Source organism: Salvia hispanica, chromosome 3 (genome assembly GCF_029641045.1).
Source record: "Salvia hispanica isolate PSC_SH4W2 chromosome 3, Shi_PSC_v1, whole genome shotgun sequence".
NCBI classification, from domain to species: Eukaryota; Viridiplantae; Streptophyta; class Magnoliopsida; order Lamiales; family Lamiaceae; genus Salvia; species Salvia hispanica.
Window position 1 is genome coordinate 54568533 of NC_142694.1, and position 117605 is coordinate 54686137.

The 117605-nt window shown below is 36.5% G+C and overlaps 14 protein-coding genes and 2 pseudogenes across 20 annotated transcripts; 10 read left to right on the forward strand and 6 right to left on the reverse strand.

Annotated features, from left to right (window-relative positions):
* Positions 1–6394: 6394 nt before the first annotated feature.
* On the reverse strand, positions 6395–8028 carry LOC125216517 (Nucleotide-sugar transporter family protein). The gene has a single exon (XM_048118254.2). The coding sequence runs from the start codon at positions 7760–7762 to the stop codon at positions 6710–6712; it is 1053 nt and encodes a 350-aa protein (XP_047974211.1). The 5' UTR covers positions 7763–8028; the 3' UTR covers positions 6395–6709.
* A 1031-nt stretch (positions 8029–9059) lies between these two features.
* Positions 9060–11971, forward strand: OTP43 (Pentatricopeptide repeat (PPR) superfamily protein). 2 transcript variants are annotated; one of them, XM_048110221.2, is made up of 2 exons: positions 9060–9154; positions 10131–11971. In XM_048110221.2, the coding sequence occupies exon 2, from the start codon at positions 10181–10183 to the stop codon at positions 11624–11626; it is 1446 nt and encodes a 481-aa protein (XP_047966178.1). In that variant the 5' UTR covers positions 9060–9154; positions 10131–10180; the 3' UTR covers positions 11627–11971. The 2 variants fall into 2 exon arrangements, with proteins under 2 accessions (XP_047966178.1, XP_047966177.1); XM_048110220.2 differs by having other exon boundaries at positions 9062–9264.
* Positions 11972–14507: 2536 nt separating this feature from the next.
* LOC125211655 (syntaxin-81-like) lies at positions 14508–18265 on the forward strand. 3 transcript variants are annotated; one of them, XM_048111543.2, is made up of 8 exons: positions 14508–14664; positions 14932–15062; positions 15189–15272; positions 15387–15491; positions 16710–16853; positions 17295–17558; positions 17633–17794; positions 17999–18265. In XM_048111543.2, exons 2-8 carry the CDS (start codon positions 14985–14987, stop codon positions 18140–18142), a joined length of 981 nt encoding a protein of 326 aa, XP_047967500.1. In that variant the 5' UTR covers positions 14508–14664; positions 14932–14984; the 3' UTR covers positions 18143–18265. The 3 variants fall into 3 exon arrangements, with proteins under 3 accessions (XP_047967500.1, XP_047967502.1, XP_047967501.1); XM_048111545.2 differs by having other exon boundaries at positions 17663–17794; XM_048111544.2 differs by lacking the exon at positions 14508–14664 and adding an exon at positions 14686–14815.
* A 3181-nt stretch (positions 18266–21446) lies between these two features.
* LOC125210058 (subtilisin-like protease 3) lies at positions 21447–23812 on the forward strand. Its single transcript, XM_048109629.2, has 2 exons — positions 21447–22453; positions 22582–23812. The coding sequence occupies exons 1-2, from the start codon at positions 21590–21592 to the stop codon at positions 23644–23646; spliced, it is 1929 nt and encodes a 642-aa protein (XP_047965586.1). The 5' UTR covers positions 21447–21589; the 3' UTR covers positions 23647–23812.
* Positions 23813–24241: 429 nt separating this feature from the next.
* On the reverse strand, positions 24242–26637 carry LOC125210384 (subtilisin-like protease 3 pseudogene; annotated as a pseudogene).
* A 13909-nt stretch (positions 26638–40546) lies between these two features.
* LOC125210385 (subtilisin-like protease 4) lies at positions 40547–42645 on the forward strand. Its single transcript, XM_048109942.2, has 2 exons — positions 40547–41425; positions 41522–42645. Exons 1-2 carry the CDS (start codon positions 40562–40564, stop codon positions 42602–42604), a joined length of 1947 nt encoding a protein of 648 aa, XP_047965899.2. The 5' UTR covers positions 40547–40561; the 3' UTR covers positions 42605–42645.
* Positions 42646–54853: 12208 nt separating this feature from the next.
* Positions 54854–56941, forward strand: LOC125210737 (subtilisin-like protease 3; annotated as a pseudogene).
* A 3875-nt stretch (positions 56942–60816) lies between these two features.
* LOC125211511 (uncharacterized) lies at positions 60817–64654 on the reverse strand. Its single transcript, XM_048111336.2, has 3 exons — positions 64433–64654; positions 62021–62136; positions 60817–61876 (listed from the first exon to the last, which is right to left on the reverse strand). Exons 1-3 carry the CDS (start codon positions 64556–64558, stop codon positions 61384–61386), a joined length of 735 nt encoding a protein of 244 aa, XP_047967293.1. The 5' UTR covers positions 64559–64654; the 3' UTR covers positions 60817–61383.
* Positions 64655–65581: 927 nt separating this feature from the next.
* Positions 65582–66180, reverse strand: LOC148931094 (leucoanthocyanidin dioxygenase-like). The gene has a single exon (XM_089069046.1). It carries the CDS (start codon positions 66178–66180, stop codon positions 65710–65712), a length of 471 nt encoding a protein of 156 aa, XP_088925172.1. The 3' UTR covers positions 65582–65709.
* On the reverse strand, positions 66181–67130 carry LOC125216387 (leucoanthocyanidin dioxygenase). Its single transcript, XM_048118079.2, has 2 exons — positions 66559–67130; positions 66181–66316 (listed from the first exon to the last, which is right to left on the reverse strand). Exons 1-2 carry the CDS (start codon positions 67068–67070, stop codon positions 66250–66252), a joined length of 579 nt encoding a protein of 192 aa, XP_047974036.2. The 5' UTR covers positions 67071–67130; the 3' UTR covers positions 66181–66249.
* A 2271-nt stretch (positions 67131–69401) lies between these two features.
* On the forward strand, positions 69402–72078 carry LOC125211752 (PGR5-like protein 1B, chloroplastic). The gene is made up of 11 exons (XM_048111665.2): positions 69402–69614; positions 69782–69864; positions 70094–70190; positions 70309–70409; positions 70554–70610; positions 70755–70831; positions 70933–70975; positions 71064–71174; positions 71263–71360; positions 71449–71527; positions 71865–72078. The coding sequence occupies exons 1-10, from the start codon at positions 69455–69457 to the stop codon at positions 71504–71506; spliced, it is 885 nt and encodes a 294-aa protein (XP_047967622.1). The 5' UTR covers positions 69402–69454; the 3' UTR covers positions 71507–71527; positions 71865–72078.
* Positions 72079–72182: 104 nt separating this feature from the next.
* LOC125216122 (expansin-A18-like) lies at positions 72183–75076 on the forward strand. Its single transcript, XM_048117746.2, has 3 exons — positions 72183–73386; positions 73731–74046; positions 74630–75076. Exons 1-3 carry the CDS (start codon positions 73227–73229, stop codon positions 74940–74942), a joined length of 789 nt encoding a protein of 262 aa, XP_047973703.1. The 5' UTR covers positions 72183–73226; the 3' UTR covers positions 74943–75076.
* A 6095-nt stretch (positions 75077–81171) lies between these two features.
* LOC125216082 (B-type cell cycle switch protein ccs52A-like) lies at positions 81172–85842 on the forward strand. Its single transcript, XM_048117701.2, has 10 exons — positions 81172–81784; positions 82065–82187; positions 82270–82374; positions 83238–83417; positions 83531–83593; positions 83716–83910; positions 84712–84813; positions 84923–84985; positions 85105–85173; positions 85389–85842. The coding sequence occupies exons 1-10, from the start codon at positions 81296–81298 to the stop codon at positions 85440–85442; spliced, it is 1443 nt and encodes a 480-aa protein (XP_047973658.1). The 5' UTR covers positions 81172–81295; the 3' UTR covers positions 85443–85842.
* Positions 85843–90332: 4490 nt separating this feature from the next.
* LOC125217062 (protein STAY-GREEN homolog, chloroplastic-like) lies at positions 90333–92312 on the reverse strand. Its single transcript, XM_048118887.2, has 4 exons — positions 91885–92312; positions 91632–91802; positions 91061–91228; positions 90333–90958 (listed from the first exon to the last, which is right to left on the reverse strand). Exons 1-4 carry the CDS (start codon positions 92002–92004, stop codon positions 90602–90604), a joined length of 816 nt encoding a protein of 271 aa, XP_047974844.1. The 5' UTR covers positions 92005–92312; the 3' UTR covers positions 90333–90601.
* A 1455-nt stretch (positions 92313–93767) lies between these two features.
* On the forward strand, positions 93768–103823 carry LOC125212465 (uncharacterized). 4 transcript variants are annotated; one of them, XR_007174679.2, is made up of 12 exons: positions 93768–93997; positions 94520–94638; positions 94796–94902; positions 95027–95114; positions 96187–97114; positions 97276–97330; positions 97414–97495; positions 98649–98729; positions 99714–99818; positions 99890–99939; positions 102492–102601; positions 103425–103823. XR_007174679.2 is itself a non-coding variant. In XM_048112648.2 (12 exons), exons 1-12 carry the CDS (start codon positions 93850–93852, stop codon positions 103503–103505), a joined length of 1959 nt encoding a protein of 652 aa, XP_047968605.1. In that variant the 5' UTR covers positions 93768–93849; the 3' UTR covers positions 103506–103823. The 4 variants fall into 4 exon arrangements, 3 of the variants coding, with proteins under 3 accessions (XP_047968605.1, XP_088922923.1, XP_088922924.1); XM_048112648.2 differs by having other exon boundaries at positions 102487–102601; XM_089066797.1 differs by lacking the exon at positions 103425–103823 and having other exon boundaries at positions 99714–99810; positions 102487–102601.
* Positions 103824–112550: 8727 nt separating this feature from the next.
* LOC125211665 (homeobox protein HD1-like) lies at positions 112551–116528 on the forward strand. Its single transcript, XM_048111556.2, has 5 exons — positions 112551–113195; positions 113382–113502; positions 115661–115851; positions 115930–116061; positions 116142–116528. The coding sequence occupies exons 1-5, from the start codon at positions 112887–112889 to the stop codon at positions 116280–116282; spliced, it is 894 nt and encodes a 297-aa protein (XP_047967513.1). The 5' UTR covers positions 112551–112886; the 3' UTR covers positions 116283–116528.
* Positions 116529–117605: the final 1077 nt, after the last annotated feature.

Below are 117605 nucleotides of genomic sequence, written 5' to 3' on the forward strand. Positions count from 1 at the left end.
ATTTATTTCTCTTTCCATATATAATCGCAGAATGGAAAATTATCTTCCAATGTCGCGTCCCAGAAGTAGTTGACTATTTGATTTTGTGGACAAAGCCTTCGGAACATTCTACATGAATATTATCAAGAAATGTCTCATTTCTATTTAGCCTAATAACAAACTTAGTACAAAAAATCACAATTATATTTTAAAAAAAAGTGTAACGGTATTGTTAGATCATCTCCAATAGCTTTAGGCCAGCCATAGGCTAGCCACTCTCTCTCCCTACCACGTCATCAGCACTAAAATTCCATCTGCCACATCATCATTTTAAGCAAATAGACTAGCCACAGGCTAGCCGCAATAAAAATAATTCAAAAATAACTAAATTTACGGAATTAAATTTATGATAAATTACGGAATTAAAATTACGTGACATATTAGTTTCATTTTAAAAAAAAGTACATTCATTAAAAAAAAATTACATAATAAGGAAAAAAACTATCGCCGTGCAGTCTTCCGTGCCCACAACTCTTCAATTATATCCTTTTGGAGTTGAATATGAGCATTCACTTGACGCATGTCGACATGTGCCTGGAGGCAGCCGGCTTCATCGTGAGGTACCCCACGTCATACGTTAGGGGTGACCATTCCGTGGCTTGGACCGGCTTCATCATCATTGGCCCAATTAGTCAGTTGTACACCTTCGTCTTCGACGATCATGTTGTGCAAGATAATGCAGGCGTACATTATATCAGCAATGCAGCCGACATCCCACAAACGCGTTGGACCCTTGATTGTTGCCCATCGAGACTAGAGCACACCAAATGCGCGCTCCACGTCCTTGCGCGCCGACTCCTGCCGTTCCGCAAAGTAGGCCTTCCTGTCATCATTTGTCTGCCTGATCATCTTCACAAAGACGGACCACCTAGGGTATATCCCATCCGCCAAGTAGTATCCCATATCATGCCGGTTGCCGTTGGCCACAAATGAGACGGCCGGACCGATGCCCTGACACTGCTCATTGAAGATGGGCGACGAGTTGAGGACGTTGAGGTCGTTGTTCAACCCGGCTATCCCAAAATATGCATGCCAGATCCACAGTCGATAATCAGCTATGGCCTCGAAGATCATCGTCGGATTCTTTCCCTTGTATCCGGTCGTGTAGGCCCCCTTCCAGGCAGTCGAACAGTTCTTCCACTCCCAATGCATACAATTTATGCTGCCTCACATCCCGAGGAACCCATGCTGCTCCCCGTGCATCTGCATCAGATCCTGAAAATCTTGGGGGGTAGGGCTTCGAAGGTACTGATCACGGAATATTTCAATCACGTCTTGACAGAAATACATCAGACATTCCAGGGCTATCGACTCACCGATGTGGAGGTACTCATCCCACATGTCTGCCGCGCCTCCGTAGGCCAACTGTCTGATTGGCGCCGTGCACTTTTGAATAAAGGTGTGGCTGGGTCTGCCAGTCGCATCGTGCCTGAAGCGGAAATACAGATATCGACGCTCCAAAGCGTCAACGATACGCATAAACAACTCTCTGCGCATTCTAAAACGCCGCCTGAACATGTTTGCGGGAAACCGCGGGTCCGGAGCGAAGTAGTCGTCATATAGCCGCTGATGTGCAGTTACGTGATCCCGATCAATCACTGCTCGGCGGTGGACAGCGGGTAGAGGGTGAGGTACCGCCTGCTGTTCGACCCTTCGCATGTACCGCTCTATCTCGCGGTTCATGTAGGCCTCCATAGCCTCGTTCATCCGCCGTTCATACTCCTCAGCATCCCCACCACTACCACCACTGCTACCGCTCGCGTTACTCATCGCTCGATGTTGCTCTTGTACAGAAATTTAGAGTGAGAGAAAACTCGTTAAAACAAGTGATGCAAATGAAAATGAAACTAAAATCGCGTATATATAGCTTTTCAAAAAAAATTAAAAAATAAAAATAAAAATAGCGCTGGCCGATCGCTCGCCGATCGGCACGCCACAATGGCGGCCAGCGCATCGGCCAGCGCTCGTAAATCGGCGTGCGATCGCCTATTCTCTCGCCGAAATTGCGCTGGCCGATTCCAATGGTTCGGCTAGCCGACCGGCTAGCGATGCAATCAGCTAGCCGGTGGGCTAGCCGCTATCGGAGATGCTCTTAGGAAATGCAAGATTACAAGTCCAATGTCCACCGCAAATTTGTATCACGTATAACTATGTATTTTTATTTAATCTTCGTTACAACTTATTTAGCAATGCATAAAATATGTCGCCGCCTGCTATTAGGCGGCACATGTATGGATTTTAAATTCGCTCATATAGTAATCACAAACATAACCAAATAGAATAAGAGGGCAATTATTATTTGGGCGTTGGATATGGCGTTGAGGTTTTTTTTGATGTCGATGATGTTTACATCAGCTTTGGGCGTCGATCATATTGTTGGAGACAACAAGGGCTGGAATACTGGCATTGCGTACACATCTTGGGTGGACGCTCGAAACTTTCACGTCGGTGACTCTATCAGTATGTGCTGTTTTCATTTCTGCATTCCTTTTCACAGAGTTTACCGAATACACTAATTATATGCAAAATAAACAAACTGGGCTTGAGTTTGTAAATACTCCAACTTGTAAAATTAACTACAGTGAGATAAGACTCAAACTAAACGAAAACAGTTCTCAAAATGATGGTCGTATAAAACTATCTGATTTTAAGGCTAAATATGCGGTTGTTTTGCCCTTAATTCACATCACAAGAGTCTTTGTGGATTGTCGTTCACAATTAAAAAATGCTTTCCAGATGCAAATTGTAGGCAAAATGTGATAAATTTACCATTAAGCATTTTAGTCGTTAATTATTAGTAGCTTTGTAGATGCAAATTGTAGGCAAAATGTGATAAATTTACCATTTAGCATTTTAGTCGTTAATTATTAGTAGCTTTGTAGATGCAAATTGTAGGCAAAATGTAATAAATTTACCATTAAAGCATTTTGGCCATTAAGAGCATCCACAATGGCTTTAGGCCAGCCACATGCTAGTCACTCTCTCTCTCACGTCATCAGCACTAAAATTCCACCTGTCACATCATCATTTTAAGCAAATAGGCTAGCCTAAGGCTAGCCGCGATAAAAATAATTCAAAAACAACTACACTTACAAAATTAAATTTACGATAAATTACGAAATTAAATTTACGAGACATATACGGGAAAATTCATTCATTTTATTTAAATAAAAAAAAGGTACATAGATAAAAAAAAGTTACATAGATAAAAAAAAGTACATAATAAAAAAAATAAGCTTCCACACACGAGCCCCGCTGCACTCTACTCCTCACTAATTTATTAAAAAAATACATTAAAAAATGCAATAAAAATGCAATAATTTTATATAAATTAAAAAAAGTACATAATAAAAAAATAAAATAATTAAAAAAAATTCTAAAAAAAAATACATTAAAAATGCAATAAAAATGCATAAAAAATACATTAAAAAATGCAATAAATAAAAAAAATGCATAAAAAATACATTAAAAAAAATACAACCGGCTAGCCGAAATTGAGCCTACTATGGCGGCTAGCGGGATCGTCTAGCGGTCGGCTAGCGCCCGCAAATCGGCTAGAGCTCGCCGATCGGCTAGCCTAAATTGCCGCAATGGAGGCTAGCGGATCGGCTAGCGCCCGCGATCGGCTAGCCTATCCGCTAGCCTCCATTGTGGATGCTCTAATTAAATAAAACCATGATCAATTCCACTAATAGGTTTTTTGATTGTCAATTACTACTATTAATTAAAAAGGTAAAAAGGTAAAACTGCTATTTTTCTTTTTATTAACTAAGTAGCTCCTTTTGTTTTTGACCTCTACAAATAATATAGAATATATTTATTACTCCTAGTTTATTACTCCATCCGTCCTATAGAAATAGGTCATTCAGGGGTCGGCACGAGTTTAAATGTGTAATTGGTAAAATAAGAGAGAAAGACAAAAAATAGTCGAAATTGTGTAGTGGATTGTGGGGCCATAAATAATAAAGTAAAAAAAAGGAGAAAAAAGTTTCCATAAAATGGATATGGACTATTTCTATGGAAATGAAAAAGAAAATATGACTTTTTTTTATGAGACATAGGGAATACTATAGCTCTTTTAATCATCCCAGTAGTGTAACATCGGTGTATAAATTTGACATTGATTGCAGCGTTTATGTATACACCGCAAGAGCACAGCGTTATAAAGGTGAATGGAAGTGAGTTCCTACGTTGTATATATTCGAGTGCAGCAGAAAACATATTATCGAGCGGATTCGACGTCGTTCCGCTAACATCCCTAGGTAAGCAGTGGTATATTAGCGGCATGTACAGAGATTGCTCGGAGGGGATGAAGCTCGCCCTCACTGTGACGTCCCCGGCCGATGGACCATCCCCGGCCCCTTTGTCCGGATCTTCTGCCTCACGTCCGAGTGCTTCGGCTGCCGCTGAAGTCTCTCCGCCCATGAAATGTTATCTTTGGCTAATATCCATCGTGGTTGTGCATAGCGTGCGGAAACATTGTTTTATTAGCTTGTAGTTTGATCTTAGATCCATGGTAGGGCTAAATGTCAAATAATGCACAACTTTTTACAGCAAATTCGTTATTCCATTTTTTTGTATGGTTTACCAGTTGTTTTGCAACTGGTTTCGTACTGTTTAGCTATAGAAATTTAGTGCTTCTGATGAATCGCCATGGGCACGGAACTAAATCAAGTGTTAGAAATTCTTTCTCGGTATATTTTAGGGTTTAGAGTTGTAAATTGTAATGATTGAAATGTATTTTGAGTTAATTCATGAAAATTATGGTACACAAAAATTTTTATATTTCAATACTTTTTGGGTGTGATAACTGATAAGTAAAGTAGGGAGTACTAGTTTTTCAAAAAAAAAATTCACCCTTATTTATGAGTTTAGCTATTTATAGAAAAATAACTAAATACAAGTGAATATATAGTTAACATAAAGCAAATTATAAAAACTCTCGTGAAGAATTCTGACGAATTCAATCTTCCTTGATTCCTTGTCTTACTTTGCTTCGGATGATGTATGGATGTGATGTAAGAAGTATAGTGTGATATATGGCTTGTAATTTGCATGTTTTATGCATCTCTTGTATTCCTTGTAATTTGTCTATAGTTCGAGTGGGACTAACCATCTCACAAGCTAGTTCGCAAAAGAGGTTTGCGGACGGTTCTAATCCATAGAATTTTGTATCTATTTGGTCAATACTAGTTTAATCTAGGTTCCAACCTGACAGAGCTACTAAACGACATCTTAGGGAAACCATGACAGCGTGCTTAGGCAAGCATATGGGTGAGCCGATATGTTCTATGTAGTGACGAAATATAAAATGTTTTATTATGTATTTTCCATATTTTTTTAATGAAGTTTTGATTTTTCCGTTACCCTTAAAATCTCACAATTCAAAACTAATTAACAATGAAAAGAAAAAATTTGAATATGGAGCAACAGTGTTAAGTGTTAAAAATTACTAAATGTAAACAATGCTAATGTTTAAGATTCACATTTTTATCAAATCCCATTGCCCTTAGTATGCCAACATTTCAAAAAGTGAGTACCAAAAATTTCCCCCCTTCTTCATTTAGCTAGTTTTGTTAATTATATGTTGTACTCTCCATCACAAAGCAAATCCGAAGTGGATTTAACCATTTTGACATTGTACTTTGGACTTAACCTAATAAAGAAGAGTTGGCCCCTATCTTTCTCTTATGAATCTTGTAACTCGTTGAATATCAACCGTAACCAGAAATATGCAAACTAAAGAAAATAACAATATAATTGAGCAATGTCCCAACAGATGAATAAAGCCCCAACCACCTCATAATTGATTAGGAAGTTGCCTTTAATATCATTTCCCATATGGATGTGGTCACATAGTCCCACTTCCACATTAGATAAACATGAATCAAACAGTAGGCCCCCAATAAGTAACTCAAAAGTAACAAAAGTACTAAACCTAATCTTGGAAGGCTTTCTTAGAGTGGAATCCAACCATTTAAACTAATTTAGAGTTTAGGTCCACTTGCTAGTAACTAACATTTTATATGATTAATCCAAATCTTTACCAACTACATCAAATACTCGACCACTATGTGATAATTTAATCAACCAAAACTAATAAGAAGTGTGTTGTCTATTTAAGCTGTATGTTGTTTTGATGCTCAAGAGAACAATAAAATGAGCTTTAAACACTCATTTTTTATGAACATTATGATCAACCAACATTTTTGCCTATTTTGTACCCCTACTACATTTCAAGCAATGCCATCCATCCATTTTCGTATCTCAGTTTCTTCATCTGTAGCAAACTATGCATTCTACAAAATCTTAGTAACAAAAGAAGAAACTCGAAAACTAAATTGACTATAAATACTAAAGGAATGACTGACTTTATGCGGTGGAATTATAATTTTGCGCAAAGAAGATACAAATTGATAGCAAAGGGAAAAGTAAAAGAGACATCTTTATTCTCTTAGCCCCTCGCCATTTACATTATACTAAAAATCAGTATACAAAAAGCAGAGCAAAAAAACGGAATTCTTTTCCTATACAACAGCAATAAATAACCAAACCCAATGACGATTAATTCAATCTAATGTATGAATTCCAAAACAAAAATCATCAATCCAAAAGAATTGAAAAAAGTAAGCATGCCATTATAATGAATCTCATCTCTAATTTACAGCTGTCAATGAGCTGTAATTTTGGATCTCTTCCTTGCCTCGCTGTAAAGAATCACTCCCATTATCGTGATTGCGAACCCCATCATCCCCATCACCGTCACCGGATTCCTAAAAATCAGCACCGACACGACGGCGGCCACCGCCGCCTTCGCGTTCCCCAGCACCTGCAGCGTCAGCGCGCTCGTGTATTTGGTGACCAAGAAATTGGTCAAATTGACTAAATAGGCGACGGTGGCATTGGCGATGAGGAGGAACACCATGAATCCGTCTTCTCTCCCTTTCTGTACAGTGATTGCGAGCACATTCCCTTCTATGTACAATGTGAAGGGCAGCAAAATCGCGGCGGCCATGGGGGCCATGTAGAGGAGTAGATTCATGGAGTGGAGCTTCTCGCCTTCGGATGTGAGGAGGAGGCCTTGGACGACTGATTTGAGGGCTCGGCCGGCGGTGGAGCCGACGCACATGAGGAAGCCGAAGAGGTGGAAGAGGGGCTCGCTGTTGCTGGCGAGGACGATGCCGAGGACGACGGGGACGAGGGCGAGGTAGACCTCGGCGGACTCTTTGTGGCAGGTGATGAGGAAGGCGAAGATGGCGGTGAAGAAGGGGGTGGTGGCGCCGATGGCCTGGTTGAAGGAGACGGGGAGGTAGCGGAGGGAGGTGTTGCCGCAGACGACGGAGAAGGAGAAGATGGCGGAGAGGGCGAGGATCTTGAGGAACTGGCGGCGGCTGTGGATGTGCTGGAAGGGGACCAGGTGGAGCCACTTGATGGCGAGGAGGGAGTAGGCGGCGCAGGAGAGCATGTGGAGCATGGTCAGGAAGATGGGGTAGCGGAAGCCGTGGAAGCTGAGAAGGTATTTGTTGAGGAGGAGGACGCCGATGTTGGAGAGGTACCAGGCGGCCACGGCGGAGGCGGTGATGACGGAGGGGGAGATCAGGTATTGCTGCTGCCGGATCTCGGCGGTGGGGGTTGTGGGGATGTCGACGACTTGGTCGGGGGTGGGAGGCTCGAAGCGGGGGTTGCTGCCCCTGCGAGTCGTCCATGACTGGGCTTCCACCATTTCAATTTCAAAATTAAAAATGTAGTCTTTGTTTGTGAATCTGGGGGGATAACTGATAAGGTAGTGGTAGTGTGTGTGTAGTGTGTGTAGAGAGGAGGTTGCTTGGATCTGAGTGGAAGGTGGGGATTTAGATTTGAGGGGGAGGAGGAGGGAGAGCTGTTGGATGGAGGGTAGGTGGGGCCCAGAGAGTGTCGGTACGATAATCCATACGAGTTGAGTTGGGATTCTATATTCAAGAATCACACTCTATGACAGTGTGCTGCTGCCTGCTGTAAGAATGGAATGGGCAATGGGGGTCTCAACTCTCAGCACAGTGAAAATGGCGTTCCAGGATGTACAGCAACGCGGACGCTGGTTTTGAATTTAGTTATTCAACAATTTCCCACAAAATTGGAAATTGACTTAATAAAAGTTATTACACATATTATAAAATTATTATTTAATACACCGTGCATTAATTGGATGTTAAATAATTCATTCATCCATAAAAAATAGTCTCATTGATCAGCACTTGTATTTAAATTTCAAATATGTAAAGTAAGAGATATGGGCAGAAAAAAATATTAGAGTATAAGAGAGAAAATGTTTAATTTTAAAAATGAAAATTATATTTTGTAAACATCACAAAATATTAAAATAAGACTATTTTTCATAGACAATACTTCTACATTCCATTTTAAATGTTTATATTTTCGTTGTAGTGTGTACTACCATACAAAATGTCATTTTTCATAACGGGAAATAATCTTCCCTTCTTTTATTATTAAAATGTTAAATAATACAAAATGTCATTTTTCATAACGGAAAGTAATTTCCGTTCTTTTATTATTAAAATGTTTAATTATTTTCTCCCTCAACTATTCCATATAATACTCTCTCCTCTACTGATTATTTCCAATTTTATCCTCTCTCATAAAACTAGTCGCATCCACTTATAAAAAATACTCCTTTTCATTAAAAGAATGAAGTTCATTTCCTGTTAAAAAATAGTTCGAGTACTTTTTAATTTATACTCCCTCTGTCCCATTAGAAATGAAACGTTTGCTTTTTTACACATGTTTTGAAAAAATAATAATAAATAGTTAAAATGAAGAAAAACTAAAATAAAATAAAAAAATAATATAAAGGAGACTCTCCTCTACATTATTCTCTCTCTTACTTTATTTTTTTACCACTTAAGTTATTTATTATAATTTTTTCAAAATAAGTGCGCAAAAGTAAACGTTGCATTTTTAATGGGACGGAGGGAGTATTTGTTAGAATTATTTTTGTTATTTTCTTTTACATTTTTAAAACTTTCTGACTTCGTCTCTCTCCACTCTTTCAGTCGCTCTCTCTCGCTGCCGCCCCGCCTCCTCCGCCATTCCGGCCCGTATCCTCCGACAGTAGAAGGTAAGCATATACCGCGCCTCTTCTCTCTCTGTAGCAGCTGTCCGAACTTGATTCCAAGTTTGTTGTCGCCGGATTCCGGCAACTCTATGCATGTCGTGCCCCCAAATTATGTAAGCAACTATCCTATATCCATATTGCCTTCAATTTCATCTTCAATTGTAGAACTGGGTTTATCCCCAATTTTAGTTTCAATAATTTTGAGTAAGAATTGATCTTGTTCGTGGTTAAATCATCTCTTAGGCTTGTGTTAGGAATAAATAGAAAGGAAGTTCAGATTTTGTGATTGTTTTGGTTTTAAAAAATGAAAATTTCCTTTCATGTAGGCTAAGAGATGTTATGCTATTGCTTTCTTTGGTTTGAGATTAATCTTTAAAGCATGAAAAATGAAAATCCTTGAATTGTGAAATGGAGAAGAGAAAAAGAAATGAGGCAGCCTATAATTTCATTTACAGTTTAGCTTAAAGTTGATATTTGAGCCCTATCTTTTCCAACTAGATTGGGAATGATTTTCTTTATATGAAGTACTCCATACATGAAGCTCATTTTTGCATAAATTTGCTGGTCCACGATTCCACGGGCAAGCCCCAAGACTGAATGTTTATGTTAGGGAAGATTGCAGAAGAAAATCCAGACATGTTAATTTTCTTTGCATTTGTTTTGTTTGGCTGATAGTTATGTTTGAATACATTTTCATCCATTGAAGTTCACCACTATTTTTATGTTGTGCTTAATTATTCATTTTGGGGCGGTTTACTACTTTTATAGTTGTACTTCACTTCACTTGTATCTTTTCCAGTTTTCCTTGTGCACCTCTCTCTCACTTAAATATTGGCACTCTATCCTTTTCTCTTGTTTCCTTTCATGATTTCTATTCTCTCTTTCATTGTCATTTCATTTACTACTATTTCGAATAAAAATTTCCTCTTTCCCCACCATTGTTTACTCATCCTTGACCATGAAGTGTTATTGTTGACAGGTAATCCCTTTTTAACCAATGTATATGGACTTTTAACTTCAAACCAAATAATGGCCCTACCCAACATAGCTACCAAAGTCCATAACATTAGAACTCTGAATACCCCGTCCAGCAACTTTCCATTCCTGTTGCCAGACCCTGTCACCATCACTGATCTATTACTCCAATCAAACAATCCAGAGTCACTAGCCCAATGCATCAACACTGTTTCTGCGTGGACTCCAGGTTTAGTCCAAGCAATTCTTAAACGCCTCTGGAACCATGGCCCTAAAGCCCTTCAATTCTTTAAACTTGTTGAAGACCACCCATCTTATACACACTCAGCTATTGCTTTTGACCATGCTATTGACATCTCTGCACGAATACGAGACTACAAAACCATGTGGACCCTTGTATGCAAGATGAGATCCATGAGATTGGGCCCATCCCCTAAAACCTTTGCTATCATGATGGAGCGCTATGTCTCTGCTGGAAAGGCTGATAAGGCTGTGAAGATATTTCTGTCTATGCATGAACATGGCTGCCAACAAGATTTGAAGTCATTTAATGCATTGCTTGATGTATTGTGTAAGTCGAAACGGGCAGAGATGGCATATGGGCTTTTAAAAGTATTCCGGGGAAGGTTTAGAGCTGATGTTGTCAGTTACAATATTATCGCAAATGGGTTTTGTTTAAAGAAGCAAACTCCACGAGCCTTAGAAGTTATGAAGGAGATGGTTGAAAGGGGCGTGGAACCAACATTGACCACATATAATATACTCCTTAAAGGTTATTTTAGAGCTGGGCAGATTAAGGAAGGATGGGAGTTTTTCTTACAAATGAAGAAAAGGAAAATTGAGATTGATGTTGTGACCTACACAACAGTCATTCATGGGTTTGGTGTGGCAGGTGAGGTTGAGAGGTCAAGGAAAGTATTTGATGAGATGATTGGAGCTGGTGTGCTACCTTCAGTCGCAACTTATACTGCCCTAATCCAAGTTTTGTGCAAGAAGGATTCTGTTGAAAAGGCCATTGTAGTATTTGAGGATATGTTAATGAAAGGTTATGTGCCAAGTGCAACTACCTACAATGTAATCATCAGAGGATTGTGCCACGCTGAAAAAATTGATATGGCTATTGAGTATATGTATAAAATGAAAGATGATTGTGAACCGACAATTCAAACATATAATGTTGTCATTAGGTATTGTTGTGAGGATGGTAAACTTGAGAAGGCTTTAGAGATTTTTGGCAAGATGAATGGTGGGTCTTGTTTGCCTAATTTGGATACATACAATATCTTGATTGGCTCAATGTTTGTACGGAAGAAGTCTGATGACTTATTGGTTGCTGGGAAGCTGTTGATAGAAATGGTTGATCGAGGATTCATGCCACGAAGGCTTACCTTCAATCGTGTTCTAAATGGGCTGATGCTGACTGGTAATCAAGGATTTGCACAAGAGATTTTGAGGCTGCAAAGTACATGTGGCCGTCTTCCTCGTCATTTTAGATTGTGAATGCTTCTGTTTTATTTGCATTTGCACCCTTCCCCTGAAGTGAAAAATGAAATTGCCAGATGCCAATATCCACATGTTTAGGCTTGTTTTTTTGAGACAGGCTGATACCCTTATTATTCACAGTTCACATGCAGTCACACATGTATATAATTATTCATACTAATTTACTACCCTGGTCTCTGATGCACAAGAATATAATTGAGGCGTAGAGATGTGACTAGGAATTTGTCATTCATTACATTGGTTTCGAGTCATGTGTAAAACCCAAACCCAGCCTGTCTCCGTGTGTGTGTGTGTGTGTGTGAGAATTAAAGGGTTCGATTGATTAGAATTTTGTTGTGGGAATTAGCTATCCGTACCTTTTCTATTCCTTGATTTGTGAATATGGTATTGGTCATTGGAGGAAGGATTTTATGGACCAAGATCATTTAGTATTAAAGTTTAAGATGAATAATTATATAAGCCATTGTATTTCTATGAATTTTGCTAAAACTACATTATGTTGCCGATCAATAAGTACATTTTTTGTAAGTCTGTTTCTTGTTGACTAGAGTCTTGGATCGAAGTTCTCGTGCGTATTTAAATTAGTTTCTGAAACTGTGTGCACTAAGTTAGTGGCTCCATAGTTCGATTTCCATCGCCCACTAGCGAGAAAGATGTGTTCCCTTAGTGCTTAACTTGATATGTTTCAAGTACTTGTCAGCCAGAAATTTATGTGTCCAACAATGGCAAGAGGTCCAAGATGATAACGAGTTACAATGGAGATGTAACAATGACACGCTAAGGATTACTAAAATATTCTTACATACATCTTTTTATTATATGTCCTGATATTGGATAAACTTTTTTGAGACGTGAAATGAGAAATATTTCAGAAACTGTGTTGCCCAATGAATACTTCATTAATCGGCCAAATCGTCCACAAATGTTTCCAGATTGATTAGTTGGTGTCTTGATGATGATGATGATGGAGAGTTGAGGATAGGTCTATGATGTAACTTGTTTCTATTAATGATCGTGTTTCACTACAAAAGAAAATCAGTGGAAGTGCTCTTTCAACTCCATCACAAATGGTGAGCACAATGTTGCTCGTATAACATTCACTAACAAAAACTTTGCAAGCACTTTTTCTTGCATTGTAGTGAGAACAGACACCGTTTTAGCGAAATTCTCCTGTTCAGACTGAACATATTTTTGTCATTATTGAATCCAGATACACTAGGTTGTAGTCGTAGACTGCTCATAGCACTATTGTCAAACGAGAGCCTTTGTGGCCGCTGGTATATGCCCCCTCCATGCCGTTGGATAATTTTTCCACTGCTAGTGCATACAATAATGCCGAGCATATCGGGGAACCCGTGACATGCTTTGTGAAGACAAATCAATTGTTGGAAGTCGTGGGTTGTGAGTGGCCTAAGGTATTTTGCATCGAATGCCTTGCAAATGTCCTTACAAAATCATTTTAAGGATTCGCGACTAATGAACTCGGCGATGTGCAAGTACTCGTCGAACATGTCAGAACTTTTGTCAGTCGCGAGCTGTCAGAGGGACGATGCACACTTATAGTGCCGAAAGACCTTGACGACTCCGTCCGACCGTTGTTGGGAGTATTCTTCTCGAGCAGCCAAGGTAGTTGCTATGCATAAGAACATATTTATATTGATTTTGTATATATTTTTTTTATTATTGACGCATGATATAGATTTAATAATTGGAGATTAAATTACTTTCCTAAACTAAATGCACAAATTAGTAAAAGCATCCACAATGGATACCCTAGTCTCCGCTCTAGTGGTTGTCACATCATCATTTCTTAGTCTGCCCCTTCTTTCTGCAATGGTTTCATCCTAGTGTCCGCCCTATCAATTATCTATTTTTCATTTCAACTTTAATATATATATCTTTTTAATGTTTACATAGGGGTGCTTAATCGGTTCTCCGTTTCTCAGTTAACCAGAATCGGAATCGGAATCGGCCGGTTAATTGAGAAACCGGGAACTGAAAATCAGTTCCGGTTCTTGTTTTTTGAAAAATATTGGTTCTGGTTCTAATCGGAACCGACAAGTTCTTAACCAGGAACCGGTTTGCATTCTGATTTCAATTTTATTTTATATTTTAATATATAGATAATCTTAATCAAATACTGTTATTATTTAAATTTCAGATATTATTTTAATATAATAATAAATAATTACCTAAATTAAAATTTAACCCTAATTATCATCCTCCCATAACTTTCATTCTTTCACCCCACGTCATCCATATATGCCGCGGTCTCCGACTCATGCTGATTTAATGAATAGTATTTCAGATATTAATTTGTTTTGTTTAAATACCGATTTAATGAATATTCTAGGTATTGGATTTTTTAGGTATGTGTTTATTGAATTTTGAGATAATAATTGTTATATTTCTAGATGCTAGATTACTGGAGTACGTTTCTTTTAGTGTTTAATTTATTGAAATTTTATGTATTGAATGATAAATATTGTCGTCATGTCGGTTTGTATTGTTGTGAGGTTTTTCGAATTTTCAGGTATTTAATTTATTGCAGTTTTAGTTATTAGATGATAAATATTGAATCATTTAAATCTTTATTCAAATAAATTTGGATTAAATATTACAAATCGATTCCGGTTATGAACCGAAATCGATCGATTCTTAACCGGCCGGTTCCAAACCGGAACAGGTCGGTTTCAATTCCGATTCTAAGATTTATGAAAATTTAAAACCGGTTAATTGGTCAACTGATCCGATTAGAATCGGAACCGGCTGAATAAACATGTCAGTTTAGACATTGTAAATAAAAAAATTAGATAATACTAAATTATAAAAAACAATACATCGTGGATGCTCTAAGTTAAAGGCCTTTTTTTTTTTCAAAAAAAACAATCGAACCTCAATTCTTCTAATGAACTTTAAATTTCATTTGTTCACGAAGAAATAAGGATGGAAATGTCATATTAGTGTTTTTAGCTTTGAACTTTAGGTCTCTGCCCAGATCGTTCTCTCTAGAAGTGCGATTCCGATTTGGAAAGGTTCTGGTTGCTCGTGTCTGTATAAGCTATTCTGCTGTGTAGATTGCTATCTGTTGAGAAATCACAAACTCGATTGCGGTTTTATCAATAATTTTCAAAGATTTGGATTTTTTGTTGGGTTGATTATCAATCTATCATAGATGCTTATCATGTCAGTGTGCTTTACATTTAAGTGACTTAGAATCGTTATGTTTTTTCCTAGTTTTTCCCCAATTATTCTTTTGATTAGTTTAATTTGTTGATATTGATTGTGAAATCTAATTGCAGATTTCCCCCAAATCAGACGGCCACTCCGCTCCCGCTAAATAGGAGTTGAAGGCATGGCAAAAGCCAGAGATAGAACTGAGGATTTTAAGGATGCTGCGCGCCGAGCAGCACTAAATTTGGAATATGATGAGGTTTTGTTAATTTTTATTTCATCATGGTTTATCAGATTGTTGTAGATTTTTTTATTCCTACAGTTGAGTCTCTTTCTTTTGGATGGTTGCTCTATGTTTCTCTTACTTTGTCAATTCTTTTGGCAGGCCAAAATTGCAGCGATAATGGCATCTTTTATTATGCATAAATCTTTGGAAAGGTCACTGTTCACCAAAGCTGCACTAAAAACGGTACATTTGTGTCACATAGCTGGGAAGATTGTTGAATTTAGTGTTGGTGATACTGGCATGTTTTACAAGGATGTATAAACTTTTTTGAGTTGATGTGCGATCGTTTTTTGCCAGCTTGAAAGTATTAGAGCATTAGAGCAGTTCCTCTCGAAGCATAAAAAGGATTATGTAGATGTACACCGAATTACTGAAAAAGAGAGAGATAGCATCGAGCATGAGGTGAGATACATTTATTCCCTAGCTTTATTAGACTGTTCTTTTTCCTTCAAGAATTATTGTTAAGGGTTTGTATTTAAGTTTAAGATTTCTTATAAGTTACTTATAACATTTGGCCTGTCTACATGATGTTAGTTTTCTGTCTAGAGCTCCCTTTGGCTTTGCATTTTGGGGACTAATTTTTCCTTATAGAATGATTGTTAAGGTTTTGTGTTTTAAAAGTTTAGGATTATTTATGACCTTTGGGATTTTGGCCCGGTTTTTAAAATGGCTCTACCTTCAAATACTGCAACAAAACCCAACCATTCACCGGATCTCCAAAAACGCATGGGATTGAATTTTCAGTACCGTACTGCTGCCTTGGCACGCCAGAGTCCCAAAAGCTATGGATTGGGTTTCTAGATTTGGCCATGTCTGATCATTTTTGGTGTTCCAAATCCAAAAATTTAGCATTCCGGCACTGGAAATTCACTCCCCTGCCAGCTTTGGAGATTGGGTTAAAGGTAGGAGTACTTTTTTGAAGGTCAAGCCAGAGGTCAGGCCATAAAGTGTAATCTACTTAAGTTCATGCTTTCTTTATGGTTGGGAGCTGGAAAATAAATTAATATTGGGTTATCTATTACCATCAATCCATCATAGATAACAATTGCATTCTTGAAAAGGCTAAACTGCCATATGTTGCTAATATTGATTTTCTCATATTTTCATGGATAATGTATTGGCTTGGTCGTTTAGCATAGCTACACAAATATGCTACCAATGTATATCTTCCATATTATTCTTCAGGGTAATTTTATGTTTGTTTCATTTCAACTGTACATACTGCATATGCTAAGTAGCAATCTAACATCTTGTGTCCTTTCTTCGTGATCCTTAATGGATCCGTGTCTGGTACATACTTTATTCGTATTTCTCATGTGTTTACTGTCGCATGAGCAGTTTCTTGTCAAATTTAAATTGGATTAGATTCTCTAATTGTGTAGCTGAATATCCGATGTACAACATGTCTAACTTTTCCTATCCTCTCGAAATACCCAACCCCTTATCGTTGCTCTGTGCTGCCATTTTAATCTTAATTATTTTGGGACCTTATGATCTTGGAACTAGCAGACTATATTTAAAATGCTCTGTTTAGTTTATCTGAATAAGAGGTTTTCTGCTCCATACAGGCAAATTTTATGTCATTACCTACATCATCTTGACAAAATCTACATTTTGCAGGTTACAGTTTTCATCAAAGCGTGCAAAGAGCAAATAGATGTTCTCAAGAATAGCATAAATAACGAGGAAGCCATTTCAAAGGGATGGCTTGGTATAAGGAGTGACAGTTCAAATGCAGATACCATAGCTCACAAACATGGAGTGGTATGGCTTGTATATCTGCATTTTTTGATATCAATCATAATGCTTTCTCCTTGTTTTATAGTTGCAGCTGTGGTTATTGTTTAGATTTCTCTGGTTATTCACTCGAGCTGTTCAATAATACGTAGCACTATGTTTTTGTCTCTTTTAATGTTTTTTACATGAAACAAAAGATGACCTTGCTTTTGTTATCAGTTGTGGTGGTCCTCAATCTGAGATTGTAGTGTCAAATTCATTTGTCTATGAGTACAGAATATTGTGCCATAACCATTGATATGTTAGTAATGCTGTGGCAACCTAAGGTAAAAAAACTTTTATAGTTTTAGCATCTCTACGAAGCACATAGACTCATATTTATGTACTACTACTAATATAAAAACTGAAGTATATTATCATTTCTCAATATGACTTTTTGCTTAGCAAAGTTATTTTTTGTAATTGCAGGTATTAATCTTAAGTGAAAAGCTTCACTCAGTAACATCCCAATTTGATCAGCTTCGAGCTGTACGCTTTCGAGACGCCATCAATCGGGTGACACCAAGAAGAAAACTCAAGCCGAAAGGCCCTACTGTTGCAGAGAGCTCAACTTCTGGTAACATTGACTCCAGGAAAGTAAGCAATACAGGAATCAGGCAGACAGATGATGCTCAAGCACAGCCAATTAGATTCCAGCAACAATACATAGATGACGAAACACACGCTCTTCAGGTAATCGACTGGTCACTAGTAGAAGCTTCTGTATTTGTGGCATAAGCTAGTCAAGCCATAGTTTCTCTAATTAGATTTCCCGAGTTTGTGTAATATTGATGCAGGTAGAGTTAGCTACCATGTTAGACGCTGTTCAAGATACAGAGACAAAGATGGTGGAAATGTCTGCACTGAACCACCTCATGTCTACTCATGTTTTGCAACAGGCCCAACAGATAGAATTTCTGTATGAGCAGGTAAATTGAACTTCATCCACTTCTCCCAGCTGATTTACAATCTCTATGTTTTCATGTGGAAATTGTAATTCATGATATAGCTCGTTTATAACTTTTTGCTTGGTTCACATCCATAAAAAAGTCTTAGAACACTTGTTTACTACTCCCTCCGTCCCATTAAATATGACTGAACTTTATTATTCCTTTTGTTTTTGGATTAAACAGGCAGTTGAGGCTACAAATAATGTGGTGCTTGGTAATAAAGAGCTGTCGCAAGCCATCCAAAGGAATAGCAGTAGCAGAACATTTCTTTTGCTCTTTTTATTTGTCCTTACCTTTTCAGTTCTCTTTCTTGATTGGTATAGCTGAGTTAGATTTTTTTTTTTTATATATATTTCAAATGGTATGGCTGAATTAGAAACTAATGATTGTCCATGTTATACGAAATTTTACTGGGTAGGGCATAAATTTAAGTACAATACTTTATATGAATTTGCACAGTATCCCGGTTTCTTACGTTGCGTGAGCATTGGTGTAACAAAGGAATAATATTCGGTGTAACAAAGGAATAATATTCGAATCGAATAAGTCGATGATATTTCTAATTTGGATGATAAAGTAGATCTTATCGGATTTGGTCTAGTTGGTTCGTTTCTTTTTGGATACGAAGGTGTCAATTCAGCTTGAGTGGGCAAACGAAGAGACAATCGATTCCTTAACTAGAAGTGACCTCCCTGCTCAAGGTGATCCTTCGGATTTGAGCGTATGCGTGCTGCTGAGCATCCTTACGTGGCACTCTCTGATTGGTCAATGGCTTAGCCGTTGGCATATTCAATTTTTTTTTTAAAATCGAAATTAATTTAAAAAAACATTTTTAAATAAAAAATATATATTTTCCCACTTCCCAAAAAATTATATCCGTTTTCTACCCACTTTTAATTTATTTTTCAATTTTTTTTCCTCAAAATTCACATTTTCATCTATAAATACCCCAACTTCAACAAAAAAAAAAAATCACATTCTCATCTATTCTATCATCTACATTCTCTCATCTTTTTTCTCATATTCTCTCATCTAAATTCCCACCACACTACACAATGTCCGGCTCCGGCGATCACCCCTCCGGCAATCGCGGTTGGAACCACGATTGGTTCAACTCTGACTCATTCCCTAGTCCAGAAACGCAATTTATGGCCCCTCCTCAAACCCAAGGTTCGCAAGTTGCCGGTGGCTACCGCCCTTACCCGGTGGACGACCAAAATGCCTGCGGGTTCGGGTGGGCACCCGAACCCGGATCGGGAGGGAGCAACAACTCTACTCCTACTCCTACTTCTATTCCTACTCCCACTCCTCCTACTCGTGGCACCCGACTCCGTACACTCCGGGTGAGATGATGGCGATGTTCAAAGCTTACTTGGCAGTCTCCGAAGATCCGGACGTTGGCACGAACCAAACCGGGGATACGTATTGGTGGCGCATCACTCGTCTTTACAATGAAACCCGACCGAAGGGAACCATTTATCGCAATGAGAGTATGGTGCGCAATTGCATCTTCAGACGCAACGAGGCAATCGGTAAGTTCCAGGGTACTTCCAACAGGAAGAGCGGGCGACGGGGAGCGGTAAGAGCGAGTTCGACATCATCAGTGCCGCCTTGGCGACCTACCAAAGCTTGGAGTTCAAAGTGTTCAAGTACTCGCTTGTTGGCAGGAGGGGCGCCTTCATCCGAAGTATAGTGGCGGCGTAGTAGCCTCCTCCAGCTCCTCCAGCAAACGGTCGAGGTCGGTAGCCCTATCCGACGGCGCCTTCGATGATGTGGCTACCCAGCTTGCCGGAACTAACTTGGGTAGCCCCGACGCTGGCCCGAGCAGTTCCTGCCGGCCGCAATGAAGGAAGAAGGCGACGACCACCCGCCGTCGCGCCCCGATTCCATCCGCCCCCGTCCCCGCTCCCTTTGTGCCTCCTCCACCCTCGAACAACTCGTTGTGGGTCCTCTTGGGTCAACTCTATATGCACGATACGTCTAAGATGACTCCGGAGCAACTTTCAACACATGAGGGAATGATCCGGGGTCTCAAGAGAACATTGGGGATAGATGACTAGTCTTCCACGTGTGTATTTTTTAATCTGTAGGATTTTAATTATGTATTTTTATTTTTTAGGATTTTAATTATGTACTCCCTCTGTCCCCCAAAATTCGTCACCATTTGACCGGACACGGGTTTTAAGAAATGTAATAGAAAGTGAGTTGAAAAAGTTAGTGACAAATAAGTCCTACTTTTATATATTAGTTTTAAAATAAAATGTGAAGGGGAATAAGTTAGTGGAATGTGAGGTCCACTACCAAATATGATAAAAGTGAAATGTGATAAATTTTTAGGGACGGACGAAAAAGGAAATAAGTGACAAATTTTCAGGGACGGAGGGAGTAATTTTTATTTTTTAGGATTTTAATTATGTAATTTTTATTTTTTAATGTATTTTTATAATGTAGAAATGTTTTTAGTAATTGAAGTATTTAAATTGAATAATAGAATGATGGGACCCTTGAGCTTGTCCTTGCGGAATAGCACGGATGTGTGTGTTGTGCTCTTAGCTAAGGACAAGGAGTAAAAGTGGGTCCGGGCCCACCTCCGTGCTTTTAAATAAAAGCACGGATGGGGATGCTCTTAGAAATTTGGGCACACTCGACCACATCGATAATGCGTAGAATTATGGAGTATTTTTATCTTAGTTTTTAATTTATTTTATCCATAAATATAAATCTTAATATACAACAGAAAAGATATAGCAATAATAATAATATATGAATTCATGCGTAGAATTATGGAGTATTTTTTATCTTAGTTTTTAATTTATTTTATCCATAAATATAAATCTTAATATACAAGAGAAAAGATATAGCAATAATAATAATATATGAATTCAATTTTTTTTTATAAATGAATTACTTTTGAATTCATATAGATATAAAGACAAACATAGCTGATTCCAGTAAGATCTAGTTGAAAAAGAATTATACTGTACTTGTTTAATGTTGGTATTATTAATTTTATTTTATGTGCTTTATGTACGAGGTAGGTGGATAATGGAGATAAACATTCATACTTATAAAGTGATTTTTTGACTATGGAGCCGTGTGGATGCCATATTGCCTCAAGTTATTGAAAATGTCCCTAATCCGTTTTTGTATTTTATATACTGGAGTATATGTGATAATGACATAATGGTGATGATAGTAATAAGGTCGTGTATTAGCAAATCTGGACTCTATATAATACTATGACATATCAAAATATTTTATATATTCACTTTATTCTTTTCTTTTTGTACTTTCCTCAATACAAATGATAGGAGTAATATTTATTGATGAATCTACAAATCATAAAACTGCAAATAGTAAGTATACATTTATATTCACAAGAGTCAAACTTAGCTTTTACGCATATCCAATATATAAAAACGATCAAATCACATTTACTAAAGAATTCATTTAATCTTTACTAGTGGAAAATGTTACAAAAGTGTGTGCATCGTACTGAATAAATAATGGCATAATCAACTTTGATGTAATAGTTGCAGGCAATTCACAAGTATGAGAATCCCCTGTTTTCTACTTGTGATCTGCTTATTCAATTTTGTAAAATCAGAAGAAACTCTAGAGACGTACATCGTCCAAATCAACCCACAAATCAACAATATTAATCAATATTCACTTTACGCAGCCAATGAAGAGCTCGAACCACGTCTTCTCCATCGCTATAACCACGTTTTCTCTGGTTTCTCAGCAAGACTATCAGCAGCTGAAGTGAAAGCCATGGAAAACACAGAGGGCTTCGTATCGGTGCGCCGCGAAAAAGTTTACGAGCTCCACACAACCCACACTCCCAACTTCTTGGGACTGAACCAGAATGCTGGTTTCTGGAAATCTTCCAATTACGGAAAGGGCGTCATAATCGGCATCCTGGACTCCGGGATCACACCGGGCCATCCCTCATTCAGCGACGAGGGGGTCCCGCCCCCTCCCGCCAAATGGAAGGGGCGGTGTGACTTCAACTCCTCAGGCTGTAACAACAAGCTCATCGGAGCGAGAAGCTTCCTCGCTGAGAGCCCAAGCCCGGTCGATGAGCAAGGCCACGGCACGCACACTTCCAGCACGGCCGGTGGGAATTTCGTGAGAGGCGCCGGCGTTTATGGCAGCGCGAATGGCACGTCATCTGGAGTTGCGCCGCTGGCTCATGTGGCTATGTACAGAGTCTGCGGAGTCCAGGGCTGCCCCGAGAGCGCCTTGCTCGCCGGAATAGACGCTGCCATCGGAGACGGCGTGGACATAATGTCAATGTCGCTGGGTGTTGCATCGGTCCCTTTTTACAGCGACAGCGTCGCATTAGGCGCCTTCCGGGCGGTGGAGAAGGGTGTCTTTGTCAGCTGCTCCGCCGGGAACAGGGGACCTTCCTCTGGTTCCGTCTCCAACGCTGCTCCGTGGGTCCTCACTGTAGGCGCTAGCACCGTTGATAGGAGATTGGCGGCCACGGTAGTGCTCGGAGACGGCCAGAAATTGAGCGGGGAAGCGATGTTCCAGCCGCGTAACTTCTCCTCTGCTCATTTGGCATTGGTTTTTCCTGGAGCCAGAGACAATACCTCTTCCAAATGTAGCCCGGGCACGTTGGACAAAGCCGAGGTTAGTTATAAAAATCCATAGGATTCCATCCTAAAATCAATAGACTAATAATGGATTTCAGTTTTCTTTTTACACTGAAGTGAGATATTTTGTACTACTCTGTTTATTTTTCTTTCATTTGCCTACAGGTTGCTGGAAAAATTGTCATGTGTGAAAGGAGCGGATCAATCGCTGCACCTGCCGAATCCATGAAAATCGCCGGTGGCGCAGCCATGATTTTGGTGAACGGAGAATCCGCAGGCTACAGTTTAAACTTAGTAGCAAATCAAATTCTCCCCATGTTACAGCTCAGCTTCAAAGACGCATGCAAAATCAAAACCTACCTAAATAACACTTCCACTCCAACCGCCAAAATCGTGTTCCAAGGAACTCAAATAGGCGATCCTCACGCCCCATACGTAGCGTCATTTTCGTCACGAGGCCCGAACAGACAAAGCCGTGGAATCCTCAAACCAGACATCATCGGGCCCGGAAGCAACATTCTCGCAGCTTGGATCGGAGACAATAAAGGTCAATTCAACATCATCTCGGGCACCTCCATGGCGTGCCCTCATGTCAGCGGCGTCGCAGCGCTGCTGAAAAGCGCGCACCCAGACTGGTCGCCAGCTGCAGTTCGGTCCGCCATCATGACCACTGCGTACCGCATCAACCTCAGTGGCAAACCGATTGAAGATCATAACCTCCTTGCTGCTGACCCTTACTCAATAGGTAGTGGCCATGTCAATCCTATAAAAGCGAATAACCCCGACCTGGTTTATGACCTCCAACCAGAGAATTACATTCCCTACTTGTGCGGCTTGAATTACACCGACCAGCAAGTCGGCATCATCGTTCAGCGCAGGGTCAATTGCTTGAGTGTGACACCTATTGCCGATGCAGAACTGAACTATCCATCGTTTTCAATCAATCTTGGATCGTCAGCTAAGTCAGTGACGTATACAAGGACGGTTACAAATGTTGGGGGAGCGAATTCGTCGTACCATGTTAAGATCGCTGCGCCACGAAAAGTGAAAGTGAGTGTAGAGCCAGCGCAACTGAAATTCTCTAAAGTGGGACAGAAACTGAGTTATAAAGTGAGCTTCACCCGGTTATCTATTCCGGCCGTGGAAACTGTTTCTCAAGGATTGCTTAGCTGGATTTCTGCGGATCACTTGGTCGCATCTCCGATTGCAGTTACATATGAACATCATTAACCTCTTCTTCAACTTCAAGCATCCCGAAACATGCATTATAATAAAATTTGTTGTTATTGGAAGTGTCGAATACTTATCAAAGATATACATACTTTAATTTTAATTTTAGCTACATTTTCATAAATAAGTATTCGTGTGTTTAATAAATATATCCCCAAATTTACTAGTAATTTTTCATATGGGAAAAATGCTCTGTAGAGAAGTGCAATAAGCATTTAAATCAAAGATAAAAGAAATTAGCTGGTGCAGGTGCACTAAACAATATTTGAAGGCCTCGCTTCGATTGTTGTTGTAAACTGGTGATTCAATCTTGATTTTAATAAAAAATCATATTCCTTTCTTAGGGTAGATTTGGGGTGTTAATACTCACAAATAAGACTATCTTTAGGGTGAAACAAAATTTACAAAAAAGAGACTATTTTTAGGGGAAAAAAGGAATATTATAATGTTCAATTTTCTTAACTAGTACGTCCAATTGAGCGTTACATGGACTTTTAATTTGTATCATATTTTTTCAAGTTTGAGTGAATTATTTCGGTGAGGAAAATAATTTCAGTCTACACAAATTAGAGGATACTTGAAGTTGAAGAAGTGGTTAACGATGTTCATATGTAACTGCAATCGGAGATGCGACCAAGTGATCCGCAGAAATCCAGCTAAGCAATCCTTGAGAAACAGTTTCCACGGCTGGAATAGATAAGCGGGTGAAGCTCACATTATAACTCAGTTCCTGTCCCACTTTAGAAAATATCAATTGCGTTGGCTCCACACTCACTCTCACCTTTGGTGGCGCAACAATCTCCACATGGTACACCGAATTCGATTCACCAACATTTGTAACCGTCCTTGTATACGTCACCGACTTAGTCGACGATCCTAGATTGATTGAAAACGATGGATAGTTCAGTTCTGCATCTTTAATAGACTTCACATTCGAGCAATTCACCCTCCGATGAATGGTTATGAAGATTTCCCGTTCGGTGTAATTCAAGCCACACAAGTAGGGAATATAGCTCTCTGGTTGAAGGTCGTAAACCAGACCAGGATTACTGGCTTTGGTAGGATTCACATGGCCACTACCTATTGAGTAAGGGTCAGCAGCAAGGTAGTTTTGATCTTCAATTGGTTTGCCACCGAGGTTGACACGGTCCGCGGTGGTCATGATGGCCGACTTCACTGCAGCTGGCGAGATTGTCCAAGGAAAACGCAAGGTGGGTTATAGAAAAAACAAGGAAACGGATGATAAATATCATTTTGGAGTAATTGAGTTAGGAATCCCAATTTTGATTCGGTTGGATAAATGAACTTCCTATGTTATACTATTCAAGTCTTGACGGCGGGTTGATTTGATAGATCAGATATTGTTATTCATGATAGTGATCCGGTTCAAGATCATCGAGAGGTAATCGACCAGTCCGGGTGCGCGCTCTTCAGCAGCGCTGCCACGCCGCTGAGATGAGGGCACGACATGGAGGTGCCCGAGTCTATGTTGAATTGACCTCCGATCCAAGCTGCAAGAATGTTGCTTCCGGGTCCGATGATGTCGGGTTTTAGGATTCCACGGCTTTGTTTGTTCGGGCCTCGTGACGAAAAGGATGCTACTAATGGGGCGTGGGGATCGAACATGATTTTGGCGGTTGGAGTGGAAGTCTTTTTGATGTAGGTTTTGATTTTGTGTGCATCATTGAAGCTGAGCTCCAACATGGGGAGAGTTTGATATGCTACTAAATTAAAACTGTAGCCTGCGGATACTCCGTTCATCAAAATCACGGCTGCGCCACCGACTTTCTTCACGGATTCGGCAGCTGTGGCATATGGTTCGATCCTTTCACACATGACAATCTTTCCGGCAACCTGTTGGCAAATGAAAAAAATTAAATATAATAATATCTTACTTCGTGTAAAAAGAGAATTGAAATTATTATATAAGTTTAATTAGTCACTCCAATTGATCGATTGAGTTTAGGATGAAAAATTTGTATCAATAACCTCAGCTTTGTCCAACGTGCCCGGACGGCATTCGGAAGTAGTAGTATTAGTGGCGCCAGGAAAAATCAATGCCAAATCAGCGGATGAGAAGTTAGGCGGGTGGGACACCGCTTCCCCGCTCAATTCCTGGCCGTCTCCGAGTACTACTGTAGCCGCCAATTTCCTATTAACGGTGCTAGCACCGACAGTGAGGACCCACGGTGCAGAGTTGGAGACAGTATAAGAGGAAGGTCCGCTGTTCCCGGCGGAGCAGCTGACAAAGACCCCATTCTGCACCGCCCAGAACGCGCCTACCGCGATGCTGTCGCTGAAAAAAGGAAGCGATTCACCGCTCAGTGATATTGAGATTATGTCCACGCCGTCTGCAATAGCGGCGTCTATTCCAGCGAGCAGGGCGCTCTGGGGGCAGTCCCTGTCTCCGCAAACTTTGTACATGGCCACATGAGCTAGCGGCGCGACTCCAGACGCCGTGCTGCTCTCTCTCACGAAATTCCCGCCAGCCGTGCTGGAAGTGTGCGTGCCGTGTCCTTGCTCATCGACCGGGCTCGGCCTCTCTGCCAGGAAGCTTCTCGCTCCAATGAGCTTGTTGTTACAGCCTGAGGATTTGAAGTCACACCACCCCTTCCATTTGGCGGGAGGGGGCGGGACCCCCTCGTCGTTGAACGACGGGTGGCCCGGTGTCCATGACGCCGATTATGACGCCCTTTCCGTAATTGGAAGGTTTCCAGAAACGGCATTCTGGTTCAGCCCCAAGAAGTTAGGAGTGTGGATGGTGTCGAGCTCGTAGACTTTTTCGCGGCGCACCGACACGAAGCCCTCTGTATTTTCCATGGCTTTCGCTTCAGCTGCTGATAGTCTTGCTGAGAAACCTGAGAAAACGTTTTTATAGCGATGGAGAAGACGTGACTCGAGCTCGTCATTAATATTGTTGATTTGTGGATCGAATTGGAAAATGTACGTATCTAGAGTTTCTTCTGCTGTTACAAAATTGAATATGCACATCACAAGTACTCCCTCCGTCCCGGAGTATTAGACTCACTTCTTTTAGGCACATGATTTAAGGAATTGATATTTAAATAGTTAAAGTGGAGAGAGTAAAGTATGAGAGAGGGAAAAAGTAGGGGAGAGAAGAGAGAAAAAAGTAGGTGGGGAATAAAATAAGATACATGTTTTTTGCTAAAAAAAGAAATGAGTCTAATATGTTGGGACATCCCAAAAGGGAAAGTTAGTCTAATACCTTGGGACGGAGGGAGTAGAAAACAGGGGATTCTCATACTTGCAACTATTATTTCAATGGAAGAATATGGAAGCTGGTGAAGAGCATTATTTATACAGAACAGTGCACAGAATTCATTCCATATATTGAGAAATTTACCATACAAGTGGAGAATTGCGAAGGAAAATATATGTAATTGAGAAACAGATTTTTCAAATTCGTTCAGAATCTTTTATTGGTGTATAATAAATTGCTGTAATTGGTTTTAGAAAATCATAAAGTAATTATAATATTCATATTGCTGTCCCTCCTCCCTCCGTTTCTAAAAATAGACCATAAACTCTTTTCTTTTTGAGCCATTTCTTAAAATAGAAATTAAAACTCTATTTTAGAAAAGTTATTTCTATCTATGGGTTTGACTTATTTTTCACTAATATATTTCTTTTTTCTATCTTACTTTTTACTTTATCAATTTTTAAGTCACACATTTTCCTTTTTGAAATATTTTGTTAAATGACACATTTACTAAAATAGAATCGTCATTCTCTTTACTTTTTTCCCTCTCTTATTTTATTCTCTTTACACTTAACTTACCAAACAAAACTACATAAAATCTAGTGTCAAATAAGAAATATTCCACTTAGAGTTAGACGGAGAGAGTATATAACGATTATATCATTCATTGTATGTATCATTCCCAAGACTAAAAAATGGTGTATGTGCTAGTAAAGACATGCGCATCAACATGCTTAGCATTTGCCAAAGCACGTCGTCGCGTGCTTAACTGCTAAGCACGATGATGCGCTGTTCAAAGCACACTCTATCTGTGAACATGCGTTCTCTCAATGGTGAGGCCACTGTGACTCATCCGTTATTTTTTTATACTCCCTCCGTTCCATAGTAATGGAGGCAAAACTTTTCGGCACGGAGATTAAGAAAAATTATGTTAGGTGAGTTAAGTAAAGAGAGAATAAAGTGGAAAATGAAAAAGGTAGAGAGATGAAGAGAGAAAAAAGTAAGAGAGGGTAAAGTAGGTGTGGAAAAATGTGTTGACTTTTACTAAAAAATGAAATAACTCTATTACTATGGAACGGAAGGAGTATTTTAATATAAAATTGATTTTAAAATAAAGTAAAATAATAACAACAATTCAAATGGCCTTTTTTTAATCAACGACTATTATAGAATTTTATTATAGTCGTAAGTGATTTTTAATCTTTTTTACCTATAAATACACTTCCTACACAATTTTCATAATCCGCTTCTCGATCTTTATTTCTCTCAGGCAAGATGTGATAAAGAGCAATATGACTAACCCTCATAAAACCTAATTCAAGAAATTTGGACATGCTTCAATCATATGGATGATACGTAAAATTATGTATTCTTTTTAGTTGTTTAATGAAAGTACTAATTTAATTTTATTCATAAATCTTTATTTTAACACTATATAACAAGATAAAAATATAGAAATAATTTAAATGTAAATAGTACTCTAAACGATTAAGATTTTAAAATTTTTTAGTGTATACAAATATAGAAAATAGAGAAAAATTGTGACACCCGCTTTTTTTTTCCAAAATTGTAACACCCTTGCTCGACTAGCTAAAAACTGAATAAGCGATGTCACCTTGTGTTGTGATTATCAAAATTCCAAAATACAAATATTATTAAAGATAGGGCGGTAGAAAACCCATAAAACTCTTTTTATCTTAAAAGGCTGATAACTTTGCCAACAAGTAAGCATAATTTTATGAAACATTCAACCTGCCTATAAACGAACAAAAATACACATCAATAAAAAGGTAATAACCAAAAATCGTAAGACTGGTGACTTGATGGGGATGCAACTGCTTAGAGTATGAGGGCTTTTATCTATTAAACAAACAATCTGAAAAGTGGTGAGCTTTAAAAGCTCAGTAGTTTATTCACATATTATAAAGTAGACTTCTCAAATAAAAGATATATATAAATTACCTGCAATACGATTAAAATTAAATGATTAATCTGATTCAACAAAAAGAAAACTTAACACGTCATTTAATTTCATGTGTATCCACACCTGTGTAGCAATTTTACATGATCATGATAACATATAGAGCTTCAATTAACTCACTTAGTATTCAAATTGCTCTCATTTAGCATTTCTTCATTAATATAAAATGGAAACCCATAATGGCAAAAGGGAAACTCCAAGATTCTTATAAGATCATAAAGTCTCCACACAAAGTAAAATATTCACATAATATCACTACTTTCTTACACATTCTCATAAACATGTAACATTGACCAGTAGCTATTAGGCTTCAAACACAACAAATATTTCCAGATATATATAGTCAAACATATAACGAGCCTTAAACTCCGACTTTGAGAGTTTTAGAAATTCATAACAGATTATTCAAAGATGGAAGCTAGGCCATCCGTATGAGTTGAGATGGAGGCTAGATCAACCCTTGAAATATATTTATTTTCCAAATAGATGCTAAACCCTCTATACGATATTTTGGAATGGAGGTGGATATTCTCCATGAGATATGTACAGAATAGAAGCTAGACCGTCCATATAATAATAACATAATGGAAGCTAGATAATCCATGTAAGATATGTACAGAATAGAAGCTAGACCCTCCATAAGATAATAACAGAATGGAGGCTAGATCGTCCATAGAAGAAGCTTGATATCTGACTCGACTTATTTTAACACAAGTGATACCCGCAAGTGTACGGGGCTAGTGTAGCAATTAGCAAGCAAGAGTATCGTATCCCACAGAGACTAATTTATGTCAACTTAACTACCACGAACAAAAATTAACTACTATCTAGAGAATCAGGAAAAGTTTGGTTTTGTTTTAACACTACGAAAAGCATAAAATGAACAAGTAAATAAATAAAAGCAAGTAAACACGAAGTGAACAGATATATGGAGAAAAATGTAGAACTCAAGGATCCGATGCACAATTCCAAGCTCTTATCCAATCAAGTTGTCTTACCTTTTGGTGTCTCTAGAGTTACTAAGTCGGCCACAATTATAGATTAAACCCCCTCCCGAGGTGAGAAACCTGTAGATTAAGCGCTAGGATTGAAGTCCCCTTCTAATCCTAAAACTCTTAACTCCCAAAAGTTCGATTAGGTCAAAGACCTCACTCAAAACCTCAACTCTCCCGAGTTTTATTGCATTAAGGTGTGAATTATTCTTATTTCCAGATTAATTATTTCATCTCCCAATTAATCTAATTAATCCTACACAATCAAGTGGTGATCAAACAATTGAAAGGAATAAACCCAAGAATAATCAAATAACCACAAGAGCAAGGCAAGAGCAAAATCAATTGGATAAAAACTATGAAATTAATGCATCATCACCAAGAATTCTACAAGAAATGTTTAGCTACTCATGTTCTTCACAAAAACCATGTTTGAAACAAAGAATTCAATGAAAGACATATGAGATAGATACTAAGAACTCCTGTGGAATGAATCTATGGAATGAAGTCTTCAATCTTCCGATCTGGAGCCTTCAATCTTCAATTCTCTCTCTCAAGATGTTCTTGGGGGTGTGTGTGAGTGTTGGAGGCGGTAGGTATCGAATCCTATGAACCCTAGGCGTTTTTCTCTTTAATCTCCCATCAAAAATCGCGTTTTTGGCAAGAAAATATGCCAAAATAACGTACCCGGCCGGGTGTAATTTTTGGACTGCGCAGTGTTCTTGTAACGGCCATAACTTCTTCTACCGAACTCCGATTGAGGTGTGCGAGATACCCACGCGAAGCTCTTTCGAAGACGAAGAGATTGATATGCATATGAGACTGATTGGACTTCAAACTCTCCAGTAAAAATTGTCTCAAACCAAGGCTGCTGCACATCCACATAGTTTGTACCTTTTTCTACACATTCTTAACAAAATGGTCAACATACCAACATAATAGAGAAGTATATATAAACACGTCCAATAATAGACAAATATGATCAAATTCATACAAAACCACCCTTTAAAACCATGTAAAATCTAAGTATGTCAATATCTCACATCCAAGCATCCCTAACTCAACTTTATTTTACCCAAATAGTAAGCAAGAGTATATCGTATCCCACAGAGACAATTAAGTGTAAACCTAAGTACCACGTACCAATTTTGACTACTATCCAGACGATCAATTTTGGATTTAAAGCTAACAGCTACTGAAAGCATATAATTCAGAGATTAAAAGAAAACACTTAAACAAGAGAACAAAGAAACAAGTTGCAGACAGAGATGAAGAAATATGCAGAATTCAAGGATCTGATGCACAACTCATAGCCTAACCCAATTGAAATTAAATTACCATTTAAAGTCTCTAGAATTGTTGAATCAATCACAAATATGGATTTGACCCTTTCCCAAGGTGAGAAATCCGCAGATCAAGTGTAACAATTGAAGTCCCCTTCTAAGTCTTAGACTTTACTCCCAAAAGATCGATTAGATTAAAGATCCCACTCAGAATCTCAACTTTCCCGAGTTTTATTGAATAAAGGTGTGGATTATTCCTATTTTAAGATTAATTATTTCACCTCTTGATTACTCTAAGAAACCCTAACACTACCCATTGGTGATCAAGCAATTGACAGGAAAAAGCACAAGAATAAACCAAACAATTACAAGAGCTAGATAAAAACGAAGTCAATTGGATTAAAACTATGAATCAATGCATCTTCACCAAAAATTCTACATAAAAGAAGTTTAGCTACTCATATTCATGGAAGAAAACAAGTCTAAACTAAGAAAAACAATGGAAAACATGATACGGAGTACAATTGGCGTTGGAATTGAAGCTTGAATCTTCAATCTTCTTACAAGAGTGCTTTAGAGAGATGGATTGTGTGTTTTACGGCGGTAGAGAATGAGTAGAGTTGCCATAGATCTTCATTCTTATTCTTCTCCTCTAAAAATCGCGCTTTTGAAAAGGAAAAATCGCCAGCGACGTCGTACCCGACCGGGTGCAATTATTGCACAGGAAACTCACCCGGCCGGGTCTGCACTTTCCGCAACTCTCTGGACTCTCGCAGGTATAAATTCACCACCCGGCCGGGTACAATTGTTGTATTGGAAAATCACCCGACCGGGTGGGACTTCTCTCGAACTCTCTGGCCTCTCCACGGCTTCTAAATGCCACCCGGCCGGGTGGTATTTTTGAACAATACTGCACCCGATCGGGTGAGACCCCTGTTTCGCCCATTTCTGCCTATTTTTGCCTAAAACACTCAACAAACACATGAACTCCAAAACATATAGTAATTGGCTGGAAATAACCATTGAGCACAAAAACTCAACAATTAAGCATATCAACATACCAATCACGACACTAAAATACCAGTTTGTCAATCCCTTTTTATTAACATGTTCTATGTTCGGTAATTTCTAAAACTAAAGGGATAAGATCACACTAATCCAAGGATTACACAAAGTATTAAACTTACTTGAATTACTAAACAAACATAATTTGGTACTCACCGTAGTACCATAACATTCAAAACCACAAGATTTACATAGATCACCAAAATGCAAATCAATAGCAACTAATAACACTTGATGAATTATCAAACACCGACCTTGTGAATATCATTACATTGCTCATATCACCACTCTCCATCAACCAACAACGATGAAACAACTTAAATAATCGAAATCATCGAACTAGTACCTCACACACGCAGTAAAGATGAAAATATCAACACACAGTTCTTCTATATGCAGAGCACAAGTCGATTTACTTTATTTTATTATATAACTGCACGAGCAACAATAATCAGCTTGATTAAGAGCATTATATTAAACGATGAGGTGAGAAAGACACTACCTTATATGCGACACATTATTATTCTCTTAGGCGGGCTGCACTTAAGTTGATTATCATAAAGATTGCATCCTATAACGGCTGAAAAATTGTCAACAAGAGATGCTCATATATCTAAAGCAAATTGAATCAAATAAACCAAAATTATAGTAACCCATTAGCTCAACTTTCGGTCACTTTACATAATTCAAGAAAGTGTTGATTTGAATTTAACTCCTAATTCAAAACATGTTCAATTATACCAAGAAGCATAGAGCTTTATCCAGATTAAGCAATTATTCACAAAAATTCATGAATTAAGGACATAGAGTTAGCCCCTTTTCAGAAATTCAACCTAAGTTTGGATTTCTTCTATTTAACTCAAAAATTCAACTCCAAAGTGTGATAGAGGCGACATAAATTAGAATTGGTACCATAAAATTTCACTAGGTTTAAGCTTAAGCGTGGATTTTGAAGCTCTAAGCTCTAGGAATCTTCTTCAACGGAGGATGAAGGAGGAAAGAAGGCCGAAGCAAAGCAAGAAGGAGAGGACGGAGGCGAGGCAGAGCAGACGCAGACGCCGTGGAGATGAGCGACGGCGGAGTTTCGGACTGTTGGTCGGCGACTTGCCGATTTCTGGAGAGATGAAAAGTAGAGGGAGGGAGAGAGAGAGTATTGAGTGAAGGGGTGAGAAAAAAACCTAAAACCGAATATCCGTACCGAACCAAACCAAACAGAAATTTTAAAATTCGATTCGATTTTTTCGGTTTTTCTTGTTCGATTCGGTTTTAAAAATACAAAAAATTTAGTTTTTCGGTTCGGTCGGTTCGGACGGAAAAAAAACCGAAAAACTGAGAAAACGAGTTTTATTTAAATATAATATTATTTATATTTATTCTACTCCATTAATTTAGTATATTATATCATATAGTATAATATATATTCTTTTAATATATTTTTATATAATATGTACTTATTATATATATTCTATTAATTTTATAATATATATTTATATTCTATTAGTACATATAAAATAAAATAAATTATATATATAATACTCCTCCGTCCACAAAAAAATAGAGCAATTGGTGTTTGGCACGAATTTTAATGTAGAATTGGTAGAGTAAGAGAGAAGGGAAAAAGTAAGAGAGAAGGAGAAACAATAAGTGAGAAATAGTGTTAGTGGAATGATGTGTAGGGTTATTATTTGTTGAAAACTTTCCATAAATGAATGTGCTCTATTTTTTTTGGACGGCCAAAAATGGTAAATGTGCTCTATTTTTTATGGACGGAGGGAGTATTTTTATTTTGGTTTTTTTTTTTTTTTTTTAATTTCGGTTTTTTCTGTTTGGTTCGGTTTTTTAATTTTCGATTTTCGATTTTTTGGTTTTTGATTTTAATTTTAGCCTAAATTTAATTTTTCAGGTTTGATTCGGTTTGGTTGAAAAATCGAACCGAAACCCGAATACACACCTCTAATTGAGGGTGCATGTTTGCCGACAAAATTAGAAAAAAGGGAAGTAAATTGATTGTTTTCATTCATCATTGGGCTATATAAGCTTATGGTGGACTTCTATATAATTCTTTATTGAAACTAAAGCCCAACATAAGAATACATTGATAGCCAAAACAAAAACAAATAATTATGGATATCTCAAAACTCTACCTCAGGGTTTTTAACTATTCACTGATTAACAATTAACACACATTGGCAAATAAATTACTCCATAATGCATAACCATATATTAATTTCACGAACTCCGACTTTTTCAACTCACTTTCCATTATATTTTGTACCATCCGTACCCAGTTAAAATGTGACAAAATTTAAGAGACGGAGGGAGTAATTTTCTACAAGGAGTAAAGAGAGAGTAAGTACTAGTAACATTCATAATATTACAATCATCTCACATTAATTGTTCGCTTTTGTCATTTTCATTTGTCTCATATTAATTATATTTTATTCTTTTATCATAAAGGGTAGGTATGCCTCATATTTCACTAACTCATTACACTCACATTTTGTTATTAAACTATTCTATCCTTTGTGTCTAAGATAATACGCACTTCGTCCCTCTGTAGCTGAGTCGTATTCTATTTTGGGTTGTCCCACTGTAACTGAGTCATTTCCTTTTAAGCAAAATGTACTCTACTCTCTCTTCATCTCTGTACTTTTTTCCTTTCTTCTTTATTCTCCTTTTACTTAACTCATTTAAAACAATTTTTCTTAAATCCAATGCTGAAAAGAATTGTCTCTACTACAGAGGGACGGAGGGAGTACATTTCTTAGTCAACATAGTATTTTAGGAGTTTGACTCATGCTAAATTTGCAATCAATACGTCACCCACAAGTGTATGGGGTATGTAGCACGTGAAAAATTGAAATTATCGATCCTCGAAGACTAAATGCCGGCTTGAGTACTACGATGCAACTTTGAACACTATCTAGATAAAAGGGGTTTTTGGTTTTTCTTAAACTGCGAACTAAGAACAAAGAACAAGTAAGCAAATAAGAGCAAATTAGGAAACTAAAGCAAATAAAAGGTAGTTTTCACACAAATTGGGAAGGTAGGGATATGGATCCGTTGGTATGGATCACGGGTGTTCACCTAGGGATCATGCTCATCTATTGGGTCTCATGTGTGGCTAGGAAAGTCGGGATAATTGGCTAGACCCCCTCTCGGGTGCATCTAACTCGTTGATCGACCTCTAATGCCAGAGTCTCCTCCCTACAAGTCAAGGCCGACTCCTAAGGCCTACGGACCCAAGCCCTCTATCTAGCTATGCATCTCTCGATCACATAAAACGCACGTAGTTGTTGATTATTTAATAATCTAATCAAGCATCTCTCAATGACAATAATTAGAACAAGACATATCCAATTGGTAGCTAAGCAATTAGATAATGAAAAAGCCCAATAACCAACAAAACCAACACAAAAGAGATAGATAAGCACAAATCAAGGTTTAGCCCATGGATTCCATACAAACTTCACCAATATCCCTAAGGTGGTCTAGAACAAAGGAAAACATGATAGGAATGGAAAATAGAACTCCCTAAGGTGGACTTGATGTTGGGGAGAGTCTTCTTCTTCAATCTCTTGAAGATGGAAGCCTCGTCTTCAATCCTCTTGAATCTCTCGATTTCTCTCTCAATTTTGCAGTGGGGAAGTTAGGGTTCGAAAATGAGTGAGAACCCTTTTATATCCGGAGTGAGCAAGGGGCAAAAGTGAGCATCAGTAGCTAACGCCCGGCCGGGCGATTTATGAGTGTGAAAATGCCCGGCCGGGCATTCTGGAGCAATCGCACTTCAATCTTCAAACGCCCGACGGGGCGTTTCGTCAGATGAAAAACGCTCGGCCGGGTTCTGGAGCAATCACACTTCAGTCTTCAAACGCCCGACCGGGCGTTTCGTCAGATGAAAAACACCCGGCCGGGTGAACTTTCTGTTCTCTTCTTCAAACGTCCGGCCAGGCGTGCGTTTTGTATATGGAAAACGCCCGACCGGGCGAACTCTCTCGAATCATCCCGTTTGCTTCGTTTTTCCCGTTTCAACCTGTTTTTACTTCAAAACTCCAACAAACTCATTACTTCATCTATTTGATGACTAAATGGGTGAAAACCTATTATAAACACCTTAATTCAACAAAAACATGTGTTAAATACCTCTAAAACCATCCTAAACTATGAGTTTATCAGAATTGTTGGTTAGTTTAATCAATTAAAAAAAGAAAGAGTGGATGTAAGTATTAAATAAAAAAGAAAGAAAATTGAATATTTAAAAGGAGATAAAAAGTTGTTGAATGTATTAATTAGATAATTATTAGAGAATGGAAGGAGTATCTGTATTATTCTTTTCCGGGATGTAATCAAATGCAAACTCTAAATATTGTACAAACTCTAAACTATGATCTGGACCGTTAGATAATATCAACAGATGACAAAATTATATCAACAGAAAATGTCAACACAATGTCAACGGTTGATGTTGTGTTGAAAATATGTTGAAACTGTGTTGACATTTTCTGTTGATGTATTTTAGTCATCTGTTGACATTTTCTAACGGTCCAGATTATAGTTTGGAGTTTGTACAATATATAGATTTGCATTTTATCACTACCCATTCTTTTCCATCTGTACTTTCCTCAAAACAAAATGGCAGTGGTAATATTTATTAATGAAACTACATATCATAAAACTGCAAATAGTATTCATTAATATTTAAGAGTCAAACCTCCTTTTATTCATATATAATGTAAAAAGATAATACCACATTTGCTCAAGAATTCATTTAATACAAAAAAGTGTATATCTTACTGTATTAATAAATGGTCATCATCAGCTTCTATATATGTATCTTAATAAATGCATCCTACTGTAGAATACCCAAAATGTCCAATTTTATGCGTACAATTTTTGTTAATTTAACATAGGGAAGTCAATCCAACTCGAAATCCATAGGTCGCTCGAATAGTCCGATAAAATTAGTGAGTTAAGGCTGTAATTTTGTAACCCGAATACAAAACCGACTAAATGGGTTGGCTTGAACGGATTACGGGTCGGCCTGACGGGTTGCAACTTTTAACTAAAAAATACTCCTTCCGTCCCACAAAAATATAGACTTGGATATGGCACGAGAATTAAGACAATATAGGTAAAGTAAGTGATGCACTATTTATTAACACTAAAAATACCTGCAAGTATACAAAGTAGGAATAGTATAGCTAAAGGTCAGTACCGGGATATCGAACTCGTGGAATATAATTGCAACTGGTTATTATGTACTAAGCGTCAAATACTATCTAGAGAAACAAGAGAGTTTTGGATTTTTGAAAGAAAAAACAATTAAAAACAAGAAAAGCGCTAAATGCAATTAAATCACAAAGATAAAATATGAGAGATAAGAGAATTTAAGGGATGCGCGTTCACAATTATGGTTATACAAATTCCAACTACAATACCCTAGCACAGTTTATAGTTTGAAAGGACGAGTCACCTAGCTTATGCTCATGCGATGCAAACGTTGATTACTAACATTAGGGTTGTCAATCCTAACACGTAACTCCATAAAGCTCCTAAGACCCTTAAAAAGTCCTCACTCTCAATTAACAGTATCGTTTTAAAGGAAGCTAATTGTAGTGTCTACTAAGTGGACCTAACTCGCTAGAACTCTCTCACAGTTATGAAGCAAGTTATATTGGATCAACACAGAATGTGTCACTTAGACGTGAAGCGTCAATAATAACTTAGGGAAGAAACAAAGCAAAAACAAAACGGATATTAAATAGAAAAAAGAATTGTACAAACCAATAAAAGTTACTAACACATCCAAAGAATCCTATGAATTTAGTTAGGCATAATTGAATAAGCTAAAAACATAGATTGAAGTGAAGACAAAATAAACATAAGTGCTAAAGCAAATAAAACTCAAAGGTTGAATCCTTGTAGCGCTTTGATGATCTCTTGCTTCTTGCTTCAACCTCTTGCACAATGAAGAACTCTCAAATTTATGCTATGGAAGTAATTGACAAAAAGATGATGAAGAATTAGGGTTGGAGGAGGAGCTATGAAAGCTCCCCTTTTTGGGGCTATATGGAAGGATGAATTCTATAAATTAGGTTATGGGGTGTATATAGGCTTGAGAAGGATTTAAATTTGGTAAAAAGTCTCCTCTAAGCAATAGGAAAGATGAAATTTTTGTAAGATTTGGCTTCACAAGGTAATATCTTCTTTCCTTCTTTAAATTTCCGTCTATACTGCAGTTGACAACTTTGCGCGACTTTGGTAGAACGACCATAACTTTCTCCACAGAACTACGATTGAGGTGATATTGGTACCAATGCGAAGCTCATTCGAAGAATAAGAGAATGACATATAGAACACCCTGATTGGACTTCAGTATCTCCGGAAAATTGAGTTTGAACACAGCTGTTGTGCACCGTATTCTTGTGGCGGGCTGCCGCACCTTGGCCAGCGGTCGCCGCGCGTTAATCAGAAACTTCTGACTCTTTTGTGGCGGTCTCCACGCACTTCCCGGCGGTCGCCGGAAGTGTTGCGGAGGTCGCCGGACGCCACTTGAAGCTCCAAATTTCCAGATTTCACGTTTTGACTCCCTTTTTAGGCTCAAATATGCACATTTCTCACAAAACACGTTAAAATACCAAAATAGATAAAATATACAAATAAATGACATGTAATGCAACTTTGACATTAAAAATGAACCAAATAATGACCTTAAAATAGTGCAAAATCTGAGCGTATCAGTAAGAGAGATGAGTAGAAAGATATAGTTAAGTAAGAGAGAGGAGGAGAATGATAATTAAAGTAGTGTTAGTTGAAAGTGAGACTTACATTATTTTTATGGGACAGACCAAAATGGAAAGTGCACATATTTTTATGGGACTGAGGGAGTATTAATTTTTAGGGATTTTTTGTATTTTTGAATTTCATATGACACAATCATTAGTCTTCTTCAATCTTCATTCTACACTTTTCCACTCGGTCCCACACTATCAACTTTTAAGTTTCACCTCGACTCATTATTTCATCGTCCCACTATCTGTCACTACTGTCTTACCACCACCAAAGCCATCTAATAAGTACAAAATTAAGAACTAACCCATCAAAGTCTCAATATATTTATCATTTTAATAATAATTCATGTAAGATATGATTTTCAATTTTCGTAAAGAATTAACTATGAATAATGCCAAAATAATAACACAAACACAAGATTTAATTCAAACTGATTGATTTAATTTTGATTTATTTATTTTATGTTGTAGTCGATCGAGATGAAAGGATTCTCTCCAACTATTATTGAAGAAAACTATGAAAATTTAAAGATTTTATTAAATTCTAAAACCAAGAAGAAGAAAAATATCAAAACTTAAAATCATTTCGTAGAAGAAAATTTTGATACAAGAAATAATTTTCGAAAGTTTTTAGGCCCGAATAGCCCGATGGGTTAGCCCGAAATCCGGTGGGTTAGGGCTAAGTTTGAAAAATTATGACCCGAAAATTGATAACCCAAATAGCCCGCACCCAAATAACCCGACAACCCCAATAGATTGGCTCAAACCCGAACGGATTAGTCCGATTGACATCCCTAATTTATTACTCCTCAATCATAATTAATGATATTAGTAAAATTGATTGCATTGATGAACTATAAATCATGAAATTGCAAATAGTATACATCTACAAGTCAACGTTAGATTTTATGGAAAAAATTAGTACTACGTTGAAAACACACTCCATCCAACTTAAGATAAAATAAAAAAAATTTGAAACGACACGAGTTTTAATACAAAATTAGTAAAATATAACACATTTTTTAGTTGATATGGTATTTTAGGAGTTGTTGGTTAATTTATTTAATTGAAGAGAGAAAGAGTGTATGCAAGTATTAGATGAAAAGAGAAAGAAAATTAAATATATTTAATTAGAGATAAAAAAAATTGTTTAATGTATTAATTGAATAATTATTATAGAACGGAAGGAGTATCTGTATTATTCTTTTCCATCTGTATCGTACCATATTTACTCAAGAATTCATTTAATACAAAAAAGTATGCGTCGTGCTGTATAAATAAATGCTCATCATCAGCTTCTATATATGCGTCATCTCTTCTTCCACTGAAATAATAGTTGCAAGCAATTTACAAGTATGAGATTCCCCTGTTTTCTACTTGTGATCTGCATCTGGATATTCAATTTTGTAAAATCAGAAGAAACTCTAGAGACGTACATCGTCCAAATCGACCCACAAATCAACATTATTAATGAATATTCATTTTTAGCAGCCAATGAAGAGCTCCAGCCACGTCTTCTCCATCGCTACAACCACGTTTTCTCTGGTTTCTCAGCAAGACTATCAGCAGCTGAAGTGAGAGCCATGGAAAATACAGAGGGCTTCGTGTCAGTGCACCGCGAAAATGTTTACGAGCTCGACACAACCCAAACTCCCAATTTCTTGGGACTGAACCAGAATACAGGTTTCTGGAAATCATCCAATTACGGAAAGGGCGTCATAATCGGCATCCTAGATTCCGGGATCACACCGGGCCATCCCTCATTCAGCGACGAGGGGGTTCCGCCCCCTCCCGCCAAATGGAAGGGGCGGTGTGACTTCAACTCCTCGGCCTGTAACAACAAGCTCATTGGAGCGAGAAGCTTCCTCACCGAAAGCCCGAGCCCAGTCGATGAGAAAGGACATGGCACGCACACTTCCAGCACGGCGGGCGGGAATTTCGTGAGAGGCGCCAGTGTTTTTGGCAGCGCAAACGGCACGGCGTCTGGAGTCGCGCCGCTGGCTCATGTGGCTATGTACAAAGTCTGCGGAGTCGAGGGCTGCCTCGAGAGCGCCTTTCTGGCCGGAATAGACGCTGCCATTGGAGACGGCGTGGACATACTCTCAATATCGCTGAGTAGTCCATTGGCCCCTTATTACCGCGACAGCATAGCGATAGGCGCGTTCCGGGCGGTGGAGAAGGGAATCTTCGTCAGCTGCTCCGCTGGGAACCTTGGACCTGCCTCAGGTTCCGTCAACAACGTTGCGCCGTGGATCCTCACTGTCGGCGCTAGCACCATTGATAGAAGATTGGCGGCAACAGTAGTGCTCGGAGACGGCCAGAAATTGAGCGGGGAAGCGGTGTTCCAGCCGCATAACTTCTCCTCAGCTGATTTGGCATTGGTTTTTCCTGGCGCCACAAATACTAATTCTTCCGAATGCAATCCGGGCACGTTGGATAAAGCCGAGGTTGTGATAGAAATCCGCAATGTTCCATTCTAAAACCAATTAAGTTCTCATTATACACTGATATTTATTTTATTTTTATTTTTCCTTTGCCAAAAGGTTGCTGGAAAGATTGTCATGTGTGAAAAGGACACACCTATCGCCCCAGCTGCTGCCGAAACCGTGAAAAACGCCGGTGGCGTTGCCATGATTTTGATGAACGATGCATACGCAGGCTACAGTATAAACTTAGAATCCAATCAAACTCTTCCCATGTCGCAGCTCACCTTCACAGACGCCGTCAAAATCAAAACCTACCTAAATAACACTTCCACTCCAACCGCCAAAATCGTGTTCCAAGGAACTCAAATAGGCGATCCTCACGCCCCATACGTAGCGTCATTTTCGTCACGAGGCCCGAACAGACAAAGCCATGGAATCCTCAAACCAGACATCATCGGGCCGGGAAGCAACATTCTCGCAGCTTGGATCGGAGGTCAATTCAACATAGACTCGGGCACCTCCATGTCGTGCCCTCATCTCAGCGGCGTGGCAGCGCTGCTGAAGAGCGCGCACCCGAACTGGTCGCCAGCTGCAGTGAAGTCGGCCATCATGACCACCGCTGACCGTGTCAACCTCGGTGGCAAACCGATTGAAGTTCAAAACCACCTTGCTGCTGACCCTTACTCAATAGGTAGTGGCCATGTGAATCCTACCAAAGCCAGTAATCCTGGTCTGGTTTACGACCTTCGACCAGAGAGCTATATTCCCTACTTGTGTGGCTTGAATTACACCGAACGGGAAATCTTCATAACCATTCATCGGAGGGTGAATTGCTCGAATGTGAAGTCTATTAAAGATGCAGAACTGAACTATCCATCGTTTTCAATCAATCTTGGATCGTCGGATAAGTCGGTGACATATACAAGGACGGTTACAAATGTTGGGGAAGCGAATTCGTCATACCATGTTGATATCGTTGAGCCACGAAACGTGAGTGTGAGTGTAGAGCCAAGGCAACTGATATTCTCTAAAGTGGGACAGGAACTGAGTTATAATGTGAGCTTCACCCGCTTATCTATTCCAGCCGTGCATACTGTTTCTCAAGGATTGCTTAGCTGGATTTCTGCCGATTACTTGGTTGCATCTCCGATTGCTGTTACGTATATGGAAAAATGCACTGTAGAGGAGTGCATAATTTGAAGGCCTTGCCTCGACTGTTGTTCAAAACTGGTGATTCAAATTTCAAACTTGATTTGAATAAAAAATCATTTCCTTTCTTTGGTATAGATTTGGGGTGGTAATACACAAGACTGTTTTTTGGTTGAAACAAAATTTTAAAAAGAGACTACTTTTAGGGGGAAAAAAGAATATTATTGTGTTCATTTTTCTTAACTAGCTAGCTAGTGGTCCAGTTGTGCGTTACATGGACTTTTAATTTGTACTATCATATTTTTTTCAAGTTTTAGTGAATTATTTCAGAGAGGAAATAATTTCATTCTACACATAATAATAATTATATACGTGTACATACAATTTAAAATTAGAAGAAATTACTGAAAAAGTTACTAGTAAATTTGGGAATATATTTTACACACAAATACATATTTATAAAAATGTATTTAAAATTAAAATTAGAGTATTCATATCCTTTCATAATTATATCAATAACTACAAATTTTATTATAGTGCCAGTTTCAGGATGCTTGAAGTTATAGAAGTGGTTAATGATGTTGATATATAACTGCGATCGGAAAAGAGATCAAGTGATCGGCAGAAATCCAACTAAGCAAACCTTGAGAAACAGTTTCCACACCCAGAATAGATAAGCGGGTGAAGCTCACTTTATACCTCAGTGTCTATCTCACTTTAGAGAATATTAGTTGAGTTGGCTCCACGCTCACACTCAACTTTGGTAGCGCAACGATCTCGACATGGTACGCCGAATTCGATTTACCAACATTTTTAACCGTCCTTGGATACGTCACCGACTTAGCCGATGATCCAAGATTGATTGAAAACGATGGATAGTGAGAAGGTTATGACCCCGAAACTTAGCCGAGTTTTGAACTAAAGAAAGGAGCCGTTGGGGTTGAAGAGGAAATCAAGAATGAGCTCAATCTGTCAGTTTGTACTAGCCGTTGGAAGGTAGCGGTTACAACTGATTCCAGCTAACGGAGTTAGTTAGTTTTCATTCTTGTATTCTCACTTCATATACTCCCTCCGTCCCACAAAAGATATCACACTTTCCTTTTTAGTTTGTCTCATAAAAGATGTCATATTTCTATTTTTGGAAAAAATTCTCTCTCGCATGAATATTAAAATAATATTTTCTCTCTCCATTTAACACACAAAATAAAATCTCCTAAAATCCCGTGCCGTCCCAAAAGTGTGACATCTTTTGTGGGACGGAGGGGGTATTAGTTTGATAGCTCAGTTTTGTAGTGGGTAGAACACACACATTACACACGCACAATTTGATAGTATAAGCCTCACTTGTGATTAGCCATAGGCGTTTCAGTATCATAGAGTGTGAGACTTGTTTGTGAGCTAAATCAATAAACTCCGGTCATCTTCTCCGTGGATGTAGGAAACTTTGCCGAACCACGTTATTTCCTTGTGTGCTTTATTTTCTTGCTTTCAATTGTGTGTGATTGATCGGCGGTGCAACCCAACAAGTGGCGCCGTCTGTGGGAAACGAGTTGAGGTTTTCTTGGTTGATTTCTGGGCGGATCAAAGTTCAGAGGGTCTGTTTCTAAGCCTATCTTGGTGCACACCAGCTATTCGAGAAATGTCCACAGCCAAATTCGAGGTGGAGAAATTCACTGATGAAGGCAATCTTGATGCAACAAGAGCTATGGGATATTCTGAGTGGCAGTGGCAGTGATGAAAAGAAGCCCGAGGCTGATGAGAATGAGAAGGGGAGGCTGCAAGAGATGCAGTATAAGGCCTACAACACCTTAATCTTGAATCTAACAGATAGGGTGCTGAGGGAGGTCTCGAAGGAGGAAACAGCAGCAGGAGTTCGGTCCAAGTTGGAGTCATTGTACATGAAAAAATCTCGTGCCAATGGCACTTGAAGCAGAAGTTCCTGACCTTCAAGATTTTAGACACAAAGAGCATTGCATAGCAACTTGAAGATTTTGGAAAGTGCATTGATGATCTTGAGAACTTTGATGAGGAGATTAATGATGAGGATACGGCACTGATGTTGCTAAATTCCCCACCTAAGAGCTATGAGAACTTCAAAGATGCATTGCTTCTTGGAAGGGAATCCAAGATCATCTATGAGGAGGTCCATTCAGCTCTGAAATTGAAAGATCCACAGAGATCTACACCAAAGCAAGCTGATCCAGTTGCTGAGAGCCTATACCTCAAGAACAATGAGAAGAAGGGGGCCAAGAAGAAGTTTCAGAAGAAGCATGAGAAAGAGAAAGAGGGGGGCAAAGAAACTAAAAGCTGTCACTACTGTAAAAAAACCAGGCCATTTGAAGAAAGCTTGTTTTGCTTGGAAAAGAAACAAGAGCAAGAAAAGGCCAAGTGTAGAGATAACAGATTTGGCTTTGGAAGTAGAGGCTCAAGAAGCCTTGAACATACATGTTGGAGTTACCATTGCGGAGTCATAGATTATGGACCTACCACATTTGCTCTCATAAGTCTTGGTTTCAGAATTTGGGAAGCTCTCAGGGGTCAGTAATGCTAGGGAATGATCAGATCTATGAAATCAAGGGAATTGGTGAAATTAAACTAATGATGAAGGATGAAGGCATCAAAATCTTGACAGAAGTCAGATTATATCCAAGATCAAGAGAAATCTCATATCTCTTGAATACTGAAGTCAAAGGGATACAAGTTTGAGTCAGCAAATGGGATGTTGAGAGTCACAAAGGATTCTAGAATCATTATGGGGGCCAAGAGAAGAAACAATTTGTATTATCTGATGGCAGGTAACTTTGACTAGAGCAGCTAACATCATTCAGTCAGAGAGTCTGGATTCTTGGCACGCTTGGTTGGGCCATGTTGGAGAAAAGGGAATCAGAGAGCTGGCCAAGCATGGCGTAATCAAAATAGTTGTATCAGAGAGTCTCAGTAAGTGTGAGCCATGAATTTTGGGAAAGGCAAAGAAGCTCCCATTTACAACTGGAAAACACAGCTCAAGTGCACCTTTTGTGTATGCTCACAATGATTAATGGGGGTCTGCTCAAACAGAATCCATAGGTGGAGGTAAGTATTTCATCTCCATCATTGATGACTATAGTAGAAAATTCCAAGCATGTGCAAAATTTAGAGATTGACATACTACACATGAGAATGAGAGGGGGTCTTTGTTGAAATATCTTAGAACTGATATTGGTATAGAGTTTTTATCTACTGAATTTAAGGATTTTTGCAAATTAAAGGGAATTAGAAGGCATAAGATAGCACCTAGGAATCCCCAACAAAATAGGGTGGTAGAGCAAATGAATAGTAATTTGCTAGAGAGGGTGAGGTGCATGTTGTTTTCTTCTGGATTACCTTTGAAATTCTGGGTTGAGGTTGTATCTACTGCTGCATCTCTGATCAACAAGGGTCTTTCTTCTGCAATTTCTAATGACATCCCAGATCAAAGATGGTATGGGAGTTTGAGAGATTGTTCAGTTTTGAAGTTATTTGGTTGTGCTACATATGCACATGTGAAACAGACCAAGCTGGGACCCAGGGCTAAGAAATGTGTGATGCTAGGGTACCAGGATGGTGTGAAGGGCTACAGGCTGTGGAGTCTGAAGAAAGATGGTCAAAATATTATTGTGAGCAGAGATGTAGTATTCAATGAAGAGGAAATGACATTCAAGAAGAATCAAGTTTTTATGAAAATGACAATCCTGATTTGCAGAATTTTTGAGTGGGTGAGAGCTCCAACATATCAGATATTGATGAAGACACTGTGATCATGGAAAATGTAGAAGAAGGTGGAGCTATTGAGCATCAATCACCTCAGAACAATAATGATTAGCAAACAACACCTGAGAGTCTCTCAGATACCAAGAAGAAATCCAATTAGGGATACCAGGTGACAAACACGGATTTTGCATGTTTTTAAGGACGAGATTTGACTCGTTTTAAATGTCAATCATGCAAATTATGTTCTTAAATTGCATATGTTATACATTTGGTATTTTTGATGTGTTTGTTGATAAATGATAGAAAAAAAAAGTGCAAAAAGGCCAAGGTGCAGCAGCCTCTGTTCGAGCCCATTCTACCAGTGATTTTGAAGTCCAATCAGTGCTTAGTTCATACCATTCTCTTTTTCTTTGAAAGATCTTCGCGTGGATGTCTCGCACGTCTCAATCGGAGTTCTGTGGAGAAAGTTATGGCTATTCTACGAACATTGCGCAGTGCAGTCAAAGCTGACGGGAATTTAGGCGGAAATTCACGGAAGAAAATAAATTATTATATTGTGAAGCCAAATCTCTCCCATATCTTGAAGGCCACGAAAATTAACTTTTTCCAGCCTATAAATACCTCTAAACCTAATTTTAATCTTCATCTCAGAGCCTCCAATCCTTCTCCCTCTCTACCTTCTTCCATCCCACAATCCACACATATAATCATCCATCTTCCATTGGAGCGGAGCTCTGCAGATCCAGGCAAGAGAAGACTGAAGATTGAAGATTCAACCTTGGGTTTTATCTATTTCTTTCATGTCTCGTACTTTATTTGTAGTTTTTACTTGTCTATGAGTAGAACAACTTTTGTGGAATTTTTTGGTTAGGATATTAAATTGATTTTCCTTGTTAGCTCTTGCAGTTATATGATTTATCCTTGTGCCTTCTATATTCAATTGATTAGCTACCTCTTGAATACATGTTAGAGTTGATTAGAGTACTCGGGAGACGAAATAGTTGACTTGGAAAAGAGATAATTCACACTTTAATTCAATAGAACTCGGGAGAGTTGAGGTTTCACGTGAGGTCGTTGGTCTTAACGACCTTTTAGGAGTTAGGTCTAAGAATTAGAAGGGGACTTCAATTATTACACCTAATCTACAGATTTCTCACCTCGGGAGGGGGTTTAATCTAGTTAAGTGACTGACTTAATAACTCTAGAGACCGTAATTCAAGGAGGTCGATTGTGTTTTGGATCCTAAAATTCTACGTCATTAGCCTGATTTGTATCATATGTTTTTATGCTTCTTTTTATTTGTTTATTTATTTCTGTCTAGTTTAATAAATCAACCCAAAACCTTAGTGCCTCTAGATAATATATGATGCTTAGTATATGGTAGTCAGTTGCAATCTTATTCCTTGTGTTCGATATCCCGGTACTGACCTTTAGCTATACTAGATCTACCTTGTATGCTTGCAGGTATTTTTAGTGCTAATAAATAGTGCATCAAGTTTTTGGCGCCGTTACCGGGGAATATTATTGCTTTAAGCTGATATTGTAGAACAGTTGATAATACTACTTTGGAGTGTAATATTTTGTATAGTTTTGTTTTGATTTTTTCTTTTTTTTATTATTTGTTTTGCAAGGAGCACGAAGCGCAACAATGGATTACTCTACGCTCGTATGGAAGATGCAATTATCCGCTACAACATTTGATATGTTCCGTGGGGCGTGGGTGAGATATAAACATTTGATTGCTCCCTGGTTTTTATTAGTTTTCTCCTTTGTAGAGCTAATGTTTCTCCTCCGTAGAGCTAATGTTTCTCCGTAGAGCTGATTTTTTTTTTATAAAAAAAAAAACTAAAAAAAAAAATCTTTTCTTTTAACTTTTTTTTTCTCGTTCGAATTTTTTTCTTTTCTGTTTTCCTTTTTACTTTTTATTTTCATTTCTTTTCATAAAAAAAAATTTTAAAAAAACCCCACTTCCCCCTTATATTTTATTTTCTCCACATAATGCACACATCCACACTACAAGTTCACATCACTTAATCAAATTCTTTGGATTCTACCAATTGTTCTTGTGCTCAACCGTCATCCAACACAAGGTATGTTCTTCTTGTAATTTCTGAGTTTTGAACTTGAATTCTTTCATTGAATGACTTTGTTGTTGATATGTATTGGTAGTTTGGATTGGAGTTTGAAGGAGAATGATGAATTTGTATGCTTTGGATTGATTGGAATTAATTATTGTTCGGTGTGCTTGAGTATGTGGGTGAAAATTGAATATCACTTTGGCTTGATTGTTGATGGACACAGTTCATATTCATAGCATTGCGAGGCTATTTTATCTTGCATGAATTGTGTATATTTTTAGATCTTAATTGTTCTGCGTGATCTTGGTCTATTATTGAAAATTTTTGCAATTAATTGGGGGATAGAGAATATTGCGGAGGATGAAAAATGATCATGTTAAGGTAGATAATTTGATTTGCATATTTTATGCCGTGATATGATTAAATTTTGGGGAATTGCCACATATTATGCATTGTACTACAATTTTCTTCATTCTATACTCACATTGCGAAATTGTAGGTACAAAAGCATCCCCAAGGAAGTCCCGAGAATGGGGGCTACTTATGAGTTTCAAAGAACGTCAAGCTAAAGACGTTAACCAAGCGCTTGTTGGGAGGCAACCCAACATTGGTATCATTTTTTTTTCTTATTTTTTTTATTTTTAGTTTACTCACGTCCCTACCGACGTTTCAAACTTATTCTTAACGTAGTTTTGAATAAGTTTGGGGGGATGAAATGGTGGACCGTGAGTTTAGTTGTTTTTGTTAGTTTTTTATTTTTATTTTAGTAAACCCGAGGTGAATCTTGTCATGAGCATAACATAGAAAACTTAGAAATATTAATGTTTAGGGACATCAGACTGAGTTGCCTATGATAAAAAGTTTCTTTTATGTGTTGGTTGAGTTGACTTGATGCATTGATTTGAAGGTTTAGTGAAAATGTGCACAATTAATGAATTGCTTGTTTGCCTTGAATCATGCTTATACTTTGTGAGACTTGAGCTGTAAATTTCTTTCTTGTGTGATTTATCTGCATTCATGTATTTGTTTCTAGAACTTGCTCCTGGTCTGCCTAAATCTACATAGTGTTTATCAAATAACATGCAGTGTACAGGGCTTCACCCCAAAACCTTTTTGACAAACCACTCTTGGACAGGAGACACCTGGCCTTTTCAAGTAAAGTCCTATTCATCCTCTCAGCGACTCCATTTTGCTGAGGGGTGTAAGGAGTAGTTTTATGTCTCCTAATCCCAGATTTTTGACACAAATAATCCATTTGAGCATTGCAAAACTCAAGGCCATTATCTGTCCTAATGGTCTTGATACACTTTCCAGTTTGATTTTCAATTAAAACTCTCCAATTTGAAAAGGTTTGAAAAACATCAGACTTATGTTTTAAAAGAAAACACCAAACTTTTCTTGAAAAATCATCCACAATGGATAGGAAATACACAGATCCAGAGTGAGTAGTTACAGAGGCAGGGCCCCAAACATCCATATGCAAGTACTCTAAGACAGTTTGACTAACATTTTCAGTCACAGGGGTGGGAAAAGACACCCTATGTTGTTTTCCCATCACACAAGTTTCACAAAAGGAGAGCTCATTTTTGAAATCCAACTCACTCAAAATATCAGAATTTTTCAAAAGTTTTAACCCCTTCTGACTCATGTGCCAAGTCTATTATGCCACAGTAAAGCCTTATCCATTTTAACCAGATTTACATTGTGATCATAACTAGTTAGAGGCTTAGCAGTACACACATACAGATTACACTTTTTCACAGCTTTAAACAGGCATAGCACACCCTTACAGATCTTCAAAATACCCTGCCCCCACTTACACTCAAAACCCTCATATTCAAGACAAGAGCAAGACAGCAAATTATAATTCAGATCAGGCACATATCTCACATTTTTCAAGGGCAGCAAGTATCCATTCTCAAACTTTAAAAGCACAGTACCAATGTCAAGAATTTTACACTTCTTGTCATTATAGATACAAAAGCATTTTCCACAGGTTTGAGAGAAGTAAAAGCATCTTTGAAAGGACATATGTGAAAAGTGCCTCCTGAATCAATTAGCCAGTCATTTTTGGTAAAGAAACACTCAGAGGTAGAGTTTACAGAAAAAACATCATGGTTCATAAAACAAACACCATCTGCACCATCATCCCTGGCCAAATTTGCAACAGACTCCATCTGGTTATTACCATTTGGATTTTTATCTTTCTTGGGTCTAGTACATTCTGTCTTGTAATGACCCACTTCACCACAATTAAAGCATTTTCTTTTAAACTTAGGGTCTTTACTCTTGACCTAGACCTGCCTCTGTTTGACTTCTTACCATTCCCAGAGGAATTACTGTCATCTCCTCTAGATTTAGATATCCCTCTCACATTCACATTCAAAGTTTTCTTTAAGCTCTAATTCTTTTGACTTTAAAGAATTGATTATTATGTCTAGAGGGACACTATCCCTTCCATACTTTATAGTTGTCTTAACATCACCATAAGTATCAGGGATAGCATTCATGAGGGCTATGCTGGTATACTCATCAATGGTTTTATCTCCAGACCTTTTAATGTCCTGGACCAATTTTTAAAAAGTATCAATATTATCATCTATGTCCTTTGAAAGATCCAATTTAAATTTAAAAAGCTTTTCCAGAAGATACGTCCCGGAGGACATAGAAGTTTCAGTATAGAGAGTATCCAGCTTAGTCCACATCTCACTGACAGATTCAATAGCCCCAACCTTTCTAATTACAGAGTCAGAAAGGTTGAGGATAATTGAAGACGTAGCTAATTCCTTCATTTCAGCCTTTTTCTCAGCAGACATATTTTCAGGAAGAACCCTTTCAATGGCTTTGAAAACCTTTTGTTGAATCAAAACACATTCTACACATAATAATAATCATATATGTGTACAGATAATTTAAAATTAGAAGAAATTACTGAAAAAGTTACTAGTAAATTTGAGAATATATTTAACACACAAATACATATTTATGAAAATGTTTTTAAAATTAAAATTAGAGTATTTATATCTTTCGTAACTATTTCAATAACTACAAATTTTATTATAGTGTCAGTTTGAGGATGCTTGAAGTTGAAGAAGTGGTTAATGATGTTGATATGTAACTATAATCGGAGAGGAGATCAAGTGATCGGCAGAAATCCAACTAAGAAAACTTTGAGAAATAGTTTCCACGCCCGGAATAGATAAGCGGGTGAAGCTCACTTTATACGTCAGTTTCTGTCCCACTTTTGAAAATATCAGTTTTAATATTCATATTGATGTAAATATTGTCCCTCCTACTCTCTCCATTTCCTAAAAATAGAAACTCTTTCCTTTTTGAGTCATTTCTTAAAAAATAGAAATTAACACTCTATTTTCAAAAAAAAGTTATTTTTCTATGAGCTGCGACTTATTTTCCACTAACATACTTTTTATTCTATTTCATTCTTAGAGTGTCCACAATAGAGGCGGAACAACCACACCAAGCCACAGCCAGAAAAACACTTCCGCTCAATCAGCACAGCCTCAAAAACATGTCCAATCCAATAACAGTCACTTCACAGCCACAAATCACATTTTTATCAATTGTTAAAATATTTTAACGGGCCTATAACAAAATTAATTAGAAAAAATTAATTAGAGATTGGAATGGAGTGAAAAAAATAAATTGGAAATAGGTATTTATAGATAAAAATCAAAGAAATAAAAATAGGGAAAATGACCGTCGCGGAACTGCCGTCTCGTCCGCAGCACGCCACACGGCTCCGCCCCGACCGCCGCGGCTCCCCTCCGCCTTGCTATAGCCGTTGCGGTTGCGCCGCGCCACGCAGCAGCCACCACGGCTTGTCCATTGTGGACACTCTTACTTTACCAATTTTATCCTAAGGGACACATTTTTTTTAAGATGTTTCGCTAAATGACACGTTTTCTAAAATAGAATCATTATTCTCTTTACTTTTTTTCTCTGTTATTTTATTCTCTTTGCACCTAACATACAAAACAAAACAACTTAAAATCTCGTGTTAAATAAAAAATGTTCCACTTAGAGTTGGACGGAGAAAATATATAATGATTTTATCATTCATTCTATATATCATTCCCAAGACTTAAAAATGATGGATTGTGTATGTGCCAGTAAAGACATGCGCATCGACATGCTTAGCATCTTCTTCCAAAAGCACACTCTCCATCCGTGAACATGCGTGCTCTCAATGGCGAGCCCATTGTGACTCATCCGTTATCTTTTTTATATTTTAATATAAAATTGATTTTAAAATAAAATGCTTTGTAATATAATAATAACAATTCAAATGGCCTTTTTTTTAATTCAACGATGATTATAGAATTTTTTTATAGTTTTAAGTGACTTTTAATCTTTTTTTACCTTAAATACACTTCCTACACAATGTTCATAATCCGCTTCTCCATCTTTATTTCTCTCACGCAAGATGTAATAAAGAGCAATATGACTGACTCTCATAAAATCTAATTCAAGAAATTTGGGCATGCTTCAATCATATGGATGATACGTAGAATTATGTATTTTTGTTTTAGTTGTTTAATGAAATTATTAATTTGATTTTATTCATAAATCTTTATTTTAACACTATATAACAAGATAAAAATAATATAAATATAAATAGTCCTCTAAATGATTAAGATTTTAAAGTTTTTGAGTGTAGACAGATATAGAAATTAGAGATGAGCAAAGCCAAATGTTTAAGATTTAAATGATTTTATAAGCATTCAGTCATATATAATGTCCCTAATTCGTTGTTTGCAGTATTCCTCTGTTTTAATTAAGTTGAGTTATAGTGTTATTTTTTGGAATGTTTAAACTAAGTTGAGTCATTTTTTTTTTGGATAAAAAACAAATTATCTATTCAGTCTTACTTTATTTCATCACCTATTTTACTCTCTCCTTGTCTTTCATACTTTATCCTCAATCCTACTTTTCAACATAATTTTTAAATTTTCGTGTCCAAAAATTTTTGACTCAATTTAGTTGGAATGGAGGAAGTATATGTGATGATGATGATGATGATGATGATGATGATGATGATGATGATGATGATGAGGTTTATGTAATACTCCCTTCGTCCATGAAAAATAGACCTTATTTGACATTTTTGGTTGTCCACGAAAAATAGACCAATTTTGAAAAATGACCCCACATTTGCTACCTAACACAATTAAACACTACTAATAATATGGACATCACATTCCACTAATACTACTTCTCTCTTACTTTTTTTCTCTTCTATGTTACTTTACCAATTCCACATTAAAACTCGTGACATTCACAATATGGTCTATCATAATTAATCATATTAGTAATTAATAATATTAGTAAGATTCATTGCATTGATGGGACTATAAATCATGAAATTGCAAATAGTATTCATCTTAATCATATACACAAGTCAACATTAGATTACTATAAATTCATATAATCTACACTAGTGGAAAAAATTAGTACATTGAAAACACACTCCATCCATCTTAAAAAATTAAAAAATTTTGAAACGACACAAATTTTAATGCAAAATTAGTAAAATATAACACATTTTTTAGTCGATATGGTATTTTAGGAATTGTTGTTTAATTTAATTAATTGAAAAGAGAAAGAGTGTGACGTAGGTATTAAAAGAAAAAAAAAAGAAAATTAAATATTTAATTAGAAATAAAAGAAATTGTTGGATATATTAATTAAATAATTATTAGAGTACAGACGGAGTCTCTGTATTATGCTTTTCCATCTGTACTTTCCTCAACACAAAATGACGGTGGCAATATTTATTGATGAAACTACATACTTAAAAGTGCAAATAGTATTCATTTATATTCAAGAGTCAAACCTCCTTTTATTCATTTAATACAATGTAAAAAGATCATACTTTCTCCGTTCCATAGTAATAGGAGCGTTTTTTCATTTCCATTTGTTTCATAGTAATAGAGTCATTTTCCTTTTTAGTAAGAGTCAATATATTTTTCCACACCTACTTTACTTTCTCTTACTTTTTTCTATCTTCATTTCTCTACCTTTTTCATTTTTTACTTTATTCTCTCTTTACTTAACTCACCTAACACAATTTTTCTTAATCTCCGTGCTGAAAAGTTTTGCCTCCATTACGGTGGAACGAAGGGAGTACGACATTTACTCAAGAATTCATTTAATACAAAAAAGTGTGAATCTTACTGTATAAATAAATGCTCATCATCAGCTTCTATAGACTATATATGTTTCATCTCTTCTTCCACTGAAATAATAGTTGCAAGCAATTTACAAGTATGAGATTCCCCTGTTTTCTACTTGTGATCTGCATATTCAATTTTGTAAAAGCAGAAGAAACTCTAGAGACGTACATCGTCCAAATCGACCCACGAATCAACAATATTAATGAATATTCATTTTTGGCAGCCAATGTCGAGCTCCAGTCACGTCTTCTCCATCGCTACAACCACGTTTTCTCGGTTTCTCAGCAAGACTATCAGCAGCTGAAGTGAAAGCCATGGAAAATACAGAGGGCTTCGTGTCGGCATGGCGCGAAAATGTTTACGAGCTCCACACAACCCACACTCCCAACTTCTTGGGACTGAACCAGAATGCTGGTTTCTGGAAATCTTCCAATTACGGAAAGGGCGTCATAATCGGCATCCTGGACTCCGGGATCACACCGGGCCATCCCTCATTCAGCGACGAGGGGGTCCCGCCCCCTCCCGCCAAATGGAAGGGCGGTGTGACTTCAACTCCTCGGCCTGTAACAACAAGCTCATCGGAGCGAGAAGCTTCCTCAACGAAAGCACAAGCCCGGTCGATGAGATAGGACACGGCACGCACACTTCCAGCACGGCCGGTGGGAATTTCGTGAGAGGTGCCAGTGTTTTTGGCAGCGCAAACGGCACGGCGTCTGGAATCGCGCCGCTGGCTCATGTGGCCATATACAAAGTCTGCGGCAGCTACTGCTCCGAGAGCTCCGTGCTTGCCGGAATGGACGCCGCTATTGGAGACGGCGTGGACATAATCTCAATATCGCTGGGTCGTCCATCGACCCCTTTTTTCACCGACAGCGTAGCGGTAGGCGCATTCCGGGCTGTGGAGCAGGGGATCTTTGTCAGCTGCTCCGCTGGGAACAGTGGACCTACCTCTGGTACCGTCTCCAACGCTGCGCCGTGGATCCTCACTGTCGGCGCTAGCACCGTCGATAGGAAATTGGCGGCCACGGTAGTGCTTGGAGACGGCCAGAAATTGAGCGGGGAATCGGTGTTCCAGCCGCGTAACTTCTCCTCAGCTGATTTCGCATTGGTTTTTCCTGGCGCCAGAAGTAGTACTTCTTCCGAATGCCAACCGGGCACGTTGGATAAAGCACAGGTTGCGATAGAAATCCGCAGTGTTCCATTCTAATAACAAATCTAAGTTATACACTTTCAGTTTCAGTTCTCTTTTTATACTGATATTTATTTTTTACTTTTTTTTCATTTGCCAACAGGTTGCTGGAAAGATTGTCATGTGTGAAAAGGGCCCACCAGTCGCCACAGCTGCCGAAACCGTGAAAAACGCCGGTGGCGTTGCCATGATTTTGATGAACAAAAGACCTGCAGGCTACACTTTAAACTTAGGATCCGATCAAACTCTTCCCATGTCGCAGCTCACCGTCACAGACGCCGTCAAAATCAAAGCCTACCTAAGAAACACTTCCACTCCAACCGCCAAAATCGTGTTCCAAGGAACTCAGATAGGCGACCCCCACGCCCCATTCGTAGCATCATTTTCGTCACGAGGCCCGAGCGAACAAGGCCGTGGAGTCCTCAAACCCGACATCATTGGACCAGGAACCAACATTCTGGCAGCTTGGAACGGAAACAATGAAGGCCAATTCAACATCATCTCGGGCACCTCCATGTCGTGCCCTCATCTCAGCGGCGTGGCAGCGCTGCTGAAAAGCTCGCACCCGGACTGGTCGCCAGCTGCAGTTAAGTCCGCCATCATGACTACCGCGGACCGTGTCAACCTCGGTGGCAAACCAATTGAAGATCAAAACTACCTCGCTGCTGACCCTTACTCAATAGGTAGTGGCCATGTGAATCCTACCAAAGCCAATAATCCTGGTTTGGTTTACGACCTTCAACCAAAGAGCTATATTCCTTACTTGTGTGGCTTGAGTTACACCGACCAGGAAGTCTTCACCACCATTCAGCAGAGGGTGAGTTGCTCGGATGTGAAGTCTATTGAAGATGCAGAACTGAACTATCCATCGTTTTCAATCAATCTTGGATCATCGGCTAAGTCGGTGACGTATACAAGGACGGTTACAAATGTTGGTGAATCGAATTCGGTGTACCATGTTGAGGTCGTTGCGCCACAAAATGTGAGTGTGAACGTGGAGCCAACGCAACTGATATTTTCAAAAGTGGGACAAACAATGAGTTATACAGTCAACTTCACCCGCTTATCTGTTCCGACTCCGAGCGTCCAAACTGTTTCTCAAGGATTACTTAGCTGGATTTCTGCCGATCACTTGGTCGCCTCTCCGATCGCAGTTACATATCAACGTCGTTAAGTCTTCAAATTCAAGCATCCTGAAACTGGCAAAATAATAAAATTTGTTCTTATTCAAAGTGTCCATTACTTATGAAAGATACGCATACTTCAATTTTAATTTTAGTTACATTTTCATAAATACTCCCTCCTTTTATTAAATATTAAATTTGGATTCGGCACGAATTTTAATGCAAATTTAGTAAAATAGTACGAAAGAGGTAGATAGAAAAAATAATTAAAATATTATTTATTAAATATACTCCCGAATTTACTAATTTCTTCTAAAGTTTGTATGTACACATATATAATTATTATTAGGGTTGTGATCGATTGAGATTTTTTTAGCCTAATTGATATGTATTATCCATCACTCATTTATATTTAATATAAATGAGTGGTTCAGAATTTGTCACATGAAAAATATTTTTAGATTAATTAATTATGAAATGGCAGAATGGTAATTTCATGCTACATTTTATTCAATAAATACTTTTTTTAATTTTTAATTTTTTTTTAAAAAATAATTTTTTTTTTTTTTGTCAACTACATATACAATTCATATCAACTATACATATAATGTCAACTATGTGTACAATCCATGTCAACTACATATACAATTCATGTCAACTACACAGATATAATGTCAACTGTCAACTATACACATATAATGTTAACTATGTGTACAATCCATGTCAACTACACAGATATAATGTCAACTGTCAACTATACTCATATAATGTCAACTATGTGTACAATCCATGTCAATTACATGTTAATAATATAGATCGTTGACATGAAAATATTTATTGTTGACATTTATTATTTGTAAAATGTTGTTGTTGACCTAATAGTTGACATAAATAACGTTTGTTGTCGACATCGTAGTTGACATAACGCCTCTGTAGTTGACATCACGTGAAAATGACAATTATGCCCTCCAGTTGACATAATGTCTTCGTAGTTGACATTGCGCAACAATTATGAATGAATGGCTGAAAATGCATCTTAATTCTCAATTAGACCCAAAAATCTCAATCTAATAAGACCCATTTTTATTATTATGTGTATATAATTATTCCCCGTCTAATTCACTTAAACTTGAAAAAATATAAAGCAAATTAAAGGTATGAACAAGTTAACATAAAGAACACTATAATACTCTTCCCATCTCCAAAAGATAGGCTTTTTCTAGATTGGTTCGTCTACCAAAACTAATTTACTATAAAAGGTATTGGTTTTTCGAAATTCCTAATACGAGTTCTGGCAAAAATTAAAAACGTCTCCATACTGTTAAATATTAATTTGTTGATATTGCGATTTAGGATTAATAATTATGAATTTATGATGACACTTTAATAAGGAGTTTTCTATTTATTTAAACAGACAAAAAAAGAATTAATTTAAAAATTGTATCGATATAATTATATAAAAAGTATAGTACTATTTTGGTTCTAAATATATGGCCGATATATAATTTTGGTCCAGAACATTTATTTTTCAAAAAGTAAGTCCAAAACAAATGAAAAATGGTATCGTTTGCATCCTTTTTTTACGGAACCGTTAATCCTTGACGGTCAACAATCATTTAGCGAAAATTTGACCCGCTTAGACTTAATATGAGATTATTAGTTGGTTAATATTATGTTAATTATTTTGCTAAATAATTCAATATTAGAATTTGAAATAAAAAGACAAATCTCCTCATTCTTCCAAAATTAAAACCCTCCGTTCTTCCAAAATTTTCTAAGTCTGAAAAACACGAAACGTCACTCTATTTTCTATCTTCTCTCGCGCCCCTCTCCTAAGAACCCTAGCTCTGATTTCGACCAAAAAAGCCCAATTCTGACCGATTATTGTTAGTTTTCATAAGTTGGAATACGCCCAACTCGCAGTTACGTTACGGTGACGATCTCGGTGAAGTGAAACACGCATACTCGAGAAAGAGGAAGACGACAGAAGGACGTCCGCCTGATGAATAAGGAGCCCCGGCTTCGTCGGATGTTGTGGGTTCAAACCCTAGTTCTTCTCCTCCGGTTCCAGAAGTCCATTGTTCTCCGATTCAAGAAGTTAAAGACGACGAGGAAGCAAGTCGAAAAATCGTGTCATGTTGTGTAACAAATACAATGAATATTTGGTGTTGATGGTTTTTGGGTTTTGATGGTTTTTGGATGTCGATGGTGTTAAGTTTGATACATTGCCTTATGACAATATTTTTTTTTGGATGTAACTGTGGTTGTTTTTTAGCTTTGTTGGTGGTAGGATTGATGTAGTACCTTGTGCCAATGGCTTTTTGATAGTGTAAATGTTTAGGACCAATTAGAAGTAAAAAATGAATATGAAGGACCACTTTGTATTGTATTTTGTTGTCCATTTATTAGTTCAATTTGATGTCAGTTTATAGACATAGTCGACAAAGAAACAATCACATACAAAAAAGCAATCCCATAACGTATGAAACCAACATCACCTACAAAATTTTGTACCTGTAAGTCTACAATTGATGTGCGTAAATGTTTCAGGACCAAATGGAAGTAAATAATTTATATGAAGGATTACTTTGTCTTATATTTTAGGATTGTCCAATTAGGGCTTTCTGGCGATTTTTCTAAGAAGATTATGAACGATTCACTTCAAAATTCAAATACGAACAACAGTGTTACAACAACAAATTCAAATTACTTATCTACTTCAAAATTCAAATCCGATTCACTTTGCAAACACTACATCAAATTACTTAAACATAAACAAAAGTGTTACAACAACAACGAAACAAAGAACAAAGCTCAAAACATTCTCGAGCTTCGACATCACGATTTGGCTCGCACCACTTGAAGAAACTGCATTCCTTCCTCTCACATATGAAGTAAAGCTTCCCCCTCGACGGTTTGCCTTGTCCGGTGACAATACGGAGTGCCGCCGTCTTCTTACAATAGCAAAAAGCGTAGCTAAATCGAAGGTCTCCGAAGTTTTGAACCCGGTCGCGGTCGCTGTCGGCGTCGACGGAGTTCTGGCTACACGTTGAACGGCCCATGTTCGAAGGTGATTGGTTGTTGCAGAGATGGAGAAAAAGAATTAGGGTTCTTGGCCCTTGGGGAGGAAGAAGAAGAAGAAGAAGGGGCAGGAGAAAAGAAGGGGAGAAATTTTGAATGAAATGAGTGTTGGATTTTGTTTTTAATATTAGAGTATTTTCACTATTTCCATCTAGGATTTAAATATGTAAAATCCGAAAAAAAAAAATCAATGGATACAGTAATTAAAATAAGCTAATTAGATCAAATTTTCGCTAATTGACGGTTGACCGTTGAGAATCGACGGAACCGTAAAAAAAAACCTATTCGAGAGCATTTTCATATGTTTTGGACTTACTTTTTAAAAAGTGAATGTTATAAACCAAAATCATAAATCAGCCATATGTTTAGGAGAAAAAAAGAATTATACTCTTATATAAACTATTGAAAAAGAAGAACAAGAAAGTCCAAAATCCGTTAAACGGGAGTGTATAGTTAGTTGTATTCAGGGATAAAAAATTCCAAAGGTGGTGAATCAAACTCAATTATGTGCCACTCCCATTTTAGTCCATCCATAAAATATTACCCACTTTGTTTTTTTCTCCATTTTTGATAAGTGACTATACTTTCTACTAACTCATTACACTCACATTTGATAATAGTATATAAAAATAAGACTCATATTCTACTAAAATTTTCAATTCTCTTTTTCTTCATATTTCTTAAAACATGTGCCTAATCAAATGTAGACAATTTTTGGCGGACGGAGGGAGTAATATATTACAGTTATTACAGTTAAATGAGAATAATTATTCAAAATGGGACATGAAGATAAGAGTTACACAAATATTGCGAGCCAATTAGCGAACTGCAAATCGTGAATTTCTTGCATACTACTTAAACAAAAAACTGCCACAGCTGACAACTGAAGGATGATATTTATAATTTTCAAATTTTCTACACAAGCACAATCCCCTTGGATCATATCTTCCATCTTAGGAAGTAACACATACAAAGAGGGCTTTCAAGCAGGAAATCCTAGACAATAATGATGGTATTTGGTATACCTACAAACGAATTAGAGATGAATAAAAACAGATCAAAATTTACATTTTCGGCATGCAACTCACGTGTGCTTTCCATCATATAACACAATATCATGGGAATTTGCTTTTAAACAGTGCCCAAGTACACCTATCAAGAAATTTTCTCAAACAAGATTTACTCAAGCCATGAGATCAGCTCGAAAGATCTTAGTCCAGCAGATAAATGACTAAGAATTGAGGGAAGATTAGCCAATCCGTGGTTTGGTTTCTAGGTGAAGCCTAAGTTTCATAACCTCGTCGGCATTGTAAAAATATATGCAAAATTAGTACTTACCCTAGCCTCTAACTGGATGCTGCATCACAGATTTGAATCATTCCCCATGTCAAAAAGCGTCATAAAATAGTGCTGAAATATAGAGCTGCATGTTTACTCATCCAAATCCAGGAGGCACATCAGGATCTTCATCGCTAGCATCTCCTGAATGTTTATGCTCGAGCACAGAAGAAAATCCAGGTGGAACATCGTAATCCAAATTGTCAGGCTCTTCTAAATCATCCAACTGCCAGCTGTCCCCCACTTTTGCTTTTATTGCTTTTCGTTTACGACGATTTGGCCTATCAACATTGTTCATTTGGTTCTTCTTATTCTTCTTCTTCCGCCTCAGAGCAAATCCTGTTGGTTCATTTAAGTCTTCATCTGAAAGTGTAGCACTAGCCGCAAAAGCGCCTGTAGCATCACGAGATTCTAGCTTATTGACTGGTGATGAATCCTTTCGAGAAGAGGACTCGCCATTGTCCTTGCCTCCAGGATTTGATAATTTATCATATACCGACTGCACAGTTTCTTTTATTTCAGACTGCACGCCATCAGCAGATTTAATTATATTCCACAAACAATCAGATACTTGGTTCATCAGCTTGTCCCTGAAATATGGAGGATTCAAATGAAACATCAAGAACCGAGCATTTTGTAGAAACTCTGACAAGAGTATCAAACTCATCATGCAAGTTTTTGACACAAGTATAATTTATATTTGTGTCAGCAGCAAATCTGAAGAGTTATCTTACCCAATTTCCTGGTGTATTGCATCAGAAAGCTGACGTGGTTTCATAGACTCCACGCCTGGACAACTTAGTGATGCTGATTGTTTAACCATTGATATAATATTGCTTCGCAATTCTTCCTGTTGATAATTACAGAACTACTGTTATATATCAGAATACAGGAACAGATAATAGTGGGAGGCAGGGAAAAGATAATTTTATCATTCATTTACTGTATTAGTGCTAAATTATATTCCTCCAATGATTTTTTTCACAAAAAAAAGTAAAATTTAAATTGTTATGGTTCAGTATAATAAAATTCCTATATACTTATCCTACCTACTCATGTTGCAGTTGCAGCAAAGTCATGGCATAGAATCTAACAGGAACTAGGCCAAAATATTCATTCCCAATGTATATTTGCCTTTATATGTTTTAGTTTTCTCTATCCAATATCCATCATGGTACAATAATACTGGAACCAATTCCAATGATATTTTATTAGCAAAAATAACATGTATAGAGTTATGGTTCGGAATGATGAAATGGTCTTATACTTATCCACACTTCAACATGTCCCCATTTCAACAAAGTCATGACACTGAATCTGACAGAAATTAGCCAAATAGTCTCTTCATGTATATTTTAATTTATATTTTGAGTTCTCTTTCCATCGCAAATTGGCAATACAATAATTATGAAACTAACTCAAATGAGTTTTCACCAAAAATTAATACACACAGTTGTCACACAGTGCCATCCCCAATTCGCCTATTTATATGGGACTCAGGGAGTATATAGTACTCCTATCTCAGAAAAAAGGGAAACAAGTATCTGCAAATATTTAGGGGATCCTTTATTAAAAATAGTTTTGATTATGATGAGTGCTCTTATTGGACCACCTACAAAAAGTACAAATACTATTCTAGAGTTGCGACTGAAAGCTTCTAGTCTTTTCTTGCATAAAGTGGTGACATGGTACACTGACTATCCAACTCTACTTAATATATATACTACAATGTAGGACAAATTACAGTTAAGTAAGCTCTTGATACTTAAGATAACAATTTTAAAAATTCACTTTGCAACCTTCAGTCCTTCATCTAACTCTTTAGCTGAATTTAAAATAGGTGTATATTGTCCATAGAGTGAGTCACAGAGGTATTTTTGTATATTGATAAAATACCAATAAGTGGTCTTATGCTGCTACCATGACTATTGGCCTGTAACAACCTGGTTCAGAAATCTCCTACCAGCATAGATGTCAACTTGTCAAGTACTCTAAAATACATATGTCAGATTAACCGCAAAGACCCAATTTTAGAAGGTTTTCTCTGCAAGTATACTTTCTAACTTAACACAAGCTCTATTTTTACAAACTTCGAAAGAAGGACAAGACAATTAGTCTTGCATTTCAAAGTGTATAAAGGAGTGGAGTATAATGAATCTCATACATCAAGGTAGCAAAGGGACTAACGCCATCCAACAAAAGTTAGATGTTTCTTATATCAATGCCATCCTTGATTTAGCAACCTGTTTATCTCAACTCTCTATCTTTAGATTGTTTTATAGCACTATATAATGGAGTAGCTGTTTCACAACAGCGTTCATTCATCAAGTTTTCCATACGCCTTGAAAATATGTATAAGTTCATTTTTTCCCTTCTGAACCACACAAGACCAGGAACAGGAGAAAATGGGTGGAAATTGTTCTGTTTCATTCATGGCAATGACTGAAATGATGAACGTAAAGCTACTGCTACTTGTAAATCCCTAGCATTTGGGTCATTAAATACACATGTCATTGCTTAATCCTTACCATGCTTTTATAATGTTGCGGTATTAGGTGTAATACTGTCAAGAACTAAAGGATCCAACCAAAACATAAACCTTTTGCATTGCACCAAACATCAAAAACCTTATCTCAAAATAAAAAAAATAAACCACAAAACAAATTTCAACCAAACTATGATGAACTTAGACATCCCCACCAAACATTTTATCCATCGCAACTCCTATACTGAACTACACTGTATTTTGCAGTTACCCACAAAATAAATGATTAAGTCACAATCTATGGAAGAAAATTCCTCAACAAGAGTCCAATAACAGACGGTTTGGCACACAGTTAACTTAGTTTAGTGAACACGTAAATACTAACAAAAACACAAAATTAAAATTTCATTTGTTTATTATGGGTTAAATTTACCACAGTAGGAAAACACCAGCAATTCATCCTTATCCAACAAAGTAAACTAGGCCAAATCTGTTAAGGAGGAAGCACCAATTTCAAGGTTGCAACTCTTGGCGAGAAAACTATTTAAGTTCACGATAGCACATATGCACCGGAAAATAAATACAGCAGCTAATTTAATAAAGCATACAAAGCTTAACAAAATTCGCCAATTGAAAGGCTCAAGTGAGGCAGAAAACTCACATCGTCCTTGAGTTTACGGATGATTTTTCGACGAAGGCGATCAAAATCACCGTCGTCTTTGAGGGTCGAAATGACATCTTCGGGTTTGACACGGCCGCCGCTGCCGTTGGAGCCCGTGTCTACCATCGGACCCAATTTGTCGTACTTGCGAATTGGTGATTTTCTACACGAAAGAGAAGGGGAGAGAGAAAAGGAAACAATTGAAAGAATAAAAGAATTGCAATTTTTGGACTGAATGAATCAATTACAAAGCGACTGACCGGTTCGTTGACACAAAAGGAAGGAAGCTAGGTATTTAATATAACAAAAATATTTTCAAGATTTTATTAAATTGTTTTTTCATCTTTTATGTCTTACTAATATTCTAGATTTATGAAGAAAATTAGATGAAAGTAGAAAATATATTCATTTCAAACTACTCCTCAGTTAAAATACGGATGTCTTCGAGGTGGATATCAGAAAAAGCAACATTCATCTCCATCATCATCGTCAATGGTGTGTGTCTTACTTGATACCAGAACGTCCTTGTTGATATAATGTACTAGTGCATCATAATTCACATCATTATTATGGACGGATGAACAAATGTTGCTAATTCGACATTCGAAGAGATTGTCGGTTCCCTGCAAGCGACCATCATGCCTCAAGGTGATACCCTAAACCCATATGGAGCTCATCGTGAGTTGACACGTGATAGAGAGCAGCGGTTCGACCACGTCGTTGGCACGTAAAATTTGAATAATTACAATATAATATTATAATAATTTTTTTATCTAATTTTTTTATATCTTACATTAACATTTCTCTTAGTGACCATAGTAAATTTTGAGAAAATAATTGTTAATTATAGTTTAGATTATAAATTATACTCTCTATGTATGTGAATATGAGACTCATTTTTTTTTTCCACAGGTTTTAAGATATGTTAAGAATAAATAGTTGAAATATTGTAGTGAATAATGGGCTCTTATATGGTGATAAAATAAAAGTAAAGGAGAAAAAATAGTTAAAATAATATAGTGAATAGTGGGGTCCATATATGATGAAATAAAAACAAAGAAGAAAAAGATGCTATAAATGGATACGGACTATTTGCATGAGACTGACGAAAAAAGAAAATTTAACCTATTTTTTATGCGAGGGAAGAAGTAGGTAATAATGATTAGTTGCACAATTTAGAAATGACTCCAATTTCATGATGTGGGAGACTTAAAATTAATCCTCACACTTCACCCACCATATCAAATCATGCAATAACTCAAACAAGAAATACAAAATCAATTATTTGACTTATTCCCATCCATATTCTTCTCATCAACACCATCACCATCACCATCACCATCGGTCTTCCTAAAGAGCTTCCCCTTGAGATGTTGAGCAAACGTGCGAGGCGTGAAGTGCGGCGGCTCAGCCTCCGAAACAGTCTCCGGCAGCGGCTGGAGAATGATCTTATCCTTGTCCGGCTCGCAGAAAACCGCCCAAGAAATCCTGACCTTGTCCTTGTTGACGAGTCCGCGGTGCAGGATGCTCTTGTACCTTCCGTTGCTCAGGATCTCGATCGTGTCTCCGATGTGCATGATTATGGAATTCGGCACGCATTTTGCGGTCACCCATTTTCCCTCGTAGAACACCTGGAGCCCCGGGACCATGTTGTGCAGGATGAAGGTGAGCGCGCTGACATCCGTGTGCGCCTCTACGCCAAGGGCCAGCTCCGGCTGGGGGCATTTCGGGTAGAAGTTTATCTTCATTTGGAGGATTAGATCCTCCGTACCACACACTTCTTTTTCTAGCCTGTCTTTTTCGAGCCCTAGCCCTATCTATAGGACCGATAGTATCTTCGTTGCTAGTCCTCGCACCTGCTTTGCATACTCGCTTGTAGCCGCTCTACACACACAAACAGAGGGTTTGGCAATGCACACCCAGACTCATACTATTAGTATGATATTAGTAGTATGTTTTGCTTTCAGGGACACTCCCCAAAAGGCCTTATACTATTGGAGTACGAGTTGCATATTTTTTAATTATCTGATGTGGGATGGTTTGAAGTTTGAAGTTTGAACTTTGAATCCAACAAAACATATTTATAAAGTTAACGTAATACACTAGTACTATTGTAGTGGACTTACATATAATCAGCAGGGTGATTGGGCCAAATAGAAAAGTCCCTTTTGTCCTCAGGCAGCACACAATGGAAAAAGTAGTCCTCCCACTCGAGCTGCCCACTGGCGTTGTTAGCTAGCTTGCTTCCGTAGCCCTGCACATTCCCGGCCGCCTGATCGTTGGCGTACTTCTCCTTCTCCTCCACCGGCAGCTCGAAAAACTCCTTCCCGGCAGCCTTGACACGGCTCGTCAGCTCCTCAGGTATACCGTGATTCACCAAATGCATCACCCCCCATTCCATCGCCGCCTTCTTCACCGCCTCGTGGCACTTCTTCCGCGTCTCCTCGTCGCTGGAATCGATCTCGAGGAGATCGATCGTGGGCAGCTGTGGCCCCTCATCGATGCTTTTTTCTTCTTCGAAAATGTCGCGGATGCTATTCAGCTCTTCTTGGGGCCGGACGTAGTCTTTGGGGATCGTCTCCAGGCCGCTTCGGGCGAGTTCCTCCACCCGCGGCCTTGGAGCCGTTGTAGCAACCATTCTTTTTGAAAAAGTTGGGTTTGTAGATGAAGCTTATGAAATGGAAGTATGTTAGGTCGAAATGTGGGAGTGGAATTGCATGAGAGATGTGTGTGTATTAATAGATGTGTTGAAAAGCGGGTAGGAAAGAGACAACAAAAATGGCAAGTATTGTTGACTGGGGAGTAGAGGCATGGTATGCAATAAGTTTGGTGATGAATACTAATACTACTCCGTCCGTCTCCTAATAATTGTCCACTTTGATTCTAACACGAATTTTAAGAAATATAAAGGAAAGTGAATTGAAAATATTAGTGGAATGTGAGTTTCACTTTTATATATTAGTTTTATAATAAATGTGAGTGCAATGAGTTAATAGAAACTGGAACGTGAGACCTACTTATCATTTATGTTAAATAGTGAAAGTGGACAATTAATTGGGAACGGAAGAAAATGAAAAAAGTAAACAATTAATGGAAAACGGAGGAAGTATTAATTTTAAATTTTAAATAGATTTGTTATAAGACACTCCACTAGTAAAATTATTTATGAGACATAATAAGATGTGCCCCATCGGATGGTGGTGGTAAGTTCAACTTGATTAGCAATAAAATGCAACTTGATTAGCAATAAAATGCAACTTCATTAGTAAAATAGTTCTCTTTAATTAATACCAGTAGAGTGAAGATTCGACTATATAACTAAAATATATACAATTAATTAAGTATATGCATGCACTCATGACTCATCTAGTAACAAGCGACATGCCTATTTAAAACTTATCTAAACTTAATGATCTTTTACATATTGTCCACATGACTAGTTTGAGAGTTGGTTATACCTAACAAAAAGAGCCGGGTGGGTGGTAAACTATTTAAGACTTATTTAAACTTAATGATCTTTTACGTACATCAAACCGAATTCGATTGATAACAGATACATTTAAACGATTTGTATCACTGGATCGATGGAGGTAATCTCGCCGTGATATTTATGTACTCCTTTTGTCCACCATTAGAAGTCTCGTTGACTTTTCTGCGCTCATTTATAAAAATATACTCAAACAGTTAAAGTGGGGAAACGATGAATAAAGATGGAAAGTATTTTAGAGAAGACTCTTCCATACATTATTCTCTCTCTTACTTTATCATTTCTCCACTTTAACTATTTATTATCCCCTCCGTCCCCCAAAATTCGTCACCATTTGACCCGGTACGGGTTTTAAGAAATGTAGTAGAATTGAGTTGAAAAAACTAGTGGAATGTGGGTTCTACTTTTATATATTAATTTTATAATAAAATGTGAGTAGGAATGAATTAATGGAATATGAGGTCCACTACCGAAAATGGTAAAAGTGAAAGTTGATAAATTTTTAGGGACGAACGGAAATAGAAATAGGTGACAAATTTTCAGGGACGGAGATAGTATCTTTTCTATAAAACGAGTGCAGAAAAGTCAACGGGACTCCTAACGGCGGACAGAGGGAGTACTACTAATAACTTTGTGTTCCAGTTTCCATTATTTGCGTTTTTGTGCTTAACATTAATGGACCAATTAGTAGGAGCGGGTGGGGTGAGATGGTTAGTCATGAGATTAGGGGAAAAGGAGTCCATTCAAATGGGTTGAAACAGGTCCAAATCTACAATTGTTAGCTAAGATTTGGTTGAACGTATGAATGGAGAAGATAAAAGTTATCTTGGGAACCGAACGGGCAGTGTAAAAGTTGCTAAGCTAGTTAATAACTTAATTTTTTTTACTCACTAACATAAACGAACTTAGTAAATACTAGTACTACAAATTTTATAATTTCAGCGAAATTATTTAACAAGTTTAATTTGTCAATGAGCTACCAAATTAAATATTGTTGTATTATTTGGTTTCTAGAAATTCAAATCGCGACAGACAGAAATTCAATATGAGCTTTTTTTATATCATGCCAAGTTATTTGATAATCTCCTGTATATGCTAGTTTTAGCAGTCCAGTATATACCTTAACCCTTCTGGAATGAATATTTTTTTCCCCCTTGTCTAATCATTGAATTAGCTTCGGTTTGTTGAATTTTGGGAATTATAGAAATCAACAAAACTTCAACAGATTATGTGCTTTAGTGAAGATGATTAATTGAAGCTACCAAACCAACCCTAATTTTTGGGCTTGTTCATTTTCAGTTAACAAAATGGGGAGTAGTATTGTATTCCACGTAATGAATACAGTAAGCAAGGTCAGACCACGTGGCGGTGTATAAGAATAGGAGCGGCGATCACAAAGATCTAATTAGTCAAACTCCCTCCACATATTACGTTATCCTTAAACATCCCTCACACCATAACAATTATATTTCCCGCCCCCACCAAATGACCAACGCCTCACCACCACCACCACCACCACCCTTCTTCCGCCGCAGATGGCCACCGGACTTACTTTCCACGCAACCAAACCCTTATTTCTTACCACTCACTTCACAAACCTCTCTTATGTAAATGTTCCTACTTCCGCTTTGGCACCCCCTCGAAAGCCGTCGCTCAAACGAAATTTGGCTGTCAAAGCCACCACTGATCCATCAGGTTAGGCATTTGCTTCTCAAATCACCGCAAAATCGCAATTCAGCATAATTAAACCAAAAACAAAAACAAAAAAATTCTATTAAGCCTCCTAGTCCTACTTTATTGCAAATTACTTTGGAACCCCAATTCACTGAATTCAACTTTCGACATATCGTTACTCACCTCAGGTCAGGTTGAAAAGGATGAAATCGATGAGAAACCGAAAAGGACTGTAGGGGAGATGGAACAGGAATTTCTTCAAGCACTTCAGGTTCGTAGTATCACAGATTCCTTATTACTACCATACTACTATCTTTATTTTTACTCTTTTAATTGATTAAATTACATTAATTATCTCTAGGCTAATCCACAAAACTAAACGCCCCATATTAATTAGATTCAACCTCATAACATTTTAGTCATAAGCTCACTCGCTCCATATATGATTAAATCGCTATGTTTGTTGCTTAGTATTATACCAACTGTTATGCTTGTTTCAGGCATTCTATTACGAGGGGAAGTCAATTATGTCGAATGAAGAATTTGATAATCTCAAGGAAGAACTGATGTGGGAAGGAAGCAGTGTTGTAATGCTAAGTAATACTCCATATCTTTTGCATCTTTGATTTGTTACTTTTATTAAATTTGTAAGAGATTACGCCTCTTAACGACTGAAATTCCTTTCTTTTTTACTCATGTTGTCTTGTGTTTGCAGGTGCTGATGAGCAGAGGTTTTTGGAAGCTTCAATTGCTTATGTATCCGGAAACCCACTTTTGTCCGACAAGGAGTTTGATGAACTGAAACAGAGGCTTAAGGTAATTTGATAATATGATAAGATGCTAGTACCAATTAATATCTTGTTATCACTTATGTTCTTATATATGCTAGCATATACTACTATTATTGTGTTCCTCAAAGATACTTCAGTTATTGATTTTCACTCCTTTAGCATCTTCTAGGCAGATGGTAGTGAAATTGTGATTGAAGGTCCTCGATGCAGCCTCCGGAGTAGGAAGGTTAGTTCTATTTAACTCCTCAATTACTTCCCTTTATGTGTGGTTATGTAGCTAGTCTTTCTTGCTCGATATTCTTACAATTAAATTTCTTATGTGACTGACTTAGACATTATGTTTTATGTCTGGTTTTCATTTAAAATGCAGGTCTATAGTGATCTTTCTGTTGACTACCTAAAGATGTACCTTCTGAATGCTCCGGCTACAATTGTTGCGTTAGGATTGTAAGTCACACCATACTTATGCATTACACGGACTTCATCAACCTTCTCTACTTTTAGAGCATAGCGTGCTATCAAACTTCACTCGATCCTCTCTTCTGCAGGTTTTTCTTTATAGACGAAATAACTGGCTTCGAGGTCGTAAAGGTGATCAAATGCCACTCAACTGGAATATCACATATCAGCAATGCTTCCTCAATTCTCATTAGTTGAATTAAATCCAATGTCATTTCAGATTCCGGAGCCATTTGGTTTTCTCGTCACGTGGTTTGCAGCTCTGCCTTTCATAATATGGCTAGCGTTCACGCTCACAAATGCCGTTGTGAAAGATGTTTTAATCTTAGAGGTGAAATTCTCTCCAATGTTTAAATCAGACAAGAGAAGTAACTGATTTTTTCTGCAGTGTGTTTGACATTGAGGTTTGGATATTTCAGGGGATCTGTCCAAACTGCGGCACCAAGAACAATTCCTTTTTCGGTTCCATACTATCGATTTCCAGTGGGGGTTCTACCAACAACGTGAAATGCTCCAAGTAAGCTCGATTATTTATCCAACATAAAGAGTCTGTTTATCTAGCTTTTTCTTGTCTGGATTGTTTAAATTGATGGCATTGTTATCAGTTGTGGGACTGCATTGGTGTATGATTCCAAGACACGTTTGATTACGTTGCCTGAATGAAGTGAGGCATGACTTGATAAGGTACCATCTCATGCTGTTAATTTCTTAACTTCATTGATCTTCCAATTGACTTAATTATAGATAGTTATGAATGTAAAATTCTTATCTACTTTAACTTGTGAAAACATTGTCACAGTTCTACATGATTACTAAATTTACAAAAAATCTTATCTAGTCATGTGATAATAAGTTTAACTAGAAATCTTATCTAGTCATGTGATATTTTTATCTTTGTATTTGTAATTGAGCTAATAAAAATTAAGATATGAAAATTCAATCTCCAAAATATTTTATCTGTTTTTTTTTCTCCAAAATCACCTTTCCATTAGTCTGCTTATATTTGAACAAATTGGTGCAGGATGTTGTTTTATTGGCTACCAATTACAAGGCCAACATTGGTAATGTAAATATATTACAGAGGCTTCTCTGGTGCTGTATTATATCCTAGATACCACATTTCTTAAAGTACGTAGTTGCAATATTAATTTTTAATTTGCATACTCTGTTTATGTTGTAGATTCTAATGTATAGAGAAAACATAATACAGTTATATGAGAAGATATTATTATAAATTTATTGCTCAAGACAAATTTTTAGCGCAAGCATTACAATGTTAGTTATTGGGGATAAAATTATCACTCTACGACATCATCCAACTCTGATACAGAGCGAAAGACGATTGTACCAAAAAGATTCGACTAAATCGACGTATACGAACAATATCATATAATGTTAATGATAATAGACAAAATACACAAGATTTTCCACAAGGTGTTTAATGAAACTGTGATATCGGTTTACATTTAGATTAGTTTTGTTTAATTTTTTTTCTTAGCAAGTGTCTTATTTTTAGGGATATTGCTATGTTTTAAAATTTTAATCAACTTGGAGTTTCTTGTCTTGTAAGTTGTAATTAGGGCTTTGATTTCTATTTTTGGATAGGTTCAGGAATAAAGTTCAGTCTAAGTTATCGTTATTGTTATGGCATTTTCAGATGATGATATCTTAGTTTTAAGAGGAGTAATTATCTTTTATTTCTTTTATGTTATCTGATTCTTCTAACTTTATTTATGTTGAATATTAATTATGTTCAGTAGTAACCCGGATTTTTGTTTCTATATCATCAGCTTCTTCGTTGATTATTTAATGCAATGACCACTCATCATTCTATATCAAATGGTGTACCTTAATTATACGAGGCAAAATTATTGTTTTTGTATAAGCACTTTGCAACTGAGTCCACATTGACTAAGTAAAATAACTAGTACTACTACTATAATAGTATTTTTTGTCCACATATTTAAAATCTCCCTCTTAATTGGGTTCTACAATAACCTTACAAACCGTGCCTTTAACCGAACATAACCTCAATCCACATCTTGTTAATAAAAAAGTATACTACATTAATTAAGGCCAAATACAATACCTGCGCGCACGTTCCCACACATTTTAGGACTACGTGGTACAAATTCGAGCTTGTTTGCCCTTTAAACATCATAAATTTATATATAAAAAAATTCAATTGATTGACCTGAAAGATATGCTTAGTGCTAACACGTTCGTGAATGTCACCAAGCTAATATTACTCATTCTACATTCAAAAGATTACTATATAAACTACATCTCTACACCCATAGTCATAGCCGATTATCAAATGCTATTCACAAAAATTTAGTTCGAATTTCTTAGATACTAGCAAGATTAGAGGTGAACAAAACCAATGGCTTATAATTTGCTTTATTCATGGTGCCTTGTGTTAGCGGTGGTAGTTGGTGGAGCAGCAGCGGGGGGATATTCAGCCCCAGCTGGATTTCAACCTACCCCATGGCAACAAGCCTTTGCAACATTTTATGGCGATGAATCGGCTTCCGAAACCATGAGTGAGTGATTCTTCTTAATCTTCGTTTCAAAGTGAAAATTTAGTCGAGAAATAGTAGTACTGTGATAAGTCCAGTCAATCACAATTGTAGAAATATGCTCTTCTCTTCTTTTTTTTTCTATTTCTACAATTGCGATAGACTGGTGTACGACTACAACATGACCATATGTTCGGATCACTAATTTTTTACCAGTTGTTTTCAACGCTCAAGTGGAAAATAGATTTGCATGTCATATACAAAATCAATCAAAATAGCGTCACATGAACATTAATCCCAACTATTTCAAGAAATGGACACAGTATATGATGTGGTGACAAATTAAAAAATATAATGGGGCTATACAGACGGAGCATGCGGATACGGAAACTTGTTCAACACGGGCTATGGCACGGACACGGCGGCGCTGAGCACAACGCTATTCAAAAACGGGTACGCGTGCGGGCAGTGCTTCCAGCTCCGTTGCGTAAATTCAAAGTGGTGCAACAAGGGGTCACCCATCACCACCATCACCGCCACCAATCTCTGCCCGCCCAACTGGTCTCAGGACTCCAACAACGGCGGCTGGTGCAACCCGCCTCGCTCCCATTTCGACATGGCCAAGCCAGCTTTCATGAAGATTGCTCAGTGGACCGCTGGCATTGTTCCTGTCACATACCGCAGGTACGTAAAACTTCGGCCCATTAAAATAATCATAGTAGTGCCCGTTCGGTTCCCAATATAACTTTTATCTTCTCCATTCACATTTTCAGCCAAGTTTTAGCTAACAATTGTAGATTTGGGTCTGTTTCGGCCCATTTGAATGGACTCCTTTTCACCTAATCTGATGACTAACCATCTCACCTCACCCCCTCCTACTAATTTGTCCATCTCCCTCTCCTCATTATTCTCCTCTCCACCCTACTCTACAACCATGCATAAGACTAATTTAATCCTAGCCAAGGTCTATTTTAGTGTATCTTACACTGCATCTCAAAATAATTTTGTTTCATGAACCGAACAGCCATGTAGTAGATAATACGAGTTTTAATACAAAATTAGTAAAGTAAGATAGCGCTAGAGATTTAATACAAAATTGATGAAGTCAAATAGTGATACAAAGATCAGAATGACTGAAGTATTTTTATTAGGAAATGGGTCCCACCTAGTGGATGGCCATAAATTAAAAAAAAAACATGATTATTTTTTGCAGACGAAAATAGTACTATTGAATTCTAAGATCACATATATACATATATTGTTGCAGAGTAGCATGCAATAGGAGAGGGGGAATAAGGTTCAGGTTCGAGGGGAACGGGTACTGGCTGCTGGTATACGTGATGAACGTCGGGGGAGGGGGAGACGTGGCGAATATGTGGGTGAAGGGAAGCAAGACAAACTGGATTAGCATGAGCCATAACTGGGGTGCTTCATATCAAGCATTTGCAACACTTGGTGGGCAGCCGCTTTCATTCAAGATCACTTCATTCACTTCGCATCAAGTTTTGATTGCAAACTATGTTACCCCTGCAAATTGGCAAGCCGGAATGACTTACACTGCCAATGTTAATTTTCGTTGATTTCACCTTCTCTTTTTACAACATTAATATAATTACACCATGTACCACTGTTTTTTTTGTTAAGTTTGCTGATTTACTCGTAGAATTCTACGAGTAACTAATTAAGATGTGGAAGGATAGGTGCTTTATTTTAATATATATATTTGCCATTCTTCTGAGTTGTGAGGTAGTACTACTCCACTTTTTAACAAAAATGCGTTTGGTAAATATTTTATAGTTAGGTAGCACACTCTTTGGGTATTAGTATATAGAGAGGTTCAAAGGAAACATACATGAAAACGGAAAACCTATATATGAAACATTCTTCAGAAAAATTATTTCATAGTAAAGTCTACATAAAAATACTACCACTATTTCTTTTTGGATCTTGATAGGTTGAGATTTATGGACCTAATTGAGAATTGAGACTCATCCAGAATATTTGTGAAATGTCAACAACATATAGTTTATGTCAACACGGGGGCATAATTGTAATTTTATTAATTTATTAATTTTTTTAATTTAATTTTATTTTTTTTTGTCAACTACATATACAATTCATGTCAACTACACATCAAATGTCAACAACTTTATTCAATAAATACTACTCCATTTGACATGAATTATACATGTAGTTGACATTATATTGTGTAGTTAACATGAATTGTATATGTAGTTGATATGGATTGTACACATAGTTGACATTATATGTGTGTAGTTGACATGAATTGTGTGGGTGGTTGACATGGATTGTACACATAGTTGACATTATATGTGTGTAGTTGATATGAATTGTATATGTAGTTGAAAAATAAAAAATAAAATAAAAAAATTTAAAAAAAAATTAAAAGTAAAAATTAAAAATTAAAAAAAATTATTGAATAAAATGTACAATGATATTACCATTCTGCTCTTTCATAATTAATTAATCTAAAGATATTTTCTATGTGAAAAAATCTGGACCACTCATTTAATAAAAATGAGTGGCTGATATTCCATCTCATTTCTCAATTAGCATAAAAAAATCTGAATTGATCGCAATCCATTTCTTTTTAACACCATCATCAAGATTTAGAAAATATATTCTAATTAGTCTTTCTCGATTAGTTTAAACTTCAATCCTAAGCTTGTTTATTTTCTATTGATCACCTCTAGGAAAATGTCATAATCCAAACTGGATCGGTGGAAGTAGAAGAATGAGATGGATTCAAAGGACTGATGATTGAGAATGGACAATTAGCATATTGTCATTGACTTATATCCAAAAATCACGCGTGTTCTTCAACTAACTCATGGATACAATGTGCTTCCCACACCTTCGTTTCATTCTCTATTTTTTTTTAATTAAGAAGGATTAATAGTAATAGATCCACTTTCATCTTGCGGCCCGGGCCCTCTCCTAATAGTTCAACATGTATTAGGATTTTCAGTACCCTCTCCTAAAAGTATTAAACGGTTACTATATTTGGTGTCTTCCAAAAAGTATAACACTTCTAAATTTGAAATATGATCTCACACTTTATTTTATATACTACTTAAACACTTCTTATTTATTAGTAGTACTACTACTCTTTTAACTAGTCAGACTCTCCGGGTGGGATTCTCTATCCCATAATCTTGTATACGGAGTATAAATATTCGACTAATAATTTCACTAAATATCATTTATTGTACTGTAAATTTTTTATTACGTAAATACTCCAGTGAATTGTGTTAATAGTACTTTTTTATTTTATAATATAACAATTTAGAGTAATCAACATAAATATTTTTTTAACCAGAATACTCAGAAATATGGTGTAATTTTTTAAAAGTAAATTTTTTGTTTAAAATATTAATTACTTATATTATACGGAGTATAACAATATGCTAGGAGTTTTTTTTTTTGGTTAAGTGCTAGGAGTATTTTTAACCACGTCTACCAACTATTTGTATTGGGGTATAAATTATGCTTACTTACGGTTTTATAGTAAAATCCAACCATGTATAAACCAGAACGTTAATTATATCACAAAAGGTCATATATACCTTCCCACATAATTTTTCCTTCTTCCAACAAAACGTGACAAAAACAAACTTTTGAGAACCCATTTAAGTAATTATCAACGGCAGCCCAATGACATAAAGTAGAATGATCGAACTGTTGGAAATATTGATTTTGCTCCTATATTTAATGCCAACTGAACAAAAACAAAATAAAAAATAACACCAGCCCCCAACAATTAAAATACTTGTTCGTACAATAATTTTTCGCATGCGGCCCACGCTTCAGGCATTCTAGGCTTCAAGCCCAGTAAACCACTGACATCTTTATTTTAGTTTTTTTTTCTCTCTAAAATTGACTTCATTATTCTGCACTTTTAAGTCCGTAGTGCACCTAACTAGTACTAACACCTTAATTATTATTTAGGTTAGGCTCATTTAGTTAGCAACAGTATTTTCTCTCTCTTGATTATTGAAGGTTTCAAAAGTCAAAAATGAATTTCTTGAATCGGACCATTTTCCTTCGATTATAGTCTTTCATTTATGCTTGTCCTTGATTTCATATTTCGTTTAGCATTTACAAACTAGAGCAGGCTTATTTATTCTAGAGTTAGGAGTAGTAGGTGATTGTTAGCGTGATAATGATGGATCTTTAATTATTTATACTATAACCATAGAGCGGCCTATTTGTTCTTAGTGTACGTGATTTTGGATCTTGCATTCATTGATCACTTTTAAGTATAGTAATATTCAATTTGTTAAATTGAAATCGGGATTAAGGGAGTTCACAATTGATTAGGGGTACAAAACACACGATTTTCATAAAATAAGAGTTTTGCAGAAATCATGTGTTTAGTTAGTGCTTCGGAGAAGTAAGGGGCTAATTTATAGGATAAGTGTTGTAAAATGGATACATAAAATTATGTTTTTGTATTTCAAATCAAGTTTAGAACGTAATTATAATTTTATAGTATATAATAATTCAATAAGTTACAAAATAAAATCAACATATAATAAAAAAAAATTGAAACATTGACAGGGCGATGCCGGACTCGTTGCCGGGTCTTGTCCACTTCTCTACATGAATGTACATTCATTACATGACAACAATAGCTTAATATAAGGTCAAACAAAATCGTTATAAAAAAATGAAATTGAGCAAACAATTGGAATATTAGCCGTATGAGATCTACAAATCTCTAGCATAATAATATTACATTATTAACTTCACTATTGTCGTTGTATATTACGTTTGTTGAATGTCACGTTACTTGTTTTTTTGCTTTGACGTAAATCATGTTACTTTTATTAAAAACACCATATACACGCAACATGACAGATACCAACCATAGTGGTATATCAAAACATGTGACTGCAATCATAGTGTCAGAAATTAAATTTAAACATTAGTAAATCTTTTTATATTTTCTTTGAAAGAAACTTACAATATTTTTGTGATGAAGATCTAAAATTGCATCTATAAAAGACTATAACCGAAACTGGATAATCTATTTTGTCTGACTTATCGGGATTCACGGAAATCTAACTCTAGAAATGTGCTCTTCGATCTTAAGCATTGTGGCACCGATATGGAGAAGTATACAATATATATGTATCACAAACTTTATCATAAATATTGAACATGTGGTTACTTAAGAAGTTGGAAAAAATGCAATTTGGCTCAACAACTTCCTAAATAATTTGAACTTAGTTCCAGCAACTAAGGGCATTATACTCGACTGTGATAACAATTGTGCAATGACAAATTCGAAGGGACCGCAGACTCGCAAAGCTAGTAAGCATATATAGACGAAATATCATATTATCATTTATACGATGAGGCGTGGAGACATAGAGACAACTCTTGTTAATTTCTCGTAATAAAATTTGAATTGTTCCATTAGTGAAAAATATACTCCATTAAATTATTAATTAATAAACGCTGTCAACAAATTTAAATTTATAATGAATATTTGATATTTTAAACATAAGAAGTATTTAATTAAAATAGCCATATTCGTAATATAGACCGAACTACACAATGCAATATTAATTCAATAGTAGAGTCCATTAATATTAAAGGACTAATTAAGTTATGCTAAACTTAATAGAATTAGGACCATTAGGAGACCAAGTCTTAACCCTCTAGTAATCTCTAACTTATCCTATCACCTCTATGAATATGGGGTGAAGGACGAAGTCCAAGTGGCTGAGAACGATGTTTAATGGTTGAATGGTTAATGCTCGAGATTAAAGATTTTGGGTTCTAGTCCATCGTGACGTAATCTTTAAAATTGTCTATTAATTTCTAAAAAAAGGTAGCGGACAAAAATTATGTGCATTTATGATCGAAAAATCACTCTCCTCATATTCGTGAGAGACAATTTATGCTTTATAAAATTTGATCCATGTCTCAATTAATATGCCCGCCATAATAAAAAAATACACTTTAATATATATTCCACATATGTATATATTTTTGGAATCTATCTCATTCTGGTATGTTTCGGTTGATTCTTGTCTATCTTTGAGTTAGAAGTAGGAGTCGCTCCATCGTGACGTAATCTTTGAAATTGTCTATTAATTTCTCAAAAAAGGTAGCGGACAAAAAGTATGTGCATTTATGATCGAACATCGTGACGTAATCTTTGAAATTGTCTATTAATTTCTAAAAAAAGGTAGCGGACAAAAAATATGTGCATTTATGATCGAAAAATCGATCTCCTCATATTCGTAAGAGACAATTTATGCTTTATAAAATTTGATCCATGTCTCAATTAATATGCCCACCGTAATAAAAAAAAAAGTACACTTTAATATATATTCCACATACGTGTATATTTTTGGAATCTATCTCATTCTAGTATGTTTCGGTTGATTCTTGTCTATCTCTGGATTAGAAGTATGAGTCGCACTTATCCATACCATATGTATCGACATTCACTCTATACTTTTCCCTGACGACGTTATATAACACATTGTAAACTTCGAACTCTATAGGAATATGCTACACTTTATTCAATCATTTACATTTATCATTCTAAATAGAGATTAGAATTAAGATTCCCATGAATCATTTGACAATATTATTTCTACTGCATAATGACAAAAACTTTTTGTACATTCTAAATAGAGATTAGAATGTGATATCCATGAATAATTTGAAATATTATACTAATGCATAATGATATGAACTTTTTATCTACATTCTACATAGAGATAAGAATAGTTATCCCAGAATAATTTGAAATATTATTGTACTACATAATGACAGAAAACTTTTCATTAATTTTCATCATATCTGATATGGCATCTACAACCTGTAAAATCTAATTTCCAGGTCGCAATCTCATGGCAATTTTATCAAGTTTTACTCTTAAATGTTGTTGTATCGTCATTTGAGTTGACTGAAATTTGCTGCTAAAGCATTATAGTTAAATTATAATTATTGCTTTTTAATATATATGGATATCGTATTAAATGAAACACTCTGAAGTTTATATTTTTACATATTTATTTTTTCCTAATCTTAATAATAGTTATCTTTTTTTATTTAAATACTCCCATCACCATTATATAAGTTTTTATTTCGAAAGTCCCAAATATTCAAGCTTATTTCCACAAACAATATTTTTAAACTAATTTTAAATATATATTTATACCCTATACATATATAATTCTTGAATTAACTATTCAATAATAAATAATCATCAAAACATATAAATATATCACGAATTCTATTGCGTATATAATTTGTTAATACTTCTAAAATTCTATTACAATAAAATATTCTCTCCGTCTCACAAGAATATGCACTATTTCCTATATAGTTCGTTCCACAAAAATATACACATTCTTTTTTAGTAATTATTTTCTCTCTAATAAGATGAGACTCATTCTAGTTACAATACTTACTTACATTTTATTTCTATCTCTCTAAATTTATTAATTATTATTAAAATTTGTATCTAACTAAAAATGCATATTTTTATGAGACGGGATTATCAACTTAGCATCACAAAGGCCAATAAAAGTGAAAGTCAAACACAAAAAAATACAATATGTGCCAGCCCAGAAAGTGTAAAATCACAAATGTTTTCCCATGGAATAATTTTGATAAAATTGTTAATTATAAAAAAGATAAAAATTTATTATTAATAAAGAGTAATTAAAGTAGAAATGAAAATAGCAAGAGTTACAAGAGTTTGACCAATTTATTAGTGAATGCTATATAAATGTGGTTTAATTTACAGATATACCATTATCTCCCGCAGCAAATCTTGAGTCTCACATATAATTCCCGGGAAAATCCAACCAATCTCCTCCACAATCATACCCGATCCGCCGCCGCCTACCTGAATTGGGCTCCCGAAACAGCGATCTCGGAGCCTATGGAACCCCCCACCACGAGCACCTTCTCCCCCGACCCGAAAACTCCGTCGCCAAAGCTTCTCGCCTCCTCCTATCGCCGCCCCTCTTCCTCCCGCACAATTTACGGAGATCGCTTCATCCCCAGCCGCTCCTCTTCTAATTTTGCTCTCTTCAATCTCCCCAATTCTAGCTCCAATGCCTCTTCCGATGATTCCAATTCGGCCTACACCAACCTCTTGAAGTCCGCCCTTTTCGGGCCCGAATGCGTCAGTGGATTTCAGCCATTGACGCCGGATAAATCTTCCTCCGGCGGGAGATTTAGTGGTCGGAGCAGCGGCAGTGATAGTGTTTTCCAGACTAGTCCTCCGAATTGCAACATTTTCAAGTATAAGACCGAAACGAGGAGGTCTCTGCATTCTCTGTCTCCGTTTGGATTTGATGATCAGCTCCCTGGGGTTACTCATAGTCCTGTTAAGGCCCCAAGGAAAGTCCCTAGATCTCCTTACAAGGTTGGATTTTTTTGGAGCTCTTTTTTTTCTTTATTTTTTTAGTTTTCCTCACTCGATTTAGAAAATTGAATTGTGATTCCTCATCTTAGGGTTGGGATTCTGTCGTTTCTAAGTTTTTGGCTTTTATGTGAACTATAAAATATGCAGTGTGTTTGGTTCTCTGTGTTGAATAGTTGTTTGGTTGTTGTTGGGTATATTTCATTCGTCAAAAAATGGTGAATTTGATCTTGTTTTGTGAGTGTTATCGCTAATTGAACTGTTCGATTGGTGTTTTGCATAGGTTCTGGATGCGCCTGCTTTGCAAGATGATTTCTATCTTAACCTAGTTGATTGGTCTTCGCACAATGTGTTGGCTGTGGGGCTGGGAAACTGTGTTTATCTGTGGCATGCTTCTAGCAGCAAGGTAAAGACTTTGTTCTTTTGCTATAAATGGTGATTGTTTCCTTCATGAATGATGACATTGGTCTCCTTGCATTTTTATACAGGTAGTGAAGCTGTGTGATTTAGGATCTGATGATAGTGTCTGTTCTGTCGGCTGGGCTCAACGCAACACACATCTTGCAGTTGGAACTAGCAACGGGAAAGTCCAAGTATGATTTAAAATTGAAAGTACTCCTGACATGTTATTTACTAAAAATTTAGATTCACCTTCACTGCCATTTCTCGAAATCGTTTAGAATGTTGTTATCTACATGCAGTTGTATCATATATATGTTGAAGTTCACTTTTGGTGAACCACGACACCTTTGTCTTAAGGTCCAAATTTAACTAAACTCTTCGTTTGGTTTGGGACTTTGGTGGTGCACCTATTTATCAAGTAGCTTTTAGCGTCTCATACATGTATGTCTTTGTCTGGTACTGTTTTAACTATGATTCAAATGATACTTGCTAGTTGCTATACACTAAAGTTATACAGGTAATAAAATTTCCATGCAGGGACAGAGAAAGTGCCTGGCGTATCCAGGACACTGTCTGGGCGGAATAATCTATTTACTATATTAGGTTGCATTTACACCCCACTTCTTACACACATAAATGTGAAATCGCCTGTCTGAACTTTTGACTAAATGCACAAATATGATCTCACCTTTCTTTTCTTACGTTCCACACTCCGACCCAGACTGTTAGTGGTATTCCCTTAAAATGAGAGGGGCGACGAACATTTAGATCCTTAGGCTTTGTTTTCCTACATTTAGGGGAGTATGCTTCCACTTACCTTTGAAAACTTATCTGTATCTTAATGACAAGACATTGCAGACTTCAAAATTGGGATATACATGATTGTGGCTATTCCTCTTTTAATTAAAGAAATTTAACTGTGGTGAATCCAGTTCAAATGGTTCAACTGTACTGAACAAATCTGTGATTGTACCTTCTGAGTTGAATCCTGTTCTTTGCCTCTGTATTTTGAATATGAATTTTCATGATTGGAGCTGAATTCTATGGCTTGCAGTTGTGGGATGCCTCTCGTTGCAAGAGGATAAGAACCATGGAGGGACATCGGCTGCGAGTTGGAGCCCTAGCCTGGAGTTCTTCCACATTATCGTCAGGAAGCCGCGACAAAAGTATTCTTCAGCGTGATATACGAGCTCAGGAAGACTATGTTAGCAAGTTAAGCGGACATAAATCAGAGGTATTGTCTCTTCATTAATTTTGCTTCAAGGCTGTATCTCACACTATACCGAGTATTTCCTACTCTGAATCTTTGAGGGGTTGTAATTTCTCATTCTTGCAATTGTGGTTTAGGTTTGTGGGTTGAAGTGGTCTTATGACAATCGAGAGTTAGCATCAGGTGGAAATGATAACAGGGTAAGTAGCTATATTATTTGATATACCTTCAAGTTTTTTTGTCTTGTTTTTCTTCTTTTCTCTGTACAATTGTTTATTGTTTTCAATGACTCAATCATACATTATATGGCCTCGAATTGTAGCTTTTTGTATGGAACCAACATTCGACCCAGCCTGTGCTAAAATACTGTGAACACACTGCTGCTGTAAAAGCAATTGCATGGTCGCCCCATCTTCATGGACTCCTTGCTTCTGGGGGTGGCACTGCTGACCGATGCATTCGTTTCTGGAATACAACTACTAATACGAAGCTAAGTTGCATGGATACTGGAAGTCAGGTAACCTTCTAGTTCTTTTTGTGAAAGCTTCAAGTCCATTAAGTTCACATTGATTCACCTGTTTTGTGAATTATGATAGTCATCGCTCTATAGTAAATCCTCTAGCTTGTCATGAAAAGGGTTCTCTCGTCCTAGATAGAAACCACTACGACCTCTTGGATTTTAAATTTTTTCACTTGACCTTTGACTAAAGAAATGGATGAATCTATTCATTTACTTTGTCATGTGGTTTAAGTGCTATCTGCTAGACGACATTTCCAATTGATTCTCTGCATTATCTTTTAGTTGTTCATTGTTTATAGGAGTCTAGTAATTAGTTTGTGAGAGACAAGTTTTTCTCTTAGAGCTTGATTTGGTTTAAGAGTCTTTGTTTGTTTATGAGTGTTTTCAATAGTATTATAAGTAGCTCCTCGTTAGAAGAGTTGTGTGTCTTGGAAAAATAGTTCGGTTTGCATGGTAGTTCCTAGGGGCCTCACAAGAGGATTAATCTTGTGTATTTTATTATCTAGTTAGAGTTATTTCTTGTTCTACTGCGTTGTCTGTCCTTTCTCTTGTGCTTCTGCTCTTTTTCCAGCCAAGCCACATTTACTCTAGATCACAATCTGTGTTGGTTTGAATATTGGGTGCATAGCTCTTTAGGACAGATCTCGATGCAATGACTTTGGTAGAGCTATTGCCTTGTGTTATCCTACTTTTATGAATAAATTATTTTATGCAAATATCAAGGAGGTTTTGAGCAAACGAAAGCTCTTATTCATTACTGTTAGAATGACACCCTGACTTGAAACAATAATATGCCAGGTATGCAATCTTGTGTGGTCGAAGAATGTCAATGAACTTGTGAGTACCCATGGCTACTCCCAAAACCAAATAATCGTTTGGAGATATCCTTCAATGTCAAAGGTGAGATAATCAAGTAGTATGAGAAAGAAAACAGTGTGACTGCAACTGAGTTTTCTTCTTATTCAATTTGTGCAATCACCTAATGAATTTGAGTGAACTTTCAATGCAGTTGGCTACTCTAACAGGCCATACCTACAGGGTACTCTACCTTGCTATTTCACCAGATGGGCAGGTATGTGGAGGAATACCACTAGTTTCTTGATTTTGTTTCAGAGACTCTCCATTAACACACTGAAGATTACATCTATTGTCACTACTGATGTTCTTTTCTTATGCCGGATTTTTTTACAGACAATCGTGACAGGAGCAGGAGATGAAACACTTCGGTTCTGGAATGTTTTTCCTTCACCTAAATCTCAGGTGAATTTTCTGATTTCTTCGTCTTAATGTAACTTTCTAGCTAGGCTCTTAGAGCGCCAAACGTGAATAACCAAATCCTGGTGAAGATTGAACTGATGCTAATCAAACTTTCTTCCACCTTTTCTGAGATTTTACACAATAATTTTTGTTATTACTTATATCTTTAGGGATAACTGATTGGTGTCTAATAATTGCTAATACCTACGATTTTGTAGAACACTGAAAGTGAAATCGGGGCATCATCTCTTGGAAGGACGCAAATTCGCTGATCCTCTGCTATGTATCACTCTGCGCATTATCATCCTATTTATTCCTTGTCGCTGTGGTCACAAGAATGTTACGCTCCTAGCACAGCAACGAGGCACAGATAAGCCGGTTGACGACACAAAGCTGCGGAAAATTTTTCAGGATGTTACAAATATCAGCTGATTGTACCCTCAACAATCAAGCAAAACTGGTGATATTAGATGTTTTTAATACTTTAGAAACATGACCAAGTGTATAGGAAATTGTCATGCTTGGTAACATTTGGTTGAAGTTAGAGTAAAAACATAAGCAGCTTCCGGTGCCCTATTTTATTTTATTGTAAATAATTATTCTTGGAGTGAGGAGATCGTCTATCGTTCTCCAAGATATTTTTCATTAATATATAAATCTTATTTTGTTTTATTTTCTTTTACCAAAATCTATAGATATATAAGTAGGGGAGCACTAGGGTGCCCCTTATTTAGAGTCACAACGTACATCCAATCTGGTGCTGCCATGTGGTACAAAACATACAATATTTTTAACACAAAAATGCAATCTAGTTGTATATGCATTTCCACATATTGTATTTTAGTTGTAGGTAAATTGCATTTTATAGTGTTGAGTTTTGCATTTTCACATAAATTGCATTGTATATTGTTAAGTTTTGCATTTTCACATATATAAATGCAATCCGTCTATATATAAAATGCAAATTAAACAGTCAATATCTGAAATGCAAAACTCAACAATAAAAAATGCAATCTGCATATAACAAAAATGCAATCTGCCGAAATTCATTTATAGCTTCTACAAATATATATTCCATTTTAGTGTTTACAATATTACATTTTTTATGCCACATGGAAGCACCAGATTGGATGTACGTTATAACTTTAAAATTAGTTGTTATTCCCTATATAAGTAACTGCACTAAAGGGTCGTTTAATTCAAGCAGTGTGTCGGTAAACAGAGAAATGTAAAGAATGATTGATTCTACTTCATTCTTTTTCCCAACGTAAGCATTCACCGTGCCCGGGGCTGTATTGCAGGACGTCGCTTCCCGCCCGGCAATTTACTTATTTTTTTATTATTAATTTAATATATATATATATATATATATATATTTATAAATACTCACATATCCTTCTCATTTTTCACATCTCATTCTCTTTTTTCACACTAGCAAGTTTTTGTGTATCTTCAAATAATCAAATTTGTCGAAAATGAATAAAAAAAAAAAGAACAGATTATTCTGAAGAAAGATTCAACAAAGTCCTTTGCTGAATAAAAATTTGGTGGTCATGACATACCAAGTGGCATGATGATTTGGTATGTCCCATTAATTACTATGTGACATATGAATATAGTAGGATTCTAGATATTTAAACTATATATGTGTATATATTTACTCGTGGTTAATTTAAGATATGATAGAAGTCTAGAACCATTCTCTCTTTTTTTTTTATGGGGTATATATTCATGAATATATGTAACTCTGTTATATAAATATATAGAAAAATCAGATAACTTAAAGTTTAATTTTTTTCTTTTTTATTTATATCTGTAAAAATTACAAATAAAATATATATTGATAAGTTAAACCATAAATTTTAATCTTGCTAGCACTATACAACGACAAAATTTAAACTTTTAAAATAAAACTAGCACTATATGCACAAAATTTTAAAAATTTATATAGTATTGCTTTTATTTTATTTGTAGTTATATATATAGGGGCATGTTAGGGTGCCATCACCCCTTAAAATAACATTATACCACCATTTCTAGCCAAACATTTGTACACGTGGACGAATAATAAGCTGTCACGTGGCAAAAAATCTGAAAAAGACGGTCAACAATGTGTTGCTCTTTATACAACAATTTTTCTTGTCCAGCAATATCCGACGCACTATACAACAATCTATAGATTGTTGTGTAGTGTTTGTAATATTGCTGTGTAGTGTTTATAATATTGTTGTATAAGTGGTGTCACGGTGTCACTTTAAGAGGGGTTGTCATTTTAACACAAACCTATATATACAAAATTTAAATTTATTATCTTATGCCTCATGGTTATCTAATATATACTCCATAAAATAAAAACAATAGTAGAATAATACCATTAAATCTTAAATCAAAATCAATTACTTTTATTGTGAATATATATTGAAAATAAATGATGTTAGTATCCGTGGGTGTATTTACAGTCCATTTAATAACTTGGAAAGTTTTCAAATTATAAAACTTTATTCCATCTTGAAAACTAAATACCATATATATAGTTTAAATATCTAGAATCCTACTATATCCACATGTCACATAGTAATTAGTGAGACGTACCAAGTCATCATGCCACTTAGTATGTCATGACCACCAAATTTTTACTCCCGGTTGCTATGAACATTTCTATTTGTCCAAAGTTGAGCACGTCCTTTGAGCTCAAGAAAATTTAGGATTTAAATTAATGTAAAAAAAATTATGTAATACAGAAGTAGAAGTTTTTTTTAAATGATGACTGTAAAATTGAGGTACATGCAGTGTCACAACTAGAAAGGTCAAGGACTTTTGATGTAGTTCACTCAATTACAAAATATAGTAGTACTCCCTCTGTCCCACAAAAGATGTCACACTTTTCCTTTTAGTTTGTCCCATAAAAAATGTCACATTTCACTTTTCGGAAAAATTTCTCTCTCACATGAATATAAAAATTATATATTCTCTCTCTATTTAACACACAAAACAAAACCTCCTAAAATCTCGTGTCGTCCTACAAGTATGACATCTTTTGTGGGACGGAGGGAGTAGTGCGTAATTTATAAACGAAAACATAAACACCAATTAATAATGAAATAAACAAATTTGATGGAAGGAAATGAATAAAAAATTGGAAAATTAAAAGAAACGAAATAAAAGCATAAAAACATAAAAAAATAGAAATTTAATAAAAACACCACACGCACTCCTGTTGTGCACATTCAGGTGCGCGTCCTTACATCACACGTCACAATCTTCCTAAGTTGGGCTGCCATGCCAGAAAACAGTCTAAACAGTCGGGTAGCAATGTCCATCTGAATTGAGCTGCTCTATTTTAACTTTATGTGGCCTGAACAAGGTTTGGCTGATTCTTTATATAGATCTTAATTTAGATATCTTAGAAAAATATCTATAATAATTATGAATTTTTTATTTTTCCTTTATCCCAATAATTTTATTTCAATCCATCAACACCACAACTTTTGTGCATAAATTCTGACATGAGGTAATTTGTATATATTAATAGTGTCAATAATTCAATATTTGAAAATTGCGAGAAAAAACGACAGAAAATTGTCCCCAGATTTATTCATTGAGATCAGACTGGGCCCGGCCGGGTTGAGCCTGGCAGAATGGGCCTGCTTGCTACTTTGCCATATTAATGCGATTAAATTCTTTTTTATTATGTAAAGAGAAACTTACTCATCAATACCTCGATGCATTTACAAGCTTAAGTAGTACTAACAACAAAGCAATCTGAAAAATCAACTCAAGTAGAGATTGAAGATAATTATGTTGTTACAATTTTTATAAGAGGGACAAAAAATATTCTCTATCTTCATTATTATTCTAATCTCGGCCTAATGATTGGAAGGAAAACATTTTATCCTAAGAGCTTTTCACCACATAAACTACTCTTATTATCCCCCGGCCCTTGATTTTCAAAGGCTTTTTAGTTGCTTTGTTTTCTCTTCATAAAACTATGCCACTATTTTATGATTTAAAGTTAGACTAAGCATAAAAATATTGGTGACTTTTATCTCACATAATAAATGTAATTGCAGTTAAATTCATTATAAATAGTATTGAATTATACATAAATAAGTTTCTGCCGACCAAAAACTAATAATTGACAACTTGAAGTAGGTTTTAATTTTCTCACGTTTCTACCGTGCTATATATTTATTGTGGTCTACATATTCTTATATTTTCTTTAAAAGAAAAGGTTTGGAAAAACTGAAAGGTCAAAGAAGCATTTCTTGTTTGTTTGCCGCGTGCTTTGTTTTTTTATATGGAGCGTGTTTTACTCTTAGCGAATGGAATTAAGTGAAAACATAAGAGTAATTATTTGAATCATAAGATTGTAAAATAAGCTTAAAAACAACTACTCCCTCCGTCCCGAAGTATTAGACTCACTTCTTTTGGGCACATGATTTAAAGAATTGATATTTAAATAGTTAAAGTGGAGAGAGTAAAGTATGAGAGAGGGAAAAAGTAGAGGAGAGAAGAGAGAAAAAGTAGGTGGAGAATAAAATAAGATAGATGCTTTTTGCTAAAAAAGGAAATGAGTCTAATATGTTGGGACATCCCAAAAAGGAAAGTTGGTCTAATACCTTGGGACGAAGGGAGTAATTAATATATACATAAATAGTGAATTCGTCTGGACTATTTTATGTATTTATTTTTGTCATAAGTATACACTTCCTTGGTTTTATACAATTGAACTGTAAGGTCAAGATCGTTTTAGACCGGTCACAATTCTGCACATGTAAATTAATTTACAAATGCAAATTCATGTAGTGTACAACTAAATGAATTGTCGAGGCAAAACTACGACAAAAATTGAGTTCAACAAAGATGAGTTTGATAGATATTTTTATTTTCGAACGTTACATTATTAAAGTGACTCCAAGCAGTTAGTTTTGAGATTGAAGATTGAAGATTGAAGTGATTTAGAGACTTAATTAATCTGTACAAATCATTATTTAATAAGAAAGAGAAAATTAACTGCTGAGAAATTATTGCACATAAAAGAGAAATTTGACAACGCTCCATTAGTACGGTCAAATGAGACAATTAACTAACCAATAAGGCCACACACCTAAATACCTAAAATCCAGCTCCAAAGCAAAGCATCACCACATATAATAAACACATTACACAACCAATATATATTTTCTTCATTCCAAACCAACTAACACGGCCTTAAACCTAAAATTACAATTTTTTTTTTCACACCCAACAATTTGCGCAATCAATACGTACGCCAATTGGCTTTTGGTACCACATTATGTACTAATAGTTTTTAACCCTAAAACATCATGGAGGCCTCTACACACATAATGATATACATAGAGCCACTAGTCTAGAGATGCAATTTGCATATGTATAATTCACACAACAGTTTTAATTAAAACAAGCATAGTCACGAAGAACCACCGGATGGATAAGTTTGCGCGGCATCGAGCGATTCAGAAGGGGCAGCAAGATCGTCGATGACTTGGGCATGCTGGGGCCATGGAATCAAGCTCATCGGTGGAAAACAACAAGAGCAGTCCTCTTGGCAAGGCTGTAGGGTATCGAAACCCGACCCATAATCATTGCCCTGAAATAAAGCATCCCCGCCGTGGGAGGGGGCCGATGCGTCCCTGAGTGGGCCCCAGCACTCGACCTTGTTGAATTCCGGAATGTTGGAGTGGAAATACACCCAAACCAAAGACTCTTGTAGCTCCGGGTAGTTTTTGAACAAGTCCTCATCTCCATGCACAAAAGCCTTCAACACCTAATTATTCATGATATATTTATACTTTGTTATATGAGATTTATCAGCATATGTACTATGAATTATGATGATAGAGCTATATTGTTGTTATTAACTAATTACCACAGGAAGTTCTTTGCAAAAAATGAAGTATCTGAGCCTGGAGAAAAGGTCTAAGAGGAAGTGACCACCACTAATGTGACAATGGACGTGGAGAGACATCTTCCCTTTGATTTTCTTCCACTCCGCCACCACTTCATCTCTTTGTAACTTGTTGTACCATCCTTGCAACTGCATCCACAATTTACATATTCATTCCACCAATCTAACTATTATACATATACTATTTAATTGATTCTTATAGTAACCTTAAAATACAAAATAAATTTTTTTTTATAGGTCCGTCCAAATTTGATTGAATTCACATATTTAATTTGTAGTGCAAGTCAATTTGAGTTGGATCATTTTTCGTTGCGTCTTGTATAAGTATAAGATGTCTCGCTCATAAATTTTAGTGAAATTGGGCAACTATTTATGATGATCATCATAAATAAGTAAGCCAAAAATAGACGCGTCATATCATTTAAAAAGAAAAATCTAGAAGATCCAGTCATCATCCATCTTCAAAGATGGACCGACCGCTCAAAAATTATTAAAAAAGATGAATAAAAAGAAAATTAAATATAATAATTACCTGAGAATTGTTAATGGTTTGAGAGATGGCTAGAGTGAGCTTGGAAGTGATGTCACTGTGTGTAAGTGTGTATGTTCTTGGATGCTTTCCTGGATGCTTTTTCTCAGCCCCTAAAAACAGAACTTTGAGCTTTGATGCCTCAAATATTGCAGGCCCAAATAATCTTGCAACCTAACCGATCATCACACAAACTATATGATTCAGTTTACAATTAATTAAAGCCACCATATAAATAAAATTTGAAAAAACTTACAGGGAAGATGGATTGACTCTTTCTGTCTCTCCTTCTTGTTCTGTGCAGAAATAAAGCGTTTCTTTCATCTGTTAATGGAGATTTTGATGGGAGGAGCAACGCAGCTGCCATGCTTCCCATCTAATTGAAATAAAAAATTCAGAAAATGAGAAAAGGGTGTTTCAAAGATTCAATTTTGATAGTTTAATTAATGGAGACTTGTGTTTTGAGTAAGAGAAGAGTGGGGAATAAATGAAGGCCAAAAAATCAGGAGGTTGCTTTTTGGGGAATGTTTCCCACTTTTTTTCTTTTTCTTGGTCTGTGATTCGGTGTTTTTAGCTTTGTTTGGATGCCAAAATGTTTGGAAAACTTGGAAGTTTGGCATTCATAGTGGGTGTGTTGTGTGAGAAAGAGAAATGGAAGTTTTGAGCGAAGGGGGATCGTGTCAATAGCGGTTGGGGGTTGCTTCTACTCTTAAACCTCTTGCTCAATTAGTGCCTAAATGCTTGGATGGATATTACTAAACCACGTAAATATTCATGCCTATTTTGGCACTATTTCAATTTTCTTAAAATAAATGGCTCTGGACTGTGGAAATCGGCGAGACACAACAAATTAAAATTCAGTAGTTATCTTTATTTCACATTTGGTCAAAATCACATTCCAATGAGCAAAGAACAAATAAAATTTAAGAATTATTTTTGTGTTATATTTAGTCAGAAATAAATTTTCAGCATTATCTTTATTTTATATTTGGTCAAAAAATTTGAGTCTTTATGGTTTACTTTGGGAGAAAATGGTGCTATTAGAATTGGAATATTAGTAAAGACAGAGGTGTAACATATTAAAACAAATACTATTATCAGTATGTTTTGACAAATATTATCGCTATCAGTATGTTTTATAGGGGTGCTGTGGTTTAAACTATAGAGTTCGTTTGCTTACATATGCAAGTTTGGATATACACTATTTTTCTTGTACATGTAATTAGTTAGTCGGTAGTGTAGTCATAATTGCTTCTTAAGTAGAATATTAATCATATTTTGTGTTTCCAATATTTAGTAGTAATACAAATGACCGCAATCTACGTTTTCTAAAAAAATTAATATATTAATTTTATGAAAATTTACCTGTATTATAAATTATAATAAGTTGATATATATATGGATAATGAGTTTGATAAAATTTTCCATAAATATAAATGAGATATATTTATGGGATGCAAAAAAATTAAAAGTATTCTTATTTTTATGGGATGGATAGATTATTAAGGAGTTTTGACAAATCAAAAGAAATCTCACTATCCATCTCCAAAAAAGGAAAAGAACTAAAAAGAAATAGACAAAAATTAATTGAATAATGAAGGTACTTTTTTAGTCACGACTCTCAAGATAGTTGAGACGTTTTTTTATAGGCGCAACAGATGTTTAAAGATTGAATTAGAGAAATGAGTAAAAAGAAATAAAGTACGAGAATGAATAATATTTTTTTATAAAAAAAATGATTCAAATTATAAAGATCCAAAAAAATATGACATCTCTTGAAATAGGGGTGTAATCAATTGCTAACTTTCTTAAGTTGCTAACTTGCTAACTCATCAACGCAGTGTATTGAAAATGTCAGCACGATGACATTAAAATGTCAACAAATAATTTTGTTGAACTTCAATATAATGTGTTGATATTATGCGTTGACATATTGATGTCACCGTATTGATATTTTTAATACACTATATTGATGAGTTAGCAGAATTAGCAATTTAAATAGTTAGCAATATAACACGCCCCTCTTGAAACATATAGAACATTAGATACATTTTAAGAATAATTATGTTCATAATGGAATATTTAAGTATGGAATATTCTTTCCATTTTAGTTTCCCGGGAGAAGAGAGAGCAAGGCAAGCCCTCTATTTTCCTGCAATTCGACATTTGTTTTTATTACACACAAAAAGAAGACTTGTTCAAGATTCAGAAGCATTTCCATATGGATTCTTCTTCTACATTGCCACCATCCACCTCCGCCACGCCGCTGGATGAGATTGTGTACAAGACCAAAGTCATTGAATTCTTCGACCGAACAGCTCCCATCATTCTCCAAAACAATAATGGCCCCTGCCCTCTCCTCTCTATATGTACGCCCTTCTTTCTACATCTAGCCCTTTCTTTATTCATGCCACAAATTCAACATTTTCGGACGAATCTGAGATGGTTCAATTTCTTTGGTGATATAATGTGAATGTAACACAGACTGAAGAGAGTTTTTGACCAATGGAATGTTTAAAGTGTAGATATTGCTCTTCAATATCACATTGGAGAAAGTGATATAAAGAGTATCAGTAACAATTTCAAGGCATTGCTATATCAATTGTGTGTAGTGAAATTTTTAGGCTATATAGAGGAAACAAATTCGATTAACTGTAGCTGTCTTCTTAGTGATCTGAATCTGCACTGAGTTTCTTGTAGGCTTCTAGTAACAATTTCATAGTGGCTGGGGTTTTGTATTTACATTTGATAGTGATATAGCTCTATGAGTTTTGTTATTCAACCAAATGCACTGATGCCATCGTGACAACCGTTCTGATTTTTATGCAATTGTCACCTTAGTTGACTGCAGTTTCTCTCCTACTAACTCATTTAATGTATTTTTGTAATAGGTAATGTTCTCTCCCTAAAGAACAGTTTGAGTTTGAGTCTGGATACGCCAGAGGTTTCACAGGATAAATTGCTGTCTCTGGTTGCTGACCGGTTGATTAATTCGAACAGTAAAATTGATGTAATTTCTTTCTTGTCCACTCCTTTTTCATCAATAGATTAGGTTGCATTGTTCATACAATATGATCTTCCTTTGCATACGATCCCATATTTCTTCGAAACCGGACCTGTTTTGATCTCAGCTAACTTGAGTTTGTTAATGTTGTGAGTTGTGACAGAACAAAGATGCTGGCTATGTTAAGAATCAGCAGCAGAATATTACTGATGCTATTGATTTACTTCCTAGGCTCACAACTGGCATTGATGTGAACATAAAATTCAGAAGGTGGATTAGGTTTCTTGTTAATAGTTTTCTGGTTTTCATTTTTCATATCTCAGAGGTTAACACTACTAATATATAATCACATGTTGCTAGATATATTCTGATAAATGTATGTCTGAATTTTCAGAAATGATGATTTTGAGTTCACTCCAGAATGTGCAATATTTGATTTACTGGATATCCCACTTTACCATGGATGGATTGTTGATCCACAGGTTTCAAATTTTTGGCTTATCACTGCAAGAATTTTCAGTTTCTAATGTTTTTATTTTGGGCACTGTGTGTATGATCACGCCGGAGTAAAATCGTGGGATTCAGTCTCGTAGTCCCTAAATGACATATTACCAAAGCATTAGTTAGAGGGTGTCTCAAGAGACTGAAAATTTATTTGAGAATTGCATATTGAATGCTTCTTTTCATCACATACAAACATCTACATTTTCGATCAATTGTATGATTTAAAAAACCCAATATAAATTTACCGTATGCACAATTCTTACAGTCCCTCTCAAACTAGGAGCATGGATATTAATCATCCCTAGCTTGTTACAAAGATAATAGATGATCAGCTTTAACCCCATCCAGAGCCTTTGTGAGACTGTCTCCCCATTGTTCCTCACTAGAAATCATTCATTGTTGAATCTTCTTATGAACAAACTTAATATCAACCTCAATATGTTTTGTTTGCTCATAAAAAGATCAGGTTACATGCAATTTGAAGAACAATCTGATTGTCACACTACAACTTAGCTTATGAATGTCAAACCCACTTTACTGAGAAATTGATGTATCCATTCTATTTTGCACAGATTTGGTCATAGCTTGCTTTTCTTACTTAGTTCTTGAGCATGAAATCTCATTTTATTTCTTGCTTTTCCACAAAATCAAATTACCTCCAGAGAAAGACAATATTATGAAGTGGATCTTTGATATTCATTTGGCCCTACCTAATCAGCATCTAAGAAACATCCAATCTTATAATGACCATGGTCACAACAACCTATTCCACACCAGGTTCTCCCTTTATGCCTTTAAGTAAATGAAATCAATCTTATTAAGACCATGGTCACTATATGGGATTCCATGCCACACTCCCTTTAAGTAGCACAGAATCTGCTCTACCACCCTCGAGTGATCAAAAGCTAGTAATGACATATAATTTTCTCACCACACTTAAAGGATAAGAAATATCAGGATGTGTCACACTAAGATAGATAAACTTTCCAATCAATCTTCTACATATCTCAAGATCATCTACTTATGTTTTGGATTGTTTCTGTGTTTCAGGATATTGAAACTGCTGATGCTATTGGCTCAAAATCATATAACTCTCTCATGAGTGAGCTTGTTTCTTTGGAAACACAAGCTATGGAGTGTGAAGAGAATGAGAATCTAGAAGAAGATAGTGTAGATTTTGTTGCTGCGACAACTGCAGTTCTTGGAATTCCTTCTCCTAGTCTTTCAAGAAGCCAATCCTTCACTGATTCACCCCGAAGTATGAAAAAGGGAGATATGGAAGAAGAAGGAGAAGTCTTGAGAGTCTTGAAGTTATCAGAGACTGAAATGCTTAGTTCAGCAATGGCCAGTTTAGCTGTAGATACTGATAGTGAACATATGGGGAAGTCTGAAGTGTTGATATGTTCAGAACCAGTGGGAAATCATGTTTCTGGTGAAACTGTAAAGGATGGGGCATTAATTTCTAATGACAGCGACAATTTTGTACATGATGATGAATTTAAAAGATCTTGTGGAAGTGCAGTTGATGAACCCAGGAATAGTAAACATGCTGATGGAACTCTCTCTTTAGAAGAAGTTCCTTCATCTTCTAGTCACTGTCTTGATGAACCCAGGAATAGTGAATGTTTGTATGCCTGTGAACATGTTGAAAATAAATTCACTTCCACTTCAGACCAGGATGAACAAAGTAATTGCACAAATGATTGTACAGCTGGAGAATTACCAAGCTTGTTGACTGCTTCTGCAGATTTAGGTTCATCAAGTGGCACAGTACATGACACCTTTAGTCCTGTCCTCAATTCAGGTATTGATGTCAGTGAACCCATGTACGAAGGGGAAGAGTGTATAATGGAATCAGGAACTGCAGTCTGTCAAAATCAAGAGCCCATTTATGAGGGTGAGATGGTTCTTGCCAAACAAGGGGATAGTGGTTGTGTTAATGAGGGTGACTCTACGGAGAGAATATCTATCACACAAGGTTAAGTCTCTGAGTGAATGACATATATTTTTTTATTGATTAATTCTTTTAACTGTTTCCATTGAGGATAAAGCTAGAATCTGCCTTGTTACTTTATATATTTGTTTTCATGTGCAGTACATTCTTGCTAATGAATTTATCTACCCTATTGTACGTATTAGGAGAACTAATCAGGAACTTCATGAAGAACAGTGCTAGTCAGTTGACTATTTATGGGTAAGTTTAATGAAATTCTGCTGTGTGGTTCTTTCTTGGCTTTTATGGCTTCCAAAGGATTTGAGTGTTGGTTGTCTTTGCAGCCTATTTTGCTTACTAGATAAAGTGAAGGAACGTGAGCTGTGTGTTTTTTTCAGAAATAATCACTTCAATACTATGTTTAAGGTTAGTATGTTATGATGCCTACATTTTATATTTTCTCTATTGGCAATCATACTGGCATCTCTTAGGAGTTAGGAGTAGCTTACTTGTCTACTTAGTGTTATTCCTCACTTGCGTGGAAACTCACCGAAGGCAAAATATGGTTGGTTAGTCTTTATAGCTAATTTCAATTGGACGAGAATTTACTAAATCCGTGAACCTTTTGAATTAAGATAAGGGATCCCAGGTCATGCATTGACCCTAGCGAGGGGATCATCTAGTGCATGTATTTGCATACACATGATTTCAGACTTCTGATGCTTTAAGTAAGGGAAAAATTTCGATTTTGGGGTCACTCCCTTCGGTCCCCATTAAATATCACATATTTGACCGGTGCGAGTTTTAAGAAATTGTTTGACTCTGTGAAAGTGGGTGAAAAAAGTTAGTAGAATGTGGACCTTACTTTTATATATTAGTTTTTTAATAATCGTGAGTAGAATGAGTTAGTAAAATGTGAGGTCCACTTAGTATAAATAGTAAAAGTGAAATGAGACATTTATTGTGGATAGTCCAAATAAGGAAATATGAGACATTTAATGGGGACCGGATGATGGAGTCATTTAAAAAAAGAAGGTTCCATAAAAGGGAACCATTTTTTCTATATTCTATAAATGGAAATACGCCAATCTCATTGTCATTTTTAAAGTGACGTGTTTAAATTTAACATATTTCGTAAAAAAATAAAGACTTCGAACTCAGGCTGAAGCCTATCACACAACACCTAGGACCATCGACCAAACCACTTGGGCAAACTCAACATTCACGTTTTTTGATGAACTATGTTAAACTTAAATACGCCAATCTCATTTTTTGTATTCTATAAATGGAAAAACGCCAATCTTTAAGAACACCAATGAGATTGGCGTTTTTCCATTTATAGAATACAAAAAATAGTTCCCTTTTATGGAACCTTCTTTTCAAGTTAACCCCCAAAATTGAAATTTTCCTTAAGTAAGTGATCCGAAAATTCCTATTTTAATTTTTTTCCCATTTCTTTTGAGGTTTAAAATATGTAGTTTCTCTTTTTCCACTTTTTTCCATTGGGTTTAGAATAGTACTAACAATGAGTCTTGCTATTTTGGTGTTGGCTTTGAAGCTAATATTTGGTTGTTTGCAGTATGAAGGTGACTTGTATATATTGGCAACAGACCAAGGTTACATAAATCAGCCAGATTTAGTATGGGAAAAACTTAATGAGGTAAGAATCTTGTCTAGTGTATATTTTAATTGAATTATTTTACAGTTGATGGTCTCATTTCAGTGGATAATATAAAAGCATGTAAGTGATTATCGTGCTTGGACAATCAAAGTCCCTAAGAAGATAATCTATTGGTGGAATAAAATTACTTCCTCCGCCTTTCTAAATTTGACATCATGGGTGTGATTAGGGAGCACTCTTGATGCAGTTATGGAAATTAGATAACATCTAGGCTGTTTCAGGTGTTCTCCAGAATGTATTGATATTTTTTACGAGGGCATGTTTTAGATATAACTGTCTCAGCTTAAGTAGACAGAATATCGAGTATACGGTTCAGCTGTTTGACGTAATTTATGGTACTCATGGGAATATCACAGGTATAACAAGGATTATTATGCAGTAATTTTATAAAATGTCATGAAAGTTTATTTGGCACGCTGGAATCTATGTATAAATGTGTATCCAATTTTAAAAATGGATTTACATGAGGGGCTCTGACATGCCAAGTCAGAAACCGAATGTTGGAATTTTGATCCAGTGACATTTTTGAAAAATTGTTGAAAGGTTATCAGCAGTTTTATTTTTCAAATTTCCCCACAATCAAGTTGTAACTTGACAAATGGTAATATACCTTTTATTAAGTTCAGAGATTCATGACTGTTCGGAAGTGTGTTAATTCTCTCCATAATAGTAAGCAAATTTTTATTCTGATAATGTTAATATTGGAACTTCCACGATAGATTACAACCAGAGGCTGTTAAGATGAAGTGTAGACTCTTATAGGTGGATATGCATTTCTTTTATTGTATATTCTTGTCTCCCTCTCCCTCTCTCTAATTTAATGTAGTCTCGAGAAATGTATCCAAAAACATACATAAATACACTCTGGCTATTAAATGGGCTTTACTCTTGTATAGAGGACATCATTTGGTTTTCAGGTCTGCTTTTTGTGATTTAGATCTTGTAATTCTCTCCTTCGACTAGGTGAATGGTGATACTGTGTACGTGATGGGAAACTTTAAGGATTTCAAGATGGATGATCCTTCCAACGTGACCTGGGATGAGCAGAATGCCATGTCCAGTACGGCTGTATGTAGTTCTCGTATTTCTGGTTTATGAAATGTATGACTACTACACTAAGCCACAACTTTGTTTTGCAGGACTATATAGCTAGCATTGATAGTGTAGCTCAATCAAATTCCAATATCAAGTAATTTTTCTAACTTTATTGATAGCTAGCTTATTTTGTTCAGCTTACTGATAGGAACAGATGAAATGATTCCGTCTGTTACACATCACTAGAAAGATAGTACTAATATTAGTTAAATCAGTAGTACTTGAGAATCGGATGGTATCTAGTTTGACATGTATTTTCATATCATTTTGGTAGTGTTAAGGTATGTGGGAAGGTGAGATGAAATTGAGAAAAAATGCCCCATCAAAAGAGGCCACTACAGTATGTCCCAAGATACTCAATCTGTGATACTGAAAACATAGCAATGAAGCCCTATTTACGGATCCACATGCAAATTGGCTTCGCCTACTAACAAAAATCCAACATTAATAACAATAGTAAAAAGAACTTAGTTTATAAATCATAATCTGACTAATTCACTTATGCACCACATGCTATCAATTGCTCCTTCCCTCCGCACTAACAGCCTTGTCCTCAAGGCTCTAGATGCCGGCTGCTCACCAGGTACGTCCATTGCCGTGCTCGTATCCTCAAATGGCAGTCTGCATTTAGGTGGGAGAAGATGTCCTCGGCATCTGTCTTGAGGCTGTATGCTGGGATGTCAGTGTAGAATTGTGGCCAGTTAAAGGCGGACAGGGAAAAACTGGTGGCAAGGTTTGGTCGTGGGTAGGACAAGGGTGGATGTGTTAGAAGTCGATCAGGACAGCAAAAATACTGAATGAATATGTTGTACACAGACTATTCGATGGAATGAATAACAGGAAATATATTGCATACCAGATGATCAATTTTTGACAAACTGAAACAGGAATTTAACAAACTAAATTCAGCAACTTCAGTCCTCCAAAGAGGCCTGCTACAACTCAAGACTCTGACACTCTCTTTCTAACCTCCATATAGTATTTATTACCAACCATAGACTCCTACTCAACAATGAATCATAAACTAATCCTACTAGACTCTCTTTGAAAATATAAACTAAAATAACATGACACGAGAAACATAAACTAAAGACTATAGACCTGACTCTATGCTGCTGGCATTGACGCAATCCACATCTGATATGGTGCATACATATTAGGATATGGTGCACACATTAGGATATGGTGCATACACATCAGGATATGGTGTATACACACCAGGATATGATGTATACACACCAGGATATGATGTATACACGTTAGGCTGTGTGGCGCGGGCCACTTTCCGGGCCTCCTCGATTGCCACTGAATATTTATTGATCATCGGATGCATCTGGGCACGCAATGAATTCTTCAATCCTGCTAAAAAGTACGCCACACATTCCGCTTCTGAAAATTCCTTAAGCCGTGCCATTTTACTTTCGAATGCAGATATATATTGCTCCAGGCTGCTGGTTTGTGTGGTATTCTTAAGAGCCTCATACTCATTGAAGGCAGACACATTGCCAAAACGCACCAATATCTCCTGCTTGAATTGTTGCCAGGTAAGCTGGGGATGTAGACGCAACAACAATAGCATCCATGCAACCGCTGGCCCCGACATGGCTCCCAGGGCATACTTCACCCTGTTTGTCACTGGTATTTCGTGCACCAGAAAAAACTGCTCAGCTCGGATGAGCCACGCCTCGGCATTGGAGCGATCGAAAGTGGGCAAATCTATCTTCTGCGGCGGCGAAGTTTTATGTTCCCGCAAGTTCTCTCCCCCGGAATCATTGCCGTTGAAAGAAGCTTCACTGATCGACAGCTTTGCCAATATGGCGCGAACGTTGGCATCGAGCACTGCCTGGTTTGCTTGAACCTCCGCGATAAGGCCCTTCAAATCTTCAACATCATTCTCTATCTCTTCCACTTGGTTATTCAATACCGCGCCCATCTCACAAATTGAAAGAGTTAAGGGGGTTTGTGTGAGAAGAAACGATGAAACTGAAACAAACTTGAAGAAACTCTACAACTTAAAGAGTGCTGTTTCAAAGTACTTATAATAATCTGAAAACCTAGCAACGAAACTACTAATGGTAATGAACCCAAGCCCATGCAAATTAGGTTTACCAAGACTCTAGCAATTAGTTATAACAATAACTAAAAGAAACGTAAATAATACTCCCTCTGTCCGCGAATAGGAGTCCCGTTTTTTCATTTTAGTCCGTCCGCGAATAGGAGTCCCGGTTCACTTTTACCATAAATGGTAATTGGGTCTCACATTACACTTCTCATTCCACTCACATTTCATTTAAAACTAATATATACAAATAGGACCCTATTCCACTAACTTTTTTTCACCCACTTTTCTTAACATTTCTTTAAAACCCGTGCCGCCCATAAATGAGACTCCTAATGGTGGACGGAGGGAGTAGTATTCTAATATATTATATCACATTTATTTCCGACTAATCAGTAACTGATGCTCCATTACTCAGCACCACTCCATGCAGCAATTAAGATAATTACTGCTGTCATGCCATTACTTAATATAATTTCCTTCAACGTTTTTCTATCTTTAGCCTACATGTATCATCTCATTATTCTATTTCTGATTTCTGATGTTGTATGAATGACTTTATGCTATTTTTATGTTTGGCAGTTCAGATTTGCAATTGGCAATAGCTCTTCAACAACAGGAATTTGAGCAACAACAACCTCAGCGATCAGTACACTCCACTGTTGCTAGTGATTCAGGGCTGGCCACGGATCCTCAGGTAGTTGTTTTGAAGCAATCAATGTGCTGTGCATTGATCTCATATTTTCTGGAATTGGTTCATCCACATCTAAATGATAATTCTGTGATATTCAGTGAAGTTTTGTTGAAATATTGCACAACTCAATAGTAACCATAGTTTACTGTTTGAAGATTCTTCCCTGTAGCAAGTAGTTCCTTTTATTAGATTTGATTCTCTGATATGGGATAACTATGGGTGGAAAACCATAATGTTAAATTATTTAGGCTAGTATATAAACTTTCTTAACCAAAGGGGGTCATATTGACTATTAACTGCCATAATCATCTGTCTCCCAATCTCTGACTAATCTCCACTGCCCAACTTAAGGATCTGCCAGGTTGATAGTTTGATTTGTATGGAACTTAGCTAAACTTATGACCCTATCCAAAAGATGATTACTTTTAGTTTAGGGTTATTTATGTCTTTTGATTCAGTTTACGGGCTTGGCTTGTTTAGTTTGTCTATACAGAGATTTCTTTATGTATTCTATGGTTTGATTTTGATAAAATGAAAAGCTAGGTTTTGTTTTTCCTTCTCCAATTCTTCATGTATTCAATAGAGAATCTAGGAAATTTCCTTCTTACCTGCGTTTGTGTTTGTTCCGCTACTTTTTGAATCATAAGTAACGGATGAGGCACTTTCTGCATCACCTATCCAACTTGCTTTGTACTCAATTTCAAAATACTAGCATGTCTATGTTGAGGCTTTCTATCCTAGTCACCATCCAATCAATATGGAGCATTGTTTTACACTTTGAATAGTTGATAGCGGAAGTATTGTTCTAACCTCCATATCATTGCAGGTTTCACACAACAGCGGGAAACACACGCCTTCCTCAACTAAGCAGGAGTCCAAATCGAAAGAGAAGTGTGCCATCATGTGAATACTTTAAGCTGGTTTCAGTCAAGTTATGTGAATGCTACAACTATCTCTTGTGTGTGCAGCTTACCTGGTTCATAGCCCCATGTGTGTAAAGCTAATCAGAAATTCCATTTTTGTAAATCTCTGCTGTAAATTTGAACTCATAAATTTGCAGCCATTGATTTTCTCAGTTTAGTCATAAAGATCCATATGCTAATGGATTCTTAAGGATTTTGAAGGTGGTTTAAAGCTCAACTTCTGTATATTTCAGATACGTACACAATTATACTATTGTTCAAAGGACTGACCAAAAATTTGCTGGATCTTTTTTTCTCCTAAATATCATGTTTCACAATATATTCTAGTGCTATTACTATTCGTTACACAGATAAAATGATGCTAGAAAATAGGCTCATTAGGCTTTAATAACTTTGGATTTTGGGAGGTGAACTCCCCAGCCTGAGCCTATATGGCTAATTCCTCTTGGTTTTGCAGCAAGTCTCCTACTTAGTAATTAGAGGTGCCTTCCTCTCTGTGGAAGCACAGTCAGAGGTGGCATCGTCGTCTCCTTCATTCTCTACTCCGTACAGATATAACTATCATGCCTCGTCAGCTCATCAGGCCAGCTTTCTTCTCTCCATTGGCGAGCGTGGTTCGCGAAGAATTTGAGGTTCTCTTCACGGAGAGTGAAGGCTGCCACTTCGCTAATGTACTTCACGGCTTCGTGTGGAGGCCGGGAGCATGTGAGGAGCTCCAAAGAGCCCATTTTAGCAGTTTCTTGCCGCAGAAATCACCAAGCTTGAGCGTGGTGGAATTGTATGATCCTAACCGTCTAATATGTTGGTTTGTATATTGAAAAACATGCTTCCAGTATAGGTAAAAAAATCTGTCTTCAAGTAATTTTGTAACTGGATTTATTTGCTAGCTATTTTCTGTTGATTATATAATACGAACATGATATCCATTTTCTATATTGTAGAATGATTGGCGGATTCATAATTACATAATTGTACTAGTACTATATTTTAGTCATTCCTTAGAAGAATAAGTCACATTATAACTTAGATAGATCTAAATAATAAATTGTGAAATGTTGTAGTATCAGTATTATGTTTTACGCTTAACTGCTCATGTAGATAACACTGAGAATGCATAGCTAACTATGCCATGCTTCAATATATTTGAAAATGTGAGCTTTTTTGCAACTATATATTTTGGGCGGTGTTAATTAGTCTACAAGGATTGCTAGTATTATTAATCGTGTAGTAGAACCCGATTTGATAATAAATCTAATATATAGGAGCTCGGAAAGATTTTATTACACAAAACAAAAGTGACAAGTTGAATCAATTTATATAACCCTCGTTCCTATAAAATACTATATATTTGGAATGACACAAATTTTAATGCATAATTGATAAAATATAACAGAAAAAAAAAAAATAATTACAGTGTTAGTGGAGAATGATGTCAAACCTAATTAAAGAGAATAAATTGCTAAAAATAGAATTGGACTATTTTTAAGGAACATATAGAGTATTACTATGTTAGTGGAATGATATAGACTCTAATGTACCATATTGGTTGTGAGACAACTTATATGCATTTGACGTTTGTTGACCAAATGAACTCTTTCTCCTAGTATGTTATCTTTTGGAATGAATTCTTTTGTTCCCATTGAGAGCTCAAATGACTAGGAGTGATTGCATGCAGAGAGAATTGTAACCAATATGGTTGTGACCAACAAGAGTGTTTAGGATTCGACTTGGAGTGGTGGTCTGACAAAGAATCAGTTGTGACCAATGTAGTGATCAATGAGAACCTAGAGTAGTGGCTCATGGAATGGTGATGTCACCTAGCAAAGAACCAATTGTGATCAATAATGACTGGTCGTGAGGGAAGGTCAATTGTTATCGAACCACGTAATCTCCTCGTGTCGTTTATGATCTTTTGTTCATTCGATTTGCATAAAGTTATACTCTCTAATGTTCCAAAATATCGATTGTGAAGGACAATTAATGTTAGGTCTATAGAACAAATAAACTCCCTCTCCTAATAACTTATCTTTTGAAATGAGTTCTTCAATTCAATCTATACCATGACAATTATTATTATTATTAGACTTTTATTAAGTTTGACTCGACATAAAAAAGGTAGGCTAATTAGTTGACCTAGTCCTAATAAAAACTTAAAAAGACTAAATTGGAATCTCACGTTTACATTTATATTTATATCAATATTTATTTATTATAATGTTTTAATTTTATTGATACGTTATCAATTATAATAAAAATATATATATATATTAACCAACTAAGTTTAGAATGATTATGTCATCTGCAATTCTATCTCATACTCATCTTTTAACCATCTCATCCCTTCATTATTTATACAGCTATACAGAAAAGAAATTCAATTCGCATCGCATGCAGCTTCAAAAGTTCACATTAAAATTCAAAAGAGATTCACACAAGCCTAACGGATAAATCACCAAGCATAAGCCATCCTTAAGCCACAAAAAATAAGGTTGATCCATCATACTACAATTACACAACTTCTTGAATTTGTCCAGCATGATAGTGGAGTTCCCCAACGTTCGATTAAACCCTATAGCCCTACGAGGAATTACACAACACATTACCCAAGAAATCATACACACAAGTCCCAGAGCAATATCAAAATAATTCCGAAATTATTAAGCTCCAAAAATTAAATAAAGAAAGACAACGGCAGATAGTCTAATCATGGGGCGACCACAATAATGCAATATGGGCATCGCTGAAATAGTTAGTTGTGTAAATTAATATACGTACGTACAATTCAAAATTAGAAAGGTAGTACTAACATCACAAGCAAGTCAAACCAAATTTTTTTTTAAAAATGAAAAAATTAGACTTTAGGAATTAAAAAGACTTATACGTTTACTTGGATTTCATACAATTTTAAACTCTCATAAGTTTGTAACAATGAATTATAAATTTTGCATAAATTATACTAGTACAATTACAAGAATTTACCATTTTGTAAAATTCATATAACTCTTTCTCATAATTTGGTTAGTATTATGATATTATTATTGGTGAAATATTTAATTTTGTTTTTGAAAATGAGATGGACCCCATAAAGTCTACACTAATTACGCATATATTGTTTGGTAGGAAGTCTAATGTATTGGCGAGAAACCGAAAGTTGGAGGTGCCACCATCATTGATAGCACCTCTCACCTCACTTTCTTATATCACAATATTTATTTCATTGTCCACACACTTTTTTCCCCTTTAAATCAATTCGCTCTTAACAAAAACAATTTTTTTGATGATAAATAAACAAATGATTCTACCTATTTGGACACATTTAATTATGTGCAACACTGCAAACATCTCTTCTAAATTACTAGGAAAAATATCACATGATGTAATACTCAACACAAGTACGTGTGTAAGTACAAGATGTTTCAAACCAAACAATTAGTGTTAAATTTCACATCCTAATAAATAACGTCAAACAGAAAATTTATATGTAGGTTTCAGAAAAGATTAAAACTTATAGTGTTTGTTTGTAGAAGTACTATATTTTATTTTCTGGTGAAAATGTGTCCCACGTGAGTTATTTCCAGTTAAATTAATGTTTACTTATTGTGAGTGACGACGACAAAAAGGTACCAACATGGATGAAAATGTAAATAGTAGTAGACCATACAAAACGATGATCTTTTGTTGAATGCTGGTTTGTCGTCTCCACCTTTATCACTTTTCATGTTAATTTCATTTTTCGTGTAAATTAAATTAGCATTTACACGTTTAGATCCAAGCTAAATATACTAAAAAAAAGAGGTTTATTTACGAATTCTGATGTAGATATATCTCTAGAATCCGTCATTAAAATTCCTTATTCAGAGACCATCATGGTTAGAGTAAAAGTCTAGTGATTCAACCATGGGGAAAAAGTGAGGTTTATTAACGAATTTTGATGTAGATATACTTGTTGTGTTTAGTCAATTCCAATAGCAAAAAAGAAGAATAAAGGAGAAAACGGAAAAGTAATTTATGCAATTGTGATTGGCTAGACATATCTTGTGGCGATCTAACTATTAAATTTATCTCATAGTTATACATGTACTATGTATCATCATTATGTAATTATTATTTGCAATTTAACTATCAAAACTGACAAATTTTTAGGGTCAATTCATGCCATCCTCAAATGATATGTAACCAAAATAAAAGTTAAAATTATAATTTAGTTGAACATAATAGGCATAAATAACTTACTTATTGCATTATTCATTTCCGACGTTTGATCTAATTTTGCAATTGAATTCACCATTAATGGAGTAATGGTATCAATGCATATTCTGATATTAAGTAGAAGAAAACTAGCGAAATACCTTGGATGTCAAAGATGATACTCTTACACTTTAATTGTCACATGGGCTCCGACCAAAGAGCCATTTCTTTAATCTACTTTAATCAATTTAAAATTTAATTATAATTAATTAAGTCACAATATCATAATCACATCATAAATCTCTCAATTTGACCCCAAAACATGACTATGCGATTTTGAAACATACATGTATTCCAAACACAAAAAATTCATTATGGTTTTCCAATTTCATGATAAGAAAAAATAAGTAACGTGACTGTTTACTGTTGTCGTCTCCCCTCCGTATCTGCAGAGAATTTAAAGGTGAGATTTTATGTTGTAAACTGCAAATTCAATACCCTTGTTTTTATGTTGACTTTTGAAATTTTACTACTTCTCCATAACTTGCTCTGTACAATGTACCCTATTGGAATCTAAAAGAGTGCATATGTCACAATGCACCCTCTCCTCTGACACCTTAATGTTCTGCACCAACAACAAATTAAGTTCTTACAATGTGGAGTATATGAAACTATAAAAAATTGGATGATTAATGTTGTTGCAGTGTATGTATCTCTTGCTTGAAATGAGGAGTGAAAGTGCTTCCACCTTGTCCACCACTCAAGCCTAAGGACTTCAATATAGAACATATCTTAGAAGCAATGATCAAATTATATTATTCATGTTTTATTTAATTGAACTTATACTTCATCCCAAGATTTCACGAGTAAATATTTAGTGATTTGGACATATTCAGCAAATTACAATTGCAAATATATTTTCATTACTTTTTCTCTTCTTTTTTTCTGCAATTATGATATGGTAAAAATTTGATATATGTTGGGTGCAAATCATCTCAATAGCAATAGGAGAGAATGTAAAGTTGCAAAAATAATACTCCTATACTCCATTTACCCCAACTCCATTAGGATGAGATCTTTTCGAAAAATGTCTCAATATCAAATCATGAGAGCCCAAAGCGGACAACATCACACTAATGTTGAGTTTAGTTGTGCATTGACAGACTACCTTCTCTTAAGGCTTCAGAAAGGTACATGTAGTTTGTGCGATTTTAATCTGGTTTGTTCATTAATTTTCTGTTTCGGGGTTAATTTGTCAATCAGTAGTATTTTTGCCTTGTGTTTGATATTTGTTGTTTTACGTGATTTAATTGTTTTTCCGCCAAAAAACAATTTCGAAAATCTTTTTGTGTGCAGTTTAGGGTTGGTGGTGATCTAGTGATTTTGGTCTTGGTAAACAATTTTGTGTATGCAGCTTTACACATTTATCGCACTGACACATACTAGCATATAAGAGCACTCCCAATGGAGTTCCCTTATTTCTCCCTTATTTCTCCCTAACTCCTGCCACATCAGCGCCACATCAGCATCACATTTTATCCCCAGTTTTTAGCCAACCCCTACAATGGTTTCTCCCTTATTTCTCCCTTATTTCTCCCTAACTCAACATTTCATTTTTACATCATCACTAATTTAATTGTTTTATTTTTATATATAATAAAGCTAGCTTATTTAATTTATAAAGATAAATCAAATAAATAGTAATAAAGTTCGTTGTATTAAACACGGGTACACATTACAACGAAGAAAATTAAAAAAAAAAAAAGTACACGAATGGAAATAAAAAATCAAAAAAAAAATTCAAAGAAAAAAAAATTCAAGGGCGGTGGGCGCGGTTTCTATTTGCCCACAATTCTTCGATGATATCGTGTTGTAGTGCTTGATGGGCCTCCTTCTGGTGTATGTCCATGAACGCCTGGAACCGTTCATGTTCGTTGTGCGGTACACCCTGGCGGGCGGACTCGGTTGAGACACCGTGACTCGATGATGCAACACTTGGGTCGTTGGTGACGTCGAGGACGCCTTCGTGTTCATCTTCGATGATCATGTTATGCATGATGATGCACGCATACATGATATCGGCAATATCCCCCTGGTAGAAAAAGCGCGTCGGACCCTTTACCAGTGCAAATCGCGATTGGAGCACCCCAAATGCCCTCTCCACATCCTTGCGCGCAGACTCTTGCGCTCGGGCAAAATACCTTCTTCTATCTCCGAGTGGGCATCTGATCGTCTTCAGAAACACGGGCCATTGCGGATAGATGCCGTCAGCCAGGTAGTACCCCATGTTATGCACATTGCCATTGGCCGTGAATTCGATGGAGGGGCCTAATCCGTTGATCCGCTCGTTGAAAAGGGGCGAGGAATTGAGAACATTTAGGTCGTTGTTCGACCCGGCTATACCAAAATAAGCATGCCAAATCCAAAGCCGTTGGTCGGCAACGGCTTCAAGAATGATGGTGGGATGCGTACCTTTGTAGCCGGTAGTAAACTGGCCTCGCCACGCGGTTGGGCAGTTCTTCCACTGCCAGTGCATACAGTCGATGCTGCCGAGCATCCCCGGAAAGCCGTGGGTCCTCCAGTGCCAATCCAGTAGGAACTGGCAGTCAGCTGCGTCCGGCGAGCGAAGGTAGTGCTCCCCAAATATCTCTCGCACGCCCTGACAGAAATTCTTCAGGCACTCGTTGCCAGTCGTCTCGCCGCATTGCAGATACTCATCGAACATGTCGGCGGACCCTCCATATGCCAACTGCCGGATGGCAACAGTGCATTTCTGTAGGGGCGATAGTCCGGGCTTCCCTGCTGCGTCTCGCTGGAGCCGGAACTCGGGGTAACGCGCGGACAACGCATTAACAATGCGCAGGAAGAGGGAGCGGCGCATTCTGAACCGGCGACGAAATACATCTGCCGGATAACGTGGTTCCTCCGCGAAATAATCGGCGAACAGCCGATCGTGCGCACCAGTGTGGTTGCGAGGGATGTATCGGCGCCGCCGGCGGATTGGCCGTTGGGGGGGTGGCTGCTGCATTCGAGCGATCTCGCTTTGTATGCAGCGGGAGATATAGTTGTTGATTGGGTTGTTGGCGAAACCCGCTACATCCCATCCGGTGGGAGCGGGAGGTACCTCTTCTTCGGAAGAAGAATGTGATATTTCCTCGTCGGACTGAGCACGAGACGATGAATCAGAACTCATTTAATAAAGATGGAGAGAAAAAAGATTGAAAATTTGTGTGAATGAAGTTTGTGGGTGATGAATGGAGGAAGAGGATGAAATATTTATAGGGGTGGGATAAAATAGCCGTTCGGCCAAAAAAAAAAAAAAAAATTTTAAAAATCGCCGATTATCGCCGAGCGTCGCCCACAGTGGCCGGCGATCGCTCGGCGATAATCCGGCGATAAATCGCCACTCGGCGAAGCAACGGTAACATTATCGCCGAATTATCGCCGACTTCGCCACAATGGCCGGCGATAATTCGGCGATAATCGGCGATTTATCGCCGAGAATTCGCCACCTCCATTGGGAGTGCTCTAAGCCCTATAGAAATTTGACTCAAATTACTACTCTATTAACTAATAAAAATTCTAAACCATACTTATGTTTCTTGCGTCATTTTTAGTTAACTTTTTAAGATTCATAGTTAAACTAGTAGTTTTTTTTTTTTTGACAAATTGTAAATAAATCGAAGGTTATCTTTATTTGTAGCTCGTGCGCATATTCAATGAAAAGTTGAAGGCCTTTTCATACACGTATTAATGCTTGGGTATTTATGGCCCTCACAGGTTAAAAAGTAACTGCAGATTTCTTTGAAAATACATTGGCACTATATATGGGATGGAAAATGCTATTTTCAATGACCAGTTTTTCACTTTCCTTCTTCTATTTGTGTACAAAATAATTACTCCTTATTTTTCTTCTACAGTAAATTGGGTTTAAATAGACTATTCTACTTTAGTATATTTGTATTAAAACGACTTCTGCACCAATTAATTATCAAATGAGATGTCCCTATCAGAAACAATAGTTAGCCGATTTAATTTTAAATTATCGACTATATCACCTGATTCAGTCCTAGACAGTACTTGTTTCACGTCTAAGCATCTGCTCTGACATCACACCAATTGTCTCTAACTAGATATTTTATGCTAAATTGCACTTTGCTTCTTCTTATGCAAATTATACATATTTACTATTTTTTTAAGTTTTAATGATGAAATAAATGAATTCGTTATTCCAGATGCAAGTGGTGACCAATATAAACCGTTTTTGAGGTACCTTTATTAAGTATGTGTTGCAGATACCATTCAAACATTCAATGTGTAGTATGATATTTTGCACATGGGTGTTATTGAAAAGAAAATACAACCTAATCTCAATTATACATTTAAAATTGAATATAATTGACGGCCATAACTCTCCATACCAAACATGTCAAAGTATTGAGAACTATTATTGCTTGCACATAAATGTTCTTACATAGTAAATAATAATTAGATTTAACACACAAAATGAAAATTGTTTTGGGAGGGAGGCCATTGATGCATCTTTATCATTGATATCTTTATCTGACATCTCACATCTCTCTCTCTCCTCTTCTGGCATTCCACACCTCTTTCTTCATCTCCAACTTCTCTATATATTTCTCTCTACTCACAGCAAAAGATTAAAAAAGGCAACAAAAAGTGACAAAATTGAATTTTTTTCTCCCATCAGTAAAATGTCTTTTGCTCTATATGTGTAACATCTGCATCTCTGCTGAGTAGGTGCAGAAAGTTTTGTGCCTCTGATCCCAATATAAGGCCTCCCTCTCTCTCCCATCAATATCAACAAATTAAACTGCCCTCTCTCTTTTTTAAATATATATACATAATTGTGTAACATCTGAACAAGTCTGAGGAGATCAGTGAATAAATATCACATCAGCAGATGAAGGCTTTGCTTGTGTGAACAAGAAACCCTTTTCCAAGTGGTCCTCACCACATCACTTCAAACCTCAACATCACCTTTCAAATCCTCTTTCTCTTCTTTTTCATAGCTTTGATTTCCTCACAAAATTATTTCTCTTCTCTCTCACCGTATCATACGGCAAAAGGGACCATACACTTATTTACATATATCCATATATATAAAACACACACACACACACACGCACACTCCCATAAAAAAAGGTTCGATCTTTATGCAAAATATGCAAGAACAAGGCATGAGCATGATGGGTTCGGGCCCAATTGGAGGGATGAATGATGTGTCGATGTCGGCGGCTCCGGCGGAGGTGAACCACCAGCTCAAGGCGGAGATCGCCACACACCCACTCTACGAGCAGCTGCTGTCGGCACACGTGGCATGCCTCCGCGTCGCCACGCCGATCGATCAGCTTCCACTTATCGACGCGCAGCTCTCTCAGTCTCACCACATCTTGCGCTCTTACGCTCAGAATCACGCCCACTCTTTCTCCCCCCATGAAAGGCAGGAGCTTGACAATTTCTTGGTAGGTTTTTTCAGTTTTCTCCTTTTTCCTTTTGATTTCTTCTTGTTTTCCATCGTGGGCTTTGTTGAATATCTGCGATCTTTCGTGGGTTTTCGCTCTTTTCAATGATTAATCAGTATTTTGTGTAAAGATTCGACTTTTATTTTGTCTTTCCTGTTTGGGTGTGTTTATTTTGTGTGAAAACAGGCACAGTATTTGTTAGTTTTGTGCTCATTTAGAGAGCAGCTGCAGCAGCATGTCAGAGTCCATGCTGTGGAAGCAGTCATGGCCTGCCGTGAAATTGAACAGAATCTGCAATCTCTCACTGGTATCATTCACCTTTCCCTCTCTATATCTTATCTTATGAGCACCATCTAAATATATTTTATCTAAATTATGGGGTTAGAAAAGAGTAGAGTATAAGAAACATACGTAATTTATTGTTATTTATCATTGTGCTATATATGATCCAAAGAATTATTCAAAAAGTTATGGCTATTTAACCCTAGATAAGTCTCCATCCATGTAAATTTAGTTTTGATATTTACGCATATGTAAGAATATCTACACTAATCCCACTTGAGCTTGAATTAATATTTGTAGATATAATTAATTATTATGGATGGCCTGATTCATTTGGTAGGCAAGAGGATAAGAAAGTGATTTGGGGTATTTTGTAAGATAGTGAGACCGTACAACAAGAGGTGGTTGGAGTGCTCTCTATCGGAAGAGTAGTTTATTTTGTTAGGAAGAGATTATAGGTGGGGTTTGAGTGTTGAAGGAATTGCACAACAAATTGACAATCAAAGTAACACACAATTAAACAATTATATTTCCCACTAACAACCGATTAGGATGCATTTGAATACCTTTCTATATTGCTTGCTATTGTTGCATTGCTATATATAATTGTAGTTTGAATCAACTAGAACCTTTGATTTAAAATCCCAACTACCTTGGGTGGTAGTAGAAGACAACTTCGTCTCTCAAATACCCATTTTGTTGAGTAGCGTTTACTTTGAGATATATACTTGATTGTCAATAAATATGATTGAATAATTGGACAAGTACATGGTCAAATCATGTAGTAGATTAATAATCTTTATTTATGTATCTATATATCACCTCTCTATTTTTCTCTAGTTCTTGATGTATATGTGCTAACTATATTGTGCTTCGTTGGTAGTAGTATTTGGTGAAACATTAAATTTGTTATGATGCATTTTACTAATGTAAATAACATGAACTCTGCAAAAATTCAAACACACATCACCATTTGACATGCTATTAGTTCTCAAAGATTTTAGAAAGAAAGGTTAATACGTGAAATATGGAATATTTATAAATCATTGGCCGGCAAAAAAAACACTTTGAAATAAATGATGAAGCCATCTAACTTTCCTGCCTTCTAATTATTACATACATATGTTTTTATATCTACCAATTCTCTGCGTGGTGATATGATGATATATTTACCAACTACTTCTTATGAGTTGTGCATTAAATTTTCAACTAGACAAGATATTACGGTTGACGAGCTTGCCTCATGTTTTTCCATGCTAATGAAAGACACCATAATTCAATAGCAATTATTGATCATTTATAAAATAGTTTGGTCAATAGAAAAGACAAATATTAAAGCTTCACAAACAATTGAGGTTCAATTATCGTTGTATTCAGTCAATTATATAAAACACGCCCTGTGGTTTCATCTCATGTGGGAACTCTCACGGTTCGTTTTTTTGAAAACATATATTTGCACCATTTTCCCACTTTTTTCATTAATGAAAAAAAAAATCCAAACAGCCAATTTTCCATCCAATTTATGATATTTTACTATTATTAATTAGATATTGATATGCTAAGATTTTTCATATTTTCCACTCTCGAGAACACTAGATAGAAAAGGTGGTTGGGAACCACTAAACTATAATAAAGTTTTCCAATCTTTTGTTTATTATTGTTCATTTCTTAAAATAAATTTACAAAACACATTCCTCAAAGTTATACCTTGTCTTGCAAGAATGTTCATGCTTGCCACTTTCAATTTTGTACTTGATTTCCAACAATCAATAAAGATTGCTTTTTTTTTTAGTATAACCCAACACTTATAAGTTGATACATTCTATTAGTAGTATTTACATTGATGAATTGCTTAATTGTAAACTCACTTGACCATCTTATTTTTCATATACTCAGTCCTACGATAATCAATCTACATATCATTCTCAAATTAAGCACCCTCAAATTGTACATATAAAAATCCATCAAAATAATGGAACTCAATATCATGCATGCATCATGTGGATTCTTGTTGAATTTTTCAGTTGATTGTTAATATTCCAACTACAAAACCAGAAGAAAATATGTTGCATATGCATGATTGAAACTCTGTTTGCATTTGGCATGATGTTATTCTGCATTAGTAGAAACTGATATCTATAGAGATAGACCAATACGTTCCGTTGTTGTTTCAAAATGAACAGGGGCAGCACTTGGAGAGGGAAGTGGTGCAACCATGTCTGATGATGAGGATGAACTCCAAATGGACTTCTCTTTGGACCAATCCGGAGGCGAAGGGCACGACCTCATGGGCTTCGGCCCGTTGCTTCCCACTGAGTCTGAGAGAACTTTGATGGAGCGAGTAAGGCAAGAACTCAAAATTGAGCTAAAACAGGTGAAACCTTTTCCTTGTTATGCTTCAATTGTTGTACTAGCAAATAGGATCATCTTAAGGAAGTGAATTAATTTGCAGGGATTCAAATCAAGAATCGAAGACGTGAGAGAGGAAATACTAAGGAAGAGAAGGGCAGGGAAGTTGCCAGGTGACACAACCACTGTGCTCAAAAATTGGTGGCAGCAACACTCTAAGTGGCCTTATCCCACTGTAAGTCTCTTAACTCCTTAAAAAAGGCGTTGTTTAGAAGTTTAAACGCGATGGTGGTGTGATATGCTTATGCTATGCAGGAGGACGACAAGGCAAAGCTAGTGGAGAAGACGGGTCTGCAGCTGAAGCAGATAAATAATTGGTTCATCAACCAAAGGAAGCGAAACTGGCACAGCAATTCGCAGTCAGCTACGTCTCTCAAGTCCAAGAGGAAGAGGTAGACGAGGAGCTGAGAGCTGCTTAAGCCTGCTGGCCGTATATGATATGTTTACAAGGCAAGGCAAGATCTGCTGACTGATGATTAGCTAAATCATAGATATATCTTAGGTTGTCCGAGTCTCGAATACATATATCTATATTATGTATGTATGTTTGTAGATTTTGTAAGGTTGAAACCTGCTAACAGATTCACTTCTGTGAACCCCTCAAAATAACTGAGTAATAATTCATCGTGTGATGTTATCTTAGTTTTGTTGTTTGTTTCTGTCCTTTGCATTTGTTCATGGGTGTTAGAAATAGATAATCCATCAATTGCATCAAGAATAATGAATTAAGTAGTATTATCTTTAGATATTGATGTGATAATAAAATGACGAATTAAAAAGAGTGATATGATTTTTATGGATAAAGATGAAAATGAAATGAGAGAATTTTCCTAAATATGGTTGGAGAACATTTATGTGCCTCTGTTTGTAGGGGGCGATTTTCGCTCCCTAAAACGGTTGTGACAGTAGCCTAATTTGTTCATGGGCTAAGCTAGGAATTCTTAGAAAGATTGAAATTAATATTGTATATGCTGGGTCCAATATTATTAAGTCTATTACTAACATCTATTTATTTGAATTGAAAAATCGAGCTGTTTGTCACAATACATATTACAAAAATCACGCATTTTAAGTTAGTACTAGTACTACACAATTCAATTAGAAAATATTTCTCTCCACTTAAGAAGCACAACTTAATTAATACAGTAAAATATTCTCTCCAATCAATAAGCGTTGGCGTGGGTCATTAAGTGTGTAAGTTGCAACTAAATTATTACCATTATTTCACATAATTATATATACTTCCATTTGTTGAATTTGGAGTTCATACCATTAATAATAGAGCGAGTCAGGGAAAGAAATGACTTTTAAAAAATGAGACAGTTTGAAATCGATGCAAAAAATTTTGATGAAAAAATCAGATAACGACTGGTTAGCTCGGGGAGAGAGTGGGCATTATTTTGTTCTTTGATGGCTACATCTTCATCGTCCAATTTTTCGAACCCACCAATTTTCGTAGAAGTCCCGTTGTGTTGAGAGCGTTACATAATGAGAAAAACTCAGAGAGACGATTCCGTTGTTGTAGTCACATATTGTTACATCTTTATTGCTACTCTGTTGGACTCCTTATATCTACATTATTATTATATATAGTATTTATTTTTGGATGCTGACTGACTTTTATTTGATTATTGTTGTTGGTTTTTTTTTGGTTGGTGAAATTCAGTTTTGATTTTTCTTTTTGGCCAATGACTTTTTATTTTTAGCCAGTGATTTTTT

Bases quoted from the DNA above. Each gene is read 5' to 3' on its own strand.
- LOC125216517 (XM_048118254.2), bottom strand. From the start codon at position 7,762: ATGGTGGAAGCCCAGTCATGGACGACTCGCAGGGGCAGCAACCCCCGC.
- LOC125211511 (XM_048111336.2), bottom strand. From the start codon at position 64,558: ATGGTAGACACGGGCTCCAACGGCAGCGGCGGCCGTGTCAAACCCGAA. The intron at 62,137-64,432 runs GTGAGTTTTCTG...AATTATCAACAG, and splicing joins TCCGTAAACTCAAGGACGAT to GAAGAATTGCGAAGCAATAT. The intron at 61,877-62,020 runs GTAAGATAACTC...TCCATATTTCAG, and splicing joins GCAATACACCAGGAAATTGG to GGACAAGCTGATGAACCAAG.
- LOC125211752 (XM_048111665.2), top strand. From the start codon at position 69,455: ATGGCCACCGGACTTACTTTCCACGCAACCAAACCCTTATTTCTTACC. The intron at 69,615-69,781 runs GTTAGGCATTTG...TACTCACCTCAG, and splicing joins AGCCACCACTGATCCATCAG to GTCAGGTTGAAAAGGATGAA. The intron at 71,361-71,448 runs GTAAGCTCGATT...CATTGTTATCAG, and splicing joins AACAACGTGAAATGCTCCAA to TTGTGGGACTGCATTGGTGT.
- LOC125210058 (XM_048109629.2), top strand. From the start codon at position 21,590: ATGGAAAACACAGAGGGCTTCGTATCGGTGCGCCGCGAAAAAGTTTAC. The intron at 22,454-22,581 runs GTTAGTTATAAA...ATTTGCCTACAG, and splicing joins GCACGTTGGACAAAGCCGAG to GTTGCTGGAAAAATTGTCAT.
- LOC125211655 (XM_048111543.2), top strand. From the start codon at position 14,985: ATGGCAAAAGCCAGAGATAGAACTGAGGATTTTAAGGATGCTGCGCGC. The intron at 16,854-17,294 runs GTATGGCTTGTA...TTGTAATTGCAG, and splicing joins TAGCTCACAAACATGGAGTG to GTATTAATCTTAAGTGAAAA. The intron at 17,559-17,632 runs GTAATCGACTGG...TTCTCTAATTAG, and splicing joins ACGAAACACACGCTCTTCAG to ATTTCCCGAGTTTGTGTAAT.
- LOC125210385 (XM_048109942.2), top strand. From the start codon at position 40,562: ATGGAAAATACAGAGGGCTTCGTGTCAGTGCACCGCGAAAATGTTTAC. The intron at 41,426-41,521 runs GTTGTGATAGAA...CTTTGCCAAAAG, and splicing joins GCACGTTGGATAAAGCCGAG to GTTGCTGGAAAGATTGTCAT.
- LOC125216122 (XM_048117746.2), top strand. From the start codon at position 73,227: ATGGCTTATAATTTGCTTTATTCATGGTGCCTTGTGTTAGCGGTGGTA. The intron at 73,387-73,730 runs GTGAGTGATTCT...GGGGCTATACAG, and splicing joins ATCGGCTTCCGAAACCATGA to ACGGAGCATGCGGATACGGA. The intron at 74,047-74,629 runs GTACGTAAAACT...ATATTGTTGCAG, and splicing joins GTTCCTGTCACATACCGCAG to AGTAGCATGCAATAGGAGAG.
- LOC125212465 (XM_048112648.2), top strand. From the start codon at position 93,850: ATGGATTCTTCTTCTACATTGCCACCATCCACCTCCGCCACGCCGCTG. The intron at 94,639-94,795 runs GTAATTTCTTTC...GAGTTGTGACAG, and splicing joins ATTCGAACAGTAAAATTGAT to AACAAAGATGCTGGCTATGT. The intron at 102,602-103,424 runs GTAGTTGTTTTG...ATATCATTGCAG, and splicing joins GGCTGGCCACGGATCCTCAG to GTTTCACACAACAGCGGGAA.
- LOC125216387 (XM_048118079.2), bottom strand. From the start codon at position 67,070: ATGGTTGCTACAACGGCTCCAAGGCCGCGGGTGGAGGAACTCGCCCGA. The intron at 66,317-66,558 runs GTAAGTCCACTA...TTGTGTGTGTAG, and splicing joins AATCACCCTGCTGATTATAT to AGCGGCTACAAGCGAGTATG.
- LOC125211665 (XM_048111556.2), top strand. From the start codon at position 112,887: ATGCAAAATATGCAAGAACAAGGCATGAGCATGATGGGTTCGGGCCCA. The intron at 113,503-115,660 runs GTATCATTCACC...CAAAATGAACAG, and splicing joins GAATCTGCAATCTCTCACTG to GGGCAGCACTTGGAGAGGGA. The intron at 115,852-115,929 runs GTGAAACCTTTT...ATTAATTTGCAG, and splicing joins TCAAAATTGAGCTAAAACAG to GGATTCAAATCAAGAATCGA.
- LOC125216082 (XM_048117701.2), top strand. From the start codon at position 81,296: ATGGAACCCCCCACCACGAGCACCTTCTCCCCCGACCCGAAAACTCCG. The intron at 82,375-83,237 runs GTATGATTTAAA...TATGGCTTGCAG, and splicing joins CTAGCAACGGGAAAGTCCAA to TTGTGGGATGCCTCTCGTTG. The intron at 84,986-85,104 runs GTATGTGGAGGA...ATTTTTTTACAG, and splicing joins CTATTTCACCAGATGGGCAG to ACAATCGTGACAGGAGCAGG.
- OTP43 (XM_048110221.2), top strand. From the start codon at position 10,181: ATGGCCCTACCCAACATAGCTACCAAAGTCCATAACATTAGAACTCTG.
- LOC125217062 (XM_048118887.2), bottom strand. From the start codon at position 92,004: ATGGGAAGCATGGCAGCTGCGTTGCTCCTCCCATCAAAATCTCCATTA. The intron at 91,803-91,884 runs GTAAGTTTTTTC...ATGATCGGTTAG, and splicing joins AGAGTCAATCCATCTTCCCT to GTTGCAAGATTATTTGGGCC. The intron at 91,229-91,631 runs GTAATTATTATA...TTGTGGATGCAG, and splicing joins AAACCATTAACAATTCTCAG to TTGCAAGGATGGTACAACAA.
- LOC148931094 (XM_089069046.1), bottom strand. From the start codon at position 66,180: ATGAAGATAAACTTCTACCCGAAATGCCCCCAGCCGGAGCTGGCCCTT.